The 136,781-nt window shown below is 36.2% G+C and overlaps 5 protein-coding genes across 9 annotated transcripts; 1 reads left to right on the plus strand and 4 right to left on the minus strand.

Annotated features, from left to right (window-relative positions):
• Window positions 1–3,749: 3,749 nt before the first annotated feature.
• LOC128216239 (ovochymase-2-like) lies at window positions 3,750–8,568 on the minus strand. The gene is made up of 6 exons (XM_052922811.1): window positions 8,273–8,568; window positions 6,943–7,033; window positions 6,384–6,492; window positions 6,001–6,072; window positions 4,990–5,141; window positions 3,750–3,929 (listed from the first exon to the last, which is right to left on the minus strand). The coding sequence occupies exons 1-6, from the start codon at window positions 8,566–8,568 to the stop codon at window positions 3,750–3,752; spliced, it is 900 nt and encodes a 299-aa protein (XP_052778771.1).
• Window positions 8,569–14,789: 6,221 nt separating this feature from the next.
• On the minus strand, window positions 14,790–89,190 carry LOC128207825 (regulator of G-protein signaling 6-like). 5 transcript variants are annotated; one of them, XM_052911002.1, is made up of 15 exons: window positions 89,013–89,190; window positions 88,475–88,571; window positions 83,217–83,377; window positions 72,698–72,749; window positions 71,659–71,723; window positions 58,571–58,647; window positions 58,080–58,161; window positions 45,759–45,860; window positions 39,398–39,459; window positions 35,906–36,025; window positions 30,644–30,847; window positions 30,042–30,149; window positions 29,117–29,245; window positions 28,429–28,605; window positions 14,790–20,196 (listed from the first exon to the last, which is right to left on the minus strand). In XM_052911002.1, exons 1-15 carry the CDS (start codon window positions 89,094–89,096, stop codon window positions 19,977–19,979), a joined length of 1,740 nt encoding a protein of 579 aa, XP_052766962.1. In that variant the 5' UTR covers window positions 89,097–89,190; the 3' UTR covers window positions 14,790–19,976. The 5 variants fall into 5 exon arrangements, with proteins under 5 accessions (XP_052766962.1, XP_052766944.1, XP_052766937.1 ...); XM_052910984.1 differs by lacking the exons at window positions 58,080–58,161; window positions 58,571–58,647; window positions 71,659–71,723; ... (2 more) ...; window positions 88,475–88,571; window positions 89,013–89,190 and adding an exon at window positions 46,882–47,892; XM_052910977.1 differs by lacking the exons at window positions 58,080–58,161; window positions 58,571–58,647; window positions 71,659–71,723; ... (2 more) ...; window positions 88,475–88,571; window positions 89,013–89,190 and adding an exon at window positions 46,876–47,891.
• Window positions 89,191–89,400: 210 nt separating this feature from the next.
• On the plus strand, window positions 89,401–100,769 carry LOC128220319 (THO complex subunit 4-A-like). The gene is made up of 6 exons (XM_052928681.1): window positions 89,401–89,728; window positions 95,760–95,924; window positions 96,174–96,321; window positions 98,031–98,202; window positions 99,168–99,297; window positions 99,846–100,769. The coding sequence occupies exons 1-6, from the start codon at window positions 89,513–89,515 to the stop codon at window positions 99,858–99,860; spliced, it is 846 nt and encodes a 281-aa protein (XP_052784641.1). The 5' UTR covers window positions 89,401–89,512; the 3' UTR covers window positions 99,861–100,769.
• Window positions 91,127–92,809, minus strand: LOC128220312 (zinc finger protein 862-like). The gene has a single exon (XM_052928668.1). The coding sequence runs from the start codon at window positions 92,791–92,793 to the stop codon at window positions 91,300–91,302; it is 1,494 nt and encodes a 497-aa protein (XP_052784628.1). The 5' UTR covers window positions 92,794–92,809; the 3' UTR covers window positions 91,127–91,299.
• Window positions 100,770–107,291: 6,522 nt separating the features above from the next.
• On the minus strand, window positions 107,292–121,002 carry LOC128206331 (ubiquitin-conjugating enzyme E2-17 kDa). Its single transcript, XM_052908719.1, has 6 exons — window positions 120,868–121,002; window positions 117,125–117,188; window positions 114,132–114,163; window positions 111,514–111,591; window positions 110,931–111,036; window positions 107,292–108,069 (listed from the first exon to the last, which is right to left on the minus strand). Exons 1-6 carry the CDS (start codon window positions 120,889–120,891, stop codon window positions 107,930–107,932), a joined length of 444 nt encoding a protein of 147 aa, XP_052764679.1. The 5' UTR covers window positions 120,892–121,002; the 3' UTR covers window positions 107,292–107,929.
• Between the last annotated feature and the right edge of the window lie 15,779 nt (window positions 121,003–136,781).

The raw sequence follows: 136,781 nt of genomic DNA on the forward strand, positions 1-136,781 counted from the left end.
CAAAACACCATGTAATTAATTGATTTTATACATGCAAACATATAACAAGAAGCCCTTTTTATTTTTTAATCAATTACCCAAATATGCCAGCAGTTACTATTATAACCTAAGGCTTAAAGATGCTGAGGTATGTAAAGAAAATCCCAAGAATATTCAGGAATATGCCAGGCTAACCATTGAACTGTTGATGATTTTCATTAAAACAAAAACTGACATCTATTTAACATGCCAAGTCATGATCATCATCAGCAGCAACACCAACAGCAGCAGCAGCATCTTTTTCATCCAAATTAACTTTATATCAACATTGGAGAAAGAAAGCTATAACACTCAAATACATCATTTCTTACTAGAAATTGTTATAGATTTCATTGGGGAGTACCCCAGACCCCCCTAAAAATGTATTGGTTTAGGGACAACTTTTTGCCCAGAATGGAGGTTTTTCTTGATGAACTGTAAGAAAAAATGAATACCATATTTTTAAATAAGAGTTCACAGGGAAGGGACTTTGCCCATATTGGCCATAATCTAAAAATCATTACAATAAGAAAATGTAATTATTTTTAGAACAAATTAACTTCACATGCCAAACAGACACAGTAATATCCACTGAAATGACTGTGTACTGAACCAAATAGTTGCTCACTATATAAATAAAGTTTAGAAAATTGTAATTATTTAAAAAAAAAAGTCTGAACAAATGTAACAAACCTTATGTTGCAAATAAGCATTACTTTGACTAAAATTAAACAATGTACTCAACTGTTTCCAGTCACCAAATATGACGGTAGGGTCGATTGTCTGCGTAAATCGTGAATACTCTTGGACATGGCTGGTACTGCTCAGAATCAGCATCCCGTCTGACAATCTTTCCCGCCATATTTATCGACGGGCCCAGCCGAAGATGATATCGGTAATGTTCGTAATCAACTAAGGATAACAGTACGCGCAATTTTATTAGAGATGGTGACTGATCAACATCAGTTTAAGTTATTTTGTGCAACGTAGTAGATATTTTATCTATCTATCTATCTATCTATCTTCCTGTACTGTCGAACCCTTTACAGAGACGTAGACATTTTTATCCAATAAATAACTTAAATTAAAATGTTTATCGGAGAGCATAATGGCTGTTGCTTTGAATGTGTGACTGTCTGTCTCTAGTTCGTGTCTCAACCGATTCAGGGATTGATATACTAATTATTATTATGTAGATCTAGAATCCATGTTTTCGAACGAAATTGGCAATACCAGTAAGTCATTATCTTACCGCACTCATATGCAGGTTATAAGCCGCACACATGGGTCAAAGTCAGATAGTCGTAGCCATATCATAACCCATAATATGTAATAATGGAATCATTTTTCAAATAACTCGTCAAACATATCTGTTCCCTCTATCTGCTGAAGTGCAGACATGTACTTTCAAGGTAAAGGTCACACTTAGTTGTCTCATAAATATATTTCCATATGGAACCGACCGTGCCCCCCCCCCCCCCCCTCGGGGACTTTGACTTACGGTCAACCAAGTCTGGGTGAAAAATCTCCGCCCTGCGTAGACAAACTGATGGTAAAATCCCCGCCAATTGCCCCCGCACCCCAGGGACCATAGGTAAGGCCCATTCCCCGCTATATCTGGCGCGAAGACAAAACCCATTCACTCGGCACTGCGTGGCCACCCCGAAAGGTAGCCTGTGGGCCGTGGTAACAATTGACTGGTGTATTATGTCTAACAGACAAGTAACTTTGTCAGACTGACGTGTTATAATGCCTTACTAGTTCACAAGTTAACATGTCTTAGCAACATGTGAATGATGTCTAACGGACATGGTATTATGTCAAACTGTTCAGCCGATGTATTGTCCATTTTATTCTTATAATGTTAAAACATACTTTATGTTGTTGTTGAAAACATACCAAGTGACAGTCCGTGATAATGAAAACAATGTGCATAAAAGATGTAATATGATTTAAAGACACCTAGAACCCTTTTTTATCGAATTTCTTATTCAAATACAATAGAGGTCCTTAACAAAGTACTACGAATTTGAAATAAAACTGCGGAATTGAAACACGAATTTGAAATAAAACTGCGGAATTGAAACAAACAAGTGTCGCGTTTTCTTTGTGGAATTAGTAAGACGAGGTGTCGCTTACCGATTTTGTTCGAAATCTTATAAGGGCCATCGCGATCCTGCCCCACGCCTTTTCTGCATTTGATAATTAAAAAGAAACAACACGATATTTGTTTGCTAAGGTATCGCACTATCTTTTTTAACAGTACTTTTTATAGTTTAACCTTTATAGTTTCAAGGAAAAAGATGCGCCGATGCAACAATAAATATCGCGTTTTTTTTCTACTGACAGACTTTTTATAAAAAAAATGCAAAAAAAGTTCTTTTTTATAACACGTTTAAAACTAAACTTGTCAAATAAGCGTGAAATTATATGCAAAACACATGCTTTCTTGTCCACAAGATATGCTATCAGGCCAAATTAACGTGTTGTTTTAAGGAAAAGTTACCACGTACAACACCCTGACATAATAACACGTTCATTTGACAAGATTAAGACATAATCTATTGTTAATATTGTTTTAATTAACAAAACAACATAAGCAAGTACAGACTTGGTATACGAAAAAAAAAACACTTTCAGTCATTGATCTTGTTGGTTGTGGTCAATTTTAAATGATATTTAATTAGGTGTTGACTTATTCGTATATCTCGTATGCTATGCTATTTTAGCATAGTGGTATGACAGCCCAAGCCTACACGGCTCCCCTACAGTCGAATCTACGACTGATGCTCTTTGAATAGTCACATATTCGAGTCTGGATATTTTCTGGACATTCTTTTTTTTTTTGTTTCCGTGCATATTGTTTTTTACAGAAAACACTTTTACTGGACATACAAATGTGTAAACTAAGCATGTATAGCATTCAAGTTTTCATCCGTTCGTGACAAACATAATTTTGACAGTAAGCAGCGTCCAATCAGCATACAGAAAACTATTCTTGTTGGCTATTACCAAAACTGATGCCGTCATACACCGTACCTTAGACTTGAGCATAACATAAGTAGTGTTTTATATTTTTGAAGTAATACTTGAAATGCATGCAGGGATTAAATATATGAATGGATTGGTTTTTCTTGTTCATGGTGAATCTTGACACTTTTTCTCGACAAAATTTACTCTTCCGCATTATAAGCAAATGTGTTATAATTCTATTGTGTTACATTTTACATTATAATTGATTTTGAAAGTTGTTATAACGGAAACGTTTATAAAATGATCATCTTTATATTATATGTAACTAATGGGCTGTAAGGTTATAGTAAATAAGATTTTTATTCTAAATATTTTTTTATAAGATGTGAATAAATTATACTACTTATCATGTGAACTATAGTAGATAAGTGGTCGTTTAAAATTTCAGTTCTAACTTGAATATGAATCATGCCAGGTGAAAAATGTACATATGTAGATCACATTGAAGCCATTATACAATATCTCTGCAGTGGATTTTGTTGTATACTACTTTGAATCATCCTGATAAAGGGTTGTGTGATATATTGCTTTACTGCTGAACTTCAGTGCTGACTTATCTGATGAAATTTTGCTCAACAGTATTGAAAAATAGGTGTTTAAAACATAAGGACATGCAAACAAACCATCTCAAACTAATCAGTATTTTATTTTATAGTAATAAGTGCAATCGTAGGCACCCTTACAAAACATGGTGAAGATTAGGCCCTGTTGTCCATCTTTGCAATCGCCCTCTGTATAAATTGCCTGAAACGGTAGGCGCGCATATAGTAGGCGGTGCCGGTGGTCCTGCATGGTGAGAGGATGAACGAAGTTACTCCCACCACCAATTGGTCCCCCGTGTTTGGTTTCCGGCACACCAACGCTCCTCCTCCGTCACCCTATAGATGAAGTTACTTCATGGGTTAATATTTATTTTTATTCACAACATTTGATTGGTCCATAACCAATGTTATACAGCCACGCCAAAAAAGAACTTTATTCCATCGCGAACAAACATGAATTTGGTTCAACCTATAAACTCTGGTAAAGGCAGGTTGGCATTCTATGGTATCGAATAACTTTTATTTGGTTTGACATATATATAGTGACCAATCTTGGTATATAAGAAGAGTTTAAAGAAACCTTTCACGGAATTGCGTTTGGGGCCACTATGATCAAGGTCAAGGTTATTGTTACTATAAATAGAAAAAAGTTGGTATTGAATAACTTAAGGTAGGGTCTACATATTGCGACCAATCTCGGTGTATATGAAGAGTTTATGGAGATCTTTAATGGGATTGCGTTTGGGGCCTCTAGGGTCAAGGTCACTGTTATTAAAAACGTAACTTAAGTTAGGGTTAACATATTGTCACCAAACTATATATTTAGGAAGAGTTTATGGAGGACTTTCATGTGATTGTGTTTGGGGCGCCTAGGGCCAATGTCATGGTCAATGTTATTAAAAATGGGGGAAAAAACAGCTGATACTGAGTCTCACTACAAAGCCTGAAGTTCTGTCAATCATTGAAAATCTAGTTTGGTCACATCGTGGCGCTTCTTGTTGACCTTTTTTTATTGCTTTAGCAGGCACATGCTACATCATTATTGTATTCAGTGCTGCGTGCTGTCCTACAACAGTTCTTGTTATTTTACTGCTTAATCTCATCATCGAGGAGAATGCACATATATCTAATAAAACTGTATAAATAGATATGTGTTATTTTGCGGGATAGTTTCCTTCCGAAAACATAATTCCATCTACTTTGTATATCTTTTTTTTAAAGATTTTTTTTTAGACGGACAGTATTACGACCTCCACTTCAGTTTATGTATTACATGCACGTGTGTATTTTGTTCTCGACGGTCAAGATTTTGGAACATCTACTTCGAAGGCTAGAGAGATCCCTAAATATGTTTATTTCAGGAAAATGAATGATATATGTATGTTAAAGTACTCACCACACACACGTTTTTCGGCGGGTTGATCGAGCACATCTGGGTTCTGGACATCCCGCCTGCTCCTGACTTTCTTAGTGCCGAGTTACATGTTTTGAAGTTACGAAGAAATAGTCCTTCGATCTTTCGTAGTTTGTTCGGGTACTTTTCTTTTGCTGGAAACACGCCGTGATATTCAAGATTATGGAGAAAACCAGCGTGACAAAAGCTCTATGCATGCATTATCACGCTGAAAAAAAGACTTTCTGTCCACTGTTGTGCTTGAAAAACAATGTTAACAGTACCAATTTAAAACACTTAAAACAACAGCCCTCTACCTGTTCACTAGCAGAGAGAATCTGTAAAGCTTTGGCAATCCATGGCCGCAATACATATTCTAAACTGGACACAAAACAATTGTTCATATTCATTAAGAAATGTTGAAAATATAAATGTGGTATGAAAATAGAAAATAATATTTTTTAAAAGCTATTCAAATGAAGACAATGTCATTCAGTCCAAGTCTAAACCATCTTAAATAACTTCCGGACCGTTTCAATAAATATCTGAGCCGATTTTTTTTTGCTTTATTGTCATACTTTCATTACTTTGCTATATAAGGAAGCCAGCCATCTTGTCAATGAACATATCGGTCGATCGCTTTTTTCAATTACTATATCTCTATAGTTATACCATTTATTTCGAAACTAAGATCTTTATTGGTCAGTCTGATCAATTGAAAGTTCAATTTTTAATTTGATTACGTATGTATTTGAAATTCGTGATCATCCGCCCGCTCGTTGATAAAGTGGACCTAAATTGCATAAGGTTTTAACCAGGTTCAGTAAGCTGTTATGAGCTAAGGTCACATAAACATTATAATTTGGATGTTGGAAGAATTAATTAACATTAAATAGCACTGTGCGATTATATTGCTAATTTTCTCCCATTTTAAACATTAAAAGCCCACGAAAAGCCCTCATTCGATCCGTTAGTATCATGGACATCTTTCTAAGAAATACTGAAAACTCAAACCCTCATTGGTGCGGCCATAACCGACAACAGCGCAGTCGCCGATATGTCGCACTTTTTGCTCCTCTTCCCGTGCTGAAACATACACGTGGTAGACACTATAAATAATACTGATTTATTCAATTATAATCAAAAGCTACATTTATGTTCAGGATTATCTAACTAATGCTCACCTGTTGTAAGACAATACACAGTAAGATTTTGCTTTTCCGGTGTATGCATAATATTGTTTATGTGCCAAACAAATAAGCTATCAATTATTTTGGTCCAACGCGAATGCAAAAATAGTGGTGGAAGAGAAAAGGCATTCGGAACTCCTATGACAATCACGAAATGAGTACACGTGCAACACAGATATACTAGTATCACATATATCACACTCTTACTTCTTGGTATTGCCGCTGGTCCCACGTACTTGTTGAAAGTGAAGCCGTAGCCAATTCGTAGAACGGCAATATCTGGCGATGCATAGTCATTCACATCAAACTGAGAGTGCTGTAAAACGAATAATAACGCTGTGTATAATGTATATGAATAAACTATGAAAACTTCATATTAAAAATCAATTTTCATTATTTACGAATATCACACCGAACTGTATTTCTCGCAGATTTGTAAGAAATGATGTCGGTTGTCGTGGTATTTTTCATAGATATATAGTTATATTGTTATGAATCGTTGTCGAGCCGGTTCTCTTGGTAGAAACCCAATCGGAACTCCTCGGCTAGTATCAAGATATGGCTCGAAGCTTGCCGGAGATGGCCGAGTTGTTACGATTGGGTAGAAACCATTATCGAGGTATATTTGATAGTAGAGCTCAAACACAAAGACTCTTTGTTGCATGGTGGACTCTTGACCAAATAATCATTTGGTAAAATGTTCTCCACAATCCCAGAAAACATGAGACATAATGCATATATGACAATAATTATATTAACACGTTACCACAACGTAATCTTCAACGGTCCATTGTTGAGCAACAGGATCTGGTTGATCAGGGCGCCATACGCCGGCAAACACCTTGTATACACCATTGCTGAAACACGGGGATTAACATAGCCACGGAGTCTTAAGTATACTCTTTGGTTCTTTGTCGTAGCAAATACCATTTACCATGTTAACCATCCATGGCATGCGGTCAGGTTCATGCGTATTTACGTACGTAATATACAAGCAAAATCAGTGGTTATGAACATTTTCTGAGATGCATTTGTTTACAATACGAAAATTTCAATTAAACATATTTTTTATGGACAGAGAAAAATGAGAAGATTGACAGTACGAGTATGAAGCACAACATTCATTAATAATTTTCTGCACAGAATCTCCATTTAAACATTTCTAGTGATACGATCTTCACGACTTTTACAACACTTCCAACACTGGCACGTGTGCCTTTTAATGCTGGTAGAATTAGCGTCTTTGCCACAGTGGCTTGATGACAAAGGCTCATGTTCAAGTATGAGTAAAATATAATTTTGGCAAGTTGAACTGAATTATTATGACTTTAATGATCCTTTGTCATCAAGCCACTGTGGTCCTTGCGACATGCATGCAAAATGGCATGCGTAAGCAGATACGTTCTTTTTATCAATATCTATGTACTCATCTATTCCGTATGGTGGCATATTACTGCCGTTACAGCTAAAACAGGATTGAAGGTGCCAAGTTGCGATTATGCAACTCAATAAGTCACATAGTTATCGCCATATTATGACAAAGTGGTATTCATCTTCTATATATCGTTTGAGTAACACAAAAAAACGAAACAGTTTGCGAACGTGAATAGGTTATCTAACGGCAATAATATGCCACCATCATTGCACTGAACTATACCATGAAATTAGATATAAGGGTTTAGTCTTAAAGCGAGAGGAAAATGCCTGCGTATGTTTCATATCCAATTTCGTTCCATAATGTTAGTGCAATAAATATGTCAATAGGGGTATGGTAGCTCTTATCGTATATGCAATTACTGACTAACAAAACATACGCATGTGCGAATGTTATTGGCACGTACATGCATGCACTGCAAGAAGAAGACTGTCTTTTAGACCACGTTTATGATCAATCTGACCTACATCGCAGAGAGGCATCTAATATCATCAACATACAAAAATGTACATGTATTGACAGACGGACAGATAACCGCTCCGGCAACTTATTCAAAACTTCGTTTTGAGGGGATAAACAGCCAGCGAAAACATGTAACATAATAAAAAATAAAATATAAATATATAGTGTTAAAGAAAGTTGACGATGAAACTATTATTACGCAAGTCCATTCGGGAAGAGGCAGTATGCAGTGGTGAGAACATGAAACTCGTCAAGAATTGTTCCTCCACATACGAATTCGTCGTCTAGTAATATCGCCACATGATGCGGAAACTCCCCTTGGTAGGTTGGATCTCCACCCACGATATAACGCGACGCGTTTCCTTCCGCGTGGTTTTGTGCCCGGGCAGCTCCGGGCCGTACGGTTGTACCTGCTGTCGAAACAAAGCCAGCTATGAATACATACAAAGCATATGCCACCAAATCACCAGAATGTTTGATATTTATTGAAACCATTCAAATTTCAAAAACAACTTTAGGATCCTGTTATTTGTTAAAAGTAGCCAATGCTTTTCAGCTTGTTTTTTTTAAATGAGAGATCAAAATTTTTCATTCAAAACTGGTGGCTAGTTCAGCAGAAAAATATTAAAGCAAATAAGTCCATGAAGTTCACTTAGTGATTACGTCGTTGTCTCCGCCAATGGAATCACCGGACGAAATCTGGTTTGATCATTTAGAAAGCTTCTGACCGAAACGTCAGCCAACATTCCATTAATCATTAATTGGTTATTTCAGTCGATCGCGCATGCGCGCTTGCTAGTTAAAGACATTCGCGCCAAACACTAAGATGGTTACGTCGAGACTCTTAATTATTTTAAAATATCTACTACAGTGTATTTTTGTACAGTAGAAATGGCAAACAAACATCTTTTGTGTTCAAAGTAAGATTTTGTCCAATGATGCAGTATTTTATTTATGCAGTGTTCTGTATTCCAGCCCAATTGCATAATGATGATATTGAGCTTTATGGTATTTGTTGGCAATACTGTTGATGAATTACAAAATAGCTTAAATTTGTTGCAGGTTTATTTTTTGAAATGGGGACTCTTGAAGTTAATATAGAACAGACAAAGATAATGGTATTTCGCAAAAGGTACCTTATAAATATCTTGAAACAGTTGATGAATTAGGTACCTGGAAACAGTTTTTAACTTTACCGGGTCTTTTGTTTTAAACCAAGAATCCATAGCAGGGAAAGGTCTTGAGGCTCTATATGTACTTAGAAATAATACAAAGCGTTAAATTTTGAGCCTTGCGTTCTATGTCAATTGTTAGACGCTTTTGTTGGGACCACGTTTAATCATGAGTCTGAGATATGGGGATTTTCTAAATCCAAAGAGATCGAGCGTATTCACCTTAAATTTTGTAAATGTATTCTTTGTGTTAAAACGAGTGTATGCAACATAGCCGTTTACGGTGAAATGAGTTGATGCCGTCTATACGTCAACAGATATGCTAGGATATTAAACTGTTGGTGTAAAACTATTTCTACCGACAACATTATCACTAACGGATTGAATAGTTACATGTTAGGACGTCTTGATCATTGTAACAACTGGGCCAATAAGGTCAAGTTATTGTATGGTTTCTCATATGTGTGGTTAAATCAAAATTCAGTTAATTTGAAGATTTTTGTATTATGTTCAAGAATTGAGTGCTCGATGTTTCAAGCAATCATGATATGAAGGGATAAGCAATAATAATACTCTATGCACATATTGAAATTGAACATTACCTAGATGTTTTACCATAGAAACTAAAAATGTCTTTGTCTTAGCAATGATTGTGATCTCATAAACTTATATAGAAACCGGCCGATGTGGCCGAAATAGAATAAAGAGAGCTCAACGTTATGGTACTGTTCGTAAGTCTAATGATTGAGAAGACATTTTTTTATCACAATATGTCCTATGTATCGAACTAGTGCTAGAAAAAAAACGTAGGCATACTAAGTAGCTTGCGTTATTTTATAAATCGAGCATTTCTGTTAAGAAATTCTTATATGAATAATATCGTTTAGATCTTTCAAGTATAATGGCATTTGCAAATAACCTCCCATAATATAACATTACTCTATTTGTTATATATCTCACAGTTTGATTTTGATATGTATCTTCTTTTTTTTTCTTTTCTTTTTGATACCTTCTTGTATGTTTTTAATTTAACTTACTTATACGTTTTTCCTTGACTATTTATATATATGGTTACATGTATTCTATTTTGTCAAGAATCTGTATTATAATATGTTTACGACAATTTACATTGCTTTCTGTCTGTGAACACTGAATATGTAAAAACGAGTATTAAAATGGAACAATTATTTGCATGCCGAATAAAGGCAAAATAAAATTGATGCAGTCTTACCAAATACAAGTAACGTTATAAGAAAATAAATAATTAAATCCATCCTTAATGCTTTGTGTCAGTACAAATGGAAAATGCATATACCAATTTCATATAAACGAAAATTTCCAGTTTAATAATGATGGAAGTATGACTCAATGAATTTATCAGTTCAATCATAAATACTTTTGGCTGCAGGTGGTTGGTTACGGGCATGATAAACATAATTAATACGTTTCTGGTGTTTTTTTAATTAAATTTGAACTTTAAGAATTGTCATGACGAGGGTAGTGCGATAAAATATCGCAGTTTCTATGCTGTAAATAAATACAGTTTACAATCTTCTTATCACAAATGAGAAACAATTATTTCTTAAAATGATAACTAACCAATAGAATAGCTTATTTTAATTTACATATATAGTAAGTTATTTTCTGTATGAATTGAAACTGGACTGGCTTGCCTTTTAACTGCAAATTCGTAAATCGTCAAAAAAAATTCTTTATGTTTGTTTGTTTTAGTTTCTGGAGATATCCCTGCTCCATATTCTGGATACATTATGGCTTAAACGCGACGTTTTAAATGCCATATAAGTGACATATAATAGAAACGACTGCAATTCCCAGTCATATCTAGGTTGTTTTATCAGAATTTATAAAAAGCGAAATCCATGAGCTAGTTTTTTAACATCATTCATATGAAAAACTACAGAAACAAGCACATAAGTCGAAAGTTTAAAATAAACGCGTCTAATGGCACAGGGTCAACGCCAAAGACATAGAACACAAAAAAAAAAACACTCACCGACCAGAAACATGGAACAGTGTAAAATACTCCTGGGTTAAAAACCAGTACTTTTTCCACGATTTGGTCGACTTTAAGGTACAATATTTGACATTATTTTAAAGATATGTAAACGTTCTCTGATAAAAAAAATAATGTTTTCTCATAGATTAACTGGTAGAAATAACAATTCTACCCGCATTATGTTCGCTCTTTTATTTCAAAATTCGATATGTCTTAAAATTGTCATAAAAGCGTTGATTTTTATCAAATTCAATAGATAAATATTGTGATTAAAAATCATATCACGCATAATAAACACATGTATAAAAAAATGTGTTTTGCAGTGAGTTTGCAAAAAGGTGCCAACACAAGGAAGATGTTAACTTTTTCCTATGCCTGTAAATTGTCCACTAGCGCCATTTCTTTTATTTCAACCTCAAACATGCACAAAATGGTAGCTTTTTAATTTCTCGTAAGATATCTGTTTCTCTATTTAAAGTACATTTCTTTTAATTTTAGAGAATTTCACATTCCAAGTGTGTAAATAATTATGTTATGGTGACAGAAAATATTTTTTAAGATGTATGACCGTCCTATGTTCCTTCTAGTCAAGCTTTAGATCTCAAATTAACTGATACATGTAACAAGATTTCCTCAATTACGATTTAATATACTTGATAAGTTTCATGCTCAGACAACAATAATTGTGCGTGGGGCAAGCTGGTTTCAGGATACGATATAGAACTGTAGATAATATTTTATCATTGAAAGTGGTTTGCTAACATGCCGGTATTCATGCGTTTATTACTCAATTCTGACAATAAACCACTGTGTATCGTGGCCTTTAAAGGGCCACATTATAGGTCAATGATAAACCACTGTGTATCGTGGCCTTTAAAGGGCCACAATATAGGTCAATGATAAACCACTGTGTATCGTGGCCTTTAAAGGGCCACAATATAGGTCAATGATAAACCACTGTGTATCGTGGCCTTTAAAGGGCCACAATATAGGTCAATGATAAACCACTGTGTATCGTGGCCTTTAAAGGGCCACAATATAGGTCAATGATAAACCACTGTGTATCGTGGCCTTTAAAGGGCCACAATATAGGTCAATGATAAACCACTGTGTATCGTTAAAATAACTTTCATCAAATGTTCACCATATCGGGGACATGTGCAAAGCGCATGTTACAATCAGTTCAGTTGAAGGTCAAGTCACACTTCTTGGTCAATGGTCATATGACTTTATTTTGTGTCTGCTACATTTCTCTTTCTTTTTAAATAACTGTAAAAAACTGTTAAAAATATTCACCAAATAGAGATGTCTTCAGACTCAGAAATTGAAGTTCATATAACTATATAAAACATACCGTACTGAGATGATATGCATAATGTCCATATTATGGGGAGACCAGTTTTTTATTTCAAAAACAAATGTCTAGTTTTCATTGGTTTTCAGTAAAATATTTGACTTTAAAAACTAGTTAATATGACAATCAGGATAACTCCGATCAACTTAATTTATAATGTTCTTAGCTCACAGGTCAAAGCCAATTGAACTGTATATTTCATCTGGTTGGAATATTTAATACAAAATAATAGTTCAGAAGGTACATGTCATTCAATCAAAACTTAAAGTAAAGCCTAATGCATACTTGAACTGACATGTCAAGACTGTAACTCTTCTTATGCTAATGTTCTTTAAGTCCAGAAACAGGCTTAATAAGCAGAGCACTGTTGGGTAAGACCATAGGCAGAGTACTTTTTTTGTAAAGCCATAGGCAGAGCACTTTTCTGTAAGACAATAGGCAGAGCACTATTGGGTAAGACCATAGGCAGAGTACTTTTTTGTAAAGCCATAGGCAAAGCACTATTCTGTAAGACAAAAGGCAGAGCACCATTGGTGAGACCATAGGCATAGCACTTTTTGATATGACCATAAGCAGAGCACTTTTCTGTAAGACCATAGGCATAGCACTTTTTGATATGACCATAAACAGAGCACTTTTCTGTAAGACCATAGGCAGAGCACTTTTCGGTAAGACCATAGGCAGAGCACTATTCTGTAAGACCGTAGGCAGAGCACTTGTGTTAAGACCATAGGCAGAGCACTTTCTGTTAGACCATAAACAGTGCACTATTCAGTAAGCCCATAGGCAGAACACTATTCAGTAACACCATAGGCAGTGCACTATTCAGTAAGACCATAGGCAGAGCACTTTTCGGTAAGACCATAAGCAGAGCACTATTCAGTAAGACCATATGCAGAGCACTCTTATGTAAGACCATAGGCAGTGCACTATTCTGTAAGACCATCAGCAGAGCACTATTCTGTAACACCATAGGCAGAGCACTTTTTGGTAAGACCATAAGCACAGCACTATTTGGTAAGACCATATGCAGAGCTCTCTTCTGCAAAACCATAAGCAGTGCACTATTCGGTAAATCCATAGGCAGAGCACTACCCCGTAAAACCATAGGCAGTGCACTATTCAGTTAAGACCATAAGCAAAGCACTATTTGGTAAGACCATAAGCAAAGCACTATTTGGTAAGACCATAAGCAAAGCACTATTTGGTAAGACCATATGCAGAGCGCTCTTCTGTAAGACCATAGGCAGTGCACTTTTCGGTAAGACCATAGACAGAGCACCATTCAGTAGGACCATAGGAGGAGCACTATTCAGTAAGACCATAGGCAGAGCACTATTCTGTACGACCATAGGCATAGCACTATTTATTCTGTAAGACCATAGGCAGAGCACTATTTAGTAAAACCATGAGGAGAGCCCTATTTGGTAGGACCATTGGCAGAGCACTATCAGTAAGACCATAGGCAGAGTATTTTTCAATAAGATCATAGGAAGAGCACTATTTAGTAAAACCAGAAGCAGAGAGCTATTTGGTAGGACCATAAGCAGAGTACTATTTGGAAGGACAACATGGAGAGCACTTTTAGGTCCAGACCAGTATTTATTAGGACTGTAGGCAGAGCACTATTAGGTGGGACCATAAGGAGAGTGCTTTTTGGTAGAGGATCATAATTATGAAGAGCACTATTGGTAGGACCACAGGCAGAGCACTATTTGGTAGGACCATAGGCAGAGTGCTATTTGTTAGGACCATGGCATAGGCAGAGCACAATTGGGTTGGACCATACGCACAGCACTATTCGGTAGGACCATACGCAGAGGGCTATTTGGAAGGACCATAGGCTCTACAAATGCTCTGTTAAAAAATAAAATTAACCCTTAGAAAAAGAGGGGAAAGGTTTACCAACTCCTCCTGGAGGTCTATGGTTTTAAAAAAATCTTCAAATAACAATAATTTAAATTAAAGCAAGCAAATTACTCAACCAGAATTACGAAGAGCTTACTTGTTATGTTGCAAAGAAGTTGGTGACAGAGCACTTTAGAGCTTACTGCATTAGCAATGCACCTCTGATATCACACACTACAAGGAACACTCGAAGGTCAAGGTCATAAATAGAGGTCATTTCAATCATACATTGATACAGTGCGGTGGGACTGAAAAATGACGCATATTCTGGAATGTTTCCATTTTAATGTCTACATGTTCTATAGAATAATAAATGTATAAAAGTAAGTTAAAACTGTTGGTATGAATAGCCAGAAAAACAGCTGTAAAGGGAAATACAGAAATCATATAAATAATCAACTTAGTATAGGATAAAAAGGTAGCAGGGAATGTAATGTCAACAATTAAACAATATATACAATGATAATGACATTTGTAAAATTAAATTTTGGTCTACAAATAAACTTCAGCCATTCAAAGTATGAGCAATGCTTTTAATTGGTATATACTTCATGATTCAATACTACAAATATTTATACAGATCATTAAATGAAGAATTAATTTAACAACTAAGAATAGACCATTTTTAGACTCTTTTTTTTGGCAGTGCACTAAATAGTGCATTAAAGATGAGCATGACATGGATAATTGAGATTAACAAGTCACTTCAGCCATCTATTATTACAGAACACAAAATAAAATGTATAAAACCCTTTTAGGAACAAACTAATTTCATTTTAAATATAAAATTCTTAAAAACACCAGTGAAACATTTATCAATTTGTTTGTATTTTAAACATGTATTTAAAGTAAAAATTAGTCAAATCTTCATGAATGACAATAAGCTTACAACAAAGTATGAAGCAATGTATAAGCAAAGACTAGAAAAGTTATAATATTGCACAATAATACACACGACTAGCACTACTGATACCATTAAAAAACTTGGTAGAATAAATATAATACCTGAATAGGTTTTGGTTGTTTATTTGTTAAAGTTAAAACCATCACTATTATTCTGAAATAAAAACTCAAGTATTCAATAATCAGTGGAAACAAAAAGAAAGCTCCGCATAACTGTGAAACAAATGTCCACATTTTTTTTTATAGAGATCAACATTTGACTCAAGTTTTGGCATCTCCGTGTAAAAAAGAAATAACACAGGGAGGGAATGTAAAAGTAATATGAAAGTGATAAGTAAGTTAAGCAACATGTTCATTACTAATATATTTGACATACTCTTGATGACCCATAATGTTCATAACATTACAATCCTCATGTCTAAAGACTAATTTGTTCTCAGAATTACAATCTTCCTGCATGCTTTAGAGTACCCTCCAATCTCCCTGCATGCTTTAGAGTACCCTCCAATCTCCCTGCATGCTTTAGAGTACCCTCCAATCTCCCTGCATGCTTTAGAGTACCCTCCAATCTTCCTGCATGCTTTAGAGTACCCTCCAATCTCCCTGCATGCTTTAGAGTACCCTCCAATCTTCCTGCATGCTTTAGAGTACCCTCCAATCTCCCTGCATGCTTTAGAGTACCCTCCAATCTTCCTGCTTTAGAGTATAGACTTATCTTGACCATGACCAGAGCTATTGAGTAAATGCTTGTTGTTCATAAAATGATGTTGCTTCAATTGGTAAATGAGACTCGAGTCCTCTTCAAAAGACAAATAGCATATTAATAGTTAGGATTTCGCTGCAGTGAGACTTACGGAAGTATTACAATAAAAACACTAGTCTTGCTTGACATAAATGAAAGACTACCAGCTGCATCAGTTAGGCCAATGCCTTATAAAAAAGATGACATACAAACACATAGTCAAGTTTTCTTTTCTAAACACTTTTAACAGTGAAATCATCTGAAGTAGGTCTTGAACACTTCTGTTGGAATGTACGATGAAGTAAGTATGGGGAGATAACTTCTGAATGAAACTTTACATGTTTTGATTATCCATACCCATTAGGAACTTGGAAGGTAACTGCAGAGTCACAAGAAATTTTACTGTCACAAAAAGGCACTATGCAATACACATAGTAGTTATGTGTATCTCAAACCACCCATACAGCAGCACTGACATCTGCAAATGTTCTGGCAGATATCGATCTCAATAATACCCTGTTGTATAGAACATGTCAAGTCTGATGTGGTTCGTAATCATACGTTGGTCGATTAAAGCATTAATTACCTAACAGTTTTCTCAATCTGATTATCACCCAATGGGAGGATTGTTCAGAACTTTGTCAAAGTTAACAACGTTGGAAACATCCATTGTTGCTAACATTAGAATTGTTACTGCACTGGTTTATTGATAGACTGCAGTGATTCTTACATCTTTTGAAACAACTGTTTCAGCTGTACGTGCTTTATGCAAATATATAAGCCTATCGTAAAATATTTTACATTCTAAAGTTAACAACGATGCTGTTAATCATGTTGTTAACATCAACAAAGTTCTGAATAATCCGCCCAATGTTTCAATGTTCACTGAAATAAAGTTATCATTTACACTATTAATACTTAGACAATCTTTTAAAGCTATACTTCTTTTACGGGATATTTCTTTTAAGGCCCTTCTACAGTGCAAATGTGGCATTTCTGTAACCTGGTCCTCTTTTTTCATTATATTATTGAATATTTTTCTTAGTTGGAAATATATCACCAAGAAACCACTTGACATTGTTGGTAAGGAAGTCTGGGGCATTTTGACCCAAAAACATATTTATTTTGTCAAGAAGACTTCTGGAAACAAAAATGCAAATCCAAAATGTGATAAAATATTTTTTCTTACAATTTAGTCATCTCCTTATTACACAAAACATATCACAAAGGATGTATGTTTTACTACTGAAAAAGAGTGTTCCTCAAAACTAAATAAAGCATGAACTTTGGAGCATTTTAATTTTTTGGCCATCCATCCCAACCTGCTTTTGCACTATGGAAGGCCCTCAAAATGGTTTTAGGAAATGCCCATATTCTCAGACTATCTTTGGTGAATAATGAGGAATATAAGAGCATGAACAAACACACATGTAGGTAGATGCATAGAACAATGGATCTCAACATGACAGGAAAAAGAGAACAGTACATATTTCTAACCACAATACTCTACACAAATGAATTTAACCTACAAAATGGAATGTTGTATATTTGAAATGTAATCGTTACAGTAACAAAAAAAGCCTACTAAATCTGTTAAGCTTTTTGACTAACGAAATAATGGCAAACAAACATTCATAGACTTTAACAAGTACTTATAAATATTTACTACATTTCTTATTACATTTATTTATATCAAAATTTTATGCTGCAAATACTATAGATAAAATATACTTTTGGCATCCTTAAAAAAGGCTTTTAAAAAAAGCATTTTTTTAACATAGATTTTATTAATACATATAAATTCTTCAACGTATAAAATATTCACCAACAAACAAAGCATAAAGCTTCTGATTTTAGCTAGCTATAAGCATTGTATGCATTTTAAATCATCTTATTTAACCACAAATCACTTTTGACATTATTAACTAATAAATCCATAAATAAACCCTTTGTCTCTTTCTTTGTTTTTTTCTTTTCGCAAACTAATGCAATGTTTAAACAGCAATTTGAACTTGAATGAGACAGATGCCGATAATCACACTAAACTGGTCACTACTAATTTCTAAAGGGCTTCAACAACATGAAACATGATAAACTTGCATTGAAATTGAACAAATAACTATGAGACCCTTATCACATTCAATTCCTGATATGACACAGCTTTTTTAATTGTTGTTGTTTTTTCAACATTAACAATGTAAAATGAACACAAGAACTGACTAGAGGTAAGAGCCATTCTGAAGAAAACAAGCTGGCAAGAAAATTTACTTGGAACTATTTTCAAACAGGCTACCATTTCAAATCCATCAGACACATGTTCCTATTTTATTCCAGGCAAATTAAAACTCTTGGTCAATGCAATGGTGTTGTGGGTGGGGGTGGTGGGAGGAACAGATCACAAGCTTTAAAATTAAAAGCCATATCCACTATTGCTTGCATTTTAATGTGCCTACATATTGTGCATATTTGCATCTGAAAAATACCAACAGCAGCGATAATGAGACAAGAGTGCCTTTCAGTGAACACTTAAGCTCGTCTGTTTTTGTTCCAGTCAAACAAGGGGCATAAATCACCAATTATTTAAGTCAGAGTTATGGGGCTTGCTACACATGTGAATATTTTCACTGGCAACATGTGTACCAAGTTTTGTCTCTGGAAACATGTGATACAAGTTCTGTCTCAAGAAACATGTGATACAAGTTCTGTCTCTGGAAACATGTGATACACGTTCTGTCTCTGGAAACATGTGATACAAGTTCTGTCTCTGGAAACATGTGATACACGTTCTGTCTCTGGAAACATGTGATACAAATTCTGTCTCTGGAAACATGTGATACAAGTTTTGTCTCTGGAAACATGTGATACAAGTTCTGTCTCTGGAAACATGTGATACAAGTTCTGTCTCTGGAAACATGTGATACAAGTTTTGTCTCTGGAAACATGTGATACAAGTTCTGTCTCTGGAAACATGTGATACACGTTCTGTCTCTGGAAACATGTGATACACGTTCTGTCTCTGGAAACATGTGATACAAGTTCTGTCTCTGGAAACATGTGATACAAGTTCTGTCTCTGGAAACATGTGATACACGTTCTGTCTCTGGAAACATGTGATACAAGTTCTGTCTCTGGAAACATGTGATACAAGTTCTGTCTCTGGAAACATGTCTTCCAAGTTTCATTTGAATATCTTAAAAGCTTTTGAGATACGGCCAATGTTTAATTTTTTGCATAACAATGCAGTTGCCAAGGCTATGACAATACTGATTTAAAAAACAGATGAGCTAAAAATGAGTAAACTCACAAATTGATGAAAATTAGAATACTAAAAACCATTATCAAATTATCTTCTCATGAATACCAGTAATAAGGTTTCTGTTTCTTCAACATGAAGTATCAGCTATTTAATGTAGTTACGTATAATTGCGGACAAATTTGTTTCTCGGACACCAGCTTCAACTAAGACTTTTTGTATAAAGATGTTAAAAACTGCAAGTATTTATCAATCAAAAACATGGGATCTAAGAAAATGAACTCACACACTTAAAAATTTAACAATGATCACTTTTCAAGAAGAACCATAACATACTCTGTTTCAAACAAAGTATTCATCAACCTACTTCAAGTATCATTTCTTTAGACTGTAGGCGAAAGGAGAAATAAAAGGATTCTTTGATTAACAATTTCAAGCTGAAAACTTAACAAAACAACATATTCCTTTCTGTTATCAAAAGTTTGAAGCCCGCTCATGTTTGATCACCATGACTGCCTTGATCTCTAAGGAGAGGGCAACAAGCCAGTATTGGCTTATGTATCCCCCTCCCATGGTGTTACGATGTTGGTGCGGGGCACATTCAGGGCAATGCATGGAGCCAGGGCTTCAGATTTCCTAGAAGCATCCGTCCCTGTGGCATTGTAAGATGCCCTGGGCACCTCAAGGTTGCTACGGCGACGAGGGTCCATGCCCCCAATCAGTTTGCTCTCAACATTCTCTGTGCGTCTCCTTAAAGATGGAGAATTTGTCTGCCTGAAAGTTAAAAGCAACAGAGAAGAGAGTTATCAGTTCTGGGTAATGTGAGTCAAGTTCTTAAACATGAGCATTACTGAAAAGCATGCTGATGCTGGTATCTACATGTATATATAAAAATCCTCAATAAGTACCACATAACATATGGAGTTAATATTCATCATCCACATAAAAATATGCAGACTGCATACTAACGAAAGCTATCAACATTTTAAAAGATTTGTACCATTTGTCAATCATGTCAATGACAAATGAGAATTCAAGTTGTGGACATGTAGCACAAATATAAACAATACATGTACATTGTACCTCATCAATTAAATACAAACACGTGAACCCCTGACAGTACCAAAGAGGTAGATTGGCTCTTTTGATTAACAGATTTGGGGTCTGAAGATGTTGATTTAATGGAATGAGATTAAAAAAAAATCCTAATTTATGTATTTTTTTCCCAAAAACAGAAACAGCAATATAACTTTACTATCCTTGACCCGTCTCTGTAACTACCCTTCAACCATTGTTACTAAACCTACCAACATTTCTTAAGTACCCCTCCCATCACTGCAACTACAGTACCCCTCCAATCACTGTTACAACAGTACCCTTTCCATCACTGCTACTACAATACCCCTCAAATCACTGTAACTACAGCTCCCTTTCCATTACTGTAACTACAGTACCCCTCCAATCACTGTTACAACAGTTCCCCTCCCATCACTGTTACAACAGTACCCCTCCCATCACTGTAACAACAGTACCCCTCCAATCACTGTAACTACAGTGATTCTAGGACATTTGCCCCCCCCGGATGTTTGCCCCCCCGGATGTTTGCCCCCCTTTTGGACCATGGCGGACATTTGCCCCCCCTCAATGTTCGAGGGGGCGGACATTTGCCCCCCCTCCATTTTCGATGGGGCGGACATTTGCCCTCCCGGTTATATAAGTAATATTCTAGACAAACCTATACCAAAATCAATATCAATATCAAATAAAAGCCACGACATAAGAGAAGGGAGACTACTCGATAATGCGATAACTTTAATAATCTTACAAACTATCAACACCAAACATGTGTTTGTATTAAAGTGCGATCCAACACTACAATTAAATGTTGCTTCGTGGAAGTGAATTGTGAGTTGTAATTTGTGATAGGAAATACGTCCATTATATGAGTCCCGTGTTCTTAGTTTGTATTTTGAGCAAAAGTACGTCACATTTTTCTCGTTAATTATCTCTTCTTTGATATCATGCAAACAGAGGTAAATAGCGCGATCGAGATTGCTTTAATTGTTTCTCATTAATTAACTCTTCTTTGATATCATGCAAACAGAGGTAAATATCGCGATCGAGATTGCTTTAATTGTTTCTCATTAATTAACTCTTCTTTGATATCATGCAAACAGAGGTAAATAGCGCGATCGAGATTGCTTTAATTGTTTCTCATTAATTAACACTTCTTTGATATCATGCACACATAGGTAATTAGCGCGATCGGGATTGCTTTAATTGTAGTGTTGGATCGCACTTTAATACAAACACATGTTTGGTGTTGATAGTTTGTAAGATTATTAAAGTTATCGCATTATCGAGTAGTCTCCCTTCTCTTATGTCGTGGCTTTTATTTGATATTGATATTGATTTTGGTATAGGTTTGTCTAGAATATTACTTATATAACCGGGAGGGCAAATGTCCGCCCCATCGAAAATGGAGGGGGGGCAAATGTCCGCCCCCTCGAACATTGAGGGGGGGCAAATGTCCGCCATGGTCCAAAAGGGGGGCAAACATCCGGGGGGGCAAATGTCCGGGGGGGCAAATGTCCGTTTACCAACTACAGTACCACTCCCATCACTGTTACAACAGTACCCCTCCCATCACTGTAACTACAGTACCCCTTCCATCACTGTTACAACAGTACCCCTCCCATCAATGTAACAACAGTACCCCTTCCATCACTGTTACAACAGTACCCCTCCCATCACTGTAACTACAGTACCCCTCCAATCACTGTAACTACAGTACCCCTCCCATCACTGTAACAACAGTACCCCTCCAATCACTGTAACTACAGTACCCCTCCCATCACTGTTACAACAGTACCCCTCCCATCACTGTAACTACAGTACCCCTCCCATCACTGTTACAACAGTACCCCTCCCATCACTGTTACAACAGTACCCCTTCCATCACTGTTACAACAGTACCCCTCCCATCACTGTAACAACAGTACCCCTCCAATCACTGTAACTACAGTACCCCTTCCATCACTGTAACAACAGTACCCCTCCAATCACTGTAACTACAGTACCCCTTCCATCACTGTTACAACAGTACCCCTCCCATCACTGTAACAACAGTACCCCTCCAATCACTGTAACTACAGTACCCCTTCCATCACTGTTACAACAGTACCCCTCCCATCACTGTACCTACAGTACCCCTCCAATCACTGTAACTACAGTACCCCTCCCATCACTGTTACAACAGTACCATTCCCATCACTGTAACTACAGTACCCCTTCCATCACTGTTACAACAGTACCCCTCCCATCACTGTACCTACAGTACCCCTCCAATCACTGTAACTACAGTACCCTTCCCATCACTGTTACAACAGTACCCCTCCCATCACCGCTACTACAGTACCCCTCCTATCACTTTAACTACATTACCCCTCCAATCAATGTAACTTCAGGGTAGTACCCCTCCCATCACTGTAACTACAGTAACCCCCCCCCCATCGCCGTAACTACAGTACCCGTCCCATCACTGTAACTACAGTACCCCTCCCATCACTGTAACTACAGTACCCCTTCCATCACTGTAACTACAGTACTCCTCCCATCACTGTTACAACAGTTCCCCTCACATCACTGTAACTACAGTACCCTTCCCATCACTGTAACTACAGTACCCCTTCCATCACTGTAACTACAGTACCCCTCCCATCACTGTTACAACAGTTCCCCTTCCATTACTGCAACTTCAGTACCCCTTCCATCACTGTAACTACAGTACCCCTTCCATCACTGTAACTACAGTACCCCTCCCATCACTGTAACTACAGTACCCCTTCCATCACTGTAACTACAGTACCCCTTCCATCACTGTAACTACAGTACCCCTCCCATCACTGTTACAACAGTACCCCTCACATCACTGTAACTACAGTACCCTTCCCATCACTGTAACTACAGTACCCCTTCCATCACTGTAACTACAGTACCCCTCCCATCACTGTTACAACAGTTCCCCTTCCATTACTGTAACTTCAGTACCCCTTCCATCACTGTAACTACAGTACCCCTTCCATCACTGTAACTACAGTACCCCTCCAATCACTGTAACTACAGTACCCCTTCCATCACTGTAACTACAGTACCCCTTCCATCACTGTAATTACAGTACCCCTCCCATCACTGTTACAACAGTACCCTTTCAATCACTGTTACAAAAGTACCCTTCCAATCACTGTTACAACAGTACCCCTCAAATCAGTGTAACTACGGTACCCCTCCCATTACTGCTACTACAGTACCTGTCCCATTACTGCTACTACAGTACCCCTTCCATTACTGCTACTACAGTTCCCCTTCCATTACTGCTACTACAGAACCCCTTTCATTACTGCTACTACAGTACCCGTCCCATTACTGCTACTACACTACCCCTTCCATTACTGCTAAAACAGTACCCCTTCCATTACTGCTACTGCAGTACCCCTTCCATTACTGCTATTACAGTACCCGTCCCATTACTGCTACTACAGTACCCCTTCCATTACTGCTACTACAGTTCCCCTTCCATTACTGCTACTACAGTACCCCTTCCATTAATTATTACAGTTCCCCTTCCATTACTGCTAAAACAGTACCCCTTCCATTACTGCTACTACAGTACCCGTCCCATTACTGCTACTACAGTACCCCTTCCATTACTGCTAAAACACTACCCCTTCCATCACTGCTAAAACAGTACCCCTTCCATCACTGCTAAAACAGTACCCCTTCCATTACTGCTAAAACAGTACCCCTTCCATCACTGCTAAAACAGTACCCCTTCCATTACTGCTAAAACAGTACCCCTTCCATTACTGCTAAAACAGTACCCCTTCCATTACTGCTAAAACAGTACCCCTTCCATTACTTCTAACCAGTTCCCCTTCCATTACTGCTAAAACAGTACCCCTTCCATTACTGCTAAAACAGTACCCCTTCCATCACTGCTAAAACAGTACCCCTTCCATCACTGCTAAAACAGTACCCCTTCCATCACTGCTAAAACAGTACCCCTTCCATTACTGCTAAAACAGTACCCCTTCCATTACTGCTAAAACAGTACCCCTTCCATTACTGCTACTACAGTACCCCTTCCATTACTGCTACTACAGTACCCGTCCCATTACTGCTACTACAGTACCCCTTCCATTACTGCTACTACAGTACCCCTTCCATTACTGCTACTACAGTACCCGTCCCATTACTGCTACTACAGTACCCCTTCCATTACTGCTACTACAGTACCCCTCCAATCACTGCTACTACAGTACCCCTTCCATTACTGCTACTACAGTACCCCTTCCATTACTGCTACTACAGTACCCGTCCCATTACTGCTACTACAGTACCCGTCCCATTACTGCTACTACAGTACCCGTCCCATTACTGCTACTACAGTACCCGTCCCATTACTGCTACTACAGTACCCGTCCCATTACTGCTACTACAGTACCCGTCCCATTACTGCTACTACAGTACCCGTCCCATTACTGCTACTACAGTACAGTGTTAGATTTAATGCCAAAATGGCACCCAGGTTAATGTTGTAACATTTAGTTACAACCAAGACAGCGATGATGAATTACATTTTAATAGCATGTACTTCTCTTCAGAACTGAAATTGTCAGAACTATTAGAATAAAAACTTTGTTCTTACATGCTTAGCAGTCACCCGTAGCATTATATGTACATAATCAAATTAAATGTATGGGAGTGTATTAAACTCGGGACTTTTTTATTTCAATCTTTTGTAAGTATTTAAACATAAAGTCTTCTACTGGAAAATATTATATTTAATGACAGTATTCATTTAAGCATAAAGTCTTCTACTGGAAAATATTATATTTAATGCCAATATACTACCACCATAAACCATTTAGTCAACCTCACACGCTCTTCATCTAACAACCAACTCTGCTGAGGAGTAATTATTCATTTCTCCTTCAGTGGCAGATCTTGGTGCCTTATAGCATTTTCTATTTAAAATATTTTTTATGCTGAGATTGATTGTAAGGGCAAAGGTGGTAGATTATGTGAGGAAATAAGTACAGCGGAAGTTGAGTCTAAAAATCAGTATTTTCTTTCTCCCACCAGTTGAGTTCACATGTCCGTTAAACAACATACCTTCTGTACCAGACAATATAATTTTAAAGCAGCCTTATACTACAAAAACAAACATTTCCACTCAGAAGCACAACATCTGTGGCACGAAACAAATAATCTCAAAACAAACAACACAGAAAGCTTAGACAAAACACTAAAATATGTATGTGTGTGAATAGTGAAATGTATACATACATGGTGATAAGTACATCATAATGAATTCTAGGGAATAGTGAAGTGTATTCATACATGGTGATAAGTACATCATAATGAATTCTAGGGAGGTTACTTGAGTATAAAACCAGAACTGCTTTTTCAGTGATGTGGATATAAACTGAGTGCATCGTTATATCAAATTGTGATCTTGGAGCCAAACGACAACCACACATGAATTTCTACAACAAATTGTCTTGATTAGCCCCAATGTAGCCATCTATAACACAACCTTCTGCAGTATAGCTTCAGTACACACAACTCAAACTGATGCCATTTGGAATATTATCATTATTTCTTTTTGTAATTTAAATAATTTTTCATTATCTATTTGTAATTCAAGGGTTTTGATATAAAATAAATAACATATTTTCATATTTAAAAAAAAATAAAAATAGCCAAATAGTGAAAAATATTTGATATCCTCCATGATTCTATTTTCTGTTAATCTTTATGCCACTATAGATAAAGCAATCAAGTTTTAATTCTGATCACCAAACAACACTGCCCAAGTACATGTAAGTGTGTACTGTGCTATACTGGCAGAAGTCCAATGCTGGTGAACACTGCAGGGGCAATTTATGGGGGCAAGAGGGTGGGGCACACAGCTACCTACCCAGTGTATGTCCCCATATATATACTGCTGTCCGAACCCACATAGGAATTTCTGGCAATACAAAACATGTTCATGTACCTACAGCTACTGTTACAGAAAACAACGTCTTGCTGAACTTTTAATATTGGGTGATGATATTTAATTGTGTCCACGCTGCATTTTTTAAAAAGGAAAGAACTGTGCTGTCAATACACTCTTTCATGCTTTTTTATCAAATAAAATTCACCAACAGAAACAAAATTAATTAACATATAAAATAAGGTTGGAATGTTTGGGGTTTATAAAAACTTTCATCTTAGCAACATTTCCAGCTTGAAATATTGCTTTATAAACTTCAAACTTCCTGAACACTTTTTCATACTTTGGCATACTTTTAAAACTGAATTTGATACTTGTTGCGCTCACCACCTTACTTATTTATCTATTTTTTTTACTATTAAATGCAATATTTACATGCTGCAATTAACGACATGTGGATGGTCACAGAACCATTGATGTGGTAATTGTCTTCCAGTATTAAATTGATATTTTGATTTCACAATAAAATCAAACCACTGATCCAATATCATACTGGCAGGCTACTATGCATATAAAATACATGAAAACAATAACATTCAAAGTCTCTACTTGAACAACCAATCTCAAGTGCTTCTAAAAAATCACAAACATTGAAGTGCTGTTCTTACATGCTGTAATTAGTCTACCATATGCAACATGAAGAGAACAAAAACAGTCAGAAATGAAGTCTTAGAACAAATGAATTAATAAAATAACGAAAAGTTCCCAACTTTTAATAATATTATTGAACTGGATATAGTCTAATAAACTAAATCTAAATGGCAACATGTCGAGCCCGTTGAAAGAGTCTTTGACACTGATATAATGCTCTCCCATGCAATTTCAACACAGGATAACACAAAGTAAAACAATAAGGGACCAGCAATATGCCTTATCATGGTGAGCCTCCATAGCAATCTTTATTGAAAATCATGGTCAAGATACAGGCGGGACAAGGTTCAGTCAACAATGGTTCTCATTTTGACACTTTACCTTTAAGTGTGACCTTGACCATTGAGGTTCAGACCTGGGGGCTTGTATCCCACATGCCACTTCATCATCACAAACCTTCATGTCAAGTTTCTCATAAATCTTCTAATGCTTGGTTTCAACTTTTGATCTGTAAATGTGGCCTTGACCTTTGATGTAGAGACCTGACTCATTGTGAGGCTTTATGGCCAGTTTTTGAATATCCTATTATGCATTGTCCAAATACAGCCTGGGCATTAGGTTTAGTTCAGACCAGTCATATTAACAGTAATCATTTTGAAATTTGACCTCAAAGTGTGATCTTATCCTTTGAGGTGACAATCTGGGTTGTGCAGGACACACCACCTCATCATGGTGAACCTTCAAGGCAAGCTTTTTTGAAAATCCTATAATGCATTGTCAAAATACAACCTGGCAAGGATCATTTAAACCTTTGACCTTTTAGAGCGACCTTGAAAATCCTATAATGTATGGTCAAGATACAGCCTAGCAAGGATCATTTAAACCTTTAACCTCTTAGCGTGACCATTGAAAATCCTATAATGTATGGTCAAGATACAGCCAAACCAAGGTTCAATCCAGACTGGCACACGCACATACACCAATGTCAACATGACAACTACATGTATGTCTCACTCACCGCAAGCGAGCTCGACAAAGAAAAGAACATAATGTGAAGTTGAACTACATAATCATGCTTAAAAACACCATTTCAGATCAGTTATGAATCATGTCAGAAGGAAGTGTCAATACACTCTCTTATATGTGCATGACAAAATATTTTTCAAGCAATGATTATGATCTGTTACTTATACAGGAAAGAATCTTGTAGGTGACATCATAAGCATTAATTTGCTTAATTAGTTACCGTAATTAATGTCAAACCTTTACAGACTTTATGTTACTGTATTTTTCAAAATATAAAGGCTCGTACAAAATCAGCCCCGATATAGTAAAGTCTAATGCCTGTGGCTAACCTGAGGGCATGCTTGGGTTTATCTTCAAGCTCCTTCAAGTTTCCAGTGCTGTAAGAGTGATAAGATGCCCCACCAATCTCTGCCTCGATACCCCCATCACTTGACACGCTACCCCGCCTCCGGACCTGGGGACTAGGGGCTGTCGTTTTCTTTCGATTGCTCCCAAAGTTGAAAAACCTGCAGTAAATGTATGGCAATAAATTGCAAAGACTCAAATTTACAGAGTTTTTCATTAAACTAACTTCAATTTCAAATCTGTGCAGATATGTCTTTACAAATGTTAGACTCATTGTCAACTTCAGAGAAGAATCATATTTAAAATCAGGATTCTTGCTTTGCAGGAATTAATTGATTCCTTCTTGTTTTACATTAATGATTTAACATACAGCCAAACAAAAATATTGGTGTTGTTCCGGCTTCCTGACAAACCCTTTTTTTAAGTCCGGACCCGAGATATTTTCTCGGTCATTATTTTTATCATTATTGGATAAATAAACCATGTAGCACTATCTTTGTACAAGATGAATTGAATTGAGTCACTTTCCTATCAACTTAAATGTCAGAATGTGTATATATGTATACAATACAATCATACTCAGAATGTAGCAGGATCCACAGCATATTTTTGCTTGGTCTACATTATATATATCAGCCAAGAAGAAATCCATATGTATCCAAAGTGTGTTACCTTTTCTTAGCAAAGACTGTCTGTGACTTCTCGAGGAGTTGTTTATACTGGTCAGAGCGGATAAAGCGTGTGTAGCTGTCCTTCTTCATCAGCCCATACACATGCTCCATCGCGGGCTGGAATATGAACCTACCAAAGAAAGCGATAATCATCAGTTAAATTTCATTTTGTAAAATCTTAAACGTGCCATAGCTTTGTGGAAAGGTGACTGATAAAACAAAATTTAATAGGTTAAAAAACATTCCTTAAAGTTGCATGAAATTGTCCTGCCATAAAGGAGTAATGTTATCAAAGGACGATAACTCCAAGAAATTAATGTTTTATAAAAAAATGCATGGGCAGTATAGTAAAAATTGGGTTAGTAAGAAATGGACAGAGACCACCATACAACTTAGGTCCCATGAAATATTTATAAAAATACATATATGCACAAAATTTTGATAAATTTTAAAACAAGCCAAAAGGATGAAATCTCTGAACTAACTTGTGCTTTAATTAGGTTTAAGAGCAATAACTCTATTACAACTGAGAGAAAGTCAACACAAATCTTAAAAGCTTAACAAGCTTAAGTAGCTTATCTTAATTAGCCAAAATACTTACTGAATTTGAATTTTGATAAATAAAAAATGGTTAATTGAGATTATCATAAACATAACTCTTATCTAAAGTAAATAAACTCTTAACGAAATAAATATTATGCATATTATTAAAAAACAAAAATAGTGAGCTTAGCCCAATCCTGTTATAAGGGACTTAAAAGTTTCGAGAAATTAGGGCCAGGTGCACAATTTCACATAGTTAATAACACTCCTCAAATTTTTCAAAGTCCAGGCAAAAGAGCAGGGTATGCAGGATGAGTTAATGAAGCTGTATTAAACCATATGCAATGCACATTGAGAATGAGTTCAGGGTGCAGTGCGTTTACCTGGATTTGCAGGAGACGTCATTGTCACTGTGAAGTTGTTTAAGCACCTGTTCCAGGGTCTTACAGTCAATGTTCACCTCACATGGCGCCCCAGGGGTCAGAAACTCCCTACATATACAAACTTGTATAAAATAACATAGATAGGGTTTTGAATTCCTCAGATGATTGTAATTTGATTTTAAAATGAGCTATCAGTTGATCTAAACCATATTTAAAATCCACCCTAATATAACAGTGCTGTTGTCCTTTAATGAGAAAAAATGATGCTTGTCGAGATGAAATCAGGGTATTCTTGAATGAAAAACAAACAACAGTACCACTAAGCCCACAAGTATTTTTAAGAGACCTTTTCTCTTGGATACACATTGAGCAACATGTTTGCTACTCTAAACCAAATGAAGCGTGTGAGGGATGTAACTCCTTTCAACAATAGGACAAGTTCTGTCTGTCTTGTGCTAAGTCCCTTATTTATACTTTATTAAATCTGCTCAAACTTATGTCTTACTAGAGCTCTTTACTTTACATGTATATATAAGTTATTTCAAAAAGTCAAAGAATGCTATAAACACTGTCATTAACACTTTAAAGCACAGTCCACCTACCTTTCAATCTCGGCCTTCCAGCGAGCAACGTCACTGTTGGGGCAGACAATTAGCTCCTTGCAAGCCTTGTAGAAGCGGATATTCTCCAGGCTGTACTCCTTCTTCAGGAAATGTTCAAACTCCAAACATCCTGTTGCGTCCTGAAGCAGAGCCTCAAATCTCAGGGCCCACATCCGGATACGCATTTCTGTCGGGATTTCCACTCTGTAAAATGTTTTTTTGAGAATTTAACAGATTCAATAAGAATGAACCAGGATGTTAAACCTGACGGCCAACTTCTAGATACACCTCTGTGCCTGGATCTCTACACAGTTACATGAAATATACATAATCTAACAAATTCAATAAGCCAGAAGGTGCATCTCAATTTTCATTGCCCATATCGGTTTCCGTCTGTCTGGACCTCTACTATGTCACATTACATAAATCCATAATTTCCAGGATAATTTTTTTTGAGGAAGTGATGTGCGTGAATGAAGTTGTTCATGTCAGCAAGTATTTATGCCATCAATTGTTTATGTCAGCAAGTATTTATGCCATCAATTGTTTATGTCAGCAAGTATTTATGCCATCAATTGTTTATGTCAGCAATATAATGTCATCAAGTATCCATGACAACTAATATTTATTTCACCTAGTATTTTTTTAATCTGATGTTTTTTTCATCATATATTTTTGTCATCTAGTATTTATTTCAACTAAAATTTATGTCATTTAGTATTTATTTCACCTTATATTTATGTCATTTAGTATTTAGTTCACCTTATATTTATGTCTTCTAGTACTCAAATCATCCAGTGTTTGTTTCAAATTAGATTTATTTCATCTAATATTTATTTCATATAATATTAATGTCATCTAGTATTAATTTTGTCTAATATTTATGCCATCAAGTATTTACATGATAAATTTTTTATGTCAGCAATCATCAATAATTTACGTCATGAAGTATCTATTTTCCTATGTCATGAAGTAGTTATTTTCATGAGAGTGTTTCAGCCCAAAGGAAACTAAACCAATGAGATCAATGTTTTAAATGCAGCTGCTAATTATCAATCCTGTAAAATAGCGAGGACCTGTTTGGGTATTTAATAAGAGATTTATGCCCAATGCAGGGTAAATTGGCCTTGATCCCTTTTGATATTTGTTCCCAAAGTCATTTATATACATTTCACGGTACAGTAAAAACCCTATATGCGACCAACCCGTGTTCACGACCAACCCGGTAATGAGACCATTTTTTTTTTCAAGACCAATCTTTTTCCTCTACAATCCAATGGTTGTAAATCCCCCAAAAAACAGGCATCCCGTTATTCAGTAATATAACTACTTAATCCAGTCCCTTTTAATTAATCATATGTTAAATTGATCAGTTAATGCGACTGCAGGTAATTTGTTGACAGACATACATGTTTGTTTTCACACCTCAACTTTATAAGAAGTTTACAACACCTGTCCCAGTTTAAGGATAATCAACGACCACTTTACAACAATTAAGTAGCCCTTGACGATAGAGGTAAAAGTTAGAGTGAAAAACACGGAAGTGTTTGATAATTGATGGGTTTCGATTGATTTAATGCTTTTATTGAATTTTCGGTTAGAATTACTGTGAAAATGTAAAATTAATATTCCATCAATATTCACAACAACTTGTATTTTAAGGGCCATGCATAAATTGAAACTGTGTTGTTTTGATACATGTTATTCATTGTATATTCTATAATATAATGAATAAATTACAGAATTTTGTATTTATTTCATTTGCTTTTTAGATTCAGACTCAAACTACAGTTACATATTTGTGAAATAAAGTAGCACATGTTACAAAACTTAAGTTAAAACCATGACTAAAATATGCAACACCCAGCAAAACATAGTAAGAATCTAATGCATTCCACCATTTGACCGTTCACAACCCTAATCAGCACAAACTCTGTGAGGAAACCATTAAGACCATTTTCTCATAGGTGGTGTGAATAGAGGGGTTTTACTGTACATTCTACTAATTTTGATGCAAATGTCCACGCAAAAATGAATGAATCTTTCCAACTGTACAATAGTCTGATGTTAAAAGCACTCAATTCTGACTTCAAGATTTATCCTGAACTTTAGAACCACTGGAAAGATGTGAAAAATTAGCAGGCTAATAGTATTAAATTAAAAACAATTTTTATATCTTGTTTTCAAAAGACAAGTTTCATTTGAACTAGGAATACAGGTGTATATATCTTGCCCTGCTTCATCTTAATGGTGATTGTGAAATTTGTTTTCAAACAAATCAATTCCACATACATCTCCAACAAAGCTTCACCAGCTTCAAGATAAAACTGAAACTGTATACCATCAACTCAACATCTAATAAATTCCCACCAGTGTATAATTATCAGCTAAATATAGATGGATGAGACTGGAAATAGCGGTAATGCCTATACCAAATAGCTATAATGCGTTTGTGAAAAAGTACCACTCTAAAGGCCAAATTTGTGAACCACAGCTAATGATTTCAAAAGATTCTATGAAAAGTGTGGAATGGAGTTATGTACTCAAACATTTATTCGCCGGCAGTCAGCCAGCCAGACAGACAAACAAACGGATAGACTGGCAATTTATTTCTGACTTAATTTGGACTAAACCAAAGAATTAACCATTGTTATACAAATTGGCAGCAGGGGCCAATTGTATAAATCTGGATAAGTTATCCACAGCATTCTTACATTTTCCTATTCTGATTCTCAAACTTAGACTAAAGAGCCTATCAATTGTCACTGTCTAATAAGATTATTGGAATTCAGTTGGAAAAATATGTTTTTGTCTAATATGTTCATGAAAATAAAAGATTCAAGAAGCTCCCACTGGTCCACTGCAAACAATTTTATTTTTTTTAAAAATGCCCTTATGTTTTTGTTACCTTGTATAGCTAATCTTACTTTGTAGATGATGTTTGTCTTGATAATGATTCAGACTGGAGTAAAGATGTATTTTCAAACCAAATCCAGGCAGTTTATACAAATTTCCTTAATCCCAAATGTGACAAAAGCTGACAACTTGTAGAATCATGCTCAAGTCTGTTTTCTGGGCAGAGACCAGGACTGGTGTCCATTTTGAGAGGCCATGAGAAGGGTCTCCTGGTGAGGCTCAAACCCACAACCCCTTGGGTATGGGGCAGACACCTATACCACTAGACAACTCCCATCCTGCTCTAAGCGGACACCTATATCCTATATCATAAGACCACTCTTACCCTGGTGAGGCTCAAACTCACAATCCCTTGGATAAGGGGCGGACACCTATACCACAAGACAACTCCCATCCTGCTCTAGGCGGACACCTATATCCTATATCATAAGACCACTCTTACCCTGGTGAGGCTCAAACCCACAATCCCTTAGGTAAGGGGCGGACACCTATACCACTAGACAACTCCCATCCTGCTCTAGGCGGACACCTATATCCTATATCATAAGACCACTCTTACCCTGGTGAGGCTCAAACCCACAACCCCTTGGGAATGGGGCGGACACCTATACCACTAGACAACTCCCATCCTGCTCTAGGCGGACACCTATATCCTTTATCAAAAGACCACTCTTACCCTGGTGAGGCTCAAACCCACAACCCCTTGGGTAAAAGGCGGGCACCTTCAACCTATATCACTAAATCACTCTTACCCTGGTGAGGCTCAAACCCACAACCCCTTGGGTAAAAGGCGGGCACCTTCAACCTATATCACTAAATCACTCTTACCCTAGTGGTCATTGAACCCACAACTTCTTGGGTAAAAGGCAGGCACCTTCAACCTATATCACTAAATCACTCTTACCCTAGTGGTCATTGAACCCACAACTTCTTGGGTAAAAGGCAGGCACCTTCAACCTATATCACTAAATCACTCTTACCCTAGTGGTCATTGAACCCACAACCTCTTGGGTAAAAGGCAGGCACCTTCAACCTATATCACTAAATCACTCTTACCCTAGTGGTCATTGAACCCACAACTTCTTGGGTAAAAGGCAGGCACCTTCAACCTATATCACTAAATCACTCTTACCTTGGTGGACATTGAACCCACAACTTCTTGGGTACAAGGCAGGCACCTTCAACCTATATCACTAAATCACTCTTACCCTAGTGGTCATTGAACCCACAACTTCTTGGGTAAAAGGCAGGCACCTTCAACATATATCACTAAATCACTCTTACCCTGGTGGTCATTGAACCCACAACTTCTTGGGTAAAAGGCAGGCACCTTCAACCTATATCACTAAATCACTCTTACCCTGGTGGACATTGAACCCACAACTTCTTGGGTAAAAGGCAGGCACCTTCAACCTATATCACTAAATCACTCTTACCCTAGTGGTCATTGAACCCACAACTTCTTGGGTAAAAGGCAGGCACCTTCAACCTATATCACTAAATCACTCTTACCCTGGTGGACATTGAACCCACAACCCCTTGGGTAAAAGGCAGGCACCTTCAACCTATATCACTAAATCACTCTTACCCTGGTGGTCATTGAACCCACAACCTCTTGGGTAAAAGGCAGGCACCTTCAACCTATATCACTAAATCACTCTTACCCTAGTGGTCATTGAACCCACAACCTCTTGGGTAAAAGGCAGGCACCTTCAACCTATATCACTAAATCACTCTTACCCTAGTGGTCATTGAACCCACAACCTCTTGGGTAAAAGGCAGGCACCTTCAACCTATATCACTAAATCACTCTTACCCTGGTGGACATTGAACCCACAACCTCTTTGGTAAGGGGCAGACACCTGTATCCTATATCACTAGATCACTCTTACCCGGGTGAGGCTCAAACCCACAACCTCTTGGGTAAGAGGTAGACACCTATATCCCATATCATTAGACCATGCATTGAACCCAATACCTCATTGGCAAGAGGTAGACACCTATATCCCATATCATTAGACCATGCATTGAACCCAATACCTCATTGGCAAGAGGTAGACACCTATACAAATGGTAGGGATAGAACCTCTTAAGTGAGAGGGGGACACCTTAATCCTATACCATAAGACCACAGTCATCCTGGTAGGGATAGAACCCACAACTTCTTTGTTTTGTATAAATGTTTGTAGAAAACAGTATAAGAACCAAATTGAAATGTTTTGTGCTACTTGGGAATTACCTTCCACTGTGACGAGTTTAAGAAAAATTGGTTTTATCTGTCACCTTATTTAATGTTTCTAAGAACCTTTTTTCTGTCCATTTTCGATGCTTTGTAACTTAACTTACATTCTCCTGTTAATGTCCCACATTACTTCATCCTCAGAGATCCAGGGGTTACTGGGCTGGGCTGCTTTTTCATTGTGTAGCGGGTCGTATTTCATGTACTGCTCACAGTTCTTGATAAATCTGGATAAAACAGCCTAACTATGGATCTATGAAATACAACATTTATTTGCATAAGCTATTTATAGCTGGTTTTTACATTATAGGGAAATGCGGTTGAGAATGTGTTTCCGTCTTGATCTAGTTTTCAATATAAGATACAAAAGTTCCATTATTATAACTGTTGCACACTTCGTGAGGCCTGAACAAAGTATCTTTGTAGATCAACTTGTTTACAAGTCATTGGCAATAAACTGTGACCACTGATAAAGTAAAAAATATTTCTGGATAAATAAACAATGCGGGCCTCAAATATTTGAATCAGTGTTATGTTAAATACAGCTAATCCTTGAGGCTGTCCTCATTCTATGTGACAACAGGGATCTTTGCCTTTAAACTTTGCAGGCTTTCAAGTGACCAATAACAAAAAAGAAGGGATAAAAGTAGGAGGATTTTTTTGAAAAAATAGGGAAAAGTAGGGATATAAAGAGCAAAAAGTAGGAATAGTAGGGCCCTTCACTTACTTTTTTGGATGCAAATAAACGACAACTAAACCTATTCATCAATAATTTTTGCATAATATTCACTTCTTAAAGAGTTTTTATACTTAGGTCAGGAGTTATGTTTATGATGATCTAATTAAAAACAATAGGGCCCTGAAGGCCATGAATCGCTCACCAATAAAGATCATCAACAATAACATTCTGATCAAGGTCCATGAACATATGGTCATAAATGTGGCCTCGAGAGTGTTAAAATACTTTTCCTATTATCTAACCTGATGACCTAGTTTTTGACCGCACATGACCCAGATTCAAACTTGGCCTAGAGCTAATCAATATAAACATTCTGACTAAGTTTCATGGACATAAGTCATAAATGTGACCTCTAGAGTGCTTACAAGCTTTTCCTATGATTTGACCTAATGACCTAGATTTTGACCGCACATGACCCAGATTTAAACATGACTTAGAGATAATTAATGTAAACATTCTGACCAACTTTCATTAAAAACCTTTATAAATGTGACCTCTAGAGTGTTAACAAGCTTTTCCTTAAATTTGACCTGGTGACCTAGTTTTTGACCGCACATGACCCAGATTCAAACTTGGCCTAGAGCTAATCAATATAAACATTCTGACTAAGTGTCATGGACATAAAGTCATAAATGTGACCTCTAGAGTGCTAACAAGCTATTCCTATGATTTGACCTAATGACCTAGATTTTGACCACACATGACCCAGATTTATACTTGACTTAGAGATAATTAATGTAAACATTCTGACCAACTTTCATTAAGAAACCTTTATAAATGTGACCTCTAGAGTGTTAACAAGCTTTTCCTTAAATTTGACCTGGTGACCTAGTTTTTGACCGCACATGACCCAGATTCAAACTTGGCCTAGAGCTAATCAATATAAACATTCTGACTAAGTGTCATGGACATACAGTCATAAATGTGACCTCTAGAGTGCTAACAAGATTTTCCTATGATTTGACCTAATGACCTAGATTTTGACCGCACATGACCCAGATTTTAACTTGACTTAGAGATAATTAATGTTAACATTCTGACCAACTTTCATTAAGAAACCTTTATAAATGTGACCTCTAGAGTGTTAACAAGCTTTTCCTTAAATTTGACCTGGTGACCTAGTTTTTGACCGCACATGACCCAGATTCGAACTTGGACTAGAGCTAATCAATATAAACATTCTGACCAAGTTTCATGGACATAGTCATAAATGTGGCCTCTAGAGTGCTAACAAGCTTTTCCTATCATTTGACCTGGTGACCTAGTTTTTGACTGCACATGACCCAGATTTAAACTTGACTTAAAGATTATTGATATAAACATTCTGACCAACTTTCATGAAATACAGTCATAAATGAGACGTCAATAGTGTTAACAAGATTTTCCTTAAATTTGACCTGGTGACCTAGTTTTTGACCGCACATGACCCAGAATCAAACTTGACATAGAGAGTATTAATATTAACATTCTGACCAAGTTTCCTGAATATACAGTCATAAATGTGACCTCTATAGTGTTAACAAGCTTTTCCTTTAATTTGACCTGGTGACCTAGTTTTTAACCCCAGATGACCCAATATCGAACTAATCCAAGATTTTATTGAGGGTAACATTTTGACCAAGTTTCATTAAGATAGTGCCCAAATTGTGACCTCTAGATTGTTAACAGTCAAATTGTTGATGATGGATGACAACGACGGACACAGGGCGATCACAATAGCTCACCTTGAGCACTTCGTGCTCAGGTGAGCTAAAAATTCATTTATCAAAATTCAATTTCAGCATATATTTTATCTAATTCAAATAAGCTACTTAAGCCTGTTAAGCGTAAGAAGTTTGGAGAAATAGGGGCCAGAGCTTCAAGAGGGATTCAGCCACAGGATGAGGAAATGGTGTCTCTGACTTGTCAACATGCACCACTCCTTCTCATCATAGTACCCCTCTTGCAGCACTAATGACCTACTGCAGGGCTTTTTCTGCCCATTTTGGGAAAAAGACCCTAGACATTTTGGGAAATTTTGCGTCGTGAACATGCGGAAATTGGGAAATTTTACAGTGAAAAGAAAAAGCTGTCTAGTCTCCTGTGAATAAGGAAATGATTAAATATTAGTTTATTTTCCCTTTAAAAGACCCACAATGGCTGAAATATCAATCCTTGGGGTGTAAATATCTATTGCAATAAATCATTACATATAATAGTTCATATGTCTGAATGTAATGAAAATCAATGATTTCTGAGTTCAATTACCAAAAAAACTTACAATCACATAATTTATTAGGATGTTGAAAATGAACCAGTACAGGTAAAAAGAATTTCTAAAAAAAATAATTTTTGGATTGGGATTTTTTCTGAAGATTGGGAAAAATATCTTATATTTTGCTTTGGGAATGGGTCCGATAGTCGGACCCGTGGGTACTATAGAAAAAGCCCTGTACTGCATAAAACTTATCCTACAATAATACTAGAAATCGCTTCTTATTAAAATCAAGATTTAGATAATTTCAAACAATGCATTTAGTTAACAATGCATTTAGTAAAAACTTTTCTATTAATTCTCGAACTACTTTTACAAAAAAGTAGGGATAGTAGGGTTTTTTCAAGAAAAAGTAGGGAAAAGTAGGAGCTCAACAAAAAAAGTAGGGAAAAGTAGGAAAAGAAGGGCCCGCTTGAAAGCCTGACTGCCATAAAACACATTATCAGTCTCAAAGTACCTAAAGCATTCCAAAATTTATTGATAGAGAACCATTTTAAATAAATACATCATCTTTTCCTCTATTGATATTATTAGCATTAATTTAAATAATTGTTGGGCTACATTTGTATTCACTAGAGCTAATTACTAATAACAATGGTGCCTTACATATCTAATGACTTAGAAAACTTCATCCTCGGCCTTGTCATGGCTTTTCTCAAGTAATTCACCTGAAATTAAAGGATTAAAAAATCATAATGTATAAATTTCTACATTTTCAGTACCTCTTAAATAAAAACAGATTTCTCCTCTTTGAATAAACCTAAAATAGTTACTGAATAACAAAATGATCAACATACCCATCTCATGTTTGCAAAGAAAATGATGTTTACATCACTTTCCTGATCATCAATACAAGGCTATCTTTGGAAACAGTGTAAGCTCCCAAATAGTGTAGAAAATCAGAAATGAAAGTGCAAATTGAAACTATTGCTTTTAAACTTGTTTGCCTTTTTAGATTACAAGTTTCCTAATTAGGAGTTGGGTGTGGACAGAAGCACCATTAACACTTCCATGGATAGTGATTGTGAAACCGTTCATAATAGTTGCCGAATAAATGACAAGATACGTATAATACAGTAAAACTGCAATCGCTTGAGGACGCTGGGGTCCAAGCTAAGCCCTCGATGGAACCGATGTTTCAAATGACCTAAGTTTCAATTACTCAGTCTGTTAAAGCTGCACTCTCACAGATTGAATGTTTTGACAATTTTTTTTATTTTTTTTATTGGAACGAGCCATGTTTGCGAAAATCCATGGAAACCAGTGATGCAAGACTGCTGACAAAAAATTAGGTCACAGAATTTTATATTTTAGTTGAAAAATTGATGTTTTATGCATTTTTCTTAAACCATTAGTAATGGTTTAAGCCATAAAACTTTCATTTTCAAACGGAAATATGAAAATAAACGGAAATATGAAAATCTATGATCTGATTTATTGTCAACAATCTTATATCATTGGTTTGCAGATATTTAGGCAAATATTTGTTCTCTCCAAGACAAAAAAAAAAAAAGTTGTAAAAATGTTATAACTGTGAGAGTGCAGCTATAAGAAATGTCTTCAGTGTATTTTAAGTTTGAAGTCGTCAAACTGAATGTTTACTTGGGCACCGATTATGTTTTGAATTGTGGAATTCGCTCATGTGTTCAAAGACTGTATTATACTAAATGAGAGAATCAAAAATTGACAATTGGCACATCTTGTCTAGCGCAACTGTTGAATCATAATTTTGCGTGACAGTGTACCGAGCGTCTAAAGATCACAGTCAGCATCACAATTAACTTCTCGTCATTAACTACTCATAATTATCTTCTCAAATGCCCTTATCAACTAAAAGCGATCATGTGTAAACAGTGATGGTGTTTCACACCTCATCAAATTATCTTTCAAATGTCAACTTTTACTACTTGTGAAAATTTTAATTCCTAGCAATTGTTTGTTTATTTTGGAACATGCGCTCAGGAAAATGTGTGAAATTATAACCTCAAGGGAGTCGTAAGGTTTTGTGCATTATTTGTGTAAGTGGGACTGGTTATGGAGCTCGACTCCTCGACTTGTTTAAGTTTTGATGCAGCGTCAGTATAATTTATATGAAAATAGAAGGAAAAATGTTCGGGACTAAGCTTTGACCTCGAGGGACCGCCGTTGCTCGATTGACCGCCTGTTCAAACAACCGCAGCTTTACTGTATGCAGCATTCAATAATGATAAACCTGCAAGTGTGATCTCGAACTTTGATGTACAAAAATAGGTCTTGCACTTGACATGTCGTCTTTATGTACTGAACACATGTGACAATTCATTTTATAATATCAATGTCTCTCCCCGCATGACCGGACAGATGGTTGGACTATGCCTCATCTGAGGGCATGAAAATGAACATAGGGCAATAATTATAACTACCAAAGACAGAGCTATGGTCCTTTACTTCTCCTCAATTATTACTTCCTATGTTAGCATTATCAATTGCCCAAATTGCCATTGGCGATTAAAAATTCCAGAAGGCGACTAAAATCAGTTTTTTGCAAGTTTTGGCGATTCCTTAAAATCTAGTTCAAAACCGTGTTTTTTCATGATTTCCATCACTTTTATGACCCAATGTCATAGGTTTCAACATAAACCAGCATGCCTGTATTGATAATTATCTTACCCGAGGCCATAATTAGCCATGCGTGCAATGACTGCAGCACACTTTCCATTTATTAATCCGATAAACACATGGTCATCATGTGAATTGCAGAAAAGAATAATAGCACGCGCCACTGAAATTACGTGGCGAGCATTCCCTTGCCAAAAATAGTAGGTAGGAGGAGCTTTCACTGTCGCTTGAATGCAATCGCCAATCGCTGTACGAATATCCTGGGTGTAAAAATAATCGACGTGCGTGACGTCGGCACATAACAACTTTCATCAACCTGTTCTGATAGTAGTTTCGCAACTTTCAATGAAAAGGCTTTTTGTCTTTGATATAATGTCATCAATAAAGTGTTATTATAAATGCATTGGTGTTGTTTTTTCATTTTGTAGTATGTATCTAATTAAGTGAGTTATCATAGCTTTTTTTTCAAAGGTAAGTGCCAATTAAGCCAATACTGTGCGCAGTATATAGTTATGAAAAATACTTCTTCTTTGACATTCAAAGATAAAATACGAGATCAACATGTAAAAATCTTAAGAAAAGAAAAGCAGAATGTGATCTTGTCGCCAACAAACACTGTTTGCATTCTGTACTCCTCTAAAGAAACAGAAGGAAGCTGATGTGCAAAAGGTACCTATTTTTTTCTTTCGACGATAAATTAAAGTGACACTCTTATTCAAAAGCAATACATACACATGTGTAACAAACGTCAATTTTGACTAATAAACCTTTAACTACTTACTAGATAATGCATTCACGGAAAATATTAATTACTGACAACACAATTGTAATTGTGTATTTAAAAGCAGAAAGTGCAAAAATATTAAATGATTGGTCAATGCTAAAAAAATTGCTGTTGTCTGCTATAGTCTCATCAGGCAGAAATATCGTGTTGTATGCTCATTTCTTTCAAAAGTTAAACTTGGTATCCTTCATAAGAACAATTGTTTTCGACATTTATTCGGCAATAGTAATGTGTTTCTAGTTTCTTCAAATAAATAAGCATTCAAAATAATGTACATGTATTTTCAGGACGCCACACTATGCACCCCTTCTGCCGTTGATGACTCTGGCGTATCGGCGCCGAGCACCACTACGTCACAACCAGCAAAGCAAGGCTCATCATCACTGGCAGGGCCCAACAAACTTACTGCATCATGAAACAACGCCAGAAACTTCAAGTTAACTTGGTTGCAGACATATCCGTTTATTCGGTTTGTAATACAACATTACAACTCCTGTTCTGCAAAGCATGCGAAAGAGCCGGTCGGGTGAACGTATGGACCATGGGATGCGACAAGATGAAAGCCGACGCCATTCTTAACATGCCTCGACATTAGACCACAAGTTTGCCGTTGCCGCACAGGAAGCCAGTGGAATCATGGATGTTGCTGCAGTTCGAGCCGCCGAGAAGGAGCGCAATCTTGTGGAGGGGATAATGCAGAATCTCTACTACCTGGCAAAACGGAACGACGCATCGAGCGCTATCAGCAATTTAAATAAGTTTATCATCTACCACAATTCCAGCCAGCGGTGAAATCTGACAACAACCTGCCATATGCGCACCACGAGAGCGTGAAGGAGATGCAGGAAGCCCTTGGGGACGTAGTATGACAGCAGCTGATCGACGACATAAGAGACAGCGACATGTACACCATGATGTGCGATGAGTCTACGGATGTGTCTAATGAAAAGACTCTTGTTGTATATGTGCGTTATGCAAAACGTGGCAGGGCTGAAACAAAATTCTTTGAAGTATCGGAAATAAATCGGGATGAATGTAATGCCACCCGACTATGTGAGACGATAAGCAGAGTTTTAGAGTCAAGGGGTGTCAACCTTGAAAACATGTGCTGCATCACTACTGACGGTGCATGGTGATGACAGGTGTACATGAAGGCTTAACAACACTCCTGAAAAGAAGAAATCCCCATCTTCTGAGCATCCACTGCATCAAATATAGACTGGCCCTGGCTAGCAGACAAGCAGCAGACAAGGTGCAATATTTAGTGAAATATCAGGCCAAGATCAATACCATCTTCAAATATTACAACTATTCAACCAAACATCAGTCTAGGCTAAGAAAAATTCAGGAAGTGTATGAAATGGCCGAAAGAAAATTCAAGCAGACATTTCATACACGCTGGCTCTCATTTGAAGGAGCTGTTGATGCTGTCATCATCAACTACGACGCTCTCCTTACGTGCCTTGAGATGGAGGTAGCTGAGGACAGTGACCCAGTGGCTGTTGGCTTGCTGAATTTTGTCAGCAACTACAAGTTATTGGCAACGTTGTACATGCTTCGAGATGTGCTGTCGAAGTTATGTACATTGAGTTTGGTCTTCCAGATGACAGATGTCAACCTGACCCAGCAGACCTTCACTCTGGAAGCCACTCTGCGGTCCCTTCAGGAGATGACAACAACCCCTGGCCCCTACCTAAAGGATTTCCTGGCCAGCCTACCTGATGGGTACCAGAATGGGTTTGACTTTGGAGATGATGGCAACAAGAATTTCATCAAAAGTTCCAATAAGAAAATAGACACCAGTGAAAAAATCCGCAGCACGTATATCAATCACGTCATCGAAAACCTAGAGGCCAGGGTCACCGACACTGGCATAATCTCAAACTTTGCAGTGCTAAACCCAGAGAATCTGCCACAAAATGCCACAGACTTAGCCACCTATGGAGACCAACAGATCCATGACCTGGGAAAGCACTATGGCCCCAGCAATACCAACCAACAATCACCAATGACAGTGAGTGAGAAACACCTCATGGCCCCAGCATTACCAACCAACAATCACCAATGACAGTGAGTGAGAAACACCTCATGGCCCCAGCATTACCAACCAACAATCACCAATGACAGTGAGTGAGAAACACCTCATGGCCCCAGCAATACCAACCAACAATCACCAATGACAGTGAGTGAAAAACACCTCATGGCCCCAGCAATACCAACCAACAATCACCAATGACAGTGAGTGAGAAACACCTCATGGCCCCAGCATTACCAACCAACAATCACCAATGACAGTGAGTGAGAAACACCTCATGGCCCCAGCAATACCAACCAACAATCACCAATGACAGTGAGTGAGAAACACCTCATGGCCCCAGCATTACCAACCAACAATCACCAATGACAGTGAGTGAGAAACACCTCATGGCCCCAGCATTACCAACCAACAATCACCAATGACAGTGAGTGAGAAACACCTCAAGTGTGAGTGGTCCTTATTCAAACACCACATGGACAAGAACCACCGGACTATGACGTTCTCCAACATGGCAGAGACTGTGCTCACAAACAAAACACTGGGGGCATCTTACCCTTATCTCTGCAAGATCATGAAGTTTGCCATCACTCTGCCACTCTCCACTGCTGACTGTAAAAGAGGTTTCAGCAAGTACAACTTAATTAAAACCAAATCCCGAAATAGACTCACCCCAGACAGTGTAAATACTCTAATGACAATAACAGTCGACACACCAGATCTTGACCACATGAAGGACTTCTTCTGCAAGGCATTTGACCTTTGGGCATCCACCAAACAGAGGAAGATCAACACATTCTTTAAGTAAAACTAAGGTTAAGAATTATACTGATGTGGTGATTGTGTTAGTGATAGGGTTCTAGTATATATGTATTATGATATTTATATACTTGCTTTTGATTCATGCTGATTTGTTGTCTACGCAAAATTTTATTATTTTCTGTTGTTTTTTGCCATTTTATTTCTTAAAACAAAGAATTTTCTATTTGAAATCCATGCTTAAAATTGCTGAAAATACAGGAAATTGCACTATTTACACAACATGTACTGAACTTTTCTTCCAACAGGATTTAAATCCATTCAGTGTTTTTTTTAGTTATTGCCTTGACAAGCAGCTTCCATATTGATGCATATTGTAAAAGTCAAAGGGTGGATAAATCAACAATTACTCAAGTCAGGATAATGGTTTTTGCCTACTGCACTTGTGCATGTTGCTCTTTGACTCTTAGTTTTTTTCTGCCTTAATAACGAGGTAATGGTTCTGAAACTTAATGTAAATTACCCAACATAACAATAATCTATTGAATGCAAATTTATTCAGTCATTTATGTGCACCTTTCACAATACCAGAGAGGTATATTTTGGTCTATAGATTACAGATCAAGCTAGCAGTTGAAATAATGCTGATTTTGTGAAGCTGTGTAGTAAAAATTACAGTGTTTTCTCTAAATAACTCCTCAAATAGCAATTTTGTCTTTAAAAATTCAACCAAACACATAAACCATTTAGAAGAAAATTCACAAATATTCATTAACAAAGAGCCTACATACTTCCTTGACTACAAGCTCCCTGTTTTTGCGTTTGCGCTGTAGCATCTGACTGGGCTGGAAGCAGCGGCTAGGACCTTCCTCCAGGAACTTCACCTGCCCAGGCTGTAATAGGAAAATACAGACATTGATCAAGAGAGAGAGTTACCATTGACTATTACTTTACTTTTCAGCCCCCAAATACACATCAGTTCTTATTTTAATGACCAAGTTGGCAAGTTGTTCGTCTGTATGATGATGATATCCCTAAGAAGTGGATCAAACTGTTGCATAAACATTTTTGTAATGTTATTTATGATTCACTACATTACAAACTAGGTATACATTATACTTTGGATCCAGGTATTATTTCTGCTGTAGAGGTATCATTATAATATTATGTATATGACACACAAATGTAAGGAGACATCCACTATTGTATGATCATCATACATGTATAAAACATATAATTACATCTGTAGATGTTTATCCCATTTGTATTCATTACATTTGTATCATTTTAATTTTGAGTAATGTATTCCGCATCTTTAATTAAAATTCCAAGGAAATATATGAGCTGTTACAGATGCATTCAAGACAAACCAACAACCAACTAATGACTCTGACAGAGGTTGTTTCCTGTCCGTATTCAGTACATCAAGAACTATTCTCCTGAAAACCACAGTGCTGTTAATATATTTTATTTTTCCATGTCTTATTTATATATCTTGAATATCTTTTTGATTTATGGCCAAAGTTAGTTTTTGCATAGCTACATGTATACGTAATACGGCCAAATGCCATCAAAATACATAACTCAAGAAAGCCATGTTATTGTGACTTAGGTTTATCATAAATATGCCATATTTCAAATTAATGGTCATGGATTCATTTAGTCTGCGAAAGTAAATAACAATATGGAATGACATACATTTTCATATACAGATTTCCTAGTGAAATCAAAAGCAATTTAGTAACAAATCTATGATATTGTTTCACAATAAAATCAAGCCAAAGGAAAAACAGTTCACTTCATAATTAGTGCCAAGCATGCACAAAATAGCCTACGCAAAAAAGACAATCTAGCAAAAATCATTAGAACGATAAAAAGAGAAACACATTGCTAAATCTAAAATATCACCTCCACCTGTAATGGCAATAAGGCATTACTGAAGTGTTGTTGCTTTTCTGCTCTACTTCGTTTTGGAGTTTTCTGGGTCAATAATCTCCTAAGTTTCTGTGTATGGATATCGAATCCTTTCACTTCAAAGAAAGCAGACATGTCCATACTCTGTGGCCTTTGTCTTGGCCTTTGCTTAGTTTCTGCGATAACTTGCTCTGTTATACAATGTAAGCTGCGTGGATGCTTTGTCTTAAGTAATCCAGGACTATAACTGAGGGGTCTTGACTTTGATTTTGGTTTAAAATTTTCAGCAGAATCAAGGCTTCTTGGCCGCCGTAGATATTTTGGGTTGAATGGAGCAATGTGTGGAGGTGGGTTGAATCTGAGTGGTGAGTCTGAACCATGAATGTCTGGTACAGAATCCTTCGATTCATTATCAGTGTCATCAGAGTCAGACGAACTTTCATTAGTAATGTTTTCTGTTCTCCCAGCAGCTTCATATGAAACTATTTCATCTGACTTAATACTGACCCCACCCACGTCACCATTTATTAACACGCTTTCTTCCGTTTTGTTAGAGTCTTTATCCTGATCACAGGTTGCACCATCCTGATCATCTGGAGGCTTGTCTTCATCTGGTTTATTTTTCCTTTCACCGCAATAGATATGTGTACTGTTCCTGTTCCAAGGTTTCTGGGATTCCCGTCTCTCTTTCAGAAGGGTGTATTCTGAAGATTCCCCACCCGCCACCTCAGGACCAACTTCATCTTCTTGCTTTTTAGCAACACAACTCAGGCCTCCCATTACTCTAGCAGGAAAGCTCTATTTTACACATCATTAACATCCTTGTTATAACTCTTTCTGTTTTACACATTTTCTGACCATACCATGATGCCATCAGTTAATTTTCTGCTCAAAAACATAAATCAGCATTGTATCCATATTTTCAGAAGCATTATGTAATATTTATACAGTTCAAAGTCTGATAATTGTACAAATATCTTAGTATTGCTTTGAAATTTAAAAAAAAAACAGGAAAATGATCAGGAAGTTGTTCCACTTTTACAAATGAACATTTTCAAGTCACTGCTTCCTTTTTGCGTCTATTTTAAAGTACTAAGGTTTCAAGTATTGGCTCTCGACGGGACACTTATACACATGTCATAAGTAACCTACATTAACACTTGTATCATACTTTATACTATTAACATCACATTTCTGTTGTATATTGCAGTCAAATACTTATACCTACTATATTATCACCATACCTAACATGTATAACTTTTCAAGAAATTAAATTGTCCGTGATATTAATGTTAAGCATTCATACAAAGGAAAATGCTATGTACTTTGTGTAGCGACATTCAGGGAAATTAATTGACAGGGGTATTAACTCTTGGTTAAAAACCAACCGTCTTGTTTAAACAGCTCCCTTACTTTCTGTGTGTGACAAATGAGAACGAGGGATGGGTAGTGGTCATGTTATTAAAAGGCATCAAAAGGTCTGTGTAAAGTGCATATCAAAAGACTTTGTTCAATGCCTTTAATGTTGCCTTAATCAGTGGTTAGTGGACACATTATTAATTTGCATCAAAGTGCTGTGCACAGTTCCTTAAATGTTGCGTCAGGAGGTAGTGGACATGTTATAACAGGCATCAAAGGTGTTTCTACAAATCCTTAAATGTTGCATTAGACACGCAATAATCTGCATCAAAGGACAGTGCAGTTAATGTTGCATCAGCCATAAGTGAACACGTTAATAATCCCCATTAACAGGACTGTGATCAGTGTCTTTAATGATACATCAGTGGTTAGCGGACATGTTAAAAACCCACATCAAAGGGCAGTGCACTGTGCCTTTAATGATGCATCAATGATTTGTGGACACGTTAAAAACCCACATCAAAGGACTGTGCACTGTGCCTTTAATAACGCATCAGTGGTTTGTGGACATGTTAAAATTCCACATCAAAGGACTGTTTTCAGTGCCTTTAATGATGCATCAGTGGTTTGTGGACATGTTAAAATTCCACATCAAACGACTGTGTTCAGTGCCTTTAATGATGCATCAGTGGTTAGTGGACATGTTAAAATTCCACATCAAAGGACTGTTCACTATGCCTTTAATGATGCATCAGTGGTTTGTGGACATGTTAAAATTCCACATCAAAGGACTGTGATCAGTGCCTTTAATAATGCATCAGTGGTTTGTGGACATGTTAAAATTCCACATCAAAGGACTGATATCAGTGCCTTTAATGATGCATCAGTGGTAAGTGGACATGTTAAAATTCCACATCAAAGGACTGTGATCAGTGCCTTTAATGATGCATCAGTGGTTAGTGGACACGTTAAAATTCCACATCAAAGGGCTGTGCACTGTGCCTTTAATGATGCATCAGTGGTTAGTGGACATGTTAAAATTTCACATCAAAGGACTGTGATCAGTGCCTTTACTGATGAATCAGTGGTTTGTGGACATGTTAAAATTCCACATCAAAGGACTGTGATCAGTGTCTTTAATGATGCATCAGTGGTTAGTGGACACGTTAAAATTCCACATCAAAGGACTGTGCACTGTGCCTTTAATGATGCATCAGTGGTTTGTGGACAGGTTAAAATTCCACATCAAAGGAATGTGATCAGTGCCTTTAATAACGCATCAGTGGTTTGTGGACATGTTAAAATTCCACATCAAAGGACTGTTTTCAGTGCCTTTAATGATGCATCAGTGGTTTGTGGACATGTTAAAATTCCACATCAAACGACTGTGTTCAGTGCCTTTAATGATGCATCAGTGGTTAGTGGACATGTTAAAATTCCACATCAAAGGACTGTTCACTATGCCTTTAATGATGCATCAGTGGTTTGTGGACATGTTAAAATTCCACATCAAAGGACTGTGTTCAGTGCCTTTAATGATGCATCAGTGGTTATTGGACATGATAAAATTCCACATCAAAGGACTGTTATCAGTGCCTTTAATGATGCATCAGTGGTTTGTGGACATGTTAAAATTCGACATCAAAGGACTGTTATCAGTGCCTTTAATGATGCATCAGTGGTTTGTACCATGTTAAAATTCCACATCAAAGGACTGTGATCATTGCCTTTAATGATGCATCAGTGGTTAGTGGACATGTTAAAATTCCACATCAAAGGGCTGTGCACTGTGCCTTCAATGATGCATCAGTGGTTAGTGGACACGTTAAAATTCCACATCTTAGCGGACACGTTAAAATTCCACATCAAAGGGCTGTGCACTGTGCCTTTAATGATGCATCAGTGGTTAGTGGACATGTTAAAATTTCACATCAAAGGACTGTGATCAGTGCCTTTAATGATGAATCAGTGGTTTGTAGACATGTTAAAATTCCACATCAAAGGACTGTGATCATTGCCTTTAATGATGCATCAGTGGTTAGTGGACATGTTAAAATTCCACATCAATCGACTGTGCACTGTGCCTTTAATGATGCATCAGTGGTTAGTGGACATGTTAAAATTCCACATCAATCAACTGTGCACTGTGCCTTTAATGATGCATCAGTGGTTTGTGGACATGTTAAAATTCCACATCAAAGGACTGTGATCAGTGCCTTTAATGATGCATCAGTGGTTTGTGGACATGTTAAAATTCCACATCAAACGACTTTGTTCAGTGCCTTTAATGATAAATCAGTGGTTAGTGGACACGTTAAAATTCCAAATCAAAGGGCTGTGCACTGTGCCTTTAATGATGCATCAGTGGTTTGTGGACATGTTAAAATTCCACATCAAAGGACTGTTATCAGTGCCTTTAATGATGCATCAGTGGTTAGTGGACACATTAAAATTCCACATCAAAGGACTGTTATCAGTGCCTTTAATGATGAATCAGTGGTTTGTGGACATGTTAAAATTCCACATCAAACCACTGTGATCAGTGCCTTTAATGATGCATCAGTGGTTAGTGGACATGTTAAAATTCCAAATCAAAGGACTGTTATCAGTGCCTTTAATGATGCATCAGTGGTTAGTGGACACGTTAAAATTCCACATCAAAGGACTGTGATCAGTGTCTTTAATGATGCATCAGTGGTTAGTGGACACGTTAAAATTCCACATCAAAGGGCTGTGCACTGTGCCTTTAATGATGCATCAGTGGTTAGCGGACACGTTAAAATTCCACATCAAAGGGCTGTGCACTGTGCCTTTAATGATGCATCAGTGGTTAGTGGACATGTTAAAATTTCACATCAAAGGACTGTGATCAGTGCCTTTAATGATGCATCAGTGGTTTGTGGATATGTTAAAATTCCACATCAATCGACTGTGATCAGTGCCTTTAATGATGCATCAGTGGTTAGTGGACATGTTAAAATTCCACATCAAAGGACTGTGCAATGTGCCTTTAATGATGCATCAGTGGTTTGTGGACATGTTAAAATTCCACATCAAAGGACTGTGATCAGTGCCTTTAATGATGCATCAGTGGTTTGTGGACATGTTAAAATTCCACATCAAACGACTGTGTTCAGTGCCTTTAATGATGCATCAGTGGTTTGTGGACAGGTTAAAATTCCACATCAAACGACTGTGATCATTGCCTTTAATGATGCATCAGTGGTTATTGGACATGATAAAATTCCACATCAAAGGACTGTTATCAGTGCCTTTAATGATGCATCAGTGGTTTGTGGACATGTTAAAATTCGACATCAAAGGACTGTTATCAGTGCCTTTAATGATGCATCAGTGGTTAGTGGACACGTTAAAATTCCACATCAAAGGGCTGTGCACTGTGCCTTTAATGATGCATCAGTGGTTAGCTAACACGTTAAAATTCCACATCAAAGGGCTGTGCACTGTGCCTTTAATGATGCATCAGTGGTTAGTGGACATGTTAAAATTTCACATCAAAGGACTGTGATCAGTGCCTTTACTGATGAATCAGTGGTTTGTGGACATGTTAAAATTCCACATCAAACGACTGTGATCATTGCCTTTAATGATGCATCAGTGGTTAGTGGACATGTTAAAATTCCACATCAAAGGACTGTGCACTGTGCCTTTAATGATGCATCAGTGGTTTGTGGACATGTTAAAATTCCACATCAAACGACGGTGTTCAGTGCCTTTAATGATAAATCAGTGGTTAGTGGACACGTTAAAATTCCAAATCAAAGGGCTGTGCACTGTGCCTTTAATGATGCATCAGTGGTTTGTGGACATGTTAAAATTCCACATCAAAGGACTGTTATCAGTGCCTTTAATGATGCATCAGTGGTTAGTGGACATGTTAAAATTCCACATCAAAGGACTGTTATCAGTGCCTTTAATGATGAATCAGTGGTTTGTGGACATGTTAAAATTCCACATCAAACCACTGTGATCAGTGCCTTTAATGATGCATCAGTGGTTAGTGGACATGTTAAAATTCCACATCAAAGGACTGTTATCAGTGCCTTTAATGATGCATCAGTGGTTAGTGGACACGTTAAAATTCCACATCAAAGGACTGTGATCAGTGCCTTTAATGATGCATCAGTGGTTAGTGGACACATTAAAATTCCACATCAAAGGGCTGTGCACTGTGCCTTTAATGATGCATCAGTGGTTAGGGGACACGTTAAAATTCCACATCAAAGGGCTGTGCACTGTGCCTTTAATGATGCATCAGTGGTTAGTGGACATGTTAAAATTTCACATCAAAGGACTGTGATCAGTGCCTTTAATGATGCATCAGTGGTTTGTGGACATGTTAAAATTCCACATCAATCGACTGTGATCAGTGCCTTTAATGATGAATCAGTGGTTAGTGGACATGTTAAAATTCCACATCAAAGGACTGTGCACTGTGCCTTTAATGATGCATCAGTGGTTTGTGGACATGTTAAAATTCCACATCAAAGGACTGTGATCAGTGCCTTTAATAATGTATCAGTGGTTTATGGACATGTTAAAATTCCAAATCAAAGGACTGTTATCAGTGCCTTTAATGATGCATCAGTGGTTTGTGGACATGTTAAAATTCCACATCAATCGACTGTGATCAGTGCCTTTAATGATGCATCAGTGGTTAGTGGACATGTTAAAATTCCACATCAAAGGACTGTGCACTGTGCCTTTAATGATGCATCAGTGGTTTGTGGACATGTTAAAATTCCACATCAAAGGACTGTGATCAGTGCCTTTAATAATGCATCAGTGGTTTGTGGACATGTTAAAATTCCACATCAAAGGACTGTTATCAGTGCCTTTAATGATGCATCAGTGGTTAGTGGACACGTTAAAATTCCACATCAAAGGACTGTTATCAGTGCCTTTAATGATGAATCAGTGGTTTGTGGACATGTTAAAATTCCACATCAAACGACTGTGATCAGTGCCTTTAATGATGCATCAGTGGTTAGTGGACATGTTAAAATTCCACATCAAAAGACTGTGCACTGTGCCTTTAATGATGAATCAGTGGTTAGTGGACACGTTAAAATTCCACATCAAAGGACTGTTATCAGTTCCTTTAATGATGCATCAGTGGACTCTGATCAGTGCCTTTAATGATGCATCAGTGGTTAGTGGACATGTTAAAAACCCACATCAAAGGACTGTGCACTGTGCCTTTAATGATGCATCAGTGGTTAGCGAACTATTTAAAAACCCGCATCAAAGGACTGTGATAAGTGTCTTTAATGATGCATCAGTGGTTAGTGGACACGTTAAAAATCTGCATCAAAGGACTGTGATCAGTGCCTTTACTGATGAATCAGTGGTTTGTGGACAGGTTAAAAATCTGCATCAATAGCTGTGCACTGTGCCTTTAATGATGCATCAGTGGTTAGTGGACACGTTAAAAACCCGCATCAAAGGACTGTGATCAGTGCCTTTAATGATGCATCAGTGGTTAGTGGACATATTAAAATTCCACATCAAAGGGCTGTGCACTGTGCCTTTAATGATGCATCAGTGGTTAGTGGACACGTTAAAAACCCGCATCAAAGGACTGTGATCAGTGTCTTTAATGATGCATCAGTAGTTAGTGGACACGTTAAAAATCCGCATCAAAGGACTGTGATCAGTGTCTTTAATGATGAATCAGTGGTTTGTGGACAGGTTAAAAATCTGCATCAAATAGCTGTGTTCTGTGCCTTTAATAATGCATCAGTGGTTAGTGGACACATAGAAAATCAGCATCAAAGGGCTGTGCACTGTGCCCCTAGTCTTGCATTATCAGGCAGTGGACATGTTATAAAGAGGCATCAAAGAGCTGTGTACAGTGCCTCTAATCTTGCATTGGCAGGCAGTGGACATTTTATAAAGAGGCATCAAAGAGCTGTGTACAGTGCCTCTTATCTTGCATTGGCAGGCAGTGGACATTTTATAAAGAGGCATCAAAGAGCTGTGTACAGTGCCTCTAATCTTGCATTGGCAGGCAGTGGACATTATATAAAGAGGCATCAAAGAGCTGTGTACAGTGCCTCTAATCTTGCATTGGCAGGCAGTGGACATTTTATAAAGAGGCATCAAAGAGCTGTGTACAGTGCCTCTAATCTTGCATTGGCGGGCAGTGGACACGTTATAAAGAGGTATCAAAGAGCTGTGTACAGTGCCTCTAATCTTGCATTGGCAGGCAGTGGACATTTTATAAAGAGGCATCAAAGAGCTGTGTACAGTGCCTCTTATCTTGCATTGGCAGGCAGTGGACACGTTATTAAGAGGCATCAAAGAGCTGTGTACAGTGCCTCTTATCTTGCATTGGCAGGCAGTGGACACATTATTAAGAGGAATCAAAGAGCTGTGTACAGTGCCTCTAATCTTGCATTGGCGGGCAGTTGACACGTTATTAAGAGGAATCAAAGAGCTGTGTACAGTGCCTCTAATCTTGCATTGGCGGGCAGTGAACACGTTATTAAGAGGAATCAAAGAGCTGTGTACAGTGCCTTTAATCTTGCATTGGCAGGCAGTGGACACGTTATAAAGAGGCATCAAAGAGCTGTGTACAGTGCCTCTAATCTTGCATTGGCGGGCAGTGGACACGTTATTAAGAGGAATCAAAGAGCTGTGCACAGTGCCTCTAATCTTGCATTGGCAGGCAGTGGACACGTTATTAAGAGGAATCAAAGAGCCGTGTACAATGCCTCTAACCCTGCATTGGCAGGCAGTGGACACGTTAAAATTCTGCATCAGAGTGCTATGCACTGTGCCGTAATGATGCATCAGTGGTTAGTGGACACATTAAAAATAAGCGTCAATGTGCTATGTACAGTGCCTCTAATCTTGCATTAGCAGGCAGTGGACATTTTATTAAGAGGAATCAAAGGGCTGTCTTCAGTGCCTTAAATGTTGCAGCAGCAGATACTAGATATTTGCATGCCAAGAAATACCAGCCAATTTTTCCACTTTTCTTTTCTACAGGAGAGTCAATTTCAGCTACACATTAACCCCTAATTGACGGAGAATCTGACCATGTGTTTTATCATGTTATCATATCTAGGGAGTTGCTGTAGTTCGGGTCAAGATTTGGAAGAATGTATTTAATTTTGTCCAGAAAGACGTGAACAAGTATCAAGTGTTAGACATAATTACTGAGTACTTAATTTAGTAAAACTTATTATTTACTAATTCTGAAACAAAAATATGTTGTTTTTAATGAGTAACATTATTTTTTTAGACATATGACAGATGTTAATGAAAATGGTATGCTTAATCAACCGTTTTATTTGGAATGAAAATGTAACCTATATTACATTATATATGGATCTGGCCGTCTCATAGGTCGAATTATATTTAAGGGTATGCTTTACTTGGCGTATGGATATTGATTTTAAAATGTCAGATTTATTGGGTTCGCATTTTTTATTAAAAACACACACTCTTATTATTCATTTTTAAAGCTTTGTTGTTTTTTTCACTGTAAAAAATATTGAGTTCATAAGTATACATAAACACCATGGAAAATGGAAAATACAAATGAAACTTGAAAAAATACATTAAATTTTGTTCATATCATCATGAACACATTCTGAGGCGTTTAAAATGCATTTTCGTATAACTGATTGTGATTTGTTTTTGCAATGTTTCAATCTAGAAAATTGCTTAGTTTTGTGTTCATCTGGCATTGTCTTCATACCGTGACCAGTGAAAGAACATATTTTGACACACATAAAATCACGACAATGGTCGCTGTCCTTGAGTGACTCATTTTCTGTAAAATATTGACACACCCCCCACACCCCAAATAATTACATGACTCCCAACGATCGTTACTGTAAATAGGTATTTAACCCCACTGAACAGAACCAACTATGTTGGTCATTTAATATGTGTGCTCTCAAGTCTTAGTAATACAGCTGGTAATGCTGCAGCTATTGCTGTTGATACTACCACTACTGCTTCTGCTATTGCCACTGTCAACACCACCGCCACAACACCACCGTCACCACCACCACAACCACCACCACCACCGATGATGATGATGATGATGATGATGATGATGATGATGATGATGATGATGATGATGATGACGATGATGATGATGATACCCCTAAAACTACTGCCCCTCCTGCTGAATTGTTGTTGATGTTGTTGCCACTTCTACAACAACAGCTACTACTATTCCTTCTACTAACTATCATATAACTACTACTGATGCTGCTAATCTCGCGTTAATCAACTATATGTTGCTGTGAATGAAGGAACTAAGCTTTTTATATCAATGCGAAGACCCTTCATTTATCTATTTATAATGAGCGCAAAGTACAATGAACCCTTAAAGAACACCAGATTCTCACCAAAAAAAGTTTTTTTCTGTAACGAATCTCAGGACAATTGTCTAATGGAATGTGTTACCCTTTGATATCATAATTGTAAAAAAAAATACCAAAATGTAAAAAAATATTGTGTCGGAGACCGGGTTCGAACCCGTGTCGCCAAAAATGTAGTCCAGCGTAGTATCCACTGAGCTACGATGGTTTACTCTATTAATTACATAATTAAGCTATACAGGAACCTCGGTAATACCACGTGATAACACCGACTAGCCAATCACGCATAAGGAATGAATTCTACCTGGTAGACATACCCAGTAATCATTTTAATGGAAAAATACAAAATAACTGCTAAACTTAAATAAATTGTAAACTATGTGGTACTTCAGTTAGTAAGTTTCAATGCATTGTACACATCGATGCCAAGTTTATGTCAGCGTTCGACAATTTTCTTTTTTTTCGGCTATTTTATCATACAGAGTACAGCCCCTTTAAGCAGATTTTCGACATCCACAGATAAACGACTCCCCGGTATCAATTTATTAAATATACATGAGTCATAACATTTTGAGCCGGTAGTCGATAAGTTTGACTGGGGTTTGTGATTCTATTTGGGTCAAAATACATCCTCACGCCAGCCAAATCCTAATCAATACCGTAATCAAGTTGTTAAATTAAACGACTTCATTACGGTATTGTTCTATAAGAGGCTATTAGGATTTGGCCAGCGTGAGGAAAATATTTAGCTGTTGGGGAACTAAGAAATATAGTTAGTACATTTGTACTTGATGTTTTCAATCTTTAAACATAATTCAAGAGTGTGGTTTAGATAGTTAAGGAGATTGTTCATAAACAATATCAAAGATGTAATGCTTAGCTTAGATAATTAATAATTATACTTTTTATAGTTAAGAAAATCATGTCAATACCTAATAATAAACTTTTATTGAAATTATTGTTTTATTTTTGACAAGTGTCGTAATAAACAAAATGAGATGAAGCGTTAAACCCAAGAAACATGCACTATAGAAAGATTTTTCCGAAAAATGACCAAAATCATTGCTCCCCTGAATTTCATGCTGGTCGTAATGGCCATTAAATGAATTAGCTGTTACAGCAGATAACTGATCAAAAATTACATGGAGAACCAAGTCAGCCCTTTAACTCTTAGCACAAAACCACTTAATGGAACATAATGCATATGCTGCTAAAATCCAGGTATATGCTGGCATACAGGGGTTTCCTTCATAATCGAAAATTGGATAGGATTTCATGGCATGTCTTAGCACAAAACACTGGCAGGATCTTTTTCCTTCGACTATTCTTAAACAATTTAGTCTAGCTGTTTGAAAAAACACCATTATTATCAATCCCAACCAAAAACCAAAAGAGCAGATGTGCAAAGCTGCATCAAATTTTGCTCTACCTTATTTCATAGCTAACCCAAGCAAAATGACAGAAGTGTTTAGATACCGGCGGTCTGAACACTCTCCAGAATGCCCGCTCCTGTAGGTCGTGCACCATCTTGTCATCTCGTCGCATTGCCTTCACCTGACTGCAACAAACAAATAGGCACTCAATTAGGGACAAGAAGTTGATTCATAGTACTTGGTGATTCAGATATAAATAGAGTGGGCATAAAACCATGCTTGTTGATCAATTATTGTTTACTTTAAATAAACACAACTTTCTGACCATTTTATTTTGGTTCTTCTATTTTCAACATCTGGCAAATGTTGAAGACATGACTGCGAAAAAATGGTTTGGCTATCACATCACTGTACATGTGCAAATTATCAAGCCATAAATCAGGATCAAGGGCAGTATCTTGGTTGAGGTCACAGGGGTGAAGCCCCCTTACTGCTCCTTGGTTTGAAGCAGTTTAAGGGCCTATTATTGCAAAAATATCTGTACTACTTGTTAAGAGATTAATATATATATATTCCTTTTTAAATGAAACTTACTTCACTTGTTCATCTGCCTGTCTGCTCATAAAGCCCATTTTGTCACTGAATACAATCTGCAGCTTGCTCAAGGCATTCTATAACACAACATAACATAATATATCATACTATGATACAAAGAAATAATGTGTTCTCATTTTATCTTAACATTCTTAATGGTTCCAGTAAATAATAACTATGGCAGAAAGAATGAAACAACACAGCTGCTTTATAAATAAAAAAACAGGAATACCAATGCTCCCTCCCTCCCTTAACCAACCCTCCTTAATAGAGGCCCTAATAGTAGTTAAGTAGCAATATGCCCACAAATGCCTGTCTTTAATATGCTGGTTAGTTGTAAATTCATCAAGCTGCTATACCAGTGGCATATCCTAGCTATAGATAGCCCCATGAGACCATTAAAACATTAAGCTGAAATTCAATCAATAGCTACTTTTTCGGGAACCTGAATAATTATCACTTTATTTAATCAGCTTTTGTCTTAATCAATCTTTTAAAATGTCCCAAAGAAGAACAGATGAAAAGCATACTGGCAAATGTTTATATTTTATATTGAGTGACCTTGACTTTCACACAAGGGACCTTGGACTGCTCAGTGACATGCCTCAATCTTGTAAAAATCTGGGTTAATTTGATTAAAAATCAATAGCAGGAAAAAGTAAAATTATATACATGTGCAGAATCGCATGAAATTTGATCTCCAAATTTGAACCTGTCTCTTGCACTGACATTTCATCTCACTGTGGTTAGCAACTGTGCAACAATGTTCTAAAATCCCACTAGGCAGGATGAAGTAACAGTCTTGTCACAACATTTTAATCTAATATGCTGATCAACAGGCATAACAATTATTCCAGCCAGAGTGCCTGCAATGCTGATCATCAGACATCACAATTATTCCAGCCAGAGTGTCCTGCAACACTGATCATCAGACATTACAAATATTCAAGCCAAAGTGCCTTGCAACACTAATCATCAGACATAACAAATATTCAAGCCAAAGTGCCTTGCAACACTGATCATCAGACATAACAAATATTCAAGCCAAAGTGCCTTGCAACACTGATCATCAGACATAACAAATATTCAAGCCTAAGTGCCTTGCAACACTGATCATCAGACATTACAAATATTCAAGCCAGAGTGTCCTGCAACACTGATCATCAGAAATCACAAACATTCAAGCCAGAGTGCCTTGCAACACTGATCATCAGACATCACAAATATTCAAGCCAGAGTGTCCTGCAACACTGATCATCAGACATTACAAATATTCAAGCCAAAGTGCCTTGCAACACTAATCATCAGACATAACAAATATTCAAGCCAGAGTGTCCCGCAATGCTGATCATCAGACATTACAAATATTCAAGCCAGAGTGTCCTGCAATATTGATCATCAGACATAACAAATATTCAAGCCAGAGTGTCCTGCAATACTGATCATCACACATTACTAATATTCAAGCCAGAGTGTCTTGCAGCACTGATTTTCAGACATCACAAATATTCCTGCCAGAGTGCCTGCAACACTGATCATCAGACATTACAAATATTCAAGCCAAAGTGTCCTGCAACGCTGATCCTCAGATATTACAAATATTCAAGCCAGAGTGTCCTGCAACACTGATCATCAGACATTACAAATATTCAAGCCAGAGTGTTCTGCAACACTGATCATTGAACATAACAGATATTCAAGCCAGAGTGTCCTGCAACACTGATCATCAGACATCACAAACATTCAAGCCAGAGTGTCCTGCAATGCTGAGCATCGGACATAACAAATATTCAAGCCAAAGTGTCCTGCAAAGCTGATAATTGGACATAAGTAATATTCAAGCCAAAGTGCCCTGCAACACTGATCATCAAATACAAATATTCAAGCCAGAGTGTCCTGCAATGCTGATCATTTAACATAACAAATATTCCAGCCAGAGTGTCCTGCAATACTGATCATTAAACATAACAAATATTCAAGCCAGAGTGTCCTGCAACGCTGATCATCAGACATTACAAACATTCAAGCCAGAGTGTCCTGCAACACTGATCATTGAACATAACAAATATTCAAGCCAGAGTGTCCTGCAACACTGATCATCAGACATTACAAACATTGAAGCCAGAGTGTCCTGCAACGCTGATCATCAGACATTACAAACATTCAAGCCAGAGTGTCCTGCAACACTGATCATTGAACATAACAAATATTCAAGCCAGAGTGCCCTGCAATGCTGATCATCAGACATTACAAATATTCAAGCCAGAGTGTCCTGCAATACTGATCATTAAACATAACAAATATTCAAGCCAGAGTGCCCTGCAATGCTGATCATCAGACATTACAAATATTCAAGCCAGAGTGTCCTGCAACGCTGATCATCAGACATCACAAATATTCAAGCCAGAGTGTCCTGCAACGATGATCATCAGACATTACAAACATTCAAGCCAGTGTCCTGCAACACTGATCATTGAACATAACAGATATTCAAGCCAGAGTGTCCTGCAACACTGATCATCAGACATTACAAACATTCAAGCCAGAGTGCCCTGCAACGCTGATCATCAGACATTACAAACATTCAAGCCAAAGTGCCTTGCAACACTAATCATCAGACATAACAAATATTCAAGCCAAAGTGCCTTGCAACACTGATCATCAGACATAACAAATATTCAAGCCAAAGTGCCTTGCAACACTGATCATCAGACATAACAAATATTCAAGCCAAAGTGCATTGCAACACTGATCATCAGACATAACAAATATTCAAGCCAAAGTGCCTTGCAACACTGATCATCAGAAATCACAAACATTCAAGCCAGAGTGCCTTGCAACACTGATCATCAGACATCACAAATATTCAAGCCAGAGTGTCCTGCAACACTGATCATCAGACATTACAAATATTCAAGCCAAAGTGCCTTGCAACACTAATCATCAGACATAACAAATATTCAAGCCAGAGTGTCCCGCAATGCTGATCATCAGACATTACAAATATTCAAGCCAGAGTGTCCTGCAATATTGATCATCAGACATAACAAATATTCAAGCCAGAGTGTCCTGCAATACTGATCATCAGACATTACAAATATTCAAGCCAGAGTGTCTTGCAGCACTGATCATCAGACATCACAAATATTCCTGCCAGAGTGCCTGCAACACTGATCATCAGACATTACAAATATTCAAGCCAGAGTGTCCTGCAACGCTGATCATCAGACATTACAAATATTCAAGCCAGAGTGTCCTGCAACACTGATCATCAGACATTACAAATATTCAAGCCAGAGTGTTCTGCAACACTGATCATTGAACATAACAGATATTCAAGCCAGAGTGTCCTGCAACACTGATCATCAGACATCACAAACATTCAAGCCAGAGTGTCCTGCAATGCTGAGCATCGGACATAACAAATATTCAAGCCAAAGTGTCCTGCAAAGCTGATAATTGGACATAAGTAATATTCAAGCCAAAGTGCCCTGCAACGCTGATCATCAAATACAAATATTCAAGCCAGAGTGTCCTGCAATGCTGATCATTTAACATAACAAATATTCCAGCCAGAGTGTCCTGCAATACTGATCATTAAACATAACAAATATTCAAGCCAGAGTGTCCTGCAACGCTGATCATCAGACATTACAAACATTCAAGCCAGAGTGTCCTGCAACACTGATCATTGAACATAACAAATATTCAAGCCAGAGTGTCCTGCAACACTGATCATCAGACATTACAAACATTGAAGCCAGAGTGTCCTGCAACGCTGATCATCAGACATTACAAACATTCAAGCCAGAGTGTCCTGCAACACTGATCATTGAACATAACAAATATTCAAGCCAGAGTGCCCTGCAATGCTGATCATCAGACATTACAAATATTCAAGCCAGAGTGTCCTGCAATACTGATCATTAAACATAACAAATATTCAAGCCAGAGTGTCCTGCAACGCTGATCATCAGACATCACAAATATTCAAGCCAGAGTGTCCTGCAACGATGATCATCAGACATTACAAACATTCAAGCCAGTGTCCTGCAACACTGATCATTGAACATAACAGATATTCAAGCCAGAGTGTCCTGCAACACTGATCATCAGACATTACAAACATTCAAGCCAGAGTGCCCTGCAACGCTGATCATCAGACATTACAAACATTCAAGCCAGAGTGTCCTGCAACACTGATCATTGAACATAACAAATATTCAAGCCAGAGTGCCTTGCAACGCTGATCATCAGACATTACAAACATTCAAGCCAGAGTGCCCTGCAACGCTGATCATCAGACATTACAAACATTCAAGCCAGAGTGTCCTGCAACACTGATCATCAGACATTACAAACATTCAAGCCAGAGTGTCCTCCAACACTTATCATCACACATTACAAACATTCAAGCCAGAGTGTCCTGCAACACTGATCATCAGACATTACAAACATTCAAGCCAGAGTGCCTTGCAACGCTGATCATCAGACATTACAAACATTCAAGCCAGAGTGTCCTGCAACACTGATCATCAGACATTACAAACATTCAAGCCAGAGTGTCCTGCAACACTGATCATGAAGTATAACAAATATTAAAACCAGAGTGCCTGATACACTGATCATGAAGTATAACAAATATTCTAGCTCGAGTGTCCTGCAATACACTGATTATGGGACATAACAAATATTCAAGCCTTAAAACACTGATCATCAGACATCATAAATATGAGCCAGAGTGTCCTGCAACACTGATCATCAGACATCATAAATATGAGTCAGAGTGTCCTGCAACATTGATCATCAGAAATCACAAATATTCAAGCCAGAGTGCCTTGCATGGCTGATCATTGGACATAACAATTACAGCCAGAGTGTCTTGCAAATCATGTTTATATTGTCATTAGATACAAGGGTATTATAAGTTCAATGGAAATACCTAGTTTAAGCCATCATTGAAGAAATTTGCTCAGCAAAGCTGAGGCAACAGCTGAACTAGCAACTGATGCAAGGCCAAGAAAGCACCTTATGGTCTTTCTTGGAAAGAAAAACAACCTAACAAATGTCTTTGAAATAGTCACATGATTATTTCCAATAAATGAGTCTGCTCTTAATAAATTATTTTAAATATGACTTTGAAGGATCAATTATAACTTTTAAACAGACCAAAAAGATGTTTTTGTTATGACAAACAAAGAGAAGCCTACATGAAATCTAAGCCAGTGACATTTGAACAAATGCGAACCTGGATTGTGAATGGTCAAACACACTGATCCTGAATGTAAACTGAATAGTATGCCAAACAGATGGGAACAAAGAGCAAAGTTAGTAGAGTCATACAAAATTATGGCCTTGACCAGTCTTTTCTTGTGACAGTCTTCTTCTAGGCATTGCTGAGTTAGCACTCAGACAAGCTTTGACAACCTTTTTGCATTTAAGGTCACTGTGACCATGACCTTTGACCTTATTGCCCCTAAAATCAATAGAGGGCATCTACTGGTCAGGCCTAACCTTCATGTCAATTTCGATGACCATAGGTCAAGGAATTGTCAAGTTAACACTTGGACAAGCTTTGGTCTACTAACGGATGGACTGACCGACCGACATGTGCACAGCAATATACCCCCTCTTCTTTGAAGGGAGGCATAATAACTATAATAACAAGAGATGTTTGTCAAACATTATGCCCCCCCAGTGGGCCATGTTGGCAGGATTATTTGGACAATTGAATGAAATTTGCATAGAACGAAATGACAGCTGATTTGTCATTGCCATTGGATGCCTTTGAAGCAGTTTTAAGATTATGACCATTGAAAGTGTCAGGATAGTAGGTACAGTTTTTAAATCATGCTCAGATGATGCCTGAAATTTGCAGATAAAATATATCCTCTTAGCAGCAGGGAATAAGGAAATATGACGTAAATTTTAATGATGAATATGAGTTATGACCTTGACACTATGACCTCAAAAATCCATAGGGATCATCAACCGGCCACCCCAACCTAAATGTGAAGTTTGGCTATGGGTGCAGGCATTCTTGAGTTATCACACTGACAAGCTTTTTGCGTTCAAGGACACTGTGACCTTTGACCCCTAAAATAAAAAGGGGTCGTCTACTGGTCAGGTCTATGTGACCTTTATCTTAGGCCCGATGACTCCTAAAATCCATAGGGGTCATCTACTGGTCATGCCCATCCTCCATGTCAAGTTTGATGATCATAGGTCCAGGCATTGTTGAGATATCAATCAGAGAAGCTTTGTTAACCTTTTTTTGTTAAAGGTCAATGTGACCTTGGCCTTTGGCCTGATGTCCCCTAAAACCAATAGGGGTCATCTATTGGTCAGGGCTAATTTTGATGACCATAGGTCCAGGAATTGCCGAGTTTGTGTTCAAGGTCACTGTGACCTTGACTTTTGACCCTAAACCCCTAAAATCAAAAGGGGTCATCTACTGGTCAGACCCAACCTCCAAGCCAAGTTTTAGGGCCATGGGTGCAGGCATTGTCAAGTTATCACTCAGACAACCTTTTAGCATTTAAGGTCACTGTGACCTTGACCTTTGACCCAATTACCCCTTAAATCAATAGGTATCATCTACTGGTCAAGCTCAGCCTTCATGTCAGTTTGATAACCATAGGTCTAGCCATTGTTGAGTTATCACTCAGACAAGGTTTGACAACCTTTTACCATTACATGTAACTGTGACTTTGACCTTTGACCCGATGAGCCCCAAAATCAATAGGGGTTATCTACTGGTCAGGCCCAACCTTTATGTAAAGTGTGATGCTCATATGTCCAGAAATTGTAGAGTTATCACTTAGACAAGCTTTGGTCTACCGACGGACCGACATGTCTTCGAAGGGGGACATAATTATCATTGTGACAAAGTACCAGTATATACCACTGTCATTATTCTTTAGGGGATATATTTGTACAAATTCTTTAGTTCACTCTTTCTTAAGGTTTTGGGTTTAAGGCCTTCTTTAAAATTCAAACATCATTTCCTGTATAACGTTATTCTATACATCACATCAACAATGTAAGGTCTAAAAATGAAACAAGAATTTCTTTGAAAGGCCTTGCAGGCAGAAACATTAATTAAGAGTTAACTTAACGAAATATTTTATAGTTTGACAAACATAAATATTTTCCATTTCTTTAATGGCAAGTGCAATCAAGGGTGAGGCCCAGTATTCCAAAATTTGTAATTATGCAAATAGGTATGTCTGAATCACATCCAAGATGCAGTAACTATTACTGGCATAAGCAAGCTCTATTTCCGTTGCTGCTCACTTACAACTCAATACCATGCAAACTTGAAGTATAAAGCTATCAAGTGTCTTGAAATAATCTGCTCTCGGGTATCAATATCCACTTTGCAATAACAAGACATGCTTTTCATGTACAATCAATCAGAAACAAGAACTCCATAGCTAAATTAATATTGACAAAGGCTCACTGTGTCCATTCTGTTAATTATTACTTACACAATGAGAACTTTCATGACATTGCCTTCTGTGCAACTCCAAGGCACTCAGCTCCAATGAAGCTATGATTCGTTTCTTTTAATTAAGCAAAACCTACTTATGAAGCTCAAATAAAGTTTGATCAAAATCTGATTGAAAGTGACAAAGCTACAGCTGGAACAAGGTTTTTTCCTATGAAAACCCTAACTGGTTGGACTAACTGAGGGACTAATAAACTTACAGTCAAACTATCTTATGTTTCTCTTGTGAAACATTTAAAATTAAAGAATACATTGACCTATTCCTGCCCATACAACATGTACAAATGCTTCAATAAACAGCCCAACAGAGAGAATGATTTTGTTCTATATTTTATATCCAATATCTGAGCCTAATTACAAGGGATTCTGATCAGTATTTTCAATACTTGATTGATGTTGCTACAGATTACATGAAGTGCAAACCATTTATTGCTAATGTCAAATACAACTTGGCATTAAACAGCAAAGGTGCTAGGCATTTAATAACGAAATCAATATGTAATAATCTCATAAACATTAAACAGACCTTGCAGATTGGGAATAAATGGAGTTGGTCAGATATAGATGTGTTACCAAAATAGAAATACCTTTATTGCTCCAGATCAAACACAGAGCTATCAATACATAATTTTCAAACATGACACATCAATACTTCCATAAGAATCCAACAACATAAAAGAGGTAATGAACAAAATCAAATAACATGAATTTGAATTAATTTGGACCTTAAAAATATCATTCATTTTTTTTCACTGAAGACAACCATGTCAAAATTAGCTTAGACCTAACCCTATCATTGGTGAAATGCTTGTAGTGCAGGTTCAAAACCTAAATTTTACTTTACAATTTGTTTTAACTTATTTCTATATGATAGATATGAAATTTGGACTTGAGACCAACAAACATTATGTGGGTCATCTTCTGGTCATGGCCAACCTTAATACAAGTATGAATTTCCTGTGTCCAAGTATGAAGCTCCTGGGTCCAAGTATTCTTTAGTTATTGAGCAGAGGTGACAAACAAATCTGACCAACAAATCTTTTTTCACTTGAAGGTCACTGTAATCTTGACCTAAAAATCAATACAGGTCATCTTCTAATCATGACCAAATAGCATACAAAGTATTATGGTCCTGGGACCAATCTTTCATAAGTTATTGAGCAAAAAGAATTTTTTCACCTTAAGGTTCCTGCGACCTTGACCTCTGACCGTAAAATCAATTGGAGTCATCCACTGCCATGACCAACAGGCATACCAAGTATGAAATTCCTGGGGCTACCTTGATCATTAACCTACTGATCCCCAAATGATCTAAATAGCAGTCATCTTGTATTCTTGACCAATTGGATGCAAGCGTTCTATAGTTATTGAGCGGAAACCATTTTTCAGCGCAAGGTCACCGCCAACATATCGCTTTTCACCTGAAGGTTACCACGACATTGAACTTTGTGCAACTGATCTCAAAATCAATAGGGGGCATCAACTGGTCATGACCAACTCCATTACTTAGTCATACATGTGATAATTTCTGGGGTCGATTCTGGGACACTCGTCGTAATGTCAACGCATACTAGGGTGTCCCCCCCCCCCCCCCCCCCGGAATTTTTTTTAAATGGGGAACGTCTTCGGTGCATTCTAGAGCATATCTGGGGCTATTTTAGTCATTTTTAACGTCAGGAAAATGTACCTATTTTGACTGCCAAGACGTTTTTTTTTACTTGACATGGTTTGTTTTTTTCTGCATTTTCTTGAAAAAATAAAACCACCAGATATTTTCCCAGACTTTAAATGAAGTCCTAACCAGGAGGATATGCAGTCTTCTTTCGGTTTCATCAAAACAGGAAATAAACAACTTACGGGCACCTGTTTTCCCACGCTTTTGAGAACATGCATTACAAAATATTTATTTTTTCATCACATTTAAAACGTTTGCAATTTATGACACACAATATTTTCCAGACAATCAAGAAGATTTTCCAGTCACACAACGATAGTTCGAAAAAAAGTTCAAAACACTAAAATTCCTTATGGACGCGTAAGTTGTTTAAAGTATAACGACGTATCGACTTTGAAATTTGAATGGAATATGGGATGTTTTCCGTGTTTTAATTTTGTTTTTTTACTCATTTTGTCACTTTCTTTGAACTTACCTTCATGCTCGTTTGTTGGTAAAATGTGTGAAAAATATCAATTCATCAATTAAAAGCTATCATAAAACCAAACAAATCCATATGAAAACAATGAATTTGTATACAAGAACCCTCCACGACTCGTTAAGCACAGCAATAGGCCAATAGATCAATTATCGGGTGATTGACGATGACCTCAACGACACACGTACCAATTAACGGATTAGTGTCAACATGTCCTGTGTTTTACGACCAGTGTCCCGGACAGGCAAAATAGCTGACTTACATTGGTAAAATTAAGATAATCGATTCTGAGATTTTTTTTTTTTTTTTTTTTAATTTATGACTTTCCGGGACAAACATGCACGCTCCGTGACTCCGTGACAGAGATACAATTTTCGAGATAATCCCGGACGTCCGGGATGTTATCACATGTATGACTATGTATGAAGTTCATGGACCAAATGGTTATTCAGTTATTGTACGAAAACTGTTTTTTCACCTCAAGGTTACTGCGACCTTGACCTTTGACCTATTGATCTTACCTACTGCAATTTACAAACTGACTGACTGACGGACAGGGCAAAAACAATATGTGTCCCCAAAAAGGCGGGGAGACATAATAAAGGTTGTGTGCACATATTGAAGAAAAACAGAGCATCATAATGATGCAATGCTTAAGAATTATGAGTCCTGAGAAAAAGCAATGAGTTAAGGACTTGGGATGCACAGCAAATTCATAGCTGCCAAATAGAAATGAAAGGATTGGTTGAATGCTTGATGCTACTGGATTGGTCAGTGATTAGTTAAGACTTCTGTTATATTTTTCAAGAATGATGGCAATATTGATCAAAGTAACATTTTTCCTATATATGTAAGAGGATGAAAAAGTCTGGTATGGGTGTTAATTATGTGATGGTAAATAGCTAACAATAGCACTGCAAACAAATACATAGGCTTGCCATTTCTATACTTTAAATAATGTAAACTACATGTATGTGTACAACCTAAGGGTTCAATGAGATAGGGTTTTAGTTAAAGGGTTAAAGGAGGGTGCTGCACCTTGCCCTTTTTGTTTGCACCCCTCTGCCCCCATGGAGACCTGTATGTGCACCCTTCTGTCTTTAAAGTATTAAATGTTTTAGATAATCAAACATTTCCTTTGTTTTGTTTAAAAGCTTAAAAATACATACAAACTTAATATATCTGGAAGTTAAAACCTAAAACTACTTCAACTAAACACATTTCTAACATATTTTGTCAAATTTATAATATTTAGGTTCTTCAAAGCCCAATTCAATGTGCCCTTTACACTCTTAGCACCCTGTCCTTTTCTGCAGCACCCTGTCCTTTTTTGCAGCACCCTGTCCTTATTTTGCAGCACATGCCCTTTTTAAATCCTAGCTACAGCCCTGGTAAGAGTTTGGTAAACATTACTGTATGTGTATGTGTATTCATATGTATGAGCTACTTTTTGTTTTTAATATCATCCAGGTGTGTACACATTGTCAACTTTAGAATGACATGTATAATAGCCAAAGAAAAGTGATTTTAAAATTAAACATTGCAAACGACTCCCATGTAGCTACACATACAGGTACACGTAAACATCATGTTTCCCAACCTCTCTCATACTGACTCCTGTTAGAACATGTCTAATCCATTTACCTTCTGGTATATAGATATATAATTTCCAAGCACTGAATATAATTAAAAGATTTGGCAACAATTAAAAAAAATATGTTTGACTTTCCAAAATGTCGTTTTTTAGTTTTTGTTTTTTAATGTTTTTACAACCACTTAGTTCCGTAATAAAATGTGATCAATGGTCAGCCTAAAAAACCTTTTGGGTTACAAGTTTTTAGTTGGTCCGGAAACACCAAACAAACTATCTATTATTTCTGGCCTATCAACAAATATGTGTCTAAAAAATGTGCTTCTCATCATCCTAAAAACAAACTTATTTATTTCAGCTTGAATTGTATTAATCTTATTGTTAAGGATGTCATTGTAAGCTTCAATAGGAGGAAATATATAATACCTATAATATATTAACTTTTAACCCCAAAAATCATTTTGGAATACCTGTTAATATTCTTCAAGCCCATGCCTCTATTTGTATAATATACCTTTCCATATTCTTCTAACCCATGCTTCTGTTTGTATAATATACCTGTTCATATTCTTCTAACCCATGCTTCTGTTTGAAAGCCATACCTGTTCATATTTTTCTAACCCATGCTTCTGTTTGTAAACCATAACTGTTCATATACTTCTAACCCTTGCTTCTGTTTGTAAACCATACCTGTTCATATTCTTCTAGCACATGCTTCTGTTTGTAAACCATACCTGTACATATTCTTCTAGCACATGCTTCTGTTTGTAAACCATACCTGATCATATTCTTCTAGCACATGCTTCTGTTTGTAAACCATACCTGATCATATTCTTCTAGCACATGCTTCTGTTTGTAAACCATACCTGATCATATTCTTCTAGCACATGCTTCTGTTTGTAAACCATAACTGTTCATATTCTTCTATCACATGCTTCTGTTTGTAAACCATATCTGATCATATTCTTCTAGCACATGCTTCTGTTTGTAAACCATACCTGTTCGTATACTTCTAACCCTTGCTTCTGTTTGTAAACCATACCTGTTCGTATTCTTCTAGCACATGCTTCTGTTTGTAAACCATACCTGTTCATATTCTTCTAGCACATGCTTCTGTTTGTAAACCATACCTGATCATATTCTTCTAGCACATGCTTCTGTTTGTAAACCATACCTGATCATATTCTTCTAGCACATGCTTCTGTTTGTAAACCATAACTGATCATATTCTTCTAGCACATGCTTCTGTTTGTAAACCATACCTGTTCATATTCTTCTAGCACATGCTTCTGTTTGTAAACCATACCTGTTCATATTCTTCTAGCACATGCTTCTGTTTGTAAACCATACCTGATCATATTCTTCTAGCACATGCTTCTGTTTGTAAACCATATCTGATCATATTCTTCTAGCACATGCTTCTGTTTGTAAACCATACCTGTTCATATACTTCTAACCCTTGCTTCTGTTTGTAAACCATACCTGTTCATATTCTTCTAGCACATGCTTCTTTTTGTAAACCATACTTGTTCATATGCTTCTAACCCATGCTTCTGTTTGTAAACCATACCTGATCATATTCTTCTAGCACATGCTTCTGTTTGTAAACCATATCTGTTCATATTCTTCTAGCACATGCTTCTTTTTGTAAACCATACTTGTTCATATGCTTCTAACCCATGCTTCTGTTTGTAAACCATACCTGATCATATTCTTCTAGCACATGCTTCTTTTTGTAAACCATACCTGTTCATATGCTTCTAACCCATGCTTCTGTTTGTAAACCATACCTGTTCATATGCTTCTAACCCATGCTTCTTTTTGTAAACCATACCTGTTCATATTCTTCTAGCCCATGCTTCTGTTTGTTCCTCTTACTTCTCTTTATTAAGTATATAACTGAAATAAATACAAATAAATGGTAAGACAATATACCAAATGGATATCACTCCAACAGAAATGGTAGCAACCTATTATTCTATAATATTTCAATCCTATTTAAAATGTTTAAGGTATTCTTCCTTTCCAATAAGTTTAAGACAAGGGGCTGATTTGTGTTAATGTCATCATTGTTTATTTTCAAATCTTTGCTGCTCTGGTAACTTAATGATACACAAGTCTTGTGGTCTGTAGTTTGAGACACCTGTTCCGGTGTACTTGTTTCGTTTAAATATATAATAAATTCATGTTTAAAAGTAAACAACAATCAAAATCATGTCCAGGTCCCTTTTAATTGTCAAAATAGTGACACAATACACTAGATTGTGAAAGCCAGATTTTTTAAAACAAGTATTATTATGCATCTAAATGTAAAAGTGCCAGAAAAGGGGCATAAGACACTGCTTACCTTGACTTCAATGCTAAAATGCACCATTAACAGAAATTTACAACAGTAATAAACAAAACGTCTGAGGAATTCTAATTTGTTCTCAGAATTATGCTAATCATTTGGGAATTTTGAATGGGGTGAAACTTTGGTAAAGTAAATGAGCTGATTGACTGAGCCATGCATGCTCCCACCTGTTAGTTAGTTTAAACATATTCATTTTACTATGATTGTGAAACAAGTTATTACTTATTATATTAATCACTCTTGTTCACACAAATTGAGGTGAGAGTGTGGTCTTGTGTTGCGGGGGAAACCGGAGAATCCAGAGAAAACCCACTTGTCCGGCTTGGTGACCACTAACCAAAATCACATGTGCCAAAGCCGGGAATCCAACCAGGGTGAGAAGCAAGTGCGCTTACTACCACGCTAACCGGACAGAAGTCTACACGGTCTAGCACCGAATACTTCATAATCATAATTTTAATAATCTCCAATTATCTTTTAAGCACAGAAAGATTCATTTCCATAAAACAAAAGAACTTACTATATTTTTCATTAGAGAGTTTTAGGTTCTTCGAGGGCCAATAATATGGGCTCTGAAAAAGAAAACAAGTTTATATTGATATGAATAGGCACTATGCATGAATTTCCAGTCAAATAATACAGATTTTATGAGGAAAATTCTCTGTCACAACGTCTAGTTACTCAAGAGGTTGTCTCCTCAAAGGTCTGTGTGGGAGTCTTCGAACACTAATGCTTATTCAAGGAAGTCCTTGTACACCGTTTCTCAAGTTTTATTCACAAGCTGGATAACCAACATTTATTTAGAACATACAATGGATAGTCCACAGATATTACTTAAAAATGATTCTCTTAGGAGGTCCTAACCATACTAGATTCTAGACTGATGAAAGCAAGTAACAATTTTAACAAGAAAGCTTTAGAACAAACATGGAATACCAAAGAGCATATTATTGTAACAACATATTTTAAGACATTCCCTTAATGTATGTATAAAAGCAATATGTGTCAATTGATAAACAATCATTCTTTGAATTTTGAAGGGATTACAGGAAAATAAAGCAGGAAGGATTTAATAATAGAACAAAGGTAGTTAAGATAAAATGAAGCCAAATATGAACCTACAAGATTAATATAAACTGTTATAAATTATTCAACAAACATCTTTATAAAAGCAGTCTGGAAACAGATTGTTAAATAATCAATAATAAAATGTACATGTTGTATTTTAACAACATGTCCAAAAGTAAACACTATTTTGTAAATCAGTTTTTAAGAGGGTTCTGGCAAAGTTAGATCATAAAACAGATAATGTGAAAAACATGGCCACAAGTACTGACTAGGTATTTTGAACATTTCACCACATGACCCATAAATGCACTTATCCTAGGTTTGTAGAAGCAATATTCTGATCAAGTTTTATGAAGACTAAAGAGGAAAATGAGGCCTCTTGAGTGTTCCGATAAAAAAGATTACTTAAAGTTGGCAAGGCTAGATATGATAAGAATTAGCTCCCAGAGCTTTTTTCAGCAACTATACATAAGGACTTCCGATAAAAAAGATTACTTAAAGTTGGCAAGGCAAGATATCTTAAGAATTAGCTCCCAGTGCTTTTCTCAGCAACCATACACAAGGACTGTCAACATTTGATCAAGAGACTTACTTTTTTACCCACGATGACCCATATTCAGATTTGCAATTTTGTAATTTTGTAATTTATAAATGAGTTGAATATACTGTTTATAATCAATATAATTGAATAACATTAATGTATGTAATAACTTTTGTTTAAAAAAATGCTTCCCAAGTTCTCTTGCTAAAATAGTAAACCGGCAAGGTCGTAACAAGAGCCGTCGTAAGACAGCACTCGACCACGCCGCTTTGACTTAGAATACAAAAACGATCTAATAATACCAAGTTTGGTCTCTTTATGTCAAACCTAACTAAAATTATTCGATACATAAGGTGACTTTGATGCTGCCCTCCCATCAGCCCGCCCAAACAATAATGCAAGTCATTCAAATAACCTGATTTCCCATTATGAAAATGTGGTTAAGAATATACAAATATGCCTTTCAAAGGAAATCAAAACAAGAGGCCCAAAAGGGCCTATGCTCTACTGGCGTGGCTTTTGTGGTCATATCAATCAAGAGCATGTATGTATGGGTAAAAGACAACAGACATATAGTTTATGTTTTGTGTTTGGGTTACCTGAAAACGTAGCACGTTCAACATCTGAGCCCAGAAAGTATTGTAAGCAGATTAGTTGCATGAACTATTTTAATATGTGCCAAGTAAAAGTCATCTGACAAAAAAAAAATTCTGTAGTTTTAAAAGTTAAAAAAAGTTGGTCAAAAGGTCAAAGTCAAGGGCATCCTAGGACAACATTGATCAATTTGAACAAACATTCACAATAAATTGTGCTGAGATGGATGCACGAACACACAAAAAGATTTTCAAACCTTCCCAGATTTATGTTTACCAAACCTGTGAACCCTGGGTGTGGCCAGTAATGACACCAGGTGCATAACTTAAACATTCACAACCAATTTTGTTAAGATGAATGCACAAACTACAGAACTTAAAGCTAAAAAATGGCCTTTGGGCTTTCAACAAGAACAAGGCAGAGTAATTCACAAAATCAACTGCAGAAGGAAAAAGCTATTAAAATTGTCTCTCAAAATCCTAGACTTGCAAATTGTCTCCCTTAACTCTAGACTTGAATTCACATGTACATGTAAACTTGGCTAAAAATAGAATTCGCTCATGCAGACCTGGCTAAAAATAGAAAGCATTTCTTTAAAACTTTCATGGCCCATAATCTGGGCATTCATGGGCGGATCTGGTTGGTTTTCAAAAGGAACCGAGCTCTAATGGATATCTAGATACTGTAAAAGTTTCATTGAGATACAATCAAAACTGAAGATTGTATCGTGTTCACAACCAATTGTTTACACAATAGCATTTTTTTATACTATCAAGGGCCATAATCTGGGCATGCATGGGCGGATCTGGCTGATTTTCGAAAGGAACCAAGCTCTAATGGATATTTAGATACTGTACAAGTTTCATCGAGATACAATCAAAACTGAAGACTGTATCGAGTTCACAAGCAATTGTTTACAGACGCACGGACGCACGGATGCACATACTACGTACACATTACCATCGCATAAGCTTAATGGAATGCTGCATATAATGACATAGAGTATAGATTGTCATGTCCGGGCTGTAACTTTCCCTTGTATGGACAGATTTTAAAATAACTTGCCACATGTGTTCGGCATACCAAGACGAAGTGTCGCGTGCAAGACCCGTGTCCCTATTTCTTAGGTCAAGGTCACACTTAGTGTTTATTCACAATGGAATGCTGCATATAAGGACATAGAGTATAGGTTGTCGTGTCTGGGCTGTAACTTTCCCTTGTATGGACAGATTTTAAAATAACTTGCCACATGTGTTCGGCATACCAAGACGACGTGTCGGGTGCAAGACCCGTGTCCCTACCTCTTAGGTCAAGGTCACACTTAGTGTTTATTCACAATGGAATGCTGCATATAAGGACATAGAGTAGAGTATAGGTTGTCGTATCCTGGCTGTAACTTTCCCTTATATGGACAGATTTTAAAATAACTTGCCACATGTGTTCGACATACCAAAACGACGTGTCGCATGCAAAAAACGTGTCCCTACCTCTAAGGTCAAGGTCACACTTAGGTGTTTATTCACAATGGAGTGCTGCTTATAAGGATACAGAGTATTGATTGTTATGTCCGGGCTGTAACTTTTTCTTGTATGGACAGATTTTAAAATAACTTGCCACATGTGTTCGACATACCAAGACGACGTGTCACGTGCAAGACCCCTGTCCCTACATCTAAGGTGAAAGATACACTTAGTGTTTATTCACAATGGAATGTTGAATATAAGGACATAAGAATGTAGGTTGTCAAGTATGGGTGGTATTTTTTATGTTCAGAGGCAATTTAAAATAACTTAGCCATATGTATTTGTTTGATCTTTAACTTTTCATGTACTGACCTTGTTCATAGGTCAATGTCACATTCGGGGGCATTCGTCACATACTGTGACAACTCTTGTTTATTTATGTTTTTGATAGGGCCTGTTGAAGGGACTTAAGACACCAGATGGTCCAAAAATATGGAAAATACAGTATTTCCTCAAAAAAAGCCTAGAATTGTCAATGGGCCTACTATGAAGCCAATTTGACATGATTAAAACAATAAACGCTACATTTATGTGACTGTCTCAGCTAAGTTTCCCCATTCAAAAATAGCGCATAATGGTTTTCAAAGTAAAAAAAAAAAATGTTGGGCTGTTTCTACATTGATTCATAGCAGTTTTCTACTTCATTTATTGCAATGTCCGTTCTTCGGGAAAGCCATAAAGTGTGTATATTAAGCATGTGAAAGGCACGTGATGAGTGCATATAAATATACTGATGCTATTTATAAACTTATTAAGGACACTGTTTTTTTATTGTTCGTTAAACCAACCCGCCGCGCAAAAAAAATGCAATTTCATAAAAAAAAAATTGGAAATCCTAATCTTTTTATTCTCTCCTCCCCAATATTACCCTTCGATTAAAATAAAATGTCGGGGAAAGAAAGACAACTCCTTCCAAATAAACCTTACATCGTTTCTATAGCCAGTCTATAAGTCATCCAATCCTAAGCGCAGATTTTTGTATCCAGACGTATGATTGGACAACAACACTGGAAGAAACATGGCAGACTGGTTACAGTCAAGCTATTTCTCGGACAGCAAACAATAAACTCATTTATTAAACAAGAGCTGTCATAGAGACAGCGCGCTCGACTATTCCGCCGTGTATGCTTTAAAAAAAGTTTGGCGAAACATGCATGGATCACTGTTAGATTAGATTTCAATGCAATACATGATGTGCTGAGATATTTACATAAATTGAATTTGAAAATATTTAAGGTGGTACGCAAACTTTAACCTAAATTCTAAGTTGAAAAAGGGGCATAATTTTGTCAAATGCTTAATACAGTGACCTTCTCCTGTGTACAGGTTGGGGGCATGATGGTGAACAAGTGTGAGAAGTTTCAAAGCCAGATGTCAATGGACTTTGAAAATATTTGAGGTGATCGCAAACTTTAACCTAAATTCTAAGAAGAAAAAGGGGCATAATTTTGTCAAAATGCTTGATAGAGTTACCTACTCATGTGTACAGGTTGAGGGCATGATGGTGAATAGGCATGCAAAGTTTCAAAGCCAGATGTCAATGGACTTTGAAAATATTTGAGGTGGAACGCAAACTTTTACGTAAATTCTAAGTAGAAAAGGGGCATAACTTTTTCAAAATGCTTGATAGAGTTACCTCCTCCTGTGTTCAGGTTAGGGCATGATGGTGAACACGCGTGCAAAGTTTCAAAGCCATATGTCAATGGACTTTGAAAATATTTGAGGAGGTACGCAAACTTTAACGCAAATTCTAAGTAGAAAAAGGGGCATAATTCTGTCAAAATGCTTGCTAGAGTTACCTCCTCCTGAGTACAGGTTGGGGGCATGATGGTGAACAAGCGTGCAAACTTTCAAAGCCATATGTCAATGGACTTTGAAAATATATAAGGTGGTACGCAAACTTTAACATAAGTGGTTTCGCCGATGCCGACGCTCGGGTGTCTAGGATAGCTCTCCTTATTCTTCAAAAAGTCGAGCTAAAAAAATGAAAATGATACTGTCTCCGATATTATTAACACAAGCATTCCCTCTAATACACTTGTAAAGAATGTATGTGGATATGGAACAGCTGGAAATGCAAGTAAACATAAAGGCAGATTGTTATACCAAATGGCATGCCGGGCTCCGTGTTGATACAAATCACGGTCAAATTCATTGTCCGACTCAGAGTTACAGATTAGATAAATACGCAATTAAAATCATAGAAAACCCAATTGTTTTAAAATCGATGAGTTACAAAACGCATAAGAAAAGGCAAAATACGCAATTAATTTGAAAGGATGCGTCAAGAATTAAAAATGAAAGTTGGAAACTCATTTTGTCTTATTTGCCAAAGTTGATTAGATTAATGTATTTCATGTAAAAATAGAAAATGTTTTCTGCAATTGGCCGATCATTTTTCGGAAGCAAGCCGGAAATAATCGAAGACCTCAGGGTTTGTCTAAAGACGCCTTCAGTTGATAAACACGTAAATTTGATGGTAAACAATTATAGATGGATGCAGGCGGAAACTCACATGTTATTTTCAACTTTTCCTGTCTCGACAGATTTTGACCAAGCCAGACCATTTTCAATTTCAAAAAGTGTAAAAAAATTGGTCCGAAATTATCTAACTTTTTTTATAATTTCGGTCCAAAAATGTCAGTAAAATTTTTAGAAATTGTAATACACAAACATTCTTGGGTCATTCACACATTCAAAATTACCCCCAATAAAAGTGTCCTAGATACCATCAGACCAATGCGACCAGCTGCTTTTTCCGCAATGCTGAACACTAGATATCTGTTACGCGTGCAATCGGTCCTAATACGTGTAGTGGTAGGTCGAAGAAGACACAATTAAACAAATTATGTGCTTGCAGCTATCCTGATTAATAGTTAAAATCGGTCCATATTTTCACACGGCAATATGCTATGTCATCGTTGATCATTACATGATATATCCGTTTGTTGATAACCAAACTGTTAAATTTAAATTGTAATAACAGGGCTCATCCTATCAGGCGACTTAGGCGATTAAGTCGCCCTGCCCGCGGCGACTTTGCTACTTTCTAAGATCAAAGCAAAGTCAACTTCGCCGACTTTTTCTGAGATAAAGAATTTCTGTGTAGAATGAGCCCTGAATATAGTAGAATTGTTGGTTAAAAACAGTTTTAAAGATAAATGCAATTGTCATTGTTAATCCCCGAAAGCGACGCGCTTGATTAACTACAGAGTCTGAAAGCTGAGTGCGCCGCTTACGTCATTTTAATCCACAGCAATGAAAAAAATCCCACCGGCCGCAGTTAATTACGATCACAGTCATTCTTGTTAGAGACGCCGCAAAACTCGATGAGAATCTCATTTTAATTCAGCTAATGTTTCAATGACTATCTCAATCTGCTATGATGGCTCTAGAGCTATTACGAATTGCCACATCGCGAAAAAATATTGACAGAATACACGTCGCGAAAATGTGTGACATTTCTATGTTATCAGACTTTTGAACAGTTTTGGAGGTTCCAAACTTTTAGAAGCCCTGCTGCCAACCCAGTCAAACTTATTAACTTCTTATCTAAACCGAACATCATCATCGGAAATAGTTGGTGAAATATAAGAAACAATAATTTTTGGTACACTAAAACAAATTCATTTATTGTGTTAAGGCCACAACAAATTGATCATTTGTTCTACAGATTTTGCCAAAAAAAGTAGGAGCGAGCGAGCGAAAAAAGAAAAAAAGTTTATTTCTTACCAAATTTATTATACAATTTTGTCAAGAAATGCTTTTTAATTGCAAATATAGGTTCTCAGTTATAAATGAAAAGGTTTTGATTGTATCACATGAAAATCTGTCTCAATATTTAACAAATGGCAATAAAATCCAGTGCTTTTCTGTTAACTTGAATTTGAACGTGGAGAAAAAGAAAATAGAGGAAATTCAGAAGTGAAAAAAAAAAAAAAATATGTACGGCCAAATTGTATGTGCGGGCGCAAAAAAAAAGGTATTTTTTATTGTTTTTTTCGTTTTTCGAATTTTAGGTGCGACAAATCCGACGAACAAATGATCAATTTGTTGTGGCCTAAGTCTTATTTAGTATTCACTATTGATATTTTAATGCCATAGCTAATCTAGTCAATGTGAGTTGTGAGTTTTTGTCATAATGATATACTTTGTATATGTCATGCAAGTTGTGCACTCACTTATTTTTATTTATAAAGTTGTTACCAGTAATTGTTTCAAATCACACTTAAAATAATTGTTCATTTTTGTAACTCAATTGAAATCAAAATGATGGGGAAATAGAAACTTGAAATACCGTACTCATTTATAATGACTATGAGATACCCAATCATTTTCAAAAGTGTGGCGTAATACTCTATCATATTGGAAAACTTATCTGTAACTCTGTAAATTGTCATCGACGTTCTGTCAAAAACAAAAGAAGAAAACATGCCACCTAAAATGACTGTCAGTTTATTTGATATATAATGATGTCCACAATGTAAAAGTATTATTCAGGCAGTTTTTGACTCTTGACTTAATGTTTTTATTTGTGCCAGTGTCATGGACCTATTATATTCCGTAATTGTGCAATTCCAAAGAATACGCTGCACATAATAAGTCCAAAATAGTTATTTTGCTGTGTATAAACTTGGAAGAAAAGTGTGCCCTGGTTTGGGATTCGAACCCACAACCACCGGAGCACTAGCATGGCCATCTAATAACATGATTCTGACTCATGGTTTGGTCTGAAATGGTGTTTGAAAGTCATTTTGGGACCAAATCAATTGAGCTAACTTGTGTTGAGATTGTGAACAGTGTTATGATTGTGAACAGTATCTAGTCAGTATTAACAGTCATGTGATAATTCAAATGAAACTTAAGTGTTTAATATAAAACTATTAATGTTAAGATTGAGGATTGGAAGAAAAGTATTGTTTAATATAGCATTGGAGGTAAGATTCCATCCCTGTTTGGTGTTTAAACTTTTAAATTTTTAAAAAAGTAGCTTATTAACTAATGTTTCATTTTCTACCAAAAAATAAAACAATATTTTGAAATTATATTTTTTATTTTATTTCCTCCTCCTAAAACATATTCAGTCATGGCAGTTTGTTAAACAAACAATAAAAAATAAAAGGCCTAATGGTTTTTATATGGTAGACAACCCCTGTAAATTTTGAATTGGAAAAAGGCATAAAAAGTGCCAAAGATGCTTGTGTCTTAAGCAATGTGATACATCAGTACCGGTAAGTAAGATTCAATGCGGTGTACACAATGATGTGTTTTAAAGTTTTTGACATCATCCTTTTTTCTTGCAGTTTTATTATCTGGTCTCTAATCCCTTTAAACAAATGTCATAAGGCATTTTTCATTGTCTTATGAAACAAAGAACTTAACCATTGTTTGGTGCTGAAAAAATAGTCTGAAAAATATAGTTGTGAAAATAGCAAATGCAATTTATATTTGAACAAAAAAATGAGACCGCATTTTTTTATGCAAGTGATTTTTTTTTATTGATTTTTTTTGAGTCAGTTGCTAATTAATATGGTTGTTCAGGTACCCAGAAACAAACCTTTTTTAGGCCTTAGGTGTTCATCCGCAAAGTGAAAGACTGTGGGTTTGAACCCACCAGGAGCCTGTTTTAATAACAATCTCTTAATCTGAAATTATATTTGTGTCATATTTCCATTATTTAACAGCATATTTGTGTGATTTGAACTTTAAGCCATTGGAAACAACAAACACAGAATATAGAAAACAAAAACATCAACATGTTACCATTTGTGACATTTATACATATTTAAGACTAAGATCCTTTAGTAAACCGGGCCCCAGGTGCACATAGCAATTAGTGGGAACATAATATACCAGTAGTAACAATAATAACATGCAGCAGTAATGGCCTATAACACTCATCTGAGTATCAGCCTTTAATGTTCTAAGTAACCTGACCTAGATTACATAGACACACATTCTGACTAAGTCTGGTGAACATTTGGATGATATCTGACCTCTGAAGCTTTAGCAAGTTCTTTGAAGATTCCACCTGATGACCTTTTTTATGAACGAACATGAAACCTCAACTAGATTCCAATAAAGAAACAAACATTTTTACAAAGTTCTAGATTTTTGGTTATCAGATGAGGCTTCAAGAGAACAAACACGTTTTTTTAAATGTTTGACCTGGCTACCTTCTTTTTTAGACCTGACATGACTGATAATCATCCTTGACCTTAATTTCATTCAGAAATTCCCAAGCAGAAAAAGTTTCATTAAGATTGGGTCTTGATTAAACAATTTAGCTTCTATGGCTTTTTAAGGGTTAACAATCTAATTTGATGAAAGATGCTGCATGCAACGTCAATAGTTTAAAATAATCAAGTGTTGTCAGAGATTCTTCTTACCCTTAACGTTGTGAAGGATTTGCCATATAAAAAATCGCAAAAAAATCTGTCAACGTATGTCGCGAACATCGCGAAATAACAGACTTTTATTTTAATTTGAGTTTATATACAATACTTTTGAGATTGATTCTTATGTTATACAGATGTTATATGGTTATCATTTGTTTAAACTTTAATTTGTATTACCTTAAGCTTTTTACAATATTACAGTTTAATATTTTAAGTATAACATTTTTCATTAGCACCGTTGACCTTGTAACTAATTGCTATGAGTCTACAGGTGTTATTCAACGGTGTCATTGCTCCGGCGGAATCGCACTAATAACACATGAATTCGTGCTACTCACAATACTCGTGCACTTCGTGTTTGTTTTGGCGGTAAATAATAGTATAAAAGGTCTTTGTTGGGAGTTTAGAAAAGAGTTAGAAAAAGTCAGAATAAAAAAGAGTTAAAAAGTGAATTAAAAGGAATTATAATTAAAAAGAGTTACAAGTGATTTAAAAGGAGTTAAATAAAAAGAATTTATAAAGGTTTATAACATCGGACTATCAATTATAAATTGGATATATGACAAATTGTTGGATTATAATAGTAAGAAAGTGTTAACATCTGGAAATAAATTCATTACTTACTGTTCACTATTTAGGACATTTACTGTGAATTGTTATTGGAATTAAAAATTTTAAAACTGTATATATAAAGAAAGAAACAGTGAAAAATTGTGTTTGTGGTCTTTCATAAAGTTAAGACCTAAAATCTAATGTGGCTAAAATAAAAAACACCGCCACAAAGTACAATTATTTGAACTAGCAACAACAACTGACCAAGTGATTACCAAATTTTGAATCATCAACAAAAGAAAAGATAGCATTTTAACAAAGAAAACAGATCTACAAGTAAACCTAAAAATGGTCTTGACTTACCTGGAATTTATAGAAAGCAGATTTATCATCCTTCACAACGAAATTTTTCACATCAATTGGATACACATATCCATACATGAGCAGAAATGTAGCCACATGGAGGGCTTCTAAACTGTCATTTGCGCAGATGTTTTCAGTCAACCATGCAATAAATTCATTCCCTGAAAATTAAAAGAAACATAATCAAAATTTATCAGTCCATCCACAAAATATTTTAAATTGGTTATAAGTGGCACAAACCAAACTTCTTTCAGCCCACCAATTAAGGTAAGGATCAATCATTTACTAAGACACAGTGATGATTTAACACAAAATCAGAGAACAGCTTTATTAATCAACCAAAACAATTTAGACCATTACAAACAATATACTACAAGAGGGCCGTGATGGCTCTAAATCGCTCACCTAAGTAAAAGTTCTTGACCTTTGTTACCACTACACAACAAATCTCTTATGGGTTTTTTCGTCTTAATCTCTATGGCACACAGGGGACCCTCTGGCATGGCCAATTTCGAGCACAGAGATATAATTTTAAAGAAGGGCCACAGACAGGGTCATCCAAGGACAGCATTGATATATGTTTACAAAACTATACACATTGGTCAAATGTCATTGCTGCAGATTCAGAAATAAGAATGTAGGTCAAAAGATCACAGTCAAGGTCATCCAAGGACAACATTTACCTACAACATACACAGCAAAGTTTTCCTTGATTTAACATTTATTAAATTCATGTTTATATAAGATGTATTAACTATCCAAGCAAAATATAGGATGTGTCCAATTCTGTACAAGGGTCTAGTTCAATGAAAAAGTCTGATTATAAAATTCATTATTGAGTAAGAAAATGTTCTTCAACAAAATAAAGATATAAACATAAGTATATAAACATAAGTACTTAAACCTATATAAAAAAGAACAAGAATAACCTAGAAGTGTCTTTTTTGAAGAATTCATACAGTATAAAATATTTATATTCACTTGAATCTAAAACTAGACAGTAAATTCAAAAGTAAGTTTCAAGAGCAAAATTTGCTGCCCTTGCTCAAGAGTAAACTTTACATAACTATCATATTTACAAAATGATTTTCTTACATAAGTTTATAGGAAACTTGTAACCCTTTGGGTGGGGCCAGTTCTGACCCCTGAGCGCCACTATTTAAACAAACTTGTTAGAGGACCACTATATCATGATACAAACAAAATATCAAGGTTAACAGTTTCAGACAAGAAGATAAGGGCACCATCAAAGGAACATTCCTGTAAAGTTTCATTGAAATTGTCCAGGTGGTTTAGAAGGAGATGATGTTTATGAGCAATTGTTGACGTCGGACATATACCAATTACAATAGCTCACCTTGAGAACTTCAAGTTCAAATGAGTTGTGTTTGAAAATCCGACTCCATTTGCTATCAATAATCGAATCGAATCAGACCAAGCACTTTGATTTAGTATCAGACAATAATCGAAACTTCTGTCATAATATCAGAACAGAATACATTCGTTATACAAATGTACATACCGGTAGTATCATCATGATAATTTGAATGGTTAAACCTGGAATCAGTATGTGTGATAGTCATGCTTTTTGCAACAGTAAGTAAATTTCCATAACCTTTTACTGCCTTTAATATCTTAAAAGCATAACAACACAACACATACTAAATATTTGCACATCAATTGTAAAATGATGCACACCGCATCAAGTAGATTATCTTAGCATTTTATCCATGTAAAAGCATATTAAATATTTGTGAACCAGCTTAACATTCAATAACCTGTTACATTGAACATTCAGAAGTATCTTCCATGGCCAAGAGTGTAAGATAGGTTCATCCAAACCCGAGGTTTACCGAGTTTCCGCAAAACACCCTGCACTAGGGTTGGGATGAACATATCTTACACGAGCAACTTTGGTAGATACTTTTTCTCCCACCTCAGTTAAACACAATAAAGTAAAAAATGTATTTTTTAGCTGGCACTCTTTTGTGCATAGTGAAAATAAATGCGTATAGATAAGTGATAATTGGTGGTTGTCATGGATATGGGCGCAGTGATTCAGATTATGTTAATAGTCAATTCATTCTTTAAATAGTTCTGAGGAAAGTGTAGCATTATTTCTTGAACGGAGCGTGAAAAATAAATTATAGTGCCATTTGAAGCAAGAAATAATTAATTAGGATTTTAAATTTTGCCACAAGACAAGGTTTCCATGATGCTACAGACAAGTCTTTAACAAGGGAGGTAATTGTGTAATGACAATACGCACGGGTACTTGTTTTATCTTTGTCCGTGGGCAAGATAAGAATTTCTTGCATGGTCAAAATTTTGGATCTACTTATCTGAGGTGGGAGAAAAGAATATCTCAATTTCATAAAACTTTCACAAAAAAAAGTAAATTAAATAGTGAAGAGAAGAAACTGTTGTTGATTAATCATGGAAAATGTAAACGAAGTTTGCATTGTATGAAGTTCCTGGGCGCAAGCGTTATTCAATTATTGATCGGAAACCATTTTTCAGCTCACAGTCATCGTGACCATGACCTTTTACCTACTGATCACAACATCAATAGGGATCATCTACATAACCAACTTGCATACCAAGTATTAAGTTCTTGGGTGCAAGTGTTCTTTAGTTACTGAGCGGTAACCATTTCTTCAACTCAAGGTCATGGCAACCTTGACCTTTGACCTACTGATCTCAAAATCAATAGGGGTCATCTACTAGTCATGACCGACTAGCGTACCAAGAATGAAGTTCCTGGGTACAAGCGTTCTTAAGTTATTGAGCAGAAACCATTTTTAAGCTTAAGGTCACCGCCAACGTATCATTTTTTACCTGAAGGTAACCTTGACCTTTGACCTTTTGATCTGAAAATCAATAGGGGTCATCTTCTAGTCATGAACAACTAGCTTACCAAGTATGAAGTTCCTGAAACCAAAGGATCTTTAGTTATTGAGCGGAAACTTTTTCTTCACTTCAAGGTCATGGCAACCTTGACCTTTGACCTAGTGATCGCAAAATCAATAGGAGTCATCTAATAGTCATGAACAACTAGCATACCAAGTATGAAGTTCCTGGACCCAAAGGATCTTTAGTTATTGAGTGGAAACAGTTTCTTCACCTCAAGGTCACGTTGACCCTGATCTTTGACCTAGTGACCCCAAATTCAATAGGGGTCATCTACTAGTCATGACCAACTAGCATACCAAGTATGAAGTTCCTGGGTCTAAGTGTTCTATAGTTATTGGGCGGAAACGAAGTGTGACGTACTGACTGACTGACTGACAGACTGATGGACTGACTGACGGACAGGGCAAAAACAATATGTCTCCCCATGAATGGGGGAGACATAAAGATATTACACGCAAATGATTTTTACATGGAAGGTCACCACGACCTTGACTATTGACCTTGTTACCCCCAAAACAATTGGGATCATCTAGACATCATGACCAGCCTCACTTCAAAGTTTGGTGAACCTAGATCAAAGCATTCTCCTGATATTGCACGGAAATATTTTTTTACATTAGAGGTCACAGCGACGTTGACCTTTGACCTTGTGACCCCCCAAAATATAGGAGTTTTCTAAACCTCATGATCAACCTCCCTACCAAGTTTGGTGAACCTAGGTCAAACCATTCTCAAGATATTGAGCGGAAATGTTTTTTACATTGGGGGTCGCCGCGACCTTGACCTTTGACCTAGTGACCCCAAAAACAATAGGGATCTTCTACACCTCATGACCAACCTCCCTACCAAGTTTGGTGAACCTAGGTCAAACCGTTCTCAAGATTTTGAGCAGAAATGTTTTTTATATTGGGGGTCGCCGCGACCCTGACCTTTGACCTCAAAAACAATAGGGATCCTCTACACCTCACGACCAACCTCCCTACCAAGTTTGGTGATCCTAGGTCATGCGGTTTTCCAGTTCGGAAACGAAGTGTGACGTACGGACGGACTGACGGACTGACGGGATACCGGACTGACGGACAGGGCAAAAACAATATGTCTCCCCCAGAGAGGGGGAGACATAATTAGTAAATTACAAACATTACCAAAAAAGGTTTCAAAAACAAGCCGGGATCCCTGGTATTTGCAGATAAGACCATAGAGACAAGTTTTTGAAGAAGGTTTTATGAAATATATAAACAATTAAAAACAATTTGTAATTTTGGGAGAGTTTGTAAGTTTTTAAGCATAAAGTGTTAACATTCACCGCATTTGTGTAAGAGAATGACCTCCCTTGTTAAAATGAACTCAACGAGAATTTACCGGAGAGAAAAATTTACTAGACTTTTACCACAAAACAAAAAAAAACATGTAGTTACCGGAAGTAATATTAGCAACATCGATTTTGGACAACCACTATAGATTGTGGCCGACATAGCATTGTCAGCAAAGATTTATTGATATGTACTTGATAATCATTTCATCACTACAAATGGCCTAAAAATAAATATACAGTTTGGCTTCAGCAGTAAGTACTCAAACAATAAAATAAAAAAATATATATCTATTTATTTAGTATTTAGAAAACTCTGCAATAAGTGTAACTGTACAAATTAATTAAATGTGTCCAGTTCAATAAATCATTTTTTGATAGAGATTTCCTAATCCAAAATGCGCTGCAAACAAGCACTTCCCATGACGCAGATAAAATCTTGTTTCAAAAATCCCTTTTATAAAATACCTTTGCATCTATAGAACTGTTGTTAATAAAAACACCCACAAAATGCACTTATACATTATTTATAGGAATAAACTCCTCACTTGTATGTCCAATGAATAGGAAAACAGAGAATCTGTTCAAAGTATTTTCTGTGCATTTCATAAATGGCTATAACCCTGGAACACTGTACAGTAAAAACTGTTAATTATTAAGACGTTTCAAATGTTTTAAGTAATATTTGATTATGTTTAACTTGTTTGGATATTAAGTTTTTTTGTTGTTGATTTTTTAAGACTTTTAAAAGTTTTATATGATTAAAAAAGTTAAAAAGCACTTTTATACTAGATTATTGTCATACATAAGCCGTACATGAAATTTGTAACAGTTTTAATTTCAATCGAAAAACATCAAAATTTACATTTTTTGTTAATATATGAATAGTAAATACATAACTGTATATTTTTTTGAAACAAAAGCATACCTTATAATGAAATATAAACACAATTATAAATGAGATGTGAAGTGTTCATGGCGCACAGAATTTATTTATAAAAACAGCCTTTAAAACATTTTAAAACTGTCTTACCTGTAAATGAGTTGTACACAGTTGTTAAAAAGTTTTTCTTTTCTCGCAAGGGAATACCAGTTTTCTGATCATTCATTAATGATATCAGTCTTTCCAACTGAAAAACACAAACATTAAGGTAAATGATGGTTCACAGCAAGTTGGATATAGTACTAATCATAATAATTTACTGCTTTTCTCCCATCTCTCATGGACTACTTCAAGCGGTATGATTTTTTAGTTTACATTCAACTCTATGTGACACAATTATTGATTAAATTTTAAGTCTTTTAATTTTTGTATGCAATAATCCTTGATATTATTTTTTTCAATGATGTAAATTTGTAACATATGTATTTATAATCTATTTCATTGCACGAATAAAATATCCATAACAAGCTCACACAAAATAGTAAATGAGTTTTAATTAAATAAAAAAAGAGTAAACAATACAGAAATAAAATAAAATAAATGTTTGTCTAGTTTCTCCGAATATCTATTATAGAATATATAGTGTCTGATGGACATCAGTGTCTCTAAAAAAAACAAGCATTATTACCTTTGAAAAGACTTGTTGTCTCGGTCTCGTATCAATGTTCTTGAGTGTCATCATTTTCTGTTTCAGTATGATCTCTAAAACCATTCATTTTTGCCAAATTCTTTCCAAAAACAACATAATATCTGACTTCCCCTCCTCCCAGCTTCAGCAGTCCAATACTAGCCGCTTACGTCAATTACAAATAAAAACAAAAGTTAAAAATGACTTATTTTATTACAATATTTAAAAGTAGTTTAGTTATATCAGTAGTATATTTGTTGATATTTTAGGTAAAATATTGTGTCGAATACCAATAAATATTATCAAACATTATTTTTGAAACATTGACTGGTTATTGATATTTTCACCTTTTCCGCAATATTATGTCAAATAAGGCTAAACCAAATAACCAGTCTGTACCGCCAAAGATTTTTGTCGTAACACACGCGCATGTATTTGTAGACAAAACACAAACAATTTCGTGTATTTTTTCCGGTCAGAATCTGAAAAACTGTTTGAAAATGGGAGATAAAATTGATATGAGCCTTGATGACATTATTAAATCCAACAAAAAACCTGGACGGGGCGGTGGACGCGGAGGTCGAGGGGCTGGGGGAAGGGGAAATAGAGGAAGACAAAGCAGAGGCGCCGGTGGTGGTGGACGCGGAGTATTCAGAGGTGGAGTTCAGAAACGTCGACAGGGTGGTCGAGGAGGCAATAGATCATTTGGGCGCACTGTAAGATTTTTTTACCTTCTTTCATTATGTGTCACTTTCGAGACATGTTTCAACAATTCACCTGTTTTCTGTTTACATGCTATTGTTGGTTGTCCTTGTGTATACGTTACATAGCTGTGCTTCTCTTTTTTACCAATTCTCAGGCCGAAGCAACTGTTTACATAAATATGTTCAGTTCTTGCACTCATTGTTTCAGAATAAGTGATTTTGTGGTTAGGAGTCTGGCTCCCCGGTCTCTAGCTTGTCTGAAGAAAAGGTTAAAGTTTGGTTAGCCCTTGGACCGTCAGTGTCATCATGGTGGAAACAATTGCCATAACTTAAAAACATTGCAAGATATTCAAATGAAAATGAAACAATAAGCGTTGGCGTGTGTTTGAGGGCACTTCTAATTGAGAGTATTTGCTTTTAATGCTAAATTATGATCAATGTTATCTACTGTTATCTAATTTAACTGGTATTCTTTGCTGTTTTAAATGCTTCTTGTAAGTCAAGTAGTTGCATATGACATAAGTTTGAATGCAGATGGTTTGCCAGGATTAGGCATGTCCCAAAACTGAAAGAAGTAAGAGTAACAGCTCAGCTTTCGAAGACAATGACATCCTGAAAGGTCCTATGGGAAATATGAATGTTTATACTGCCGAAAACAAAAATCAAAGTTATTGGGCCTCTGCTATATAGAGGTGCAACGATTTGCTCTGATGCATAAAAAAAAACGGTTTTTAAATTCGCCGATGTGATACGGAAACCACAAATTTGATTTAATTTGCATACAATTAATAACCATGCATGTACAAAATGATCCAATGTATTCACATTTTAAACATGCTCTCGTTACTCGGCGTGCGATTGGTTAGTAGTTAATCTGGCATCCAACAGACATCGCGAAAACCCTCTGTCCTGACCGGTAAACTTTGACTTGGTCGGACTAAATTTGTGTTGGGGTCGGTCCATCTGACCGACAGTTTTCACAGCTAGGTGTAAAAAATAATGAGGATTTAATCTATATCAATTATCAAACACTGCTTAAAAGTGTTGTGTATTATCCTTTTAATGTCAATACAGACACTAAATCAGGCTGTATGTTTGAGTATATCACTATTTTATTTCAGAATTAAGTTTTAATGTTCAGGGTTGTCATTAATATTCATTGTAGAAGGCTGAAATATTATTTGAGGCGGCTGAACGTCCGAGCGTCGAAGACGCGAGTTTGCTAGGGGGGTCCGGGGGCATGCCCCCCCGGAAATTTTTCAAAAAAACGGTGCCAAATCGTGGCATTTGAGCAGTTGTGGGCCCATTAATCGTCCGAATTTGGTCTCTAAATTTTACTACTTTTTACTTAGTTTTCTGGGTTTGTTATACTGAAGAAAAAAACCAAGATGTCATGACTTTGCAGGGAGAAGCATGCCATCTCTTGGAAAATTTTGAAAATAATGATATGCACTTCTGGCACTAGAGCGATTTCGGGTACAAGTAACAACACTTAATAACTACTGTACCTGTGAACTTTACTTTAAAACTCAGTTTTTGATTATTATTTGTTTAAGAACTTGAAGTATTACCAAACTGCACAGTCACAAATTTTTGGAACAACAATCTTCGTCATCTGACCAGTCTGAATCTGAGTCGCCAGCATCATACTCGTCAAGGCTAAGCTTTTTTAAAGCAATGTCAACTGCTGTCCTGATGACATCTTCACTAACATCCATATATGGATCTGTCTGGACTCCAGCATCCTCAACATCTATGACACTTGTAGCACTAGCAGCTGTGACTGTTGCTGATCCAGACTGTTTTGGAAGTTTACGCCTGTTTCTGTTCTCTAACCATGCATTTACAGCTGCCTTCACTAGCTGCTGACCTTCCAGGGATGATGGCTTAGGAGCATTTATGCAAATGTGAAGCAAAGACTCTAACATGGATGTACTCAGTCTGTTACGCAGCCTTGTTTTCAAAGCCTTCAGTGTACTAGCACCTCTCTCAGGCCATGCATTAGAAACTGGGAGTGAGGCTATCACTTCTGCAATGTAGATTACATTGGGATACAGTTGCCTCACTGCAATATTCTTTAGCAGTTGTAGAAGACACCATTCAGTAGTAGTTTCTGTTTGTTCTTTGCCTGATTTAACAGAATCAGGCATGCTAGGTTTGATGACATCTCTCAAATGATATTTCATTCCTTCCCACTCTGCTTTCAGTCTGTCTGATTTATCAGGATTTTCCTTGAAGTAATGATTAGACAGCACTTCAATTTGACCGTGACCATAACTCCTCATCTCAACACCAGAATCAGGCACCAGCATTGGATCAAAAACATTGAATGCTTCCAAGACTGGTGAGCTATCTGTAAACCTGTTGTCAATGTTCTCAACCAAAGCACTGACATATTTTTCAAATAGAGTATGCAGTTCCTTTGCGTCATTTTGATTCATTTTGATTTCAGCACACATGTCAGTGAATGATTCAATGTCCCGACTAAGACTTTCCATTGGTTTGGCATCAGCAACGAGATTATGTAGCCTATCTTTTGTCATATTTATAGCGGGTACAATGGCTGCAAAACTCAAATATCCCTTTTGGAATCGACGGGACAGATCACCAAGGATGGGAAGAATGTCTCTAAGAATGTAGATGACGCCAATAAATTTGAGCTTTTTCATCTTCGTCAGCAAACCTGAGGCTATTGCATCACTCTCTTGGAAATGCGCAAGCGTTTGGAGAACTGCCTCGTAGTCTTCATGAACAGCTTTTACCGAAGCTTCAAAACTCAACCATCGTGTGTGGCATGCTTTTTTCAGGCGTTTGGTTACACCCTTTACAGCTTTGCCCTCAAGCCGTACAGATTTCAGCTGGGTTTGAATTTTCAAATATGCTGCCATTCTTTTTGGCGAGTTCTGAAAGTACTGCCATAACTGCCTAAGCAATAGCTCTACATTGCTGATGTATTTCAAGGTATGATTGGTATCTGTGCATGCAAGGGCAAGACGGTGGCAAACACAATGTACATTTAACAGTAGAGGATTGACCTGTTTCAGTCTTGCAGCAACACCAGAGCGTTTGCCAACCATCACGGAAGCACCATCAGAGGTTAGCCCAGTAAAAGAAGACAAGTCCAACCCTCCACGCTCCTCAAGTTCTTCAAGAATCAGAGTAGTAATTGCATTTGAATCTGCAGACTCAAAAGATTCAAGAATGTTCTGGCAAGCCAAGAACTGAGTTTCAACATGACCAGTCTCTTTGCAAAAGTACTATCTAGTATATTATACGTCTTGGTTTGGTTGTCACCTGTTTTCAACAATGTTTCAGTCACAACAATGTATCTATTTAAACCTTATACTTAATAACCTGAACCCTAACAAAAGCCAATTCATTCTGAAAAAAATGGCACAAGTTCCCCTAGCCTAGGCAGTTTCATTAAAAATTCGAGCATAGGTTCCCCTAGCCTAGGCCGTTTGATTAAAAATTTGAGCATAGGTTCCCCTAGCCGAGGCATTTTTCTTATGGCTATATAACATTATACAATGACTATAAGTGGAGGGGGGATACAAGTTAAAAATCAGGAGAGTTTGGGGCTCCAGAGTTCCATTTATCCTAATGAAACTCTGACCCTCCTGTGCAGAGAAATGTTGCAAAAGAATTGTACTTACCTTGCTGACTTTCATAAAATATCATCGCAGGAACAACGAATAGTTAAAAAAACCGAACGATATCAACTTCAACAGTTCACTGAAAATAATATGAACATCATGAACATGCAAAGTCAAAGCACGCTTTCAACATAAATAGTTAAAAAAAACACACGGATCCAAACTGAACATAGTGTAACACTGTAAAGTATGTTCTTACTGGACACACGGGCGAAAAAATCGTCAATCTTTCTCTTTTTCATGTTTGTATTTTTTTCATGTTTGTATCGTCGTCTGTTATCTGCCGCAGTTCCGTATTATGTTACCGAGTTCTCCATTGGGCAAGCGAAACTAGTCAACCAATCAGAAGATACTTTACATACCGGTTCTTAGGTTACATCCGGTACAGTCCTTACAAAAACGAATGAAAATATGAAAAATATCCTCGTCGTCACGATATTTAAAAAAAAAAAAAAAAAAATCCCCCAAGATTTGAGCCGGCGCAAATCTTGATTGAAACGGTCAATTTGGCCGGCGGCCGGCTCTTAATGACAACCCTGAATGTTATGTTAATTTTTCACAATTCTGAACTTTTAACACACTAAAATTTCACAAAAGAAAAGGCATGGGGTGTTTCACAAAAAAGTGAAAAAAATCACTGGATAAAAAAAGCAACATGTTAAATTTGTTTTGAAGATGTTAGTTATCCAAAGTCCAGCAGCTTGACTAAGCTCATGGAGCATTTGAAAAGGAATCACTCCATCGATGTGTTCAAACTTAAAGAAAGTCTGTCAAGTCGACATGTACAGAAAAAACACCACACATTTATAACAGAAACTATCTGTTAATTAAATTTAAACAAATAACAAATCATTGTCAAGTTTTGTTTTTTCATTAAAAATGTATCAAAAGTTTGTGTCTGTTATAAGTGTGTGCTGCTTTTAGTTATTTAACTTTGTAAACAAATAGTTTTGTTAATTAAAATTTGTTCTTGATGAAACACTGTCCTAGTTTTTCATCATTGCATATGCTTTAAATATACAACTTAATATTAAATAAAGCAATAAGTAAAACATAAATTGAATCAAAATTAATCGAATCGACATGTTTGATATCGGAATCCAATTGAGCTTTAAGTGAATCGTTGCAGCTCTACTGCTATCAGGGTTTCCGCCAGGTATTTCATAAGGCATGTCGATAGGGGAGGGTTTGGGAGGGGTGTCCCCTCCTGACGTTGATTTATTTTTTTATTTTCATAATCAAAATGGTGCAATTTCCTGCATTTTAAACAAGTTTACAGTTATGTTCCTATAATTTAGAATTACCAACTCAAGTCCGATTTACATTAAAAATATTTGCGAAAAGGTTTTATTGTTTCTCTTCATTTATTATTGGTATTTCTCAAGTATTCCGACAATACAATATCGACGGTATTGATTGACTCATGTTTCGTTTAGAGCGGGTATTATTTATATTGACACCGTTGACGTCACAGCAAAATGTGTAAAACACGCTGTCAAAAGAGCCCGGAGCAAAGCAGGGTGTATTTACAGCTGCAACAGCTAATAATTTTAAAGCCGGGTCGGCTAAATAATAACTAAAAGGGAATGTAATGTGTATTTTCAGATTTATTTATCTTTTTTCTAAATAAATTAAAAAAACGATAAAATAATCAAAGTTTAATAATAAGCAACACAAAATATAACTTTACACAAAATTAAAGACGGGAACGCGACACAATAACATACAACGACATAGCATAACCCTTGTTAACACAGATATTGTAACACGGTTCTCAATTACAATTTAATAATTGGTAAACGAAACGACAATTGACAAACGGACTCGGGATCAATAAACAAAATAAAACGACACAAAATTTATGTTACCGAAATCAATTATCACTTATTGTTTACTTTGCATTCATAGGTGATTATAGGGATGAAGGTCGCAATTACGACAGTGGTGTTTTTCACACATTCCCATTTTGATAAAGAATAGGAGTTTGGTTAATTGCACCGTAGATCCTCAACGACACGCCTTCATGCTATCGTCGATCCTGAATGGCTGATACAAATGCCGTATTAGTCCCGACACGCCTTCTGGCTGTCAGTCAACCGTTGCAACCGTTGCAGTCGCATTAAAACTGTGTATTGTCAAAACTGATGATTGTTTTGATGATGATTGTCGCTACGCAGATTAAAGCATGTCGGCATAATAAACGCGTGTCGGTAATTAGCCTTGCCAGCGGAAGGCACATCGGGCCCGACAAGCCATAGAGGCCTGGCGGAAACCCTGGCTATGACAGATTTTGCGTAAACACCTGTGATTGCTTTTTAAATATGTTGATTTAACTAGTATAACATTGATTTACAGTATAACTTCTATTATAAGCATATTATTTTCAGCCTCCAAAAGGAAATACAGATGATGTATGGCAACATGACATGTATGATGGAAGTGGAGCTGCTGCTATAAAGCGATTGAGGTCTCCAGGCGGAGGACTCCAGACAGGCTCTGGCAAGCTGCACATATCCAATCTAGATTTTGGTGTCAGTGAATCTGACATTCAGGTAAGATGAGCCAGGGTTTTTTTCCAAACATCTTAATTGCTGTGGAAACAATAAATTATCCTTCAATTAATATCTTGCTAGAAATTTTTTAAATCTGATTACAAAAAAGCGGGATTGTACATGTAGATCCAAACGATAACTGAACCTAATCTCAAAACTTTCTTAACAACACTAAATTCTTTGTTGTATCTTCAAAAAATCGCGTAAGTTTTTGTTGGTCATTCATACTTCTGGTACTCTGTTTAATAGGAACTGTTTGCTGAGTTTGGCCCACTGAAGAAAGCTGCTGTTCACTATGACAGATCAGGACGATCACTAGGAACTGCAGAAGTAATCTATGAACGAAGATCAGATGCTGCCAAAGCTTTAAAACAGTACAATAACGTCCCTCTTGATGGTAATTTACAAAATGATCTTGGTTCACTGGCGGTTGTGTTAACTGTTGTTTTTAATAAAAGATTCGAAGAATAAGGAGAGCTATACTACTCACCCTGGCGTCGGCGGCAGCATCGGCGTCACACCTTGGTTAAGGTTTTGCATGTAGGCACTATCTCAGTAAATATATCATTTATTGCATTGAAACTTTGTATATGTATTCCCAACTATCTAACCTACTAAATTAATGAAATTAGATAACACTTATTTGAATATAATGCAAATAATTGGCCTTTATTATTTGACTTAGGAATTCTGGTTAAGGCTTTGCATGTAAGCACACAATAATATCTCAGCAACTACTTGATGTATTGCACTGAGAATTTATGCAATGGTACTCAACCATCCAATCTACTTAATTAACCAAGTAAGATAACTCTAGTTTGCATTTAATGCAAATAATAGCCCTTCGTTATTTGACTTAGAAATTCTGGTTAAGGTTTTGCATGTAAGCACATTTAAGTAAATATCTCATGGCAAAAACATCATGTATTGCATTGAAACTTTAGATATGTATTCCCAACTATCCAACCTACTTAATTAATGAAGTAAGAAAACACTTTTTTTAAATAATGCAAATAATAGGCCTTTATTAATTGACTTAGAAAGTATTAAATAACCAAGTAAGATAACTCTTTTTTGCATTAAATTCAAATAATGGGCCTTTATTATTCTACATAGAAATTCTGGTTAAGGTTTTGCACTTTTAAATCAATACCTCAGCGAATACATCATTTATTGCATTGAAACTTTATATACAGGCTCCCAACCATTCAAACTTATTTAATCAAGTAAGATAGCTCTTATCTTGCATATAAATAATTTTTGTCCCTTTATTATGCGACTTAGATATTCTGGTTAAGGTTTTGCATGTTAGCACACATGGGTTAACATCTCAGCTACTACTTGATGTATTGCATTGAGACTTTATACAGTGATCCATGCATGTTTTGCCACTGAAAAGCAGCGGAATATTCGAGCACGCTGTCTCTGTGACAGCTCTTGTTTATGTAGCAGGGGTTATTGATATGAGTCTACAACTGTGCACATTTATTTTGAGTTGTGTACTTTTTTTCAAATATTATATAAGAATTACTTGAAATTTCATTTCACAACAGTAGTTATTCAACAGTTTCAATAGACTCGAAACAAAAAACGTATTTTTTAGATAATTATATCTTGTATTTGTTATACACAAATTGCAATAATGAAAGTTTCATGTAATAATTGCTGTACATACTATCTCATACAAATAGTGAGTGACAAATTTTAAAGTTGTGAAGAGTGAGGAAATGAATCTTCAATTATTATTGGTTTGTTATGTAACAATGAATGTATAAATTAAATCACAGGGTAGTGGGTTTAGTGTTCGTGCCATATTGTCATATGCAAGCTGTACAATTAGTATAATGCCTTTATTGAACTGATATCCTTGCTATTTTATCCTTATGCTACTTATTACTTGTTGAGCTACATCAATTAGTTTCCATTCTGATATGAGCATTAAGTTAGGGTTTAAAGTAGGTTATAAAAGGGCAGGGTGTTGCAGAAGGATAACATTATGACTTTATAAGTCTGATTAATGAGGTTCATATATCTTCTTTCTTTTATTTATATTCAGCTACCTTGTTGCCATGCACATATGTGTCTAAGTTGTTGCTGGTGTTTCAGGGCGTCCAATGAGCATCCAGTTGATAGGTGCAAGTGAGAGCATCCTAAGTGGTGGAAGTGTTGGTGGCGGTGGTGGTAGTCAGGGCCAGCGGTTCAGAGGTGGCGGTGGGCGCGGTGGCGGCAGTAGGCGTGGTGATGGTGCCAGTGGTGGCGGACAGAGACGATCAAACGGGTACTTTTGTTAGGGGTTTCTGAAGATTTCCCATTATTTCCATTACCTTACAATACATGACTTTGGAACACAAAATTGCCTATTCATTTGACGTAATTAACTTAAAAGATGAAGAAGAAGCAACTGCATTGTGTTTGTGATACACTAACCCTATTCATACTTTCATTGGAATTTAGTGTTTAAGGGGGATATTGCTTTGGTCTGTCCTTCCGTCAGTCCCCAAAACTTTTTTACCAGGTTCAAAGGTCAAATCTTATAAAAAATCTTTGGGACACAAGTGAGACATTATATTTGATCCATCATTCATTAAACTTGATCAGAATGTTTTCCTTGATAAACTCTTGGATCAATTTAAAACTTGGTAATGTGGTGTTAAAACTTCGGCACTAGGTCAAATCTTGATATTTCTTGTCTTGTAAGGGATTTGTTAGATAATGTTCAAACCTGGTCTGAATGTTGCCCAGATCAAGTCTCAACCGGTTGAAGTCACATGGAATCTAAAATTAGGTCACAAGGTCCAGTCTTTTACAATTCATTGAAAAACATAAGAGGCATTATGTTTCAGACACCCTGTTGTCAATTGATCTTGATGCAAGGGGTGGAATAAATAATGACTGTTTGAAAGATTTGAAAGATTTTTGAAGAATAAACGAGTATAACAAAAATCTGAAAGTTCAATAAGTTATTGAACCCCTGTATTTGTTTTAGTTTCTTCAAAATTATTTAAAACATCAATTGATAGTTCAGTATTTATCCAATTATAACTACAAACCAATACTACCATTTTAATGTACGAACTAGACTATAGATAACCTGTGGACATCTTATCCAAAGTCTATACAATTGGCTGAAGGTGACACAGAGAAAGTTTTGGGAATGATTGAAATCCTTGGAAAAATCTTATATATTTGCAACATAACTGAACAACCAAAGTCTTTGCATTATGGACATGTATGGTTTTGCAGCTTTGGAAGTGGTCGAGGTGGGCGTGGTGGAGGACGGGGTCGCGGACGAGGAGGACGTGGCGGGGGTGGTGACCGTAAACCTCTCACTGCAGAGGAACTTGATGCTCAGTTAGATGCTTACAATGCCAAGGTTTGTCATGCCATATGTTTTGAAGACTACAATGGATCAGTCAGGGTTTCCGTTAAAGGAAATTTGGAAGTACATTACTCCCTAAAAATGGATAAAGAAATGGGTAAAAAATTGATTCCTTGGAAGTACGAAAACGTCCAAAAAGAAGAAAAAGTTGAAAGTTTTGAAGTTCAAAAAAAAAAATTATAATAATATAAATCTGTGAATTTGGTAAGTTGTAGTTGCAAATTATTTGATTTATAACATATTAGTTGAAAAAAAAAGTGGGGAAAAATATTAAAAAATTGTATTCAGGAGACCTGAACTTGCACATTTCAGTGAAACTTCCAATGTTGATGGATGGGAAGTTCATACTTCCAGTTTCAAATTCTTAATGGAAGCCCTGGATCAGTTCTTGTCACAGTTATAGTAGGCTTGAAAAATATAATTTAAATCCATGATTTTAAGTTTGAAAAAGAAAATTTTATCCTTTCATCCACTAAAAAACTAATTGTTAACAGTGTTGTTATATTATTATTATTATTCTAACTCTTATTCTTTGCTTTCAGATGGAAACTGATTGAACTTGGGGGAAAAACTCATGAAAGATGGACTTTGTGATATTGTGAAATCTACAGGACATTATAGAAACATGGAAGTTATTAGTTGTTCAGTTAGAATGAACTGTAAAGTTATTTTGTAAGTGAAAGATGTATGGTCAAGCGATTTATGTTAAATCATTGTGAAACATAAAGGGAAATTTTGTGAAACATTAACTCTAAAAATAATGGTATTCACAAAACATTGACCTTAAAATGGTACATGTATCCAACATATTTATGACATGCTGCTTACAAAGAGGATGACTGGTTTTCCAGTGCAATGTTTTTATTTGTGTTTTATTGTAGATTATATTTTTTATTAATTGAAAATATTTTATACCAAGGTATTTCTGGACTTATAAACTAGGAACTTCAATTAAGTTATTCTAAACATTCAGTGCGTCAAAGAGTACATTTTAATTTTATTTGCATAGTATGATCTCACCATAGGACATAGCAACAAGGCTAAAATAGTAAAGATTTCTGTGAATATTTTAATTAATCTCTAGAAATGCTTGGGGATTAGACATTACTAGTGTTGAAATATCAAATGACGTTGATTGATGCCTTCATAGCAAATGTACTTCATGGATATCATATTTTAGAGCTATAACACATAGTTTGAACAATTGATAGTTTTCAATATGCTGTTAGCATACCATGGTGTTCTTTATGTTAAATCTTCCATCATTCTAGTTACTTGAAGATTTGACATTATGTTTCACCAGCACGAGTTCAGTTGATCAGGCAGCCGTCTGTGTCCTTTATTCATTGATTATCAACCTTTTGATCATCGTCTAATTTTAGCTTCTTCATTTAATCATTAAAATCTGATAAAAAAATCTTAGACATATTGTATATGTGTGAATGTAAATAAAACAGAAAACATCATTTTAGGTTTGTCATGGACATCTTTGCAGGCTATTCTTTGTCTTTAGTTGTTTCCACCGGAGCCAGGCTGAAACTTTTGTTTTATTTATGAGGGTCATTTGATATTTAATGGAACTGATGCATTGATATATTTAGTATAGAAAAAAATAAAGAAAATTATTAGATTTTCACTACAATTGTGCCAAAATACTCTACAATAGTGACGATCTAATATGGCTGCATGAAGGCAAAAGCATACATGGTGGATAATCTTTCCATGGCTATATTGCATTGTTGCATGTATTTATGCATGTGAATTTTTTATGCCTGGGACTCCCATATTAAATTTGTATTGTTTGAAATATGTAAACATTGCACCAAATATAATATTACAGACAGGCTTATAAAACCTTGAAAGATGTAAAATTTGTCAATTCACACCAATAGACTATACACATGTAATGTATTTGCGATCATTTGTTTAAGATATGAGTTATCTGCAGGCAATTCCCTTTTAGCGATACAAAAATTATATAGGTCACCCTGCATCCAAATTCAGCATTATTGCCAATGGCTCCGTGAAATGACAAGCTTATTTGTACATCAGATAATGTAAATCTTTCATAAATTGCTCTCTACCAGGAGTATGGATTTCATACATGTTCTACCAGGAGTATGGATTTCATACATGTAGACTTTTGAGATATTATTTCAAATAATGACAAACACGATTCACTTGTTATATTTACTGAAATACCATCGTTCTAGAATTGCCTAGAATACTCTGAATCACAAGTATGGTCTTTCACACCTAAGGGTAACAAACAACCGGAATGTGTGTGTGTTTTCTGTTTATTGCGTGAAATGTGTGATGCAGTATTAACTAGAAATGGTTTCATAATTGTGAAGATTCTATGCATCTTTGGTCAACTGTTCTCCCCATTCCATTCTCATCCTGGTCAATATATAGTGACTTGACAAGCAAATTTGCAGACTCTTGAAGGTCATGGTCACCAATGGCAAAGCTGAAATTATGTCTCCCCCTCTCTGGGGGAGACATATTGTTTTTGCCCTGTCCGGTAGTCCCGTCAGTCCGTCCGTACGTCACACTTCGTTTCCGATCGATAACTGGAAAACCGCATGACCTAGGATCACCAAACTTGGTAGGGGGGTTGGTCGTGAGGTGTAGAGGATCCCTATTGTTTTTGGGGGTCACTAGGTCAAAGGTCAAGGTCGCGGCGACCCCAATATAAAAAACATTTCTGCTCAAAATCTTGAGAACGGTTTGACCTAGGTTCACCAAACTTGGTAGGGAGGTTGGTCATGAGGTGTAGAAGATCCCTATTGTTTTTGGGGTTACTAGGTCAAAGGTCAAGGTCGCGGCGACCCCCAATGTAAAAAAACATTTCCGCTCAATATCTTGAGAATGGTTTGACCTAGGTTCACCAAACTTGGTTGGGAGGTTGATCTTGAGGTTTAGAAAACTCCTATATTTTGGGGGGTCACAAGGTCAAAGGTCAACGTCGCTGTGACCTCTAATGTAAAAAAATATTTCCGTGCAATATCGGGAGAATGCTTTGATCTAGGTTCACCAAACTTTGAAGTGAGGTTGGTCATGATGTCTAGATGATCCCAATTGTTTTGGGGGTAACAAGGTCAATAGTCAAGGTCGTGGTGACCTTCCATGTAAAAATCATTTGCGTGTAATATCTTTATGTCTCCCCCATTCATGGGGAGACATATTGTTTTTGCCCTGTCCGTCAGTCAGTCCATCAGTCTGTCAGTCAGTCAGTCAGTACGTCACACTTCGTTTCCGCCCAATAACTATAGAACTCTTAGACCCAGGAACTTCATACTTGGTATGCTAGTTGGTCATGACTAGTAGATGACCCCTATTGAATTTGGGGTCACTAGGTCAAAGATCAGGGTCAACGTGACCTTGAGGTGAAGAAACGGTTTCCACTCAATAACTAAAGATCCTTTGGGTCCAGGAACTTCATACTTGGTATGCTAGTTGTTCATGACTATTAGATGACTCCTATTGATTTTGAGATCAAAAGGTCAAAGGTCAAGGTTACCTTCAGGTAAAAAATGTTATGTTGGCAGTGACCTTAAGCTTAAAAATGGTTTCTGCTCAATAACTAAAGAAAGCTTGTACCCAGGAACTTCATAGTTGTTCATGACTAGTAGATGACTCCTATTGATTTTGAGATCAGTAGGTCAATGTCACCGTGACCTTGAGGTGAAGAAACTGTTTCCGCTCAATAACTAGAGAACGCTTGCAACCAGGAATTTCATACTTGGTATGCTAGTTGGTCATGACTAGAAGATGACCCATATTGATTTTGAGATCACTAGGTCAAAGGTCAAGGTTGCCATGACCTTGAAGTGAAGAAAAAGTTTCCGCTCAATAACTAAAGATCCTTTGGTTTCAGGAACTTCATACTTGGTAAGCTAGTTGTTCATGACTAGAAGATGACCCCTATTGATATTCAGATCAAAAGGTCAAAGGTCAAGGTTACCTTCAGGTAAAAAATGATACGTTGGCGGTGACCTTAAGCTTAAAAATGGTTTCTGCTCAATAACTTAAGAACGCTTGTACCCAGGAACTTCATTCTTGGTACGCTAGTCGGTCATGACTAGTAGATGACCCCTATTGATTTTGAGATCAGTAGGTCAAAGGTCAAGGTTGCCATGACCTTGAGTTGAAGAAATGGTTACCGCTCAGTAACTAAAGAACACTTGCACCCAAGAACTTAATACTTGGTATGCAAGTTGGTTATGTAGATGATCCCTATTGATGTTGTGATCAGTAGGTAAAAGGTCATGGTCACGATGACTGTGAGCTGAAAAATGGTTTCCGATCAATAATTGAATAACGCTTGCGCCCAGGAACTTCATACAATGCAAACTTCGTTTACATTTTCCATGATTAATCAACAACACTTTCTTCTCTTCACTATTTAATATAATCGAATAAACCAAACTTCACTGTTGGTTTGTCTCCAGTCCAAAGTTACAAATTTCATGTCCATCATTTATTTTTTCTCAGCTACGACCACACAATAGGGGAGACAAGCGCTTTTTCAAAAAAGCAATCTCTAGTTAATTTCTTGTCTTTTATTATTGCTGTTGACAATACCTTCATTTACATTTGGCAAGTCTTGATAAACATCAATTTAATAATAATCATCACAGGCTGACCGCCTGCTTCCATGTTATCTACTTACCTAATTAAGCAGTATTTGTCCAATCTAGACGAAACTTGGTTATACTACTTGTGGAATTATTGCCATATCTTGAACGCTTTTGATTACCAGCCAGATTGCTTCAGACTAGTGTTTAGGTGCTCTGATTATGAACAGTCTTAAGTCTGTGTTAACACTCAGACTCAGTCAGCACTTTCAATAAATAATGAATTCGCTTCATTCTGTTTGTATTACAAAAATATACGGTATAAGTTGATAAGATTTCATTTTGAATGCTCACAAATAACATCAGATTGATAATTTCTTAAAAACTAATAAAAGTCAAATACTGAATTCCCGCAAGAACTTGTATACGAAAAATGTATAAAAGTTAAATATTTTGACTTGTGCAGTAAGGACTTTGTGTTGTTTGGTTGTGCACTTCTGTTCAATACTGGTACCTGAACGCTTCTGTCTGAGGTATGAAGCTGGGGACCAAATGATGCATCCCTGTGGTATCATGGTACCTATGAAGAATATTGCTTTGGCAATACCATTCAAAAAATGATAGCTGTCGTAACATTCAGCAGATTTCATGATGAATACTCGACAAGAAGGATAAGTACAATAAAATGAAAATTCGTAATTTTGCCACGGACTCTAAAATCCCCTGGGTCTTGGTCCATAAGGTATCAGATGTACAATTCAGGGATTCAGTGCCTGGTGACCCACATTATTTTGGTATTATATGAAAAGGTTTGATTTGTAGACAGAATAAATGAAACAAATACCCAAGATAATGTTCCTAACAAGCTTTTCTGGTCTTGAAAGACTGCAGAATAATCAGCTCATGTCAGTTAAAAATGTAGAACAAAAATATGTCATCCATGATTTATTTTCTGTCACTTTTTTACATAGTATCAAGTATTCATTAAAATGATATCAAAATCATATGGGGTCTCCAGGCATCAACATTTAACATCTCCAATGGCTTGATACAGAAATAAGCTCATTTATACGTAAAAAACCTTGAATTGTTAAAATTGGACCATCTTTACATTGTCCCCTGTCATATAAATCCAGATCAGCATTTAGTTTGTAATCACTAAACTAGGTTTATGGCATACTATCTAATCTTCCTCTCAATCGAGCGTTGCCTGATTTTAGAATAATTTTAAAGAAATTGTCTCTTAAGTCGAGTGATCTAACAAAATCATTCAAAGAATAAAAACAAAACCTGGTCGCATGGGGCAGGGCTGGTTGTCCTGATCAACTCGTCAGATGTCAATGCTCTCGAGTTTACAGTTGATCACAGGGCAACTTCAGGCCAAACTATCACTAGAATTACCGGTATAGGATTGGCCAAGTAGAGCTAAGCCAAAACAACATCCATGTCTTAAGACAGACAAGCCAAGCTAATCCTGCCAAGAAGTGAAGAACCAATGTGATCATTCCAAAGGAATGTTCTGTCAGTGAACTTTCAGTATTTTAAAAAAAAACAGGTCATGATTCGTAAATAAACATGGCTATAAAAATATAAACTAAATGTTCTTGAGGTGATTCTTACGAATGATGTAGAAGAAATTCATTAAATTACAAGGACAACTTAATAGGGATGGACTGGTTTTCCATCTATTGCTATGCCATGATAATTGAAGTCTAAAACAGGTGAAAGTAGGTAAAATATGCGGTTTACATTTGATTTGGCATGACCATAGATATATGACATAAAACTAGTTATTGTCCCTAAAAGTCATTTGCCAAACGTGCTAATATAATTTGCATTTTATCATGCTGACCTACGTTACACACTCGAATGATCAAGGGCCATTGGTGGCCCTCTCGAGTACACTACAAAGAAACACAATTCTCTATCAAATGGACCTTTTATTAGCACTAAATACATGGTACAGCAAAAATGATTCAAATATGGATAGTTAGTGGAAACTGAGACTACATGCCATCTTGAAAATTGCCACCTTTTCCATACAAGTACAATATATAAGTTAAACATAAACAAGAAAAAAAGTTCCAACACTCTCACAAAATTAGTACCTACAATAATTCAAATACAAAATTACTGGTAAGTCTCATTTAACACTTCATGTATGAATTTGCAAACAAATTGGTGATAAAGAAGTATAATTGAACAAATAATTAAAATTCAAAACTTTTCAATACTATATATACAAAAAAAATGGAACGAATCGTAAAGTATTTTATCTAATGAAATAGATAAATGTATCCAATGTACAAGGATGTTGTTCACCTTACTCGTTAATAAAAAAGGCAAATAAAGTGTGCAAGCATTTTTTACATTTCTCTTTCAAATGTCAACAAGAAGCGTCTTTCAAAGATAAACAAGGTATTACTAGTATATCAAAGAAAAGTTAGAAAATGTCTTCTTTTTTGTGCCGGCCTATGAATATCAAATTAATAAGTTCAGGTACAATGTACAATGAAAATATTTAAAGAGGTAATTCAATGCTTACCAGTGCAAAAGAATTATATTTTTTAGAAGATTGGAATAAATTGTCTAATACCATAAAAGAGTAATGTTACCAAAGCTTAGATACTAATTTATGTCGACACTGATTTTTCCATTTCATCACAATACAGAACGGCAACACTGTACCACTGTCTTCTGTTGCATTACACTTTCCTCAAGAAAACTATTATCTGCCAAATTTAAGTAATTTTTCAATTTTTAGCAACAGTGACCTTTACCCTAGGGGTCCTCAAAGCAATTCCATGAATTTGAAGAAAGGTCTCTATAGACTATGTATATATGAACTTTGATCAAGATATTATAACTAAAGTTATTCAGTTTGAACCGTTTTCCTATTCTGAGAAACATTGGCCTTGACCTTGATCCTAGGAGCCCCAAACGCAATCCAATGATAGGTCTCCTTTATCAGTTCCTATATACAAAGTTTGGTCAATATACGTCAACATTAACTAGTTATTCAGTTTCATAGGTTCATACATTCCATGACCAATGTGAAAAGTATTTGCATGCCAGCGCTGATGACACCAAGGCTAAGACAATGACACATTTTCTTTCCATCTAGAAACAGACGAGTAAAAAAACTACTGAAAATACCACTATAAACTAATTGGAAATGATCCATGTTACTACTTGTTAAATACATGTAGTTTCTATATGTATCTCTTGTATGAAAGTTTGCCAGAATTCAGTGTCTAAAATACTTTTATTAAATGACTAAGTATCTTCAATAGGGGAGAGTGTTTCATAGTGTGTTTTTGTGTAAAAGCCGTTTACCTGCGTCAAAGATTTGATTATTGCTAATCATTAATAAAGGACCAACAGGAGCAAAACATCATAAAAACCAAACAGAGTCTAAATTTAATGCAGCACAAAATAAAACAATGTACACAAGGAAAGTCAAGGATGATTTTAACAAAAAGTAATATTTAAGTGATTTTTGTCATTTTTCTTACTACTTACAAAGTGATTCTTAACAAATCATGGGATAAACAGTTCCACTGAGCTCAAAATCAAATACACAGCTTTCTTTCCAAGATGATTTCAGCTAACAAGAACATAAATAACTATTTTAGAGTAATAAACAAGTGTAGACCATGAACATGAATCACTGATATTGCCACATTACAAAACCGTCATCAACCACTCACACCTACATTCTCAAATGTCATCATAGTTAGTGAACATTACCACTCTGATTTAATAACACAGCTTGGAAATGATTGCTTTTCTTGTTAAAAAAAAATATGCAGAAGAATCAACATAAGTGTTCATATATTACATGGTTCAAAAAAGAAACCTCAATCATCTGATAATTCAACAATTGACAAAATTACCACTTTTAACAACTGCTATTGTGAAGGTTAGCACTTACATTACAAAATATACAGGACTGATCACCTAGCACTAATTAACATTTTATATTTAACTTGTTGAATGGTGTTGTTTCATACGATCAGATTTGTCTTATTCTCCTTTTCCAGGCATCACATGGCATATTTCTTTGACCATTCCTTTGCAAGATCATTGTATTTGTTTTTGTCTGTCTTGAAGATGCGGGCAATCTCAGGGACGAGGGGATCGTCGGGGTTTGGGTCACACAGCAGTGAGCAGATCGACAGTAGCACTGAAACATAGCCATACAGATCTTCCCTTTAAAAAAATGCATTACTATAAATGCAAGTATATGAAATAAAGAGCTTTGCAATGCTTGTCTGTTTTTCTTAGCTCATCTAGCAGAATTTCTCTAGGAATTATGACATATTCAACAGTTTAATTGTTTATACATTGATTTAAGCAGATCAAACTTTTAATGTGAATATCTGGAACAGTTTTCCTGTTATTGCAATAGTTTTTGCAGTATAAAACACCAAGGCTTAGGGCAATATCTCAACATTTTTTTCAAAAAAACAAACATACAAGCATAAACATTCATCTTACGGTTGCAAACAAAACATATAATTGTATGAAAAATGATATTATGACAAAGAATACAAATAATAAATAAATAAAAGCATAAGCTTTTCAATTGCTGCCAGCAATATGCTATCAAAATGCTTAAACTTTTTACAGATTTCTTGTGGCTTTTTAATAATACAAATAGTTTATAGTAGGAATGGCGATGAGTACTCCAAACTCAGTCATCCTAGTTCTAAAACACTTTTTTACCAGTGGTCGAAATTAACACAAGCCCACAAGCCCTACACTGGTATAATGTATTCCGGGCTTGCTCAAATTCTGAATTTGATATAGCAGGGCTTGTTCAAAAATTTGATGCCAAGCAATAGTATAAGAATTTGGGCTTGTCTATCCAAAAGTCTATTTTTGATGACAGTTTTACAACTTGAGTACTCGGATAAAAACAAATAAACAGTTTCATTTTAAAATTCACTTTAGGCATAATATACAGACAATATACCGACGATGTAACAGTACTGGCGTGTTGCCAACAAGTCACCTTGTAACACTCTAATACCCACTACATACATTATTAACCTTATCAAATTTAATGAGTTGTTGTGCGATCATACAAACTGTGAACTAAGGGGCACAATCTTGCACTGATTTCATTGAGCAAACTTTTGATCACCCGCTCTTTTATTTCCCAATTGGTGACTTATATAAATATATTTAATATGGTTGACTCCAAGTGAGTTACTTCTGTGCTAGAAACAGATGGTTTTCTTGGTTATTTTTTTTGTCTCGATGAAACCATTACTTATGAGCTAAAAACCGGACCGGTAGATTTCTTCTTAAATATATGGTATATATGGTAAGAATGTAACCGTTACTTTTGTACTAGAAACAAATACTTTACAGACTGTTTGTAAAATCTGTGCAGTTAGCAGGAAACATTTTCTCACAAAACATGAAACCTTTCCATGTGTTTTTTTTTTTTATTTTAGCAAAATGCAACTTTACTAGAAGCACATTTTCGTCGTACTGACTCGATGTTACTTCTGTACAAGAAACAGGGGTTTATGTTACATATAACTTTTATGTATTGACATTTTTTTTTTTATTTGAAAAGATATATACACATTGATTTCAACCCTAATAGATTAGTTTCTCAATTGTATAGTAAGCCACAGTTAGTGTATTATGAACAACTAAATGAAGTGTTAATTGTGTTGAATGCATGAAAATTACAATGGCACATGACTAAATAACTTTAAACAGTGTACAAAATAATAATAATGAGAGTCACAATATCCAGGCGAGATGCAGTCAGACTGGATTTTTCCCCAGCAGCATTGTTTACTAACTAATCATCTATAAAACTGTGACTAATGTTATCCAGTTTTTTATCATGCATGGTGAAGATACATTCTGGACAAGGTACAGACCTAGGTCTTGTTTGGGACACGCCATATCATCATGGTGACATTTCAAGACAATTTTTTGGAAATCCTATCAGACATGATCAAGGTACAGCCCGGACAAGGATAATTTTAACCTTGACCTTTCTCTAACCTTGACCTTTGATGTACAGACAAGGGTCTTGTGTTCAACATGGCATCACATCATTGTGAACCATCAGGGCAAGATTTTTGAAAATCATATAGCCCATGGTCAAGATACAGAAGGACAAGGTTCATTTCCACTTTTGACCTCTAACCTTGACCTTAGATGTACAGACATGTGGGTCTAGTGTACAACATGACCCACATCATAATGAACCATGTTGGCAAGATTTTTTCAAAATCATATATTGCATGGTCAAGGTAGAGGCAGGACAAGGATCATTTCAACATTTGACATTTCACCTTGCCCTTTGAGGTACAGACTAAGGTCTCGTGTGAGACAAGTCACCTCATCATGGTGAACCTTTATGGCAAGTTTTGTGAAAATACTATAATGCATGGTCGACAGCCCGGACATATTTCATACCAAGAACCGCCATTGTGAAAACTACATCTCACTCACCACAAGCAGGTTTGATAAAAATTGTTATATTCCCGAGCATTATAATCTTAAGCCAATGTACAAAATAAGTGTCTTCAGTTGCCAGTCAAAAGTAAGGTCTTTAATTTCTTTATCACAGGTAATTCTTGAACATGTTTAAACATGTAAGTAACAAGAACTCCCAAAAATGTCTCATTTTCAGATACTAACTTAATGTTGAAATGATCATTGGTTTAACAAAAATTGCATAACATTAATAAACAATACAAACAGACTGACAGCTACATAAGGTTATTGACATGATTCATGTACATTCTTTCCTCAAATCAGTACTGGGATAGATATTTAACAACTTACAAGATGCACATGTGATAAACCTGTTTATAAAAATTCATTGTGAAAATATCAGTTTACATAAACATTATCTTTCATTTAACTACTTCCTGTTTAAAAAAGCATTCACAGTCACCAATTTCATAGAAGTCCTATGCTGGGAAAGAGATTCCTTGTCAAATAAACATCCCCCTGTGCAATATTTCTTTTATTATTCTTTTCACTTATTATCCTTACATATGCACCTACCTTTTGATATCGTTAAAGCAGGGGACCACTGTGACCGGAGGATGTCTAAGCAAATACTTCCATTGCTGTTTATATTTGGATGATATATTCTTGTTGTGAAGGCAACCTGTAAACAAATTTACATGTATTGAATGTTTGAATTTGTTTATCAGCTTAAAATGCATCTTGCAATTCTGCTGTATAAATATCATACAAGTTATTGAAAGCAGTCAAGATTTCATAAGTAAAATAATCACAATTAATGACTGATCTTCAGATTCAACCATGTGTGTGTGTTGAATCTTGTGGAACAACCATGTTGAAACTTGTGGTGCCAATGTTAGTTTCCACAGAGGTCTGGATTTTGGTTTGATTCCTGGCTGGTACGGATCTCCATTCTCACATTGAGTACAAATAACCAAGTACCGGTATAAGTAAAATTTTGAATATCTTAAATGCTGTTTTCAGTTATGGTCAAGTTTTGCATGACACTGACAAAACGATGGCTATCAAAATACCCCTCTATTGGCTATTAATTATCCATTTAAAATTTTTTATAAGGTAATAATTCAGTCAACTTTAAATTCACATAAACTGTTCTTACCTTTGGTGGTTTAAATGGGTAATCTGTAGGAAAATGTATAGTTAGGAAAAACACACCACCCTGATAAGGACTGTCCGGCTGCAATGAAAAAAAAACACCGATAAAATATCCAAGTCCTGGTCAATAAAGTGAGCTAATTATAATATACCTTGATCCTTGAAAATTAGCCGCTATGCACAGCAGGATTACATACTACATTTTTGTCCTTTGTAGAGTAACAGTTTAACATTACCATTGTCATTATCTAACATGTGCCCCAAACTGTCACAAATATGCCCATCCTAATTTTAGGACACCAAGTTTGGTGATAAGTAATTGTACGTTCAACCAAATTAAGAGAGGCTGAGCGGACACAGTTAAGACAGATTTTTAGGCTATAACTCTAAAGTGACTAGCGTGACATGGCTAGTTATCATACCTTACAAAGATATTATGCCCATACACATTCTGACAAAATCTGGTGATGATTGGACAAAGGATTCTAAAACTAATTATCAGACAAGACCGACTTTAGTCAATTTCTATAATTAAAAGGCAGTATCTCAGAGTGACAGGAACATTACAGCTGATTATTGAATATGACCTCGAGTTATGCCTGTACACATTCTGACTAAGTTTGGTGATGATTGGACAAAGGCTTTAAAAGAATATGATTGGACAAGACAGGTTTAAGGTAATTTCTATAATCAAAAGGCAATACCACCTAAATTACTACAGCAATATAACTGGTTATCAAACTTTTCAGAGATATTAATAATTATGCTAATACACATAATGACCAAATTTAATAGTGATTGAACAAAGGTTATGGACAAGAACAATACTTAAAAGTTAAAGGATGATAGCTCTCGAGAGGCTAAAGGGATATCAAACTTGTCCAAGATACTACTGTGAAATCATTTATATTTGTGGGCTTGAAATTTTGTGTTTTTTTTCAAAAAGGACTATTACGTGGATATTTAAATTCTTGGATTTTTAAAATAAATAATATTTGAAACATTTATCACACAGACAAGCTTTTTGCATTCAAGGTCCCTGTCACCTTGACCTTTGACCTGATGACCCCTACAATCAAAAGGGGACATCTACTGGTCAGGCCAAACCCCCAAGTCAAGTTTGGGGCTATGGGTGCAGGCATTGTCGGGTTACCACTCAAACAACCTTCTCGCATATAAGGTCACTGTGACCTTGACGTTTGACCCAATGACTGCTAAAATCAATAGGGGTCATCAACTGGTCAAAGCCTTCATGTCAAGTTTGATGATCAAAGGTCCAGGAATTGTTGAGATATCACTAGGAGGAGCTTTGTTAACCTTTTCGTGTTAAAGGTCATTGTGACCTTGACCTTTTGCCCAATGGCCCTACAATCAATAAAGGTCATCTTCTGGTCATCCCCAACCTTCATGTCAAGCTTGATTTAGCATAGGTCAAGGGATTGTCGAGTTTGCTTTTAAGGTCACTATGACCTTGAACTTTGACCTGATGACCCCCTAAAATCAATAAGGTCATCTACTAGTCAGGCCCAACCTCCAAGACAAGTTTGAGGGCTATGTGTTCAGGCATTATAGAGTTATCACTCAGACAACCTTTCAGCATTCAAGGTCACTAAGATCTTTACCTTTCACCCGATGACACCTTAAATCAATAGGGGTCATCTACTGGTCAAAGCCTTCATGTCAAGTTTGATGATCAAAGGTCCAGGAATTGTTGAGATATCACTCGGAGGAGCTTTGTTAACCTTTTCGTGTTAAAGGTCACTGTGACCTTGACCTTTTGCCCAATGGCCCTACAATCAATAAAGGTCATCTTCTGGTCATCCTCAACCTTCATGTCAAGCTTGATTTAGCATAGGTCAAGGGATTGTCAAGTTTGCTTTTAAGGTCACTGTGATCTTGAACTTTGACCTGATGACCCCCTAAAATCAATAAGGTCATCTACTAGTCAGGCCCAACCTCCAAGACAAGTTTGAGGGCTATGTGTTCAGGCATTATAGAGTTATCACTCAGACAACCTTTCAGCATTCAAGGTCACTTAGATCTTTACCTTTCACCCGATGACACCTAAAATCAATAGGGGTCATTTACTGGTTAGACCAAGCCTCCATGTCAAGTTTGATTACCATAGGTCTAGGCATTGATGAGTTATCACTCGGACAAACTTTGACAATCTTATACCATTGAAGGTCACTGTGACCTTGGCATTTGACCCGATGATCCCTAAAATCAATAGGGGTCATCTACAGGTCAGGCCCAGCCTTCATGTCAAGTTTGATGACCATACATCCAAGAATTGTCGAGTTATCACTCGGACAAGCTTTGGTCTACTGACTTACCTATCGACCGACATGTGCAAAGCAATAAACCCCCTCTTCTTTGAAGCGGGGCATAATTAATGTCCCATGATTATTTATGATTTAACTCCATGACATACACATTCTGACCAAATTTGGTGATGATTAGACAAATATCTCTTAATATATTAAGCGGAAAACATTCTGGACTGTCTGCCCACCTATCCGCCAAAGGTAAATCTATATGTCCCATTTTTTTCCAATCTATTTTTATAAAAGGTCGTATGAAAATGAGGTCATTAAAAATAATTTGCTATTTAACACTCACCGGACCCATTATTGTTGCTTGCCAGTGAAATACTGAAAAGAAAAGTTAAGGCAATTTAAGACTATGCATTCATTTAACAACTAGGCATAAAATATGATTGTTAAGGGTAGCATTCTAAAAATAATTAGGTTGGGTAGGTAGGGATTTTTCCCCCCAAATATATATATATACACAGTCCAACTCGCTTTGTTGACGTCGGATATCTCGACTTTCCAGTTGTGTCTACTTTTTTCCCAGGTGCCGAATTTATTCCTTTTTATTCTATATGAAATAAATCTGCTTGTGTCGATTTTTATATCTCGATTTTTTCGCTATGTCGACCTCCTATTTCAGTCCCTGTGGTCAAATTTCACATATTTTCCTTATTTCTTATGTCAAACTGTAGATCGAGTTGTAAGTGCGAAAGTATTCATGGCGGTTTTCGGCTTGTCGCTAAATTACTGTGCGTGTCAAAATAAACTGTCATAATTGGAGGTTAATTGGTCAGTGTGGATAATTAAAATTGTTTGTTAATGTTTTTGATTAAAGAAACATTTATTGCTCAAGCTTTTTGTTGAAACGCATAAGGACGCCGATGACATAATCGAAAAATTCGACAACATTGAAAGTTACGTGACATATATTTCACTGTAAACTGACCGTTTTCTTGCGGTGTATGTAATTGTGGTTTTATATCTTTTTTGTGTAATCCATAGACGTTAATTAAATAAATTTGATACAAATAAAAAAAAAAATCACTCTATTTTTCAATAATATGTTTGCTGTTTTCACGACTGTAAGAAGAAAGTTCAATTGTAGAAGTCAGATGTCCGACATAAATCAATCTCGAACATGAGATTGGTGAAATATTTTTGAAATTCGGATGGGTCGAATGTTCATTATCGACTTTTTTCCCTCGGTCCCAACAAATACTTTGTCATGATTACTTACAATATTTCTTGCAAATTTCACTCATATATTGCTTTTAAAATGGAGCTTTAATCTTTTAAAAACTAATGAGTGTTAAAAAAAAATGTATTCATGGCGGGAATTTTTTATACTAGGGGTCTGTGAGTTTATTAGGTAGGGTCAGGTTAACTGAAACAAAAATAATTTTCTTTAGGCCCTATAATTCTACCTTAGACAACTAGAAACAATGGGGCAATGCCACATTATAGCCCCATCTATCTTTTGACAATAGCATTTTTTAATAGAATGTATGGTTAGTGGGAAGTAACATAATAATGCTTTTTTCTTCTATTTATTGCATTGTTTGGAGTAGAACTAGAGGTGTGTTTTTTCAACCAATCAGACCAGATTTTATGAAAATAGGAGAAAAAAGATGAATTTTGAAGAGAAATTATATTCCATACCTTAATGCAGATTTAATCTTGTTTCCTGGTCTATATTTGCTTATATTTTAATGTGTCCTAAGATATTGTACAGAAAAGAAACTGTGTACATGATTTTATTAAAACAATTGAATTTTTTATCACAATGGATTTGCAGATGTCCATGGACATTTTCTTTTATAATAGAAGATCATCAAGCTATCACAAGAAAGAGGTCATCCTTTAATCTAATTTGTCACATAATGACTATTGAAAATTAGAGATAAATAAAACAACATATTTTATGCCATGCAGTCTTGAAGGGTAAAGACAATATGAGTTTGAAGAGCAATATTGTGACATCTTTGTTAAAAGATCATTTTTAAAGGAAACATTACACTTCAAAATTTATGGTGAGCGGCATACCTTTACTCTTGACTGTATATAATAAAAGAGCAAAAGACACTTTCAAGCTAAAACAAAAGAGCAACATCATTAAAACAAGAGATGTTAGTGAAACATTTATGCCCCCTTGGGAGCCAAATTGTTAATAGGATTTGGACACTTAAATAAAATATGGACAATCAGAAAACCTTTTTTCAGCTTACAGTCACACTGACCTTGACCTTTGACCCACTGACCTCAAAATCAATAGGGTTCATCTGCTGGTCATGACCAATAAGCCTACCTAGTATGAGGTCCCTGGGTCAAAGCGTTCTCAAGTTATTGATCGGAAACCGTTTTTCATGTTAAGGTCACACTGACCTTGACCTTTGACCCACTGACCTCAAAATCAATAGGGTTCATCTGGTCATGACCAATACACCTACCAAGTATGAGGTTCCTGGGTCAAAGCGTTCTCAAGTTATTGATCGGAAACCGTTTTTCATGTAAAGGTCACACTGACCTTGACCTTTGACCCACTGACCTCAAAATCAATAGGGTTCATCTGCTGGTGATGACCAATACACATACCAAGTATGAGGTCCCTCGGTCAAAGCGTTCTCAAGTTATTGATCGGAAACCATTTGGTATTCCGACCGACCGACAGACAGACAGACAGACCGACCGACATGTGCAAAACAATATACCCCACTTTTTTCAAAAGGGGGCATAAAAATTATGACTCATTATTTTACCTTATACAGTCAAATCCCATCATGCCCAACTCTGTTATCCCCATATTCTGGTTATTTCGAAGTTTTTAAGAATGTGTTGGGATAAGCTATACACTTTCTGTATTTCATTATATAGAATGTTCGTTGCCTCAAAGTATTTCCCGAGGTCACTACAACTTCCGACATAGTGAGGTTTTGACTGTATCATTATTATGAGGGCTCATTTGAATAATTGGGGAATGCAATATAAATATGTTTAATCTTGACACATATTCAGGTTATTTGGTAAACATACCTTTCATTGAGTAATAAGAACAATTATCCCATCAAAAACTTGCATATTTACAAACAAAAGAAGAATTTTTTCATCAAATTCACTCAAGATTACATTTAAGATAAAGAAAAGTATTCTCGGGTGCTATTATGTAGTTGGGAATGAATAAGGCTGCTGATGTTCACCTTTTTGGTGTAGCTTGGAAGTGTTATAGGCTCTTTTTACATACAGCTTCCAAAAGAGCTGGAGCCACTGTTACTCATCGATCCTTTAAAATTAGAGTTAACTTACAATCATCTCCAACTGGACCTGCAGAGCACTGTGCTGGGGGATCTCTTCCAAGATCCTGTAGCTCCTGAAATAAAAATTACCAATGTATAAAATTAGTCATTATTATCACATGTAACTCTTATAAATCACAATGGATGTGGAAACATAAAAATATGTACAAATATATGGGGTACCCAATGCTGCAGATCATAATTGAAGCAATTTGGTATTTAACTCATAAATTCCCCAAATCTTTAATTGGGGGAAAATGTTGATGACAACTTTATAATCTGTATAGGAATAACTCTTCTTTTGATTTTTTTTATATACAGATATAAGCATGACAAAAGATGAAAATATTACTACTAGACCTATCATCCTTATGATGACAATATAAGGCATGCGGATTGCCAAATGAACTTGCTAATTTGCGCAACAGTAGTGAAACTGCAGCATGTGAGAATGAGCAAGTAAATGTGATAACTAGGACTATTATTATTTATTATTAAAAAACATGTTAAGCGTTTGTTAAGCATTTTTCTTTTCAAATATGAATGAGCTTAAACATATTTTTATGTTTTCTAAACCAGCCCAATTTTTATTCATCAATAAAAAAACCTAATACTTTAACATCTGCAGAAAACAAATTGAGAACAAAAAATGGCAGTTGCAATGACATTTGCGTAAATCTGTCAAACTTTACCAGTAAGTTTCTTCATTCATAGATGGCAGATTATGGTACACTAAATTGATAATCATCAGACATCACGAAAACCACAGTCAGACAGTTCTGCCCGGTAAATTTGAACTCAGACTAAATTTGTGATGGGGTTGGTCTGTTTGACTGACAGTTTTCACTTCCAGATGTAAAAAGTAATGAAGATTAAATCTTTATCAATTATCAAACACTGCGAAAAGTAAGAAAAAATATTTTGTTTATCAAAAAATCACATTATTTTCAATGATATTGTCAAATAACCAAATGATATTGTCAAATGTCATTTCCAGTTCTATTGATGTCGGAATGCATACGGCACTAATTCCAACAGACTGACTTGCCAGACCTATTTCAGTAAGAGAAAATGGCTATTTCAGTAAGAGAAAATGGCTAAATAAATGTCTCAAAACTGTTCATCTGTTTCAATTTGGTCGAAAGTTAAAAGAAATTCAGTAAAAATAAATAAAAAATGTAATACACATTTACCAGGGGACATCCTTGAGGGTGATAACGTCTGTGTTAATTGACTTCGCTGTTTTTATATTTTCAAAGAGATGTCAACTTTGCCATTTTTTCTAATGTAAACAATTGTCACACTTTTGCTACTAAGAGTCATTATCATTAAATTACTATTAAAATTGACATTGTTAATCTGCAAAAGCCATAAAATTCTGTCTTAATTAACCTAGTTGTGCCCCAATTTTATAGGATATCATCAGTGACAACCTTGATTAATTGCAGAGACTGACCGCTGTGTGCCCCACTTACATCATTTAAAGAAAATATTATAAAAAAATTGTTGTCAATAGGGTCAACTTTAAAAGCCTTGATTTTAATTTATCTGCTTGTGGAAGATTGTCAGTTGAATGTTGATCAACTGTAGAAACATTATGCAAATAAATCACAAAACTGGTAAACTGATTGAGATTTTAAGAAGCCCTCTTCCAAACAATAATCATATCCTTTTGAACAAGTTATTCTATTTTAAAACCAGTACCAGTACAGTCCGAAAAATACATATATGGCTATAAAATCAACCAATCAGTATTTTCATTACGATTAAGTGTGATTGTCAAAAATGGCTCCTTTAAATTTTTTAAACAATATTTGTCTGACCGGCAAATTTCGTTTTAAACTGACAAAATATTTTGAGGCGGTAAGTCCGAATGACTGACACTTTTTCTGAACTTTCGCGATGTTGGAATCATAATTCTTTATATCTTATTTACATTAGAGCTGGACATAAGGCTTGTTGTTTAAAATCTAAATTATGATCACTGTATCCCAGCAAGTTTGAAGCCATCTCAGCTTCCTAATTTGGCTTCTGGGCTTCCTAAGCTCCCCAACATATACATTCTTGCTCAGTTTAATTTTCAGAAATCAAAGCACCTATCATGCATTCCCTATTTATTACTTGTTGTTCACTCATAATAATGGTTTTAATATATTCAAACTTACCACGCCCAGGGATAGTTTAACATAAACATACACTACAGTCTCATTAGCTTTCCATTTTCAATGCGAGGTAGATCAAGAGTCTGTATGTGACTTTAGGGTTTTTCTGCTTTTTGGGGAATATGACCTTTAAACATGAGATTGGGAATCTTCTCGTCAATTTTGGCAAATTTGAGAATTTCTTTGTAAGTAATTATAAGGATATAATATATATAATACTACAATGAATAACATAACGGCTGAAAAATCTAGAGGTTTAAACCTTATTTTAAAAACATTTCATATGCAAATAAATGTTATAAAAATAAATAATGCTAAAATTGTTTGTTAATAAAAAAGATACATAGAGTGGTAAGACCTCATTAGACGACTAAGGTATCAGTACCCAGATATTATACAACTACAGTAGTGGGACCAGGATATGACTCCATTGTATGTCTGTGTAAATAGACGCATGCATGTAAGGGAAATAACTGTTTTGTTTATATTTTTATTGTAGTTGTTCTCTTCTTTCCTTTGAAAATTTTGATTGAGATTTTTTATTGGAAAATTTAAAAAAGAGATTCTTTTTGACATTGGGAACATGACCGAATACCAGCTATAAAATTCGCCGAAAACAAACCTGGGCTTGGGTTGTGTTTGTATTACACTTTTGTTTACATCCAATAACAAAAATTTGGGATAACTATCAAAGGGCGTGTTTGTTGATACCAAACCAGATTCAGTTTTGGTGTCAATGGTTTCAAACTCGGTTTTGATAGTTTGGCTTGAAGTAACAAATGCATGGTTTTGTGTACAGTTTAAACAACATGGCGGAGCTACTGCATGTAGCCATTATTTCCAATTGTAAATATAACCTTTATCATTTAGCTCATTTGCCCATTGTAAGGCATTGTTATCAAAAGGATTGAGTTTCAACAAACGTGGTTGATCACTTTCCCCCCATGTTGGTTTTAAAGTAAACTAGTTTTCGGATGGAACGAACCAATGAAACTGCAACAAATGCAAATGTGAAAAAAATAATAACGAAACTAGTTTATAACCAACAAAAATGCCCTAAGAAGAAATTTCCAGTGTTTTTCTTGGAACTGTCAAATGAGACCATTGAAAACACAAAAAGCAGGATATTATAGATTGTGTTGTCATGGTCTTACAAATTTTGTCAATTTGCTTTACAGTAATGAGTAACATACATTTGGATACAGCACAACATTAATTAACATTCTTTGTTATAATATGTCTTAGTGATAATTATGTATATTATTTCATAATTCATTCCTGAATCATGCCACAATGACAAATGTTGCTGTGTTGGAAATAAAATCAAGTGAAGCGCTCAGCTACGACTCGGTACATAAGTTTAATAAGAGATTTTAATCATCAAAGTAATATTTTGCATGTGCTGTGATAGCGCATTGCGTTAAACAACTTACTCAACTAAGTCAAAACACTCGATTTCTTTTCATTCTGGAATAAAAACTAAAACAAAATGGCGGTCGTAGCGAGGTGGACCAACTTTCGTTAAAAATTTCAGTAAATACATGCAGACAAATGGTTTTAAACGAACACAGTAGCGTTACGGAATACCTACTTTGTTGATTCGCTTCAGGGCCATTGTTTTTTGATAACAGAAATGTATATTTTTTTGGTTCAATTGAACCTCTTCCTTTCTCTTTCAAGCTTTAAGTAAACCCGGATATAATATAAGCGCATGCGTACGAGCACACCCATGTCATTGGTAACAATGAGTCGACACTGTAAGGAAATATGTACACGTTAAAAATCGGGAAAAAGCGGACGCATTATAAACTATATACATATAGGTCCGTAATGCGTCCGCTATTTTCAGATTTTCAACGTGGTCGGATTAATTGTCCCCATTCACGATTCATTATTGAACAAAATAATAGTACTTTGTTAACGCACGTATGTATCCAAAGCATTCTAATGATGTTGTGCTTTAGTATAGATATCATCACTAATACTTTGTTAATCAGCCTGTGTTATAACTTTATGAGATATTTGGTTTGTTACTATGACATATATATGCACGAATAAATCTATCTATCTATCTGTCTGTCTGTCTGTCTGTCTGTCTGTCCGGTGGAGGGCATTTGATCCGGCCATTCGATCTGGGAGTAAGATTTGTTCCCAGATGCACTCAACAAAATAAAATGCCAGCCTACCGATTATTTGCTCATATGGACTTAGTGGCGGATCCAGGACTTTCTAAACTATTTTATTTTGAATGCATTATTTTAATCATATTATGACATGGAATTCACATTTGTCGTCGCTGTCAATGATGTTTGGCAGATCAATTGAATTAAAAAGATAGCATTACGTTTTAAAAGATAAACCTTTCCAAAAATATCATGCCGATTTGGGCAATCGAAACGGGGTCGACGAAATTGAAAGCAAAGTCGTTAACCACTCGGCCAATTGAGACATACATTTATGACGTAGAATAAATACTGTATAAATCTACAGTAACTTAAGTATATTGATTGCACTTAACGATATTGTACTTCTGATGTCAATGTCATTTATGATAACTGAAGTAAAAACAACTTGACAACAAATTCCAAAAAGGGTTTCAAATAAATTATTCTGTATTAATTAGTTTGCAATTAATCACACCAGCTCCATATACTTGAGACTTTGCCAAACATTTGGGTATATACCATTGCTTGTTTTACTTTCGTTTCCAGTCTTCCCCAATTCCACTGATTGTCACTAAACTATATTAATGCCAATACAGGTGGTGTATAACCTTTAAAGGACATTAACAGTAATTTATTTTCAAGTAAAATGTTTCATACATGATACATGGCCACAGATCAATCATTTATAAGAATTTAAAGTATTGATGTATACATATAAATTAAATCATTTAATTGCCAAAAAGACTTAAATGAATATTGTTTGTTGATTAAAATTACAATTAGAAATTGTTTAGAAAAGTCAATATAGGTAGGTGGTACGTAATGGTCTGGTGTATCTTACCAGAATATCTTGTGCGGTTCTCGTCTGGATTATTATGATGGGAAATGATAACATATTATTTAAATATGCTCTTTAAATGCAATATTGCATTAGTTTCGACCTTGACCTTGACCTTTGCTGACCTTGAAGCTTAGCATATGTACATAACTTACTTCAAACATTTAAGTCAATATAAGTTTATGTTAAATAGTTATGATAAATACTGTAAGACTAGCCATGGGCTAAGAAAACGGCGGCCATCTTGGCTGTTGTCGTGGTTACCATGGTAACCTTGGGGTAGCCAGCTGTCCACCCTCGCAAAAAATGAACTTCAAACATCCCCCGACACAAATATACCAAGAAACGCTCTGGACAAAAAAATGCACACAAATACCTCTAGGGACTAGACTAACGTTAATAAACGCCGAATTGGAAAGTTTCAAGGCGGCAACGTTTTGAATTTAAACTCTGTAACCCCCCCGGTAGATCCGCCACTGGGACTAAACACGAAAGACATGTTACATGCATGTGATTTACATATCATGAATCTTCATCCACAAACAACATTATATTAAGCCAATATAGGTTGATGCCACATATTTTTTTTAATCTTAATCTTACTGGAATGATCAAATAAAAACAAAATCATATGATTTGTGTAAAGATAAAATATTTATAATCGGTATTTTGGCGCTTTATATCTCTGGTATTTGTGGACACGTAGCTATGTATTGAGATAAAACAACAACATCAACAATATATGAAGGCAAATGGTATCATGCCGATTGTCGAAATATAAACCGGCAGTTCTATTAATGACCGTCTTGGTGAAAGCTCCAGTAATGCTGGTGTCTAGAAATGCCTTCTTGTGAAAATAATCATCTGGGTCGGCTCATACCGTGACGTACTCATACTTTCCCAAGACGGACTGGGATCACCAGTGTCCCTCTACTGACCGCAAACACCCCTCATGCTACAAACTTATCATCAAAACACTTATATAACGACTGCATTACTTTACTCAATCAGTCGCTGTACCAACTCGTGAATCTAATAATTTAAATATTTTCCTTACAACGAATTCAACTCTCGTCCAACGAGTCAGTATTCTTCCAGTATTCTTCCTGGCATAAGTGATTGTGCTATTGTCTAAATTCACGTCAACACTTCTGTAAGAACTATTTCTCAAAATCCACGGACTCTATCTCTCTATAAAACACTAAATTGGGATGAGATGAAGCAGGAACTGGAAGCTAACCAACAGGAATTGCTTCAAAGTGGTAACTACTCTACTCTCAATGTTGAATAACTATGGGATAATTTTCATTCCATTCTCACTTCTCTTTCAGACAAATTTATCCCTTCCAAACTTTCTATCTAGAACCAGATATAATCAAACACTCAAAAGATTTGCTAGAAAGAGAGACAGAGCTTACCGAAAACATCGTAAATCAGGGAAACCGAAAGCTAGAATGAGGTTCCTCGATCTAAAACATCTACTTAGGCAATTCACCAAATTATCCTATCAATGTTGTCTTGAAGACATTCTCAATATTGCTTCCAATGATTAAAACTCCAAACGTAACTCGAAAAAAAACAACAATTTACGCTTCTCAAGTATTTTAAAAAAGATTCAGCCTCAGTTGCCTCCATTACGCAATCAAAACTCTGTTCTCCATGACAATTCAGCGAAAGCAACTATCTTGAATTCCAGTCAGTTTTTTAGCCCAAAGCATCCCAATAGTCTCAGGTACCTTTGTTACATGAAACTCATAGACATCACAGGCAAACCGAGGCTGCAATGCCAGAAACAACAGTCACAACCAAGGGGATTGTGAAACTTTTCTCATACTTAAATCCACACAAAGCTTCAAGTCCTGATCAGAGTTTCGACTTCACTTTCACTCATTTTGAAACATCTTTTTCAAAGTCCCTTGACTCTGGATAACTATTCCGATTTGGAAGTATGCAAATGTGGCTCCTGTCTACAAAAAGGGGGAACCTTTAGACCCTGTTGTATGTATGTATGTATTTCTTTAGACCTTGCGGTCAAGGATAACCCGTGAAAGTGCCAGCACTTATTTCTAACGGGGTCCTTTGTTTTTATTTTGCTGAAGGGACAGCACGCTGAAGAGACAGTGGTGGGATACATGGAAGTCCGGGTGCGATACCCTAGCTCTTTTTCGAAGAGACCCCTTGGTTCTTTTACGTGCTCGTCGTAAAGGGGTACAACTTTCATGGGTTAAACCATTACTAAGTACACCACTTTTCCAAGCACTACCCTTTAAATGACGAGCGCCAGGCAAAGGAGCTACTTGTATCAACTTTTAACGTCTTTTGATATGACGCGCCGAGGATCGAACCCACGACCTCCCGCTCCGTAGGCGGACGCTTATCCACTAGGCCACGGATACGGTATAACACTTATGTGTATACCTTCCAAAACAATAGAACAAAATAGTCGCATCCTCTATTTCAACATACCTTACTCAGCTCAATGCCTTCTATGCGCTTCAGCATGAGTTATGGGAAAAACGCACTTGTAAATTGCAGCTCCTCATGCTGGTTGACGATCTTGTCAATTTCCCCATAACAGAAGGCACTCTGATCTAAATTTGCTTGACTTCAGCAAGAATTTCGACAAAGTCAGTCACGAAATCTTGACCTCAAACTACATGACTTTGACGTCAGAGGCTCTAAAATGGATATCGTGATAACTTACGTCAGACTGTTGTTGTCAGAACGCATACCTGTCTCATTTTGAATCCTCCAGGGATCTGTACTGGGGTCTCTACTCATTTTAGTCTATGTAAAAGACCTTCCTCAGAATTTTCAATTCTAAGTCAGACTATTTGCTGAAAAACACTGCCATCTATTTAACTCTCTCAACGTCAACCAACTCAGAAATTTCCCAGAACGATCTACGGGACATGGAATTTAACCCATTTAAATGTCAAGTTGTTCACATAACAAGAACAAAACCCCATTTCAACAAAGAACACTCCTCACCATTGCTTACTAGAAGCTGTATCCTCAGCAATATATCTGGGTGTTGACCTGTACTCAGACCTATCGCTGGACACACACATTAATCGTATCTCTAAAAAGGCAAACATCACATGGGGCTTTTTGAGGAGAAACATTAAGTAACACCCTGAACCAGTGAAATATTCTTGTTCTTGTCTATTCTCCGCTTTAATATTGCTCCTACAGTTTGGTGTCGTTTCACTGATACCCACATATATCAACTTGTATCCAACGTAGGGCTACCAAATTGGCCAAACATGACTAAGGACAGACATCAAGTGTCACAGACATGATGCAGTCTATACAGTGACGTAACCTAGATCATAGTATAATAGATAAAAGGCTCGTTCGTATGTACAAACTAATACATACTAGTAGCCTAATAGCCATTCCCATCTCTGGCTACCTCAACCCACTGACAACACCATCTCGTCATTATCACAACTCCTCTTACAGATAAGTATCTGTCACCACCAACTATTACAAACTTCCTTCTTCACAAGAACTGTTTACCATTGCAACAACCTCCCACCCAACATATTGGCCTGTCCTTCCCTTGAAAAGATCAACCAGGCTTTCGGTCAGACTGAACATGTCTCGCTATAGGGAGTTATCAGACTACTTTTACTTTTAACCTAATCTGAACCTCCTATTTTTAACTTTGCTTTTATAAGTTCTGTTTCCTTCACAACCTTTTTTAACATTATTGCAGATTGACGAGCAAACTTCTAGGTCCCCAGTAGGGGTTCGATATGAATGGTAGATAGATAGATACTATTTTTTATCTGTGCACAAATTAGATGCATTTTTTGTTCTGATCATTAAAGTAAAATGAGTTAAACATAGTAAAAATGCATTACATTTTATTCTTATTACTATTATTATGTTTGCATTAACCTATAATGTGGCCCTTTAAAGGCCACGATACAAAGTGGTTTATCATTGACCTATAGTGTGGCCCTTTAAAGGCCACGATACACAGTGGTTTATCATTGACCTATAGTGTGGCCCTTTAAAGGCCACGATACACAGTGGTTTATCATTGACCTATAGTGTGGCCCTTTAAAGGCCACGATACACAGTGGTTTATCATTGACCTATAGTGTGGCCCTTTAAAGGCCACGATACACAGTGGTTTATCATTGACCTATAGTGTGGCCCTTTAAAGGCCACGATACACAGTGGTTTATCATTGACCTATAGTGTGGCCCTTTAAAGGCCACGATACACAGTGGTTTATCATTGACCTATAGTGTGGCCCTTTAAAGGCCACGATACACAGTGGTTTATCATTGACCTATAGTGTGGCCCTTTAAAGGCCACGATACACAGTGGTTTATCATTGACCTATAGTGTGGCCCTTTAAAGGCCACGATACACAGTGGTTTATCATTGACCTATAGTGTGGCCCTTTAAAGGCCACGATACACAGTGGTTTATCATTGACCTATAGTGTGGCCCTTTAAAGGCCACGATACACAGTGGTTTATCATTGACCTATAGTGTGGCCCTTTAAAGGCCACGATACACAGTGGTTTATCATTGACCTATAGTGTGGCCCTTTAAAGGCCACGATACACAGTGGTTTATCATTGACCTATAGTGTGGCCCTTTAAAGGCCACGATACACAGTGGTTTATCATTGACCTATATTGTGGCCCTTTAAAGGCCACGATACACAGTGGTTTATCATTGACCTATATTGTGGCCCTTTAAAGGCCACGATACACAGTGGTTTATCATTGACCTATATTGTGGCCCTTTAAAGGCCACGATACACAGTGGTTTATCATTGACCTAGAGTGTGGCCCTTTAAAGGCCACGATACACAGTGGTTTATCATTGACCTATAGTGTGGCCCTTTAAAGGCCACGATACACAGTGGTTTATCATTGACCTATAGTGTGGCCCTTTAAAGGCCACGATACACAGTGGTTTATCATTGACCTATAGTGTGGCCCTTTAAAGGCCACGATACACAGTGGTTTATCATTGACCTATAGTGTGGCCCTTTAAAGGCCACGATACACAGTGGTTTATCATTGACCTATAGTGTGGCCCTTTAAAGGCCACGATACACAGTGGTTTATCATTGACCTAGAGTGTGGCCCTTTAAAGGCCACGATACACAGTGGTTTATCATTGACCTAGAGTGTGGCCCTTTAAAGGCCACGATACACAGTGGTTTATCATTGACCTAGAGTGTGGCCCTTTAAAGGCCACGATACACAGTGGTTTATCATTGACCTAGAGTGTGGCCCTTTAAAGGCCACGATACACAGTGGTTTATCATTGACCTAGAGTGTGGCCCTTTAAAGGCCACGATACACAGTGGTTTATCATTGACCTAGAGTGTGGCCCTTTAAAGGCCACGATACACAGTGGTTTATCATTGACCTAGAGTGTGGCCCTTTAAAGGCCACGATACACAGTGGTTTATCATTGACCTAGAGTGTGGCCCTTTAAAGGCCACGATACACAGTGGTTTATCATTGACCTATAGTGTGGCCCTTTAAAGGCCACGATACACAGTGGTTTATCATTGACCTATAGTGTGGCCCTTTAAAGGCCACGATACACAGTGGTTTATCATTGACCTATATTGTGGCCCTTTAAAGGCCACGATACACAGTGGTTTATCATTGACCTATATTGTGGCCCTTTAAAGGCCACGATACACAGTGGTTTATCATTGACCTATAATGTGGCCCTTTAAAGGCCACGATACACAGTGGTTTATCATTGACCTATATTGTGGCCCTTTAAAGGCCACGATACACAGTGGTTTATTGTCAGAATTGAGTAATAAACGCATGAATACAGGCATGTTAGCAAACCACTTTCAATGATAAAATATTATCTACAGTTCTATATCGTATCCTGAAACCAGCTTGCTCCACGCACAATTATTGTTGTCTGAGCATGAAACTTATCAAGTATATTAAATCGTAATTGAGGAAATCTTGTTATCAGTTAATTTGAGATCTAAAGCTTGACTAGAAGGAACATAGGACGGTCATACATCTTAAAACATATTTTCTGTCACCATAACATAATTATTTACACACTTGGAATGTGAAATTCTCTAAAATTAAAAGAAATGTACTTTAAATAGAGAAACAGATATCTTACGAGAAATTAAAAAGCTACCATTTTGTGCATGTTTGAGGTTGAAATAAAAGAAATGGCGCTAGTGGACAATTTACAGGCATAGGAAAAAGTTAACATCTTCCTTGTGTTGGCACCTTTTTGCAAACTCACTGCAAAACACATTTTTTTATACTTGTGTTTATTATGCGTGATATGATTTTTAATCACAATATTTATCTATTGAATTTGATAAAAAAACAACGCTTTTATGACAATTTTAAGACATATCGAATTTTGAAATAAAAGAGCGAACATAATGCGGGTAGAATTGTTATTTCTACCAGTTAATCTATGAGAAAACATTTTTTTTTTTATCAGAGAACGTTTACATATCTTTAAAATAATGTCAAATATTGTACCTTAAAACCGACCAAATCGTGGAAAAAGTACTGGTTTTTAACCCAGGAGTATTTTACACTGTTCCATGTTTCTGGTCGGTGAGTGTTTTTTTTTTTGTGTTCTATGTCTTTGGCGTTGACCCTGTGCCATTAGACGCGTTTATTTTAAACTTTCGACTTATGTGCTTGTTTCTGTAGTTTTTCATATGAATGATGTTAAAAAACTAGCTCATGGATTTCGCTTTTTATAAATTCTGATAAAACAACCTAGATATGACTGGGAATTGCAGTCGTTTCTATTATATGTCACTTATGGCATTTAACTAATTTTGAGAAAATTTAATAATTATCAAGGGAGGGAACTCTTTCTTAGCGCCGAATGTTTAATTGTCCGCCCTTCTTTATTTTGGCGCCTTTCTCACTTGTTCTCTAGTTTTAATCCGGTTCGGACGCGCAATAATTTAAAACGTCGCGTTTAAGCCATAATGTATCCAGAATATGGAGCAGGGATATCTCCAGAAACTAAAACAAACAAACATAAAGAATTTTTTTTGACGATTTACGAATTTGCAGTTAAAAGGCAAGCCAGTCCAGTTTCAATTCACACAGAAAATAACTTACTATATCTGTAAATTAAAATAAGCTATTTTATTGGTTAGTTATCATTTTAAGAAATAATTGTTTCTCATTTGTGATTAGAAGATTGTAAACTGTATTTATTTACAGCATAGAAACTGCGATATTTTATCGCACTACCCTCGTCATGACAATTCTTAAAGTTCAAATTTAATTAAAAAAACACCAGAAACGTATTAATTATGTTTATCATGCCCGTAACCAACCACCTGCAGCCAAAAGTATTTATGATTGAACTGATAAATTCATTGAGTCATACTTCCATCATTATTAAACTGGAAATTTTCGTTTATATGAAATTGGTATATGCATTTTCCATTTGTACTGACACAAAGCATTAAGGATGGATTTAATTATTTATTTTCTTATAACGTTACTTGTATTTGGTAAGACTGCATCAATTTTATTTTGCCTTTATTCGGCATGCAAATAATTGTTCCATTTTAATACTCGTTTTTACATATTCAGTGTTCACAGACAGAAAGCAATGTAAATTGTCGTAAACATATTATAATACAGATTCTTGACAAAATAGAATACATGTAATCATATATATAAATAGTCAAGGAAAAACGTATAAGTAAGTTAAATTAAAAACATACAAGAAGGTATCAAAAAGAAAAGAAAAAAAAGAAGATACATATCAAAATCAAACTGTGAGATATATAACAAATAGAGTAATGATATATTATGGGAGGTTATTTGCAAATGCCATTATACTTGAAAGATCTAAACGATGTTATTCATATAAGAATTTCTTAACAGAAATGCTCGATTTATAAAATAACGCAAGCTACTTAGTATGCCTACTTTTTTTTTCTAGCACTAGTTCGATACATAGGACATATTGTGATAAAAAAAATGTCTTCTCAATCATTAGACTTACGAACAGTACCATAACGTTGAGCTCTCTTTATTCTATTTCGGCCACATCGGCCGGTTTCTATATAAGTTTATGAGATCACACTCATTGCTAAGACAAAGACATTTTTAGTTTCTATGGTAAAACATCTAGGTAATGTTCAATTTCAATATGTGCATAGAGTATTATTATTGCTTATCCCTTCATATCATGATTGCTTGAAACATCGAGCACTCAATTCTTGAACATAATACAAAAATCTTCAAATTAACTGAATTTTGATTTAACCACACATATGAGAAACCATACAATAACTTGACCTTATTGGCCCAGTTGTTACAATGATCAAGACGTCCTAACATGTAACTATTCAATCCGTTAGTGATAATGTTGTCGGTAGAAATAGTTTTACACCAACAGTTTAATATCCTAGCATATCTGTTGACGTATAGACAGCATCAACTCATTTCACCGTAAACGGCTATGTTGCATACACTCGTTTTAACACAAAGAATACATTTACAAAATTTAAGGTGAATACGCTCGATCTCTTTGGATTTAGAAAATCCCCATATCTCAAACTCATGATTAAACGTGGCCCCAACAAAAGCGTCTAACAATTGACATAGAACGCAAGGCTCAAAATTTAACGCTTTGTATTATTTCTAAGTACATATAGAGCCTCAAGACCTTTCCCTGCTATGGATTCTTGGTTTAAAACAAAAGACCCGGTAAAGTTAAAAACTGTTTCCAGGTACCTAATTCATCAGCTGTTTCAAGATATTTATAAGGTACCTTTTGCGAAATACCATTATCTTTGTCTGTTCTATATTAACTTCAAGAGTCCCCATTTCAAAAAATAAACCTGCAACAAATTTAAGCTATTTTGTAATTCATCAACAGTATTGCCAACAAATACCATAAAGCTCAATATCATCATTATGCAATTGGGCCGGAATACAGAACACTGCATAAATAAAATACTGCATCATTGGACAAAATCTTACTTTGAACACAAAAGATGTTTGTTTGCCATTTCTACTGTACAAAAATACACTGTAGTAGATATTCTAAAATAATTAAGAGTCTCGACGTAACCATCTTAGTGTTTGGCGCGAATGTCTTTAACTAGCAAGCGCGCATGCGCGATCGACTGAAATAACCAATTAATGATTAATGGAATGTTGGCTGACGTTTCGGTCAGAAGCTTTCTAAATGATCAAACCAGATTTCGTCCGGTGATTCCATTGGCGGAGACAACGACGTAATCACTAAGTGAACTTCATGGACTTATTTGCTTTAATATTTTTCTGCTGAACTAGCCACCAGTTTTGAATGAAAAGTTTTGATCTCTCATTTAAAAAAAAACAAGCTGAAAAGCATTGGCTACTTTTAACAAATAACAGGATCCTAAAGTTGTTTTTGAAATTTGAATGGTTTCAATAAATATCAAACATTCTGGTGATTTGGTGGCATATGCTTTGTATGTATTCATAGCTGGCTTTGTTTCGACAGCAGGTACAACCGTACGGCCCGGAGCTGCCCGAGCACAAAACCACGCGGAAGGAAACGCGTCGCGTTATATCGTGGGTGGAGATCCAACCTACCAAGGGGAGTTTCCGCATCATGTGGCGATATTACTAGACGACGAATTCGTATGTGGAGGAACAATTCTTGACGAGTTTCATGTTCTCACCACTGCATACTGCCTCTTCCCGAATGGACTTGCGTAATAATAGTTTCATCGTCAACTTTCTTTAACACTATATATTTATATTTTATTTTTTATTATGTTACATGTTTTCGCTGGCTGTTTATCGGCTCAAAACTAAGGTTTGAATAAGTTGCCGGAGCGGTTATCTGTCCGTCTGTCAATACATGTACATTTTTGTATGTTGATGATATTAGATGCCTCTCTGCGATGTAGGTCAGATTGATCATAAACGTGGTCTAAAAAACAGTCTTCTGCTTGCAGTGCATGCATGTACGTGCCAATAACATTCGCACATGCGTATGTTTTGTTAGTCAGTAATTGCATATACGATAAGAGCTACCATACCCCTATTGACATATTTATTGCACTAACATTATGGAACGAAATTGGATATGAAACATACGCAGGCATTTTCCTCTCGCTTTAAGACTAAACCCTTATATCTAATTTCATTGTATAGTTCAGTGCAATGATGGTGGCATATTATTGCCGTTAGATAACCTATTCACGTTCGCAAACTGTTTCGTTTTTTTGTGTTACTCAAACGATATATAGAAGATGAATACCACTTTGTCATAATATGGCGATAACTATGTGACTTATTGAGTTGCATAATCGCAACTTGGCACCTTCAAGCCTGTTTTAGCTGTAACGGCAGTAATATGCCACCATACGGAATAGATGAGTACATAGATATTGATAAAAAGAACGTATCTGCGTACGCATGCCATTTTGCATGCATGTCGCAAGGACCACAGTGGCTTGATGACAAAGGATCATTAAAGTCATAATAATTCAGTTCAACTTGCCAAAATTATATTTTACTCATACTTGAACATGAGCCTTTGTCATCAAGCCACTGTGGCAAGGACGCTAATTCTACCAGCATTAAAAGGCACACGTGCCAGTGTTGGAAGTGTTGTAAAAGTCGTGAAGATCGTTATCACTAGAAATGTTTAAATGGAGGTTCTGTCCAGAAAATTATTAATGAATGTTGTGCTTCATACTCGTACTGTCAATCTTCTCATTTTTCTCTGTCCATAAAAAATATGTTTAATTGAAATTTTCGTATTGTAAACAAATGCATCTCAGAAAATGTTCATAACCACTGATTTTGCTTGTATAAATACGTACGTAAATACGCATGAACCTGACCGCATGCCATGGATGGTAAATGGTATTTGCTACGACAAAGAACCAAAGAGTATACTTAAGACTCCGTGGCTATGTTAATCCCCGTGTTTCAGCAATGGTGTATACAAGGTGTTTGCCGGCGTATGGCGCCCTGATCAACCAGATCCTGTTGCTCAACAATGGACCGTTGAAGATTACGTTGTGGTAACGTGTTAATATAATTATTGTCATATATGCATTATGTCTCATGTTTTCTGGGATGGTGGAGAACATTTTACCAAATAATCATTTGGTCAAGAGTCCACCATGCAACAAAGAGTCTTTGTGTTTGAGCTCTACTATCAAATATACCTCGATAATGGTTTCTACCAAGAGAACCGGCTCGACAACGATTCATAACAATATAACTATATATCTTTGAAAAATACCACGACAAACGACATCATTTCTTACAAATCTGCGAGAAATACAGTTCGGTGTGATATTCGTAAATAATGAAAATTGATTTTTAATATGAAGTTTTCATAGTTTATTCATATACATTATACACAGCGTTATTATTCGTTTTACAGCACTCTCAGTTTGATGTGAATGACTATGCATCGCCAGATATTGCCGTTCTACGAATTGGCTACGGCTTCACTTTCAACAAGTACGTGGGACCAGCGGCAATACCAAGAAGTAAGAGTGTGATATATGTGATACTAGTATATCTGTGTTGCACGTGTACTCATTTCGTGATTGTCATAGGAGTTCCGAATGCCTTTTCTCTTCCATCACTATTTTTGCATTCGCGTTGGACCAAAATAATTGATAGCTTATTTGTTTGGCACATAAACAATATTATGCATACACCGGAAAAGCAAAATCTTACTGTGTATTGTCTTACAACAGGTGAGCATTAGTTAGATAATCCTGAACATAAATGTAGCTTTTGATTATAATTGAATAAATCAGTATTATTTATAGTGTCTACCACGTGTATGTTTCAGCATGGGAAGAGGAGCAAAAAGTGCGAAATATCGGCGACTGCGCTGTTGTCGGTTATGGCCGCACCAATGAGGGTTTGAGTTTTCAGTATTTCTTAGAAAGATGTCCATGATACTAACGGATCGAATGAGGGCTTTTCGTGGGCTTTTAATGTTTAAAATGGGAGAAAATTAGCAATATAATCGCACAGTGCTATTTATTGTTAATTAATTCTTCCAACATCCAAATTATAATGTTTATGTGACCTTAGCTCATAACAGCTTACTGAACCTGGTTAAAACCTTATGCAATTTAGCTCCACTTTATCAACGAGCGGGCGGATGATCACGAATTTCAAATACATACGTAATCAAATTAAAAATTGAACTTTCAATTGATCAGACTGACCAATAAAGATCTTAGTTTCGAAATAAATGGTATAACTATAGAGATATAGTAATTGAAAAAAGCGATCGACCGATATGTTCATTGACAAGATGGCTGGCTTCCTTATATAGCAAAGTAATGAAAGTATGACAATAAAGCAAAAAAAATCGGCTCAGATATTTATTGAAACGGTCCGGAAGTTATTTAAGATGGTTTAGACTTGGACTGAATGACATTGTCTTCATTTGAATAGCTTTTAAAAAATATTATTTTCTATTTTCATACCAGATTTATATTTTCAACATTTCTTAATGAATATGAACAATTGTTTTGTGTCCAGTTTAGAATATGTATTGCGGCCATGGATTGCCAAAGCTTTACAGATTCTCTCTGCTAGTGAACAGGTAGAGGGCTGTTGTTTTAAGTGTTTTAAATTGGTACTGTTAACATTGTTTTTCAAGCACAACAGTGGACAGAAAGTCTTTTTTTCAGCGTGATAATGCATGCATAGAGCTTTTGTCACGCTGGTTTTCTCCATAATCTTGAATATCACGGCGTGTTTCCAGCAAAAGAAAAGTACCCGAACAAACTACGAAAGATCGAAGGACTATTTCTTCGTAACTTCAAAACATGTAACTCGGCACTAAGAAAGTCAGGAGCAGGCGGGATGTCCAGAACCCAGATGTGCTCGATCAACCCGCCGAAAAACGTGTGTGTGGTGAGTACTTTAACATACATATATCATTCATTTTCCTGAAATAAACATATTTAGGGATCTCTCTAGCCTTCGAAGTAGACGTTCCAAAATCTTGACCGTCGAGAACAAAATACACACGTGCATGTAATACATAAACTGAAGTGGAGGTCGTAATACTGTCCGTCTAAAAAAAATCTTTAAAAAAAAGATATACAAAGTAGATGGAATTATGTTTTCGGAAGGAAACTATCCCGCAAAATAACACATATCTATTTATATAGTTTTATTAGATATATGTGCATTCTCCTCGATGATGAGATTAAGCAGTAAAATAACAAGAACTGTTGTAGGACAGCACGCAGCACTGAATACAATAATGATGTAGCATGTGCCTGCTAAAGCAATAAAAAAGGTCAACAAGAAGCGCCACGATGTGACCAAACTAGATTTTCAATGATTGACAGAACTTCAGGCTTTGTAGTGAGACTCAGTATCAGCTGTTTTTCCCCTATTTTTAATAACATTGACCATGACATTGGCCCTAGGCGCCCCAAACACAATCACATGAAAGTCCTCCATAAACTCTTCCTAAATATATAGTTTGGTGACAATATGTTAACCCTAACTTAAGTTACGTTTTTAATAACAGTGACCTTGACCCTAGAGGCCCCAAACGCAATCCCATTAAAGATCTCCATAAACTCTTCATATACACCGAGATTGGTCGCAATATGTAGACCCTACCTTACGTTATTCAATACCAACTTTTTTCTATTTATAGTAACAATAACCTTGACCTTGATCATAGTGGCCCCAAACGCAATTCCGTGAAAGGTTTCTTTAAACTCTTCTTATATACCAAGATTGGTCACTATATATATGTCAAACCAAATAAAAGTTATTCGATACCATAGAATGCCAACCTGCCTTTACCAGAGTTTATAGGTTGAACCAAATTCATGTTTGTTCGCGATGGAATAAAGTTCTTTTTTGGCGTGGCTGTATAACATTGGTTATGGACCAATCAAATGTTGTGAATAAAAATAAATATTAACCCATGAAGTAACTTCATCTATAGGGTGACGGAGGAGGAGCGTTGGTGTGCCGGAAACCAAACACGGGGGACCAATTGGTGGTGGGAGTAACTTCGTTCATCCTCTCACCATGCAGGACCACCGGCACCGCCTACTATATGCGCGCCTACCGTTTCAGGCAATTTATACAGAGGGCGATTGCAAAGATGGACAACAGGGCCTAATCTTCACCATGTTTTGTAAGGGTGCCTACGATTGCACTTATTACTATAAAATAAAATACTGATTAGTTTGAGATGGTTTGTTTGCATGTCCTTATGTTTTAAACACCTATTTTTCAATACTGTTGAGCAAAATTTCATCAGATAAGTCAGCACTGAAGTTCAGCAGTAAAGCAATATATCACACAACCCCTTATCAGGATGATTCAAAGTAGTATACAACAAAATTCACTGCAGAGATATTGTATAATGGCTTCAATGTGATCTACATATGTACATTGTTCACCTGGCATGATTCATATTCAAGTTAGAACTGAAATTTTAAACGACCACTTATCTACTATAGTTCAC

This window comes from Mya arenaria, chromosome 2, assembly GCF_026914265.1.
Source record: "Mya arenaria isolate MELC-2E11 chromosome 2, ASM2691426v1".
Classification (NCBI taxonomy): Eukaryota; Metazoa; Mollusca; class Bivalvia; order Myida; family Myidae; genus Mya; species Mya arenaria.

Excerpts from the sequence above, each read along its gene's own strand:
- LOC128216239 (XM_052922811.1), bottom strand. The coding sequence starts at position 8,568 with ATGGTTTCAATAAATATCAAACATTCTGGTGATTTGGTGGCATATGCT. Across the intron at positions 7,034-8,272 it reads CTCTTCCCGAATGGACTTGC|CAATGGTGTATACAAGGTGT; the intron begins GTAATAATAGTT and ends CCCGTGTTTCAG. Across the intron at positions 6,493-6,942 it reads CCGTTGAAGATTACGTTGTG|CACTCTCAGTTTGATGTGAA; the intron begins GTAACGTGTTAA and ends TTCGTTTTACAG.
- LOC128207825 (XM_052910977.1), bottom strand. The coding sequence starts at position 47,661 with ATGGGAGGCCTGAGTTGTGTTGCTAAAAAGCAAGAAGATGAAGTTGGT. Across the intron at positions 45,861-46,875 it reads TATTGCCATTACAGGTGGAG|CCTGGGCAGGTGAAGTTCCT; the intron begins GTGATATTTTAG and ends TTCCTATTACAG. Across the intron at positions 39,460-45,758 it reads GGGAGCTTGTAGTCAAGGAA|GTGAATTACTTGAGAAAAGC; the intron begins GTATGTAGGCTC and ends CTTTAATTTCAG.
- LOC128220319 (XM_052928681.1), top strand. The coding sequence starts at position 89,513 with ATGGGAGATAAAATTGATATGAGCCTTGATGACATTATTAAATCCAAC. Across the intron at positions 89,729-95,759 it reads ATAGATCATTTGGGCGCACT|CCTCCAAAAGGAAATACAGA; the intron begins GTAAGATTTTTT and ends TATTATTTTCAG. Across the intron at positions 95,925-96,173 it reads TCAGTGAATCTGACATTCAG|GAACTGTTTGCTGAGTTTGG; the intron begins GTAAGATGAGCC and ends TCTGTTTAATAG.
- LOC128220312 (XM_052928668.1), bottom strand. The coding sequence starts at position 92,793 with ATGGTTGGCAAACGCTCTGGTGTTGCTGCAAGACTGAAACAGGTCAAT.
- LOC128206331 (XM_052908719.1), bottom strand. The coding sequence starts at position 120,891 with ATGGCCCTGAAGCGAATCAACAAA. Across the intron at positions 111,037-111,513 it reads ACCCATTTAAACCACCAAAG|GTTGCCTTCACAACAAGAAT; the intron begins GTAAGAACAGTT and ends ATTTGTTTACAG. Across the intron at positions 108,070-110,930 it reads TGCTTTAACGATATCAAAAG|TGCTACTGTCGATCTGCTCA; the intron begins GTAGGTGCATAT and ends GCTATGTTTCAG.